Source organism: Bubalus bubalis, chromosome 6 (genome assembly GCF_019923935.1).
Source record: "Bubalus bubalis isolate 160015118507 breed Murrah chromosome 6, NDDB_SH_1, whole genome shotgun sequence".
NCBI classification, from domain to species: domain Eukaryota; kingdom Metazoa; phylum Chordata; class Mammalia; order Artiodactyla; family Bovidae; genus Bubalus; species Bubalus bubalis.
Genome location: NC_059162.1, coordinates 105,424,569 through 105,525,938, shown reverse-complemented (window position 1 = coordinate 105,525,938; position 101,370 = coordinate 105,424,569). Strand labels below are relative to the sequence as shown.

The following is a 101,370-nucleotide window of genomic DNA, read 5'->3' as shown; positions in this document are numbered from 1 at the left end:
TTGCTGCTTTTGATCTTTTTTTTTTTTTTTTTTTTTAAGATATTTCAATATGGACCATTTTAAAAGTCTTTATTGAATTTGTTACAATATTGCTTCTCTTTTTATGTTTCGGTTTTTTGGCTCAGAAGCTGGTGGGATCTTAGCTCCTGCGCTAGGAACTGAACCTGCACTCCCTCCACTAGAAGGCAAAATCTTGACCACTGGATCGCCAGGGAAGCCTTTGATGTTTACTGAAGATGATGTTCTGGTAAAACCAGCATGTGTGATTATATGATAAAACAGAAGGTCAGAGGGTTATTTTTGAAGCTTTTAGTACTATCATTTTTGCTTGATATCTCTTTGGGGATTGTCCTCCAAATCCTCCAGACCTGGAAGCGCTGAGTTTGTGCCCCCTAAAATTAATAGGTAGAAATCAAGAATGCCAGACACTTTGATTCTTGCACTTTACCCAGAATTCTCCTGCTTCTGTGTTTCTCCATGTTTGTGAGCACATATGTGAAAAAGAACAAGTGGGCAATGTGGAGAAGAAAGGTTTTGATGAGCCTTCCTAGGGATTTCAGTCCCAACCTATCCCCTCCGTCCCAGGTTGCCTGCTTCTGAGCTGCACGGGCAAGGACAGTCATTGAAGGACGGAGTTACTTATTAGCCAAACACTTAAGTACACTTAAAGATAATTACAGGTATTTGGGGGAGATAAAAACAACGAATTTGTTAAGGAGTCTGCCATTATGGAGCTTCAATGTGAGGGCTGGGGTAGGCTTTCCAGGTGGTGCTAGTGGTAAAAAACCCGCCTGCCAATGCAAGAGACTTAAGCGACACTGGTTTGATCCTTGGGTCAGGAAGTTCTGGAGAAAGACATGGCAACCCATTCTAGTATTCTTGCCTGGAGAATCCTATGGATGGAGGAGCCTGATGAGCTGCAGTCCATGGGGTTGCAAAGAATCAAAGTATGACTGTGGGCCGGCAGCATGGATGTCATCTAGGAACTTGTTCAAAATGTAGAATGTCAAGTCCAGACCTTGACCAAAATCTGCATTTCAGTAACATCTCCAGATGATTCTTAGGCACAGAAAAGTTCTAGAAGCAGAGGCCTAGAATACAAAGTGGAAAGTGCTGTGAGATTGCAGGATAATTAGACTTTTTTTTTAAGTACTTAATATTATCTTGTTGAATTTTCATAACTCCATGAAGTCAGTACTGTTAGTATTCTTATTTGACAGATCAAAAAGATGGGGATCAGCAGTGTCTAGCTGATACAAGTTAGGAATAAGTGGAGCTAAGTTTCTTTCCAGTCTCATCTGACTGGGAAAATATCAGGAAGGGTAACTTAATGTGAAGGATGAAAGATGGAAAGTCACAGGTGGCATTTAAAGTACCAGAAATACCAGTTTTGTAATTGAGCTGTACTTTCTGTGAAAGCGAGTAGTGGGAAATAAAGTTGGAAGCATAGGTAAAAGCCAGGTCATGCAGATCCTGCTCTGAGTCATGCAGGTTCAACTCCAGTTATGTGTCCAGTGCTGACAGTTCCTCATTTGAGAAAGAGATGAAAACAGAAATTACTGTCTCTGCGAATAACGTGACTTTTGAAAAAGATTTTCTTTTTCTTTTTTTTTTTTTTTTTTTTTTTTGCCACACCACAGGCTACTTGCAGTTTCCCCAACTAGGGATTGAAGCACAGCAGTGCTTCCACTCAGAGTTCTAACCACTGGAGGGACCACCAGGGGATCCTCCCAGTTTTTCTTTCTGAAAGAAACTTCTAAAAGAAGTTGTTCAGTCCTTTCTTCATACCCAGAGTAGCCTGTGAGACCTCGTGGCTTTATACTCCTGACTTGGGACATGGCCTCCTAGTATGTAAAACTGAGCCTACCAAGAGTGGCCCACTGTGCTAACAGGCCTGCGTGGTCTACACTTGCAGAAATATACTCTAACGGCCTGCATTTGGAGGCCTGAACCTCTTCGAGGAGGGTAACCTGTTCAACAAACATTAAACAAAACTGCAAATAATGAAAAGTGCTATGAAAGATGCCCGGACTGAGGGAACCAAAAAAAGGACAGAAAAAGTTTCCATAAAGAAAACAATGTTTAAACCTGAAGAAACGAGAAGTTGGGATGATCCAATTCTGTGCCAAACCTTTGTGGTGTAACAGCTGGGTGTGTGAGCGACACTGACACGTCTAGTAGAGCCAGAGTTAAGGGAAAGGGAAAGAGTTAGAAGACGAGATAGGTCAGCAGGCATTTCAGTGTCTGTAACCATGTTCTAGATTTTGGGTATTGTTTGACAGAAAATGAAGAGTCTAGTGAAGGTTTGAAAGTGTGTACCAAATAAATCACAAGTTGCCGCATGTTTTAAGTCAGTCTTAATAGGGCACTACTGTGGAAATGACTGAAGGATGGATGGATGGATGATACTAAAGGGGGGCTGAGATATACCTTCCATTGTGATCAATTCTTCCTCAGTGTTCAGGAGTCCAAGAGGAGTTTTTCAGACTAGATTCTCTTTGAGGAGCTCTATATGGTTTTTCCAGTAGTCATGTATGGATGTGAGAGTTGTACTGTGAAGAAAGCTGAGCGCCAAAGAATTGATGCTTTTCAACTGTGGTGCTGGAGAAGACTCTTGGGAGTCCCTTGGACTGCAAGGAGATCCAACCAGTCCATCCTAAAGGAGACCAGTCCTGGATGTTCATTGGAAGGACTGATGCTGAGGCTGAAATTCCAATACTTTGGCCACCTCATGTGAAGAACTGACTCATTGGAAAAGACCCTGATGCTGGGAGGGATTGGGGGCAGGAGGAGAAGGGGATGACAGAGGATGAGATGGCTGGATGGCATCACTGACTCAATGGACATGAGTTTGGGTGAACTTCGGGAGTTGGTGATGGACAGGGAGGCCTGGTGTGCTGCAATTCATGGGGTCGCAAAGAGTTGTACACGACTGAGTGACTGAACTGAACTGATACTATTGAAGTCTACAATACCCAGCATTTGATCATAAACATCACTATAAATGATAGTTGCCTTTACCTTCTACACAAATTACCGAATTCTCATTACAGTAGTCCTATAAGGTGGGAATTACTCTTGCTTTACCAATGAAGATACTGAGCCTCAAGTAACCTGCCCAAGGTAACAAAGTTCGTGAATAGTACAGCCAAAATTTGAAGCCAGATCCATTAGACTCCCAAGCACCTATCCTCTTTTAACAGCTACTCTGTAAAACTTCTATAGAAACAAGTACACCAATGGAATAGGCACTTGATGATTAAACAGTTTAGGCTATAAGGATATTTGGAATTCTTCTATGGGACTTTGTATTTACTTAGAAATACTCGAATGCCTGCTGTGTGCCAAGCAGTGGATACAATGAACATACGGTAGTGAATCAGATGAACGTGGTCTCTGTCTTCCTTCAGTTCACAGTAGTCATGGGAGACATATTAAACCCCAAATTGCACAAATAACCTTAATCATGTCAAGTGTTTTGAAAGTAAAATGTAAGGTGCCATGTAACAGGGGGATCTAGTGTAGGATGTCTTGGGTAATGATTCTGTTGTCACAACCATATTTTTCTCCAAAAAATTTCTGGTTAACATTCTTTAATGGTTTCTGGCCTATGTTTAACTTGTTATGGTAAAACAATTACTGAGTAATTTTTATTCCTTTCTAGAAAAGATTCTAATTGTGATCAGTCATAAGCAGACTATAGGTTTAACATCATTAACAGTCACGCCTAAATCAGTATGTCATTTTGACCTGACATGGTTTTAATACTATATATCCAACATCATTCTAGACTCCATGTTCTAGATGTGTCCCTGACACCCTGGTAGCTCAGTCGGTAAAGAGTCTGCCTGCAATGCAGGAGACCCAGGTTCGATTCCTGGGTTGGGAAGATCCCCTGGAGAAGGAAATGGCAACCCACTCCAGTATTTTTGCCTGGAGAATCCCATGGACAGAGAAGCCTGGCAGGTTACAGTGTGTGGGGTCGCAAGAGTGGGACACGACTGAGCAACTAAGCACACAACACACATTGACACCTTGAGCAACTTGCTGTGCCTCCCCTTCCTGCAAGAACAAGACAGTTAGGACTTCCCTGATGGTCTAGTGGTTAAGAATCTGCCTGCCAATGCAAGGGGCCCAGGTTCGATCCCTGGTCCAGGAAGATCCCACGTGCCACGGGGCAACTAAGCCCATGCATCACAACTGCTGAGCATACAGCCGCAGCTACCCAGCCCGCACACCTACAGCCTGTGCTCCTCAATAAGAGAAGCCACCCAGTGAGAAGCCCACACCCTAAACAGAGCAGTCCCTGCTCACCAAAACTAGAGCAAAGCCCAAGAAGCAACGAAGACCTAACACAGCCAAAAAAAACCATTTTTTAAAAAGAACAAAATAGTTATATTTTCCAGGCATCCCTATCCATGTTCTTTGAGTCAACCAGATGAACAAACCAGAAAAGCATCAGACAATATTTTTTCAGAAGTTTTCATAATTCCCCCTTTCTCTCCCTCCTTACCCCTCCTCTCCTCTTGGTACAAGCCCTCTGTTGGATTCTTGGTGTCTTTATAACTGATCTCATAATTTATATGATATACTTGTGTGTGAACTACCTTTTTTCATGTAAGACTCTTGGGAACAGACCTTGTATTTTATCTTTTCATATCTCCTTGACAAGTACATAGGTACTAGTCAGTAAATAATGGATTTGATAACATGGCATGTAGGTTATGGGACAGCATGCTAGTCTTTACAAAGTGCTTAGGCAGTTATACCATTTGTTCCTATATAAATCTTATGAAGGCGATGTAAATAGATGAGCACAATGAGGCTCAAATATGTCAAAAGCTTTCCCAAAGATACAATTTCTAAGCAGTAGTGACATACAAAAAAGGAAATGCTACAACATGATCCAGTAATAACCTCCCTGCCCATTTACCAAGTACACTATTAGCTTGGATGTGTGTGTGTGTGTGTGTGTGTGTGTGTAGTCGTGTTGGACTCAGCGGCCCTGTGGACTATAACCTGTCAGGCTTCTCTGTCCATGGGATCTTCCCAGGCAAGAATACTGGAGTGGGTTGCCATTTCCTTCTCCAGGGGATCTTTCCAGCCCAGAGATCAAACGGTGTCTCCTGTATTGGCAGGCAGATTCTTTTCCGCTGAGCTACCAGGGAAGCCCAGCTCTTTAGAAAGTCCCTCTTCAAATCCTGTCTCCTCAAATCTCCACTTAACCTCACTTTTCTTATTTGAAATGTGAAAATAACTGCTCTCCATCCCGTGGATTGTTGGAAATGCACTATACACGAGGAAGGTAACCACATGTGTCTACTTAAATTAAAATTAAATGAAATGTAAAATTCACTCCCTCAGCCACTCTCTCCACATTTCAAGTGACCGGTGGCTTCCACATTGGAAAGACCCGGTACATCATTGCCGAAAGTTCTATTGAACAGTGCCGTGTCAGCGCTGGGACTGGTCAAAGATCAGAGAAAGTGATATGATTGAACTGAAAACTCAGGCCATTGCCTGGCTGTTTTTTTTTTTTTTCGCCTGGCTGGTTTTGAGTGAGAAGGTTCAGTGGGTGGGTGGGAAGCAAGCTGGCCTCCAGAACAGTGACATCACAAAGAACAGCTCACAGTGGCTCCAGAACACCTGGACTCCCAGACCACTCTTCCTAACTCATATCTAGATTCCTGAAGCCTCTGCACATGTAGTTCCTGGAGCTGCTGGTATATTAAAATGTCATCTTCATCTTCTATCTGGGACGTCATCATAGATTATCTCTCTTTGAGCTCGATATGGAATTATCTACAAGCAACTCTTCTGGGAGAGACTAGTGTGCCTCAGCAAACAAATTTGGGGCCACTAGATAACCTTGCTCCGGCTGTGCAAGTTATCCTGGGAATTTCCTTTTTGATTTTGTTGGGAGTGGGAATGTATGCCTTATGGAAACGAAGTGTTCAGTCAATTCAGGTTATACTCTTTTGTTATGGAGAAATTTAAATAGTTACGCATTGTGAAATTTGGTCAGTTCTCTCCCATATTGCTGCCACCCAGTTTTAAGACCATGCAGATGAGCGAGAGTGCACCTTTTGTCTCTGTAGTTGGTTGAAATTAGGTTATCCCTAAAATTTTTCCTTCAATTAGCTTTTTGACATAAAAATGCTTTCTCACAATGATCTTTGGCTTGCTTATAATAACCAGATTAAAGAAGCTTATAACATGAGAAGGCAGCCTTATCTCCAGATTTCTTTGATCATGTATCGTGTTCATCTTTGAGTGTCTAACCATGTGCCCAACACCATGTAGAGTGCTTCTTACAGAACAGCACCACAAGTCTAAGTGGCATCTTGCGTTTTGCCTTTCTGTTCCCACTGTGCCTTTGCTTTGTAACTGATGAGGAAGCACGTATATATATATGTTTATTTAGTCACTGCAATGAATGTACATGGGCTCCTTAAATTACAAGAAACATTTCGGATTTTATATACTTCTGTTTAATTACCAATAATAACAGCTATATTTATAATATATTTAAAATCTTTTGAGAATTTCAACAATTCCATGAAATGGATAGAGTTTCTTTTCATGAGACAAACAAGGAAACAGGAGCATTGACGTTCAGCCTAAATTTAGGAAGATGGGGTTTAAAGAGGGCTTTGTTAAGGAGTGACTGGTTTACTTGGTAAATGCTGAAAGAAGTTATTATTGGATTATTTTGTAGCATTCACTTATTTTCATGTCACTCCTCTTGAGAAATCACTCACCTGCATTTCTCCCAACCTTTGAAAACTACATGGTAGGCAGGGCAGGGATTATTGACTCCATTTTGTAGGTGAGGGAATTTGGTTATCATCTACCCAAGGTGACATAGATTGTAAATGCTGGCCAAGCTGAGATTTGAACCCAATTTTTAGCATTCCAAATTACATTCTCCAAAATCTCATTTAATATAGTCCAACTGATCGAAATCCCTAACAGGGATTTGTGTATCTACATATTCATATTCTGCATTTCAGTTAGCTAATAGAAGAAGAGAAGGCAAAACACCAAACTCTCATCTGTGTTACTTGGTTCTGCTCTTGTTTGGTTATTGCTTAATTCAATCAGATGGATTCGCAGCCCTCCAGGCACTTCATCCAAGGAAAAGATGTGTATAACAGAGTGGTAATAAACTCTGGAGTCAGACTGCAGGGGTTTCTGAGTGAGCTGAGAGCAATCCCTTAGGCTCTAAACCCCCGTTTCCTTATCTGTGAAATGGGTTTGATAACAGTGCCCCCTTGGGGTTTTTTGTGAGAATTAAAGGAGGTATTGTATGTATAAAACTTAGCATGTAACAGTGCTCAATAAGCAATGCTAGTTATTATAAGGGAAAAAGGTGATTTTTTTTTCTTTTCCTAGTTAGACTCTGTCCTAGCACCTTTAAAAAAAATTTTCCATGACCAAGAAATCCAGTGTTTCAGACTGCCGTGTCCTAAGAGAATATACATGGAAATCAGAATTCCTGGATTCCAGTCGTGGCTTTACCATTTCCAAGTATGTGACCTTGGACAATGACAGGGTCCCAACTGGGAGGTATCTAAATAATTATCTGGTTCTTTTTTTTTTCTACATAAATAGGTCCTGCACAGGCAAGGCAACTTCTAGCACAGAGCCTTGCATGAAGCAAACTTTCAGCAAACATTATTTACTATTATAATCTTTATTAATTAGATGCAAATAATAATCCCTGACCTGCCTACCTCTCCACTTTGTGGTAAGTAAAGATCAAAAGACAAAATAGGTGTGAGGATGTTTTGTTAGGAATGAGGGATTATTATTACTATTAGAGTTTTGTTTTCGCATCTACAGTAGACTGTGGCATTTCATGTGAATAAACAAGTAACGTCCAACTTCTGTTGTTTTATTTTAGAAAATACTGTTGTTTGCAATCACACTCTACAAACTTTACAAGAAAGGCTCAGATTTTTTTCAGGCTTTGCTGGTCAACCCAGAAGGGAGTGATCTCACACTTCAAGACAATAATATTTTCCTGTCTTTGGGTCTGCAAGAGAAGATTCTGAAAAAGCTTCAGACAGTGGAAAACAAAGTGAAGGACTTAGAAGGGATGATCATTTCCCAAAAACCTACCACAAAGAGGGAGTACTCCTCTGAGCACTACTGCAGCTGCTCCGACTGCCAGAGTCCCTTGCCTACATCAGGGTTTACATCCACATCTGAAATGTGATGGACTCCAACCTTTTCTAGAAAAGCACTGTTTTCCTTGTGTGTGCGGTGGTGTATCAATAAAGATAGAGAACTATATTGAAATTACCTGGCCAGGACTGGTTCTTTATTCAGCAGGGCCGTTTCCACTTGTGTGTGTTTGGTGGGGTCACGTGGGGGATCATGGTGGTTAAAAATGTCTGAGTTTGTGGGGCCTGCTTGGCAGGCTGGAGACCATAAGCAGCCATATAGAAAAGGAACCATGGAGGAGGGAATAGAAGGGAGAATGGTCAGGGATGTGACCTTGAGCTCCATGCTGAAGAGGTTGGATTAGATACAATAAAAACAGGAGAGTACTGTTACGGGCGATGCTGTGGACTGTCCTATAGAGAGGAGGCTGACCCTTTTGTTTGTTTTTGGTCTAAAATATGTGGCCTGGAATCTCCTTGCATTAATTGTTCAACGGTGGGCAAGGATGGGGCTGGACATAAAGGAGATTGTTTGATTTTATCCAACTTTTACTAATTCTTACTCTGTGCTAAGAGTAAGAGCATTATGGTAATTCTTGGGAATCTGTCCTGAATGCTTCTGGGGCACTGTTTTGGTGGCTGGATGGGTAATTTCAGAACAAAGAATTACAAAAACAATACAGGGAATTCCCTGGAGGCCCAGTGGTTAGGAGCCTACACTTTCACTGCCAAGGGCATGGATTCAGTCTGATATTGTGCAGGGTCCCATAGGGCTCCTAGGCACAAACTCTTTCTGCATCCCCCATTTCTTTGATTATAGGAGACGGCCTTCATTCAGCCTCCGTGACCTTCCCTGAGTTCCAGTGGGTAGATAAAAGCTGCTGTTAATTAGGGAAGGGTGGTGCGTGCATGCATTCATGAGTGCTTGGTCTTGTCCAACGACTCTTTGCAACTCCAAGAACTGTAGCCTGCCAGGCTCCTCTGCCCATGGGACTTCCATGGCAATATTACCAGAGTGGGTTGCCATTTCCTACTCCAGGGTATCTTCCTGACCCAGAGATGGAACCCATGTCTCCTGCATTGGCAGGCAGGTTCTTTATCAGCTGGGCCACCAGGGAAGCCCATAATTAAGGATGGAGGAGATAGAAGACTAGGGAGAAACACTCAAGAGCAGCCTTGGGGCAAGGTCCGGTTTCCCCATCAACAGCACAAGCTCTTTGAGCTGTTTTGCAGATACTGAAACCCCTCTCAGTGGGACAAGTTATTGATTAATGATGGCGCACTGCCCATAGCATGGAGACCCCACACCAGTTGGACCTGAAGGTTGTTGTTGCTGACTCCAACTTACTCACCACAAACCCATCAGAAGAATGTCCAGGAATTGATCATGCCATCTTTGAACAATACTATAAAACTTCTCGGAGAAGGCAATGGCACCCTACTCCAATACTCTTGCCTGGAAAATCCTATGGACGGAGGAGCCTGGTGGGCTGCAGTCCATGGGGTCACTAAGAGTCGGACACAACTGAGCGACTTCACTTTCTCTTTTCACTTTCATGCATTGGAGAAGGAAATGGGAACCCACTCCAGTGTTCTTGCCTGGAGAATCCCAGGGACGGTGGAGCCTGGTGGGCTGCCGTCTATGGGGTCGCACAGAGTCGGACACGACTGAAGTGACTTAGCATAGCATAGCATAAAACTTCTTGCTATCTTCCCCAAGGTGGGACACATGATTTTGAGGGCATTAGCCTACTGTGTCCCTCTTCGTCTGGCAAAGCAATAAAGCTATCCTTTTCTGCTTCACCCAAATCTCTGTTTCCCAGATTCAATTAGGCACCAGTATACAGAGAGGCTGAGGTTTCGGCATCAGATCCCTGGTTGAGGAACTAAGATCCTGCAAGCCGTGTGGTCAAAGAAAAGAAACGATAATACTGAACAAGGGTCATAGCATCTCGACTTATGTGAATTTTCCACATGTGAATCTTGGCTTAGCAGGGAGGGAAGAAGGGAAGGAGGCACCTACCTGCTGTTCCACTCAATGAGTGTGTCCCCCTGATTACACAGATAGCTTCCTGGAGAGATGGTGGCAGGTGGTCCTCTCAGTGAGTCTCAGATTCCACAAACTTTGTTTTTTGTTCAGTCACTTAGATGTGTCCAACTCTTGGAGACCCCATGGATCCCAGCATGCCAGGCTTTCCTGTCCTTCACTATCTCCTGGAGATTGTTCAAACTCATGTCCATTGAATCATTGATGCCATCCAACCATCTCATCCTCTGTCTCTTCCTTCTTCTCCTGCCCTTAATCTTTCCCAGCATTAGGATTTTTCCAGTGAATTGGCTCTTCACATCAGGCGACCAGAGTATTGGCGCTTCTGCATCAGTCCTTCCAAATATTCAGGCTTGATTTCCTTTAGGATTGACTAGTTTGATCTCCTTGATGTCCAAGGGACTCTCAAGAGTCTTCTCTAGAACCATAATTCAAAAGTATCGATTCTTGGGCACTCAACCTTCTTTATGGTCCAACTCTCACATCTGTACACGACTACTGGAAAAACCATAGCTTTGACTATATGTACCTTTGTCAACAAGGTGATGTCTCTGTCTGTTTTTCATAGCTTTTGTGTGTGCTTTTTGCCACAACAAGTGTGATTACAGTCATTGAAACACTTTGACACCTAAATGAAATATTTTGTGTAAACAAACAGTGACTTGTTGCCATACTCGAGAAAAACTGGCTGCCTTGTTCCACAGGAGACAATATAGCGGTCTCCCAAGTGGCATCTTCCTAAGGGATTTCTGCAGGTAATTCTGATCATAACTTATGTCTAGTGCACAGGAATTAAAATGTAACTGCTGAATAAAGATGAGACCATGCAAAAATTGGCTAGTGAATACAGGGTGGGGGCCAGGAAAGGCTTTGCAGAGAAAGCAACATTGAGCTATCCCATAAAGGGTTACATAGGCAGACAATGACATGGAAAGTATTCCTACTGGTGGGGTTATCACACAGCCATAGACAAAAGAGGGTGGCTGACCTGGAGGACAAAGAGAATTTCAGGATGACTGAGAACTGGCTATTTCCAGAGCTACCATGAAGGATTTTGGCTTCAGGCAAGGACACACTAACCTCATCCTCAAATCAGCTTTAATTCGTGAACAGAACAGATGGGGGTTATCAATAACCCCAATATAATACATTATCTGACAGTGTAGGTGGGAAGGTTTTTAACTGTGCTGCTGAAGGAGTGCCAATCAATCTTTTAAAGTCAGTGTCTCAATTTTTGTGCTAATTTTCAGCGCCTTCCTGCAAAGTCCCAGTTTTCTTGGTTACAGCTCTGGGCTAGATCAAAAGAAGGACCCAGAAGAGCAGAGTGATGTTGAAACAAGGCACAAACTTTAAAAGAATGTCCCGAGGACATGACATAAACTGATTAGACCCAAATAGGTCCCAGATGGTGGACAAGTCGACTTCCACTAGACCTGGTGCCTCAGTATACACTCATTTTAACACATCAGAAAGCTAAATGAACACCCACAGGCATCATGAGAGGTCTGAGACTGACCATCAAAGATCACAAAGTGGGTATTGGCCCAGTTCCTGGAACTCCCCACCCCTTTCCCCAAATACTTGGAATAATTCTCCAACTCATGAGCCTATGAAATTACCCAGCCCATAAAAAATGACCATGTCATATTTCAGGGTCTCTTGCTTTCTGAGATGGCCCAATCACTGTCTGTGGGGCATGCTTCTCTCTAAACAAATCCATTTCTTACCTATCACTTTGTCTTTCACTGAATTCTTTCTGCTCTGAGACACAAAGAACCTGATCCTCAGTAAGTCCAGACACCAGGTGAGTGATTCTAATGAAAAGACCATGCATTCAAGTTCCAATCAAAGGTGCACCATTTCAATGTCAGGTAATGAAGGGCCTTACATTTCATACCATTACTCTTGGAAATGGCCCAGTATAGGTTTTTAAACAGGGAGTAACATACATTTGGTAGTCTGTGCGGGAGACAGAGGATACAATGAGCTAGATGCAAAAGAAACTGATGGGGGTCACCTTGTTCCTGCCTCTCAGTTCCCGAAAAAATAGGTGATTCACACCACAATCATAAGAGATTGATACCAAATACTCATTCCTAGTGGGGGAGGGTCATTCTTTTCTTGAGATCAAATCACTTACGTAAAATACATCAATTAAGAGATCTTGGATGCTTGGCAAGCAGAGAATCAAGGCAAAATAGGGAAAAGGTTTGAGAGCTACTTTACCATTCAGGTTAGATGGGGTACATGAACTGCCTTATACCGGTGGCCACCACTCTAAGGAGGAGAATCCTTACTCACCAAATTCAGTCTCTCTTCTTTGGCAAAACCCAGACAACAGCCTGTTTTGAGGCTTCCATGTCAGTCTCCACACAGGCCAGCCCATCTATTTTTTTTTTTTTTGGTAGATGAAGGCTTGTTTTTTATTGACTGAGTGATCTATGCAATTGCTGAGGCCACTGTACAGAGAAGAAGGGGAGAACTTTATTTCTTCGTCTCTTCCTTCTTGGACAGAGTCTTGATGACCTCCTCCTTTTTGGTCTGGAGATGCTCTTCATGGTGCTTGCGGGCTTCCTTGGTCTTAAGACCTGCAGGCCTCAGCCTGGTTCACCAGAAGTTTCTTTTGAGTCTTGTCTACCTTCAGCTTGTGGATATGTTCCATGGGGATCTGCTTGTCTATGAACACGTTATCCTTCACCTTCAGGTACAGGCTGTGATATATGTGGTGGTTAATCTTCTTGGATTCATGGTATCAGCTGAGCAGCTGGCACAGAATTATCATCCTCCTCATCCAGGTTAGCTTCTCGGGCATTTGAGCATTCTTCCCATTCTGGCTCAGAGGGTAAAGTGTCTGCCTACAATGCAGGAGACCGGGGTTTGATCCCTGGGTCAGGAAGATCCCCTGGAGAAGGAAATGACAACCCACTCCAGTACTCTTGCCTGGAAAATCCCATGGATGGAGGAGCCTGGTAGGCTACAGTCCATGGGGTTGCAGAGTTGAATACGACTGAGCGACTTCACTTTCAGTACCCTCTTGCTTACCTATGCCTATATGCCTGCCCTTCCGGCAAGCCAAGGTGTTTTTCTGGCATCAACCTCGGGAATGGACAGTCACAGGCTTCCCCATGATCAGCCTGTCTTTGATCAGCTTCCAGATCTGCTGATGGGAGTTGGCATTGGCGATTTCATTAGTCTCACTGGGGTCCAGCCAGATCTTTTTGCCACAAAAGAGGACCCTGGAGGCAAGCCTCTCCTGAAGTCTAAGCATACTCATGGCTGCAGCTGCAGCGGACAAAAAAAAAAAAAATGTATTTTTTTTCACTGATGAATTGACATTTATGGAGCCCCTTTCTTGTGCCAGGTCAGGGCTAAAGTTACAAAGGATGAATAGGGGCTGCCTCATGGAGCTCTCCAGCCCATCTATCAATACTATTTTTCTGCAAAGAGGAACAAGTTATTACTCACTTTCCATGATTCACTTCTCTAGAGCTACACCCCTACCACCCAAGTCCCAGGCACAAACATTTCTCACCTGGATCTTCTATGAATTGAGCTCCTAACTGGACTCCCTACTTTCATCTTTGTCCCCTTTCAATTTATTCTTTACAGAGTAGCTGAAAACATCATATTACTCCTTTTATCAAAACTTTTTAACGGCTTATTATTTCCTTCTGTGTAAAGGTCAAATTCTTAAGTAAAAGACTATGCATTATGGCATGACCACACACTCCCCGCTCCTTCTTACTTTTCCCATTCTTTCCCCAGTCTCTTCCTTCTCAAATATGCTAAACATTGTCAGACCTCAGGGCCTTTTTGCTCTTGCTGTTCACTGTGCATGGCACACTTTTCCCAGCCCCACAGTTTTTCTCTTACTTTCTTTGGGTCTGTCTGTACTCAAATGTCAGCTAATCTTGTAAAGAGATAACATATGGGGCCCTCAGAGAAAAAGAACCAGGCATGGCTTTCTTGACATAAGAGAATCCATTTTTGGCCTAAGCCATTTTGTGATCTAAGCCTGGCCAAAATGGTTGCCCTTGAACAGGTCTTGGTAATTAATGAGCTTAAGTCATGTTCGGATGTCAGATCTGGACCATAAAGAAGGCAAAACGCCAATTAATGATGCTTTTGAACTGTGGAGAGTCCCCTGAATTTCAGAGTCCTTTGGACAGCAAGGAGATGAAACCAGTCAATCCTAAAGCAAATCAAGCCTGAATATTCACTGAAAGGACTGATGCCGAAGCTGAAGCTCCAATACTTTGGCCACCTGATGCAAAGAGTCAACTCAGTGGAAAAGATCCTGATGCTGGGAAAGACTGAGGGCAAGAGAAGGCGGTGACAGAGGATTAGATGGTTGGATGGCATCACTGACTCAATGGACAGGGGTTTGAGCAAACTCTGGGAAAGAGTGAAGAACAGGGAAGCCTGACATGCTGCAGTTCATGGGGTCACAAAGAATGGGACAGGACTTAGCGACTGAACAGCAACAACAAGGGGAAAAAAGACGGCAGGAACAACAACAACAAAAAAAGAAGGCAGGAACAAAGGAAAAGCAGTCAAGAAATAATAGTTGAGTCCTAAAACAGAGTCTTTTAACAACCTGATATATATCTTTGAGCTGTTCTTCAGGAACTGAGGTCTCCACCTTAGTGGCTTCACTTGTGGATCAGATGGTAAAGAATCTGCCTGCAAAGCGGGAGAGCTGGGTTTGATCCCTGAGTGGTAAGAACCCCTGGAGAAGGTAATGGCTACCCACTCCTGTTTTCTTGCCTGGAGAAGTTCATGGATAGAGGAGCCCGGAGGGCTATAGTCTATGGGGTGGCAAAGAGTTGGACACAATTGAGCAACTAACACACAAGGTCTCCACCCAGGTGGAGGATGGTAACTGTCAGTACATGCAAGATCCCAAACTGGTTGGAACCTAAGGAATGATAATGTTGACCTGTTTTGACCCTCAATCCACTAAAGCTTGGGTTCTGGCACACTTTGCCCCAATTCTATGCTGAATTCTCTTTAGCTTGAGCCCCTTCATGAATACGCATGTTCCCATAGTTCAGAACTTCCCCAGTGTTGCTGTCTGGGGAGATACTGCTGTAGGGAAAAATCCATGGTGTCCTCCTTACTTGCTGCAAGAAATATATCATACCTTCTCCCACTCTTTGGCTTGCTTGTGTCTTTTTTGTTGTTTTTGTTTTTGATTGCACCACATGACTTGCAAGATCTTAGTTCTCTGATTAGGGATTGAACCTCGGTCCTCAGCAGTGAAAGCAAAGAGTCCTAACTACTGTGATAGGAATGTGTGTGTGATAAGTCACTTCGGTCGTGTCTGCCCCTTTTTGAACTTATACAGTGAAGCCCACTAGGCTCCTCTGTCCATCAGATTTTCCAGGCAAGAATCAGTTCAGTTCAGTTCAGTTCAGTTGCTCAGTCATGTCTGACTCTTTGCAACCCCATGAATCGCAGCACGCCAGGCCTCCCTGTCCATCACCAACCCCCAGAGTTCACTCAGACTCACGTCCATCGAGTCAGTGATGCCATCCAGCCATCTCATCCTCTGTCATCCCCTTCTCCCCCTGCCCCCAATCCCTCCCAGCATCAGAGTCTTTTCCAATGTGTCAACTCTTTGCATGAGGTGGCCAAAGTACTGGAGTTTCAGCTTTAGCATCATTCCTTCCAAAGAAATCCCAGGGCTGATCTCCTTCAGAATGGACTGGTTGGATCTCCTTGCAGTCCAAGGGACTCTCAAGAGTCTTCTCCAACACCACAGTTCAAAAGCATCAATTCTTCAGCGCTCAGCCTTCTTCACAGTCCAACTCTCACATCCATACATGACCACTGGAAAAACCATAGCCTTGATTAGATGGACCTTTGTTGGCAAAGTAATGTCTCTGCTTTTGAATATGCTATCTAGGTTGGTCATAACTTTTCTTCCAAGGAGTAAGCATCTTTTAATTTCATGGCTGCAGTCACCATCTGCAGTGATTTTGGAGCCCAGAAAAATAAAGTCTGACACTGTTTCCACTGTTTCCCCATCTATTTCCCATGAAGTGATGGGACCAGATGCCATGATCTTCGTTTTCTGATTGTTGAGCTTTAAGCCAACTTTTTCACTCTCCACTTTCACTTTCATGAAGAGGCTTTTCAGTTCCTCTTCACTTTCTGCCATAAGGGTGGTGTCATCTGCATATCTGAGGCTATTGATATTTCTCCCAGCAATCTTGATTCCAGCTTGTGTGTCTTCCAGCCCAGCGTTTCTCATGATGTACTCTGCATAGAAGTTAAATAAGCAGGGTGACAATTTACAGCCTTGATGTACTCCTTTTCCTATTTGGAACCAGTCTGTTGTTCCATGTCTAGTTCTAACTGTTGCTTCCTGACCTGCATATAGGTTTCTCAAGAGGCAGGTCAGGAGGTCTGGTATTCCCATCTCTTTCAGAATTTTCCACAGTTGATTGTGATCCACACAGTCAAAGGCTTTGGCATAGTCAATAAAGCAGAAATAGATGTTTTTCTGGAACTCTCTTGCTTTTTCCATGATCCAGTGGATGTTGGCAATTTGATCTCTGGTTTCTCTGCCTTTTCTAAAACCAGCTTGAACATCTGGAAGTTCACGGTTCACATATTGCTGAAGCCTGGCTTGGAGAATTTTGAGCATTACTTTACTAGCATGTGAGATGAGTGCAACTGTGCGGTAGTTTGAGTATTCTTTGGCATTACCTTTCTTTGGGATTGGAATGAAAACTGACCTTTTCCAGTCCTGTGGCCATTGCTGAGTTTTCCAAATTTGCTGGCATATTGAGTGCAGCACTTTCACAGCATCATCTTTTAGGATTTGAAATAGCTCCACTGGAATTCCATCACCTCCACTAGCTTTGTTCGTAGTGATGCTTTCTAAGGCCCACTTGACTTCATATTCCAGGATGTCTGGTAAAAACAAACAAATAAACAGAAGAATACTGGAGTGGGTTGCCATGCCCTCCGCTAGGGGATCTTTCTCACCCAGGGACCAAACCTGCGTCTCTTATGTCTCCTGCACTGGCAGATGGATTCTTTACCACTAGTGCCACCTGGGAATAGGAATAGAATAGTTATACAGGTAGCTGCGAAAGTTCCAGTTTCTAAGTCATGTCCAACTCTTTGTGACCCCCGTGGATTGCAGCACACCAGGCTTCCTTGTCCTTCACTCTCTCCTAGAGTTTGCCCAAATTCATGTCCAGTGAGTTGGTGATGCTATCTAACAATCTCATCCTCTGTAACCCTCTTCTCCCTTTGCCTTCAATATTTCCCAGTATTGTTACCCAAAGGTGTGTGTGTGGGGTCCGGCTGCTCAGCGCTCAAAAGCCAATAAGCAGACCAGGTTGGTGGAAAGTTAAGTTTGCTTTATTTCAGATGCCGGCAACTGGCGGGGGAGGGAGGGGTGGGTAGGGTGGCAGACATCTGTCCAAAGACCAATTCCCCCCAGCTTCCTGCCAATAAGGAAGTGGTGAGAGTTTTTATAAATAGAGGGCATTGGGGGGCAGCGGGTTACATGCAGAAACAGCACAGTCATCTCTAAGTCATGTTCAATTGGTCATCAGTGGTCTGACCACCATCATCTTGCTTGTTTTAGGTATAGTTAAATCTTCAGTTCTAGGGTGCATTTGTTCCCATTTCTTTAAGGTCAATTCTCAGAACTGTGGCAGCTCAAGTCCTGGGTACAGTCTGGTCAGCATGTAGTTAACTTCTCCACCTGGTGTTTTGGTATCTGTAAGACAGCTCACAGGATATGGCTCAGAACATTATCTATAGCTCTTGAGAAAGAACTAAAGGTCCTTGACCATGCTTAATGATTACATTATTACTAGTCTCCTTTCCTTTCTTTTGTTTCCACATCTCACTTCTCTAATTACACTTATTTTTTGACTAAAGTTTTCCACAGGCAAAAGGCAGGCAGAGGACATGGTGTGGGGTCAAGGACCATATGGTCCTGCTCCGTTTCAACATCAGGGTCTTTTCCAATGAGTTGGCTCTTTGCATCAGGGGGTCAAAGTATTGAAGCCACCTCCAATGAATATCCAGGGTTTATTTCCTTTAGGACTTTGAGAGAACACTGTATGTCAGTGATCACTCAAGAAAGCTATCAGAACAGGGTCATGAAACTAAGTAGTCTTGCTTAACTATAAAGCCAATAAGAGCACAAGATATGCCTCCAGGTTATTAGGTGAAAGAAAAATGTCACTACCCTTCTACTGATTTGAGTAAGCACTATGACAACCCTCAGAGAAGGCAATGGCACCCCACTCCAGTACTCTTGCCTGGAAAATCCCATGGATGGAGGAGCCTGGTAGGCTGCAGTCCATGGGGTCGCTAAGAGTCAGACACAACTGAGCGACTTCACTTTCACTTTCCACTTTCATGCACTGGAGAAGGAAATGGCAACCCACTCCAGTGTTCTTGCCTGGAGAATCCCAGGGACGGTGGAGCCTGGTGGGCTGCTGTCTATGGGGTCGCACAGAGTCGGACACGACTGAAGCAACTTGGAGGAGGATGACAACCCTAGTTTGACCTCATAGGGTCAGACGCTGTCTTCCCGATATGAAGGAGAAGCTAATGACGTGAACCTGATGTCTACTCAAACAAGGGGGTCTTTCCTACTCCAAAAATTTCCTTTGATTATAAAATTGTAGCCCACTTAATCCTTGGGGCAGAGCTCCCTCGCCTGCCCACTTTCATCTCTTTCAAGCTTCCTATATTAATAAATCTACTTCTTGCCTATCAGTTTGTCTCTCAAGGAATTCTTTCTGTGATGAGACATCAAGAACTTGAGCTTCACTAAGTCCTGAAATCAGGTGTGTGATCTTAGTTGGAAGACCATGCGTTTTGCCAGGGTTCAAGTCTCAATCTGACACGAACAGTTTCAACCGGACTGCCAGGGGATTCCCATTGGTTGTGTTCTTTGGCTCGATACCCACCATAAAGGCTGGTAACCCAGTCTTTTACATAACAACCTGAGAGGTTTTCCTTGACCATCTAATATGAAATAGTGCCCATCCCAACACTGCATCCCTCTTTCCCTACTTTTTATTCATAGAACTTATCACATCCTCAGCTTTTACTGCTGTATACGTGCTTCTTAGCTATCAACTCATCATCCACTTCAGCCCACTTAGAAAGTTAAGTTTCAGGAGAGGAAGGGGCTTTGTTTGGTTCACTGTAGTATCCTCAGCACCTAGAACACTGTCTAGTACTTAGACATATATTTGTTAAATAAATGATTAAATTCCAGTTTGACTTTTAGAAACCTCATACCAGCTTTCTGATCCTCTGTCTCCTCAGACTAATGGTGACAGATCAACTAAGGTGTGATTCTCCCAAGTATGGTGAGCTAGTAGTTAATCTTTATTGGGCACTAACTCAGGGCCAGACACATGACTAAAAGCTTTACATGATTTTCTTCATTTAATCCTCACAAAATGAGGGGGTAAATACCATTATTCTAATTTCACTGGTAAGGAAATGATGCACAGAGGTTTACGTTACTAATATGTGGTATAGCTGTGAAGTCCTAGCATGGAAGCAGTGACTCTACGTCTGTACCCTTAGCCACACAGTCTGGGTGGCAGGGGCTTCTGTGAGGCTCTGAACTAAATGCAGCAGACTGGATGGACCCAGAGAGAGGAGACAAGATTGAAGAGGACACAGCAATGAAAGTCCAAGAGAGCATTTTGAGAAAAATGTTTATCTCCTTTCATTTTTAAGTTGATATCTAATTTGTCTTCTAAAAGAAGGCTGACAACCAAACAATTGATGCTTTCAAACTGTGGTGCTGGAGAATACTCTTGAAAGTCCCTTGGACTGAAAGGAGATAAAATCAGTCAATCCTAAAGGAAATCAACCCTGAATATTCATTGGAAGGACTGATGCTGAAGCTGAAGTTCCAACACTTTGGCTACCTAACCTTGAAGAGCAGACTCGTTAGAAAAGACCCTGATGCTGGGAAAGATTGAAGGCAACAGAGAGCGGCAGAGGATAAGATGGTTAGATAGCATCACTGACTCAGTGGTCATGAATTTGAGCAAACTATGGGAGATAGTGAAGGACAGGAAAGGACAGCACACCAGGGGGTGTGGTCGATGGGGATGCAAAGAGTCAGATACGACTTAGTGACTGAACAACATCTAACAGTTTTCATCATAAATTGAAATAGTTGCAATGTATGTAAATCCTGGAAAACTGTCAGTCAGTTCAGTTGCTCAGTTGTGTCCAACTCTGCAACCCCATGGACTGCAGCACTACAGGCCTCCCTGTCCATCACCAACTCCCGGAGCTCACTCAAACTCATGTCCATCGGGTTGGTGATGCCATCCTACCATCTCATCCTCTGTCGTCCCCTTCTCCTCCTGCCTTCAATCTTTCCCACATCAGGGTCTTTTCCAGTGAGTCATTTCTTTGCATCAGGGGGCCAAAGAATTGGAGTTTCAGCTTCAGCATCAGTCCTTCTAATGAATATTCAGGACTGATTTGCCTTAGGATGGACTGGTTGGATCTCCTTGCAGTCCAAGGGACTCTCAAGAGTCTTCTCCAACACCACAGTTCAAAAGCATCAATTCTTTGGCACTCAGTCTTCTTTATGGTCCAACTTTCACATCCATACATGACTACTGGAAAAACCATAGCTTTGACTAGATGGACCTTTGTTGGCAAAGTAATGTCTCTGCTTTTTAATATGCTATCTAGGTTGGTCATGTTTCTTCCAAGGAACAAGCGTCTTTTAATTTAATGGCTGCAGTCACCACCTGCATTGATTTTGGAGCCCCCCAAAATAAAGTCTGTCACTATTTCCATTGTTTCCCCATCTATTTGCCTTGAAGTGATGGCATCACCAACTTGATGGACATGAGTTTGGGTGAATTCTGGGAGTTGGTGATGGACAGGGAGGCCTGGCGTGCTGCAGTCCATGGGGTCACAAAGAGTCCGACACAACTGAGCAACTGAACTGAACTGATGGGACCAGATGTCATGATCTTAGTTTTCTGAATATTGAGTTTTAAGCCAACTTTTTCCACCCTCCTCTCTCACTTTCATCAAGAGGCTCTTTAGTTCTATACTTTCTGCCATTAGGGTGCTGTCATCTGCATATCTGAGGTTATTGATATTTCTCCTGGAAATCTTGATTCCAGCTTGTGCTTCATCCAGCCCAGCATTTCTCATGATGTACTCTACATAAAATTTAAATAAGCAGGGTGACAATATACAGCCTTGACGTACTCCTTCCCCGATTTAGAACCAGTCTGTTGTTCCCTGTCCGGTTCTAAATGTTGCTTCTTGACCTACATACAGATTTCTCAGGAGGCAGCTCAGGTGGTCTGGTATTTCCATTGCTTTAAGAATTTTTCAGTTTGCTGTGATCCACACAGTCAAAGGTTTTGGCATAGTCAATGAAGCAGAAGTAGATGTTTTTTCTGGAACTCTCTTGCTTTTTCGATGTAATTGTAAATTGTAAATAATGACAATTTAAGATAAAATTTAAATCATTAGTCATAATATATCCAACAGGATCTACATAACAACCGAATAACCATCATCCAGTTAAAATTACATAAATGAGGTCTTCAACATTCTGTAATTCTACACTGTTTTTTTTACAACTTATATTTATGTTCTACTTCCCCATAGAATGGTATCCAAATGTAATACGTTTTATGTTTGAAAAACATTTTACTGATCACATCTTTGCAATAAAAATATGTATATAGGTAAAATTTTAAAATATTTTCTGTAATCGTTTGACTGTATTAGAAAGAATTCTTCTGAACTAATTATTATAGTCATCCTTAACATGTAACTGCTCAAAATGACATGATTACAAATTTGATAATACATAAACATAAAAGGTAAAATTCTACTGGAAATGAAACTCTCGGTGAGATAGATGGGGTTTCTCTACCCATTAATTCATGTATCTAAATGACTACTTCTTACTGTTAGATAAAAGGGTTCCCTTTCAATTTTCTTTCTTCTTTTAGTTGATACAGTGCTGAGGAATATTACTCACAAAAATATATGATAATGCTGGTAGTTTTGTTAGAAGAATATTAATCAGTTCTTTGGTTTTATGGACAAAAAAATGCTGCCTGCTATTTCAGTAAACAAAGAACGTTACCTATAAGAATTCCCTGCTGCCCCAGTGGTTAGGAATTTGTGCTTTCACTACAGTGGTGCTGGATTCAAATCCTGGTCAGGGAACTAAGATCCTGCAAGCTTCACATGGTCAAAAAACAAGAAAACATCAACAGCAAAAACAGAGAATGTTGCCTGTCATCACATCATCAGCTACTGCAGCTGCCCCAACATTGTGCCCTGAGAGGAATTTAGGATGGAGAAAATGAGCATACTGGCCCTAGATTGTAAGACATATATCAAAAGGAATAATTACAATGAGCCCAGAGTCTTACATATTCCCATTCATGGAGAATTGATGCTTTTGAACTGTTGTGTTGGAGAAGACTCTTGAGAGTCCCTTAGACTGCAAGGAGATCCAATCAGTCCATCCTAAAGGAAATCAGTCCTGAATATTCATTGGAAGGACTGATGCTGAAGCTTAAACTCCAATACTTCGGCCACTTGATGCAAAGAACTGTAGTGGTACAGTCCATGGGGTCGCAGAGTTGGACATGACTGAGTGATTGAACTGAACTGATTCATAGAGAAGCACTGAAACCATTAACTTGAGATGCCTGTTTTTTGTGCTTAGCAGTAGTCTTTTCATGTTTGACTACATGTTTTGTTTTGTTTTTTCCCCAGCAAAAACTCACTTATCCTGGTTATCCCTTACTTCTTTGAAACAGTCCCTCAGAGTTCTGAAAGGCCTTCCCAGGTTATAGTCTTCAGCAATGTCCTCAAAAAAAAAACATAATTCTCAGCTTTTAGGTTTTGCTTTTTTTTTCACTGGACAGTTTCCTTCTGACTTTATGTCAAAAATCCAATAGTGTTCCTTCATCAGCTGACAGTTCAATTAGCTCCACCACTAACTTTGTTGAAAGCGAAGAACTTATAACCATCTGACTTGCAAAAAAAATTGTTATGCTGTCATTAGATTCCTTAACTTTCTCAAGGGACCTTTAATTATACTGATCACTCTCACTGAGAGGCATTTAGGAAGAGATGAGAAATTCGAGATACTGTTAATTGCAACACATCTTTAGCATTAAAATATCACTTTAAATAGATCTTAGCTGCAGCTGCAGCAATTGATTGTAAATAAGAATCATGCAAATTAGCAAGGCCGGTCTCTTTGTCAAACTAGCTAAATCAGACTTCATTTTGAAAAATTTTCAAGTCAAATCAATGTGCTAACAGGTGTTATTGTGACCACAAGTCATTTGTAAATTTCAAGACACACATGGCACTGAGTTTTGATAGAAATCTGTTCTTAGATAAGGAGTAAAGCTCTTTCACTTTAGGTATTTTTTTAACTTTTCATTTTATATTGGAGTATAACTGATACAATGTTATTGACACTTTCAGGTGCACAGCAAAGCCACTCAGCTGTATATATGCATATATTCTCTCCCTCCCCTGTAACCAGTCATCAGTTTGTTCTCTGTGAGTCTGTTTTGCAAATAAGTTCATTTGTATCATTTCTTTTCAGGTTTTGCATATAAGCAATATCATATTAGGATACTCCTTTTTCTGTGACTTCACTCAGTATGATCTTTTGTTCATGCATGTTGCTGCAAATGGCATTATTCCTAATGGATGTGTAATATTCCATTATATAAATAAATAAATATATAAATAAATAAATACACACACACACCATGTCTTCTTTATCCATTCCTCTGTTGGTTGATATTTAGGTTGCTTCCCTGCGCAGGCTATTGTAAACAGCACTCCAGTGAACTTTGGTTGTATGTATCCTTTCAGACCGTGTTTTTCTCTGGATATATGCCCAGGAATGAGACTGCAGGATATGGTAGCTGTTTTTAAAGGACTCCATACTGTTCTCCGGAGAAGGCAATGGCACCCCACTCCAGTGCTCTTGCCTAGAAAATCCCATGGATGGAGGAGTCTGATAGGCTGCAGTCCATGGGGTCGCTAAGAGTTGGACATGACTGAGCAACTTCACTTTCACTTTTCACTTTTATGCATTGGAGAAGGAAGTGGCAACCCACTCCAGTGTTCTTGCCTGGAGAATCCCAGGGACGGGGGAGCCTGGTAGGCTGCTGTCTCCGGGGTGGCAGAGAGTCGGACACGACTGAAGCGACTTAGCAGCAGCAGCAGCAGCAGCAGCAGCAGCAGCAGCAGCAGCAGGAGAGTTCCTTCACTTCAGGTATGTCTAATCTAGCTCTTTGCTTTAATCCAGGGCACACTCTCTTTGGCAAAATGCCACCTCTGACTTCACTTGGGATGGGAGCGCTGAGATTTTTAAATGAAAATTCCCGCATGCTGCAACTACTGAGCCAGCCTGCTGCAACTAGCAAAACCCCCAGTTAGGTCTCAAGACTTTCACTGCTGTTGCCTGGGTTCAATTCTTGGTGAGGAACTAAGAGCCTCTAAGAGGTTGTTGTTCAGTCGCTAGGTGTTGTCCAACTCTTTTGAGATCCCATGGACTGTAGCGCCCGCTCCCGCCCGTCCCCGCCCCCCCCTCCCCAGACTCCTCTGTCCATGGAATTTCCCTGGTAAGCATACTGGAGTGGGTTGCCATTTCCTCCTCCAAAGGGATCTTCCAGACCCAGCGATTGAGCCTGCAACTCCTGTGTTTCCTACATTGGCAGGTGGATTCTTTACCACTAAGCCACCCGGTAGCCCATACCGTGCCTTACCGCTTCCATTTGGCTGTTCCTCAGTTGTATTCTTATAACAAACCTGCAATATAAGTGAGGTGTTTTCCTTAGTTCTGTGGGACGTTCTAGAAAATTTTTGAACCTAACCGGTACAAAGTGGCAAAAGAAAACAAATTTCTTACTACGGCCCACTCTCTAACATGTCTAAATTCAGAACAGCTCAATAAAGTAAAAAATATTACACTTACAATGTCTACTCCCACTCTTAACTATTCCTTTAGTCTTAAAGTTTCCCCGGGATGCACACCATGGTCTGCGAAGCACCAGTTTAGAGGAATGATTTCTAGAGCCTGGGAAGCCGGCTCGTCTTCCGTTTTTCCTCAGGGCTGGAACAGCGGTCCACTCTGTTCGTTTTCACTTAGCCCCAAATACTGGTCCTGGCCGCGGAAAGTACAGCAGAGATTGTAGCCCAACCAGGACAAGACCCGGAACAAGAAGTAATTTCCCCTCTGGAGGCTAGAAAGCGGAGATCCCGCCACACTGCCTCGGATAGACAGGAAACGGGAACCCTTAGCAGGCACCCGGCGTGAAGTGGAGGGGGGAAATGTCGGTGCAACGCAGCAACAGGGACGCTGGGGCTGGCGGAGGCCGGAAATCAACATGGGGATCTTCCTCGGGCCGGAAGTGAGAAAGGTGGGGCTTGTCTTGCTCCTGCAGGCACTAGGCGGCCCTAGGGGGCGTCAGCATGGGGAAGAGTGTCTGTGTAACACTGCGGGCTGAGAGGAGGGAATGGGATGGGCGGGGTGTCGGTATAGGGGCGTTCGGGAGGGACGCGTATTGCTGTGACACTGCGGGGACTCTCTGAGGGGACGGGTGTCGGTGTGGCACCAATACACGCTGAAGGAGCCGGCGGAACCGGGTGGCCATGGGGATGTGGGCATTGCTGGACGCGATGTGGGAGATGCCGGCCGAGAAGCGTATCTTCGGGGCCGTGCTGCTCTTCTCCTGGACAGTGTATCTCTGGGAGACCTTCCTAGCACAGCGGCAGGTGAGCCTAGACAGGGCCCACCTGACCCCGACACCCGGCCTGCCTAGGCCAGCCTCGTTCTCCACTCCAAGTCCCTGGATGATTGCTGCGGCCACAGCAGCAACCTTGACGTGATGGGTCCCTGTGAGCCTCCTAGCTTGGCCCGGTGGCGGGGTAGGCCTTGAGGGAATCTGGTGCTTCAGAATGTTTTCCGCAACGTGGTCATGGGCCCCAGGCCGATTAGGGCCTGGTGAAAGAGGAATCGGGGCTTCCGCCTTGTCAGGCCTGAGCTCTTGTACCTACCCCACAGCTTCCTGAAGATTCTCGGACCCAGACTTACCTCCTTTATGTTTGACAGCAACCCATAAGCCTTCAGAAGGAAGGTGCTACAAGTTTAGAATCACAGCTTCCCCATGACATTTGTGTCTCGCTTAACCATAGGACTAGGAAGCCGTTTTCTGAAAATAAAGATTTCTCAGTCCTTCCAAGACCCTGAACTCTTTTCCCTTAAAAAAAGAAACACATATGTTGGTTTTTGCCCAAAGAACAGTATTTTCTTAAAAGCATATTTATTGTTTTTGTTCAAACAGTAAAGTAGAAAGTTACCTAGTAACAGTTCCCTGGAGATAATCAGAATTAACAGTTTGATGGATTACAGATCAGAACTTTTTTTTTTTTTTTTTTTTGTTCTGGCAGCACGGTACTACTTGAGGGATCTTAGATTCTCTACTCGCCCTGGCAGTGGAAGGGCAGAAGTCCCAACCACTTAACCATCAGGGAATTTCTGAAATGTGAACTTTTAAATGAGATAGATTTTTAAGTGTAATTGACCAGTCTTTCACTGCTGGTTTTCTTCTGTGTTGGCACCGAATTGTCAACTCTGATGGTTAGGAAAACCTTTCCTTTTTTAATTGCTGGAAACTTTTTCTTGAGCATTACATTTTTTTTTCCTCTGCAAATTTTTCCTCTCAGATTGCATTCAAATGCTCTACCACTGAGCTATACCCCCTCAGATTGCATTCTGTATGAATCTTTAAATCGAAAATTTTAATTTTTCTGTGTCTGTCAATGTTTGGATTCTATCTAGATTTCTTTTTTTTTAGTCCATGATATTCAAAGAGGTGTTAAGCTGTATAGCAGTAGGTTCTCTGACTAAGCTCTTAGGATACCTTCATTAGTACAAAATCTTTAGGCCTAGAGGAATACCTTTGCAGAAAGTAAGCACACAGAATGTCGTGTCTAAATTGAAGATGGGTTATTGAACATCTACCTATGTTTAACAATAAGCCTAGTTATAGTAACTACTTTTTGGTAGTCTTCTTTATTCAATTATGCTTTAATGTAACACCAACTACCAAGCGTTTGTTAAGGTATCCAATAATAAATAGAAAAGCCATTTGTTATAAAACCATTGTAGAAAATGCTGTCCATTATATTATGTGGAATCTGTTCCCTCTATTATGTACCATGGGCTGAAATTACTTTTTAGAGTTTGGTATAATAAGAGTTTCTCTCTTGAGGACCTGATCTGTTTCTGTCATTTTTCAAATTTCCCTTAATTTGGCTTCTAGAATCAAATTTAATGACTAGTCCCTGTAGCTGTTAATACCCATGGTTAGCATATTTACTTTCTTCTATCCAGGGATTTGTTTTCTGTGTGATAGGATATATATTATCCCTGGAATGATTGGTAGCCTTTGTAGTGTTACAATTTTGGTTTACCTGTGCGAACTTAAGTGTGATGACAGCTTTGATTTTATTTTCACCTGGTCACCTAGTTTCAGGTTTTCTCCTTTTACTTTCTTCACCAGTTGTTTTTAACGGTCAGTGTATTTGATCAATGCAGTATTTGTGCACGTATAGAGCAAATTCATCAGGCTTAAGTGGCAAGTTAATGTTATAAGCCAGTCAATGTTTGATTGTAAACAACTATTATAATAAGTAACAAGTTGGCTTGACTGTTTCCTTAAGGTGTTTTCTTCAAAATATTTCAGAGACGGGTATATAAAACTACAACTCATGTACCGCTGGAGTTAGGACAGATCATGGATTCAGAAACATTTGAGAAATCTCGACTGTATCAGCTGGATAAAAGTACTTTCAGCTTCTGGTCAGGACTCTATTCAGAGGTTGAAGGCACTGTGAGTACCTTACTTCTTAGAGAGACAATCTCTCAAATTATTTAATATCTTGTAACGTTTATTTTCATTTTTGTGTTTTGTGACACAAAAGAGGGTAGGTACCACACCTACAAATCCCAGAATACTTTCTTAACCTTTATTGTTGATAGTAATGAGTGGGAGCAAAAGAGGCAGAAACATAACTGTCTATAGACAGTTGAAAATTGTGGAATATGGTAACTGTTACCCTGAGGCCACATAGGAAAAAGGAACCTTACATTGTAAGTTATTTCTGTAGCAGTTTCAGCTTATCTTCTTGCCTCATTCATGACTCTAACCCGGCTTCCACATTGCAGCCCAAGGAATCCTGAAGCACAATTCTGATCATGTTATTCTACGTAAAACCTTTTGCTGGCTCACTGTTTGCTTCAGAGTAAAGTCTAAATTTCCTGGCATGATTTAAGGGGTCCTTTTGACTGGGGCATTGCTTACTTGAGCCTCATCTTTTTATTCCTTCCCCCAAATTCTTCCCACTTCTTTATTGTCCATCTCACACCCAGATTGGTTTCTTATGACCTTGAGTCTTTTCACATGCTGGTATCTCTGTCTGGGCTGGCCTTCTGTCCCCCTTCATCTCACTCTTGCACTGGGGCCTGATTCCTACTCTTCCACTAGGATCTGAGACATCATCTCTTCTAAGAAACTCTTTGAAATTTCCCCATCCCTCAAGCCTGGGTTAGGCAGCATCCCATCATTATTCCCATCAGAGTACTTACTTAGCACATTGTATTGAATTTGCCTGTTTGGATGACAGACTGGTAGTTCCTTAAAGACAGGGTACTTTAAAGTCTTGTTTATCATTTTATACCTAGTATCTGGCATATAATAAGCATATAATTCATATTTACTGAATGAAGTAATGAGTGACAGATAGTTTTTACTTAGTAAAACAGGGCCAGTCTATCCCCATGCTAAAAGAAGAGAGGCTATACACTACCAAGCCGTTTCTCTGTCTTCTTATGGTCTTTCCTGGCCCCTGACCCTGGTACTTTTTAGCCAATTTTCCTAACTGCCCGTCCACAGATATCTGTATGTCTGTTTCTGTACTGTCTGTGTATATAAAACTGTGCTTTACACATAAAATGAGTAAGATTTCTTCACACCCGCACCCATAAAACTGATTCTTGGTTTTCCACCCCTGAGAACCATGGACACTGGAGAAGGAAATGGCAGCCCACTCCAGTATTCTTGCCTGGAAAATCCCATGGACAGAGGAGCCTGACAGGCTATGTCCATGGGATCACAAAGAGTTGGACATGACTGAGCAAGTAAACAGCAGGAACAATGGAAAGTGCGTGCTGTTGAGGTTTAGAGCTGACTGAACTGCAGTGGCTTGAGTTTGAATTTAAGCTCAATCATACTAGCTTTGTGACCTCAAGCAAGTCCTTCAACATTTCTGTGCCTAAAATTTTCCATTAAAATTGTATGGTAATAATAGTTTCTCATTCATGTGTTGTTGAGAGGATTGAAAATTAGTTAATATATGTAGGATGCTGAGAACAAGGCTGGATCCACTGTAAATGCTCCGTGCGTGTTGTCTGTTGTGTTTTTTATCATCATAGTCATGGTTGTCACTAACCCCCAGAAGTCTTTTATTTATTTACGTTTTTATTATTTTTATTTATTTATTTTTTAAAGACAGATCTGCTACTCTTTATCCATTTATAAAACTTAGTTTAAAACTCAGCACCATTCTGTTATTCTGAAATGTGACTCATTCTATGTATCTATCATATATCTAACTGAGCCAAAACAGCATACTCTACTTATTTCATTAGGCACAAAATTAAGTTATATAAGTTAAATTTTGTTGAAGTTTTTAAGAGCTACTATTGATAAATAGTACAATATAGAGTGATATATACATGAATAGAATCCATAAGTTTATATTAATGAAAAATGGGTATATATTCTTTTTTAAAAAAAGACTAGACTGTTTTTTAGAGCAGTTTTAGGTTGACAGCAAAACTGAGTGAAAAGTGCAGACACCCCCGTATACCCTGAGCCCCTACATATGTGCAGAACTCTCCCACTGTCAACATCCTGAGTCAAAATGACACGTTCACTTCAATGGATTAACCTACACTGACACATCGCTATCACTCAGAGTCCATAATTACATTGCCTTGGTATTTCCCATTCTGCAGGTTTGGACAAAAGTATAATGACAAATATCTGCCATTACTGTACCATACAGAACAGTCTCACTGGCCTGTGCTCTGCCTGTTCATCCCTGCCTGCCCGCTCATCCTCGGCAACAACTGATCTTTTTATTATTCCCACAGTTTTGCCTTTTCCAGAATGTCATGTAATTGGAATCTTATAGCTTATAACCTTTTCAGATGGGCTTCTTTCACTTAGTAATAGGCACTCAAGTCTCCTGTGTCTTTTCATGGCTTGATTTTATACTCTTTTTGAGCGAATATTCTGTCATAATTTCTCCAGAACTCTTTTAGATCCCTCAGTATCACTAAGAGAAAGATTCCTAAATTGAAAATAAGGTTTTAGGTACTTTCACTGTAAGCATCTTTGCTGCAAACATTTTCTTCACGTAACCAATTGACTGTAAGGCATTTTTGCCATAAAAGATAAAATAATGAACAATAAAAGAGGGACATTAAAAAAGACATAATGAAGCATGTAAAATTGATACCAAAATTAAGACATTATTGCAAAATGTAGAACATTTGAATGCATTTAAAATGTGTGTGAATTCATGTCAATACTGTGTAATAACTAATATTATTTTGTAAATTGTACATAAGCATTTTTGTCTTCCAAGTCTTTTGTTCATAGTATTGTATACATTTTTTTCTTATTGATTTGTCTCATTGTTTAGTATTGCACTTTTTCATTAAAACTTATTCCTTTGTTAAGAGAAGTACTGGTTTACAAATCCTAGGATGTATATTTGTAACTGAGCCCTGTATTGCTTTGTTAAAGCCTCTATACTGTATTTTTTTCTGGTGTATTGTAATATGTCCATTGATAGATGTTCCAAAATTCTATGGGAAATATGGGTTCAACTGTGCACCTTTGAGACCCTCAGTGCCTCTTTCTCCTGTGAAGTAGTGTGTTTCAAAGTAAGAAGCCAATTCAGTAAAGCCATCAATAACATCACTAACTGCAGGTTATGCTAACTAATTTTGGGCAGTTGAAACCAAATTGTCAACCCCCAAACTGTCAACCAGTTGTTTTATTTTTCACAAGAAGTTTATTTACAGCCAGTTGGTTATGCTGTGAAAATGTTTGCAGCAACATATTTAAAGCAAAGAAGCTTATGGCAAAAATACAGACACGTGAAAGTAATTGAGATTGGCTACCATAATTGTTTCATCAGTAAAAGAAACCAGCTGTTTGTAGCTTTGTTAAATGATTATAGAATTGTCTAGTAAGTCACAAAATTTGCATTGACAAATATGTATTATTAAGACTAGTGTGGTTAGAACCAAGTTGTTAGGAAGCTCTCTAATTTCCTTAAGATTATGGAAAGTGGCAAAGATTCTGGAAGAGGCATTTTAGAAAAATTAATAAATGGTCTGAAAAATAAAATTATATTGCCTTTTGGGGTACACAGTGATTGCTAGTAATTAGTCTTTTCGGAATTGACTTTTTATTATTTTTACTAGTCCAAGCCAAGTTTATTTACTGAGATACTGAAGATTAATATTAAAACTCAGTGCCTTCCAGCCAAGCCAGGAAAAATATACATGTGTGATATATGTGAATTGTATCTGGTATTGGCTAATTTATTTGAAGCATTTCTTCTATTAGAGACATGGTCCAAGTAGGAAATCAGCCTTCAGATGCAAGTAGAGGGGTAGAATTAGACACTGTCCTTTCCCCTCATTGATGTCTGATTCTTTGAAATTCATTTACTTACCCCTACAAGGCCATTATACAATGACAGGGAAAATATTTTCAGTCTCCTTGGCTGTCACATAAACCATTCTAGGAAAGATGGGTGGTAGCTTGTTTATTATGCTTGGAGTCCATGGGAATGGCTCAGTTTGTTCTAGAAGATGACAGAGGTTGGGAGAATCCATATATAGAATGAGAGACCTTTGTAATGTGCTATGGCTTAAACTAGAAGCTGTACTGATGGGCTAAAGCTGGGAACAGTAACAGTCATCTTCATAATAATTGTATGAGTTGTGATTTTCACTTCATATATTGCTTTTATATTTATGGTTTTGTTTGATGTTTACAACAGTGCTCTGAGGTTCTAGAAGGGCTTCCCAGGTGGCACTAGTAAAGAACTGGCCTGTTATCGCAGCAGATGTAAGAGACACGGGTTCAATCCCTTGGTCAGGAAGATCCTCTGGAGGAGGGCATGGAGCAAGAATACTCCAGTATTCTTGCCTGGAGAATCCCATGGACAGAGGAGCCTGGGAGTACAGTCCATAGCGTCACACAGAGTTGGACATGACTGAAGCGACTTAGCCACACACACACTGAGGTAGAAAGTATATAGGCATTATTATTCTCTTTTTATGGATGAGAAAGCAAAGGCTCAGAGAAATTAAACAGCTTGATCATATAATGGCCAGGTGACCCTCACTGCCAAATGAGAGAACAGAGTTTCAGACTCTGTTCTTCTGAATCTAAAAAGGAAACCATTCTTGAAACTCTCGGACTGGCAACATGGATATAGTAAATTTATCCTTGGGGAATTAGTAAACTATGTTTGCCATTAGATAAGAAGCGTTTTGTGTTACTTTGAAATCCTGTTCTGTTTGAAAGCAAGTTCATTAGTTCCCATTGTGTTGATTAAAATTAATTGGTTTGTAAGCTTTGGTCACAAAGAAAAAGTACAAAAATTAAATTAGAATTTCTTGCTGTGCTACTTTCTACCCAAGGGAACATAAGAGGCCCATGTGACCAATTACAGATGCCACTGTTCACACAAATGTGACAAAGCACCCAGATATAAAATGTCTGCACTCTCTGAGACGAGCTTTCCTGCTATCTCATAGTGATAGTGAAGTCGCTCAGTCATGTCCCACTCTTTGAGACCCCATGGACAGTAGCCAACCAAGCTCCTCCGTCCATGGGATTTTCCAGGCAAGAATACTGGAGTGGGTTGCCATTTCCTTTTCCAGGGGATCTTCCCGACCCAGGGATTGAACCTGGGTCTCCCGCATTGTAGGCAGACGCTTTACCATCTGAGCCACCAGGGAAGGCCTGCTATCTCATAGTTGTCACTAAAGAGCCCTCTCAAGAAATGGAATGGTTGGGGAGTAGAGTAGGGCAGAGTGGAAAAATTTCAAACTAGCTTCTCTAATTTCTGATCACTTCTAAGTGAGCAGTTCATCCTCTTTGAGTCTCATTTTTTCTCCTCTTTTAAGATGAGAAGCAGATAGATTAATATTGTATTTCATATGATTTGTGGCAAGGACTGAGTAAGATAATATAAATGAAGCAATTAGTACGTTACTCAACACAAAGCAATGACTTAGTCATTGGGTTTCTCTGGGCAAGTTACTTTAACATTTCTGAGTGTCAGTCGCCTTATCTATAAGATAGAGATTACTGTGCTCCCTAGCCTGGCTGCTTTTCAAGACTTTAGTGAAATAATATATGTGAAAGCAGGTGACTTGTTTCTCTTGGCATCATTAGTTCTTTTTAAAGGACATACTGTCTATACAGAGAAACTTTACTGTTGGCTGTGTTTTGTTTTTTGTTCTCCAAAGCATGCCAAAAAACATTAGCATTAGCTGTTTCCAGATGCATTCAGAGTTCATATTAAAGCTACCCTTGACACTTACTTAAAAGCTGGACTTTTAATCATAGGTGTTCCAGCCTTTTCCCCAAAGCATTATAAATCCTTAACTCTGCATTATTTATTAGTATTGAGAATAGGATGAAGGAAATGCCATTCCAAGTCAATTAGTTCAACAAGTGGAGCATATACCACACAGAGTGGTGCCAAAGCATGTCCTCTGGGAAAACAGTTTATACCCAAGATTGAGTTAGTTAAAACGGAAACAATGGATATAGAGTTAAGGGGGCCTTACTTTTAAAAAGCAGTTTATTAAAATAGTGATTTTCAGACCTTGGTTGTACACCACATATAACTGGAGACTGACTCTTGGGCCCCTCTCCCAGTTTCTGATTCTGGTTCTAAGGTGGAGCCGGAGACGTATTTCTAGCAGATTCCCAGGCAATGCTGATGCTGTTCCAGAGACCATATTTGAAACCTGTGGTATTATATCAATCCCCTGCATACTGGTAAAACTCCAAAAGATGGGGACTTCTCTCGTGGTCCAGTGGTTAAGAATCTGCCTTGCAGTGCAGGGAATGTGAGTTCGATCCCTGGTTGGGGAACTAAAATCTCACATGCCTCTGGGCAGCTAAGCCCATACAGCATAACTACTGAGCCCGTGTGCCACAATAAAAGATCCCACTGCTGCAACTAAGACTTGAGGTAGCCAAATAAATATTTTTAAAAATTTGAAAGATGAATAGATCAAGTATGAGTGAGATAGTGGAAAACAGGAATGCTCTAATGGGAATATAATTTGGTATAAACACTTTAGAGAACAGGCTGATAATGCCAAATAAAGTTAAAACTCACCATATATGGATCTAAAAAGATGTAGAGTGTAAAAAGCAAGTTGTAGAATGATAAATACAATATGATCTCATTTATATATATTCTTAAAAAGCATAGGTAAACCACTATATTAGGCTTCCCTGGTGGCTCCAGTGGTAAAGAATCCTCCTGCCAGGCTGGGGATGCAGGTTTGATCCCTGGGTTGAGAAGATCCCCTGGAGAAGGAAATGGCAGCCCACCCCAGTATTCTTGCCCAGGAAATCCCACGGACAAAGTAGCCTGGCAGACTACAGTCCATGGGGTCAGACAGAGTCGGACATGACTTAGCAATTAAATAATACCACTAGCACCAAACCACTATGTTATTTATGGATACATATATAAAAATGGAAAGTGGATTGGAAGGACACCTGTGCAATATATGATAATGCCCCAAATTCTCAAAGCCACAAGGAACCATGTCTGAATGGATGGGAATATTGTGCTTCTGACCAAGGAGTGTGATCATTGTGTTTCCAAGGCTCCATGGGTGAAAAAACAATATAATGACTCCTCTTGGACAAAATGCTTCCACAAACTTGGTATCTGTTGTGAGAAGTCATGTTTTGTAAGCATATATTCTTTTCACATTTTTAAAAACTGCTCCCTCATTCCTATGTCTTGTTGGTTTGGTGAATATCTCTGTTCACTTTATCTGCTCAAGACAAAGGGTGGTGCTGAGAAAGGGGCCTACTCCTGTGAAACCCTGATTCCCACCTCAGGATTCCCTTTTTCCTTATCCAGAGATGGCTCTGATAGCCTATTCTGTCCCCCAGTTTGGTAGGTGGATGTGTTTAGTTACACCAATACTAATGCTTTGTTCTAACCAAGAGAGCTGTTTCCTTTCAAGGAGAAGCCAGTTATGGAGCCATAGAGCCTGGCCTAAATCCCATTTCTGTCACTTGTAGGATTTTTGATAAGTTGATTCAGTCATTCTAAGCTTAGTTCCTGATTCTTAAGGTCTTTTCTGGTCTTTTGACAAAAGTTTTTTTTTTTTTTTTCCCCTCTTTCTGTCTCTAAACAGCTTTATTGAGATAAAATAACGTATACAATTCATCCATAGAAAATGTATAGGCGAAAAACTTTTGCTTAACAGTCTAACCTTAGTATCTCAGTTGGTTTCTATTTGTCTAAATGTGTGTTTTATCCTAAATAAGATAGGTCTCTCTCTCTCTTTTTTTTTTTAACATACTCTCATATGGTAGTTTCTGCTGCTGCTGCTAAGTCGCTTCAGTTGTGTCCGACTCTGTGCGACCCCATAGACGGCAGCCCACCAGGCTCCCCGGTTTCTGGGATTCTCCAGGCAAGAACACTGGAGTGGGTTGCCATTTCCTTCTCCAATGCAGGAAAGTGAAAAGTGAAAGTGAAGTCACTCAGTCGTGTCTGACTCTTTGCGACCCCATGGACTGCAGCCTACCAGGCTCCTCCGTCCATGGGATTTTCCAGGCAAGAGTACTGGAGTGGGGTGCCATCGCCTTCTCCAATGGTAGTTTCTAGTACTGCTTAAATGTGACCAATATATGCTTTGTTTTACAGCTTATTCTTCTCTTTGGAGGAATTCCGTACCTCTGGAGACTCTCTGGGCGCTTCTGTGGTTATGCTGGTTTTGGACCAGAATATGAGGTATGTCATTCATTAGCATATATTTGTCAGTCTTTTCTTCTTCCTTGGCCAGCTTTCTAGTCAAGTTAATTTTTTGGCTTCTACCTAATGAAGGTTTCTCTGTGTAGTTCTCATCCACTTACGTTAAGATAGTATACATTACTGTAGTAAACTCCAGAATTTCAATGGCTTATCACAGTAGTTTATTTCTCAATGACATAGTAGTCCAGTGTGAGTGTTTTGGGAGTCGACAGGTGACATCCTTTTATGTGGTAAGCCAGAGACCCAGTCTCTTCTTATATGGCTCTGCCACTCCCTAAGTGCCCCTATGTTCTCTGCATCCCACAGGCAGAAGGAATGGGAGGTGGAGAAAGTGCATCCCCTTCTTAACCTCCTTGTCTCCGAAGTGATACCTGTCCTTGGCATTCACATTTCTTTGGTGAACCAGTCATTTAGCCTCAGATGCAAGGGAACTAGGTAATGTAGCCTCTGGGTAGGCAGCTGATTCTTAGAAACTTCTTTCTGCAATCAGTGAAAAGTAAAGCATGAATTTTGTTGAACTTAAGCTAAGCAGATCCCTGTGCTACACATGTATAGCAGATACTTTCAACAGAGACAGAGTGTATCTCCTATTATCTCCACTGAGCTCCTTGAGTTGGTGGCCCACTTCTGGGAATTCTAGGTACAGTGTTGGAATCAAAGCCTTAGACCTGAGACTTTGCCTATAATGGATGCTGGGACACTGTTTTTGACTTTTTCTTGGTAATTGGTCTGTTCTCTCCTTCCTGTTTATATGAAATGATGCATCTCTTCAACATGACATGTGTAGGTACCTTGGGCTTTAATTCAGCTCATCCTGCGTCCCTTTTTGTATACCGTTTTCTAAGGAAGCCAAACTCTTTTAAGACCTCCTCTTCCTGTGATATCTCTGTATTTTTGTAGACATGTCCTGACCTGCCATTGCACTATTGCTGTTTACTTGCTTGTTCTCTGCTTTGTTTTGTAAACAGTTTAAGGTGGTTTTCTGTAAACATGGCTGGTTCCTAAGAGGCCTTCTTTGACCACTATCAGCTACAATGTCATCCTTATGGCACTCTTCAGTGAAGCATATCGCCTTATTTTATTTTCTTTACAAATGCATTTACCACTGTCTGCATTTATCGTTACTGTCTGAGCCACCAGGGAAGCCCTCCATTTATCTTATTGTTTATTTGTTTACTTTTGATCTATCACCCTGACAAAACTTTTAGCTTATAAGGGGACAGAGACCTTACATATTTTCTTCACTGCTGTGACTTGTGCCTAGAACAATGCTAGTCACAAAGTAGGTGCTTCATAAATATTTGGTGAATTAATGAACCCAATCTATATACATACATATAAAAATATTCCTTACCTTAACAGGAAGTTTTTTATATAATGTTCTTAGACATTATCTTTGCATTTAACAATGTTTTAGAGCTCTCTTTCTGTCTGTGTATATAGATCTTCATTTTCTTTGATGGGTGCCTGGTACTGGCAGCAGTCCTCAGTCTGCGCCATTCTGATATACACACATTTCCGTTTCCTTGGTTTAGTTAATAACACCAGCCCCTCAGCAGTTTCAAATTTCACTTACCACAATATGTTATGTGCATAACTGCATAAAGTACAAGTTCCCTGCTAGCTCTTCAGTTCACAAATCACTGTGCAAATAACAGATGCTCATACAGTGACTGATCACATCACTCTTCAAATTCTGCCAGTGGCTGGTCACTGCCCAACTGCTGTTCAGTGATTCAGAGTGTGCAGTTGTGTTGTCTCCTGTCTCCCAGCTATAAACCTACGTGACATTTCACAAAGATGGATCACTGAAAGAGGGAATTGGCCAACAAAGATGAAAGTATAGGGACTTCCCTGGTGGCCCAGTGGTTAAGAGTCTGCCTTCCAATGCAGGGGACTTGGGTTCCTGCTCTGGGAAGATCTCACATGTCGCGAAGCAACTAAGCCTGTGTGTGACACGACTGGAGAGCCCATGTGCTCTGAAGCCCATGTGCTGCAACTGGAGAGAAGCCTGCAGGCTGCACCAAAGAGCCTGTGTACCACAGCTAAGACCTGATGCAGCCAAATGAATAAATACTTAAAAAGAAAGTAAAGAAAGATTGGTATTGAAATTCACATCTAATGTACATGGTATAGAAGAAAGAGCTGATCAAATTCTTACCTAAAACAGCTCTTCTTGGTTTATGTTTTTTCATAGTGTATGAAGTATTAAAATACCTCTTTCTTGGATCCCAAAGTACTTATTATATACATGATATTCTTATTTTTGCCAGTTGGACAGGGAGAAAATAATATTGTACTATTATTTCATATAACTTATTGTTGAATGGAAAAGTCAGTAATGAAGCAGCATATGAAAGTAAAAGTATGTGAATATCCATACAGATTTTTCATACAACTAGTGTCCTAGTGATGAATATTTAAGTTGGTTCAATTTTCCTTGATTGCATATAGAGGTATCCATTGTTGTAGACAGGTTTCACATCTATAAGAAACCTGAACTAGTACATACCAAAATTTGAAAAGTAGTTTCCTCTGGAGAGAATTTTGGCAATTTTTATTTCCTTATTTTTGCTTATCTCTTAAGAAAATTCAGTAGTAAGCATGCACTTCTTATATAATGAAGACCAATTTCTTCACTAAAAAAAGAAGAAGAGGACTAAGTGGACCTCAACATATCCATAGGCATAGGTAGTGTGTTTTTCAACAGGACTTTCTGCTTTCTGGGATTCCCTGATAGCTCAGTTGGTAAAGAATCTGCCTGCATTGTGGGAGACCTGGGTTCAATCCCTGGGATGGGAAGATCCCTTGGAGAGGGGAAGGGTTATCCACTCTAGTAAACTGGCCTAGAGAATTCCATGGACTGTATAGTCCAGGGGGTTGCAAAGAGTCAGACACGACTGAGTGACTTGCACTCACTTTTCTGCTTTCAAGAATATCAGCAAGTGGTCTCATAATTAGTGTCCTTACTTTTTGACAGTGAGATTTGGCCCAACCTTTTCCAGCAGGTGCTCAACTTAAAGACTCAGAATGTTCTAGAGTTCTGTTGCCACGTTATGAATATGAACTGGAATGAGTAGGTTCATCTCAGACAAGAGGTGAAGTATGCCATCAGACCATTTTGGTCTGGATCACTCCACCCTCATGGCACAGGACTTTAAAATATTCTGTGTCCTGGAACCTTAAGTTATTCACTTATGGGGCTAGAGCCCAGATCATGTTGCCTTTGAGAAGCTACAAGTCAAAACCCTTTCCCCTCACTGCCCAGTAGATCTTGTTTCTAAGATATTTTCTCCTTTCTGAGTTAGAATTGGGGTTCTTCTGAGAAAAGGTCCTGGGTGTTTCTGTGTTCTCCAGTTTTCCCAGTGTGACTGTCACACCTCCTTTTTTCAACTAAAGTATTAATATCTTCCTCAACTCAATCATCTTTCTAAATGCTAGCATACAGTTATCTGTTAGGAGTAGAAGGGTCTTAGAAAAGAGTAGTGAAAAGTAGCATTTTGGGATTGGATTATGAAAATTGTTAAAAGCATAATGAGTTTGCAGTCTTTTAAAGCCATTACAAATTTTTTAAGTAGAGAAGTGGCATTTTAGATTCATCTGAGGTGTGTGTAGGATGGATTGGAAGGGGAGGGGTTGATAATAGGCAGGGAATGGTGCCGGCTGTTTTAGTGTTTAAGGCAAAATAATTTAAAACACCCTTGGAATCTTAGTGTTTAAGGGGGAAATAAGCCCAGTGATTAGGGAATTAGACCTATTAATTAATTAATTATTTGGCTACATCACATGCGGGATCTTTTTTGTAGCACCCAGACTCTCTAGTTGTGGCACATGGGCTCTGGAGCTTGTGGCCTTCTGAAGTTGCAACAAGCATATCCTATATGTGGCCTTCTGAGGTTGCAACAAGCATATCCTATACCAAGATTACATTATGCTCTGTTATTTAATATGGTTATATTTTTTGAAGATGGAATTCTGACTCAGTAGTTTTGAAGAAGGTCCTGGAATCTGTTTTGTTTGTTTTTAAAAAATATCTCATTTCCCATTTGGGGACAAATGCTGAAATAAATCACCTGCATGTTGTAGCCGAATCTCCTTTCTTCCTCTTCCCGTCTCCCTTTTTCTATGTTTAGAAACGTAGCGGCTGCATCTTTACTAACAAATCAAATATGCTTTGGTGGTATACTCCCATTTAAAAGAATTCCGTTTTAAGGGCTACCCGGGTGGCACATTGGATAAGAATCTGCCTGCCAGTGTAGGAGACACAGGTTTGATCCTAGTCCAGGAAGATCCCACATGCCTTGGGGCAACTAAGCCCAAGTACCGCAACTATTGAGCCTGTACTCTCGAGCCAGTGAGCTGCAACTACTGAGCTACCTGCTGCAGCTGAAGCCTGCAAGCCCTATAGCCTGTGCTCCACAAGAGAAGCCACTGCACTGAGAAGCCCACACACTGCAACTGGAGAGTAGCCCCTGCTCACGGCAACTAGAGAAAAACCCACGCGTCAGTGAAGACCCAGCACAGCAAAAAATTAATTAATTTTTTTTAAAAGAAAGAATTCAGTTGTCCACTGGGGAGTAAGAGGGAAAGTGCTAATGTGGTGGGAGGGAAAGAGAGGGTTCTGTTTGCCTCATTGCCCTTTCCCCCGCCCCACAAGTCCCTTTATGCTAATTAGTCCTTGTCCCCCACTGTCATAGGAAAACGTTTGTGAAGAGAAATGAGGCAGTTCTTAGCTTTTGATTTCCTAAGGATCTGTTGTAAAGGCAATGAAAGGAATCCTTGAGAACAATTGTCTCTCTTGGATTCGGGCTCTGTGAAAATTTCAGCACACTCTGCCCCACCTGCCCTGGTCCGGCTTTTCTGATGCTCCATTATGTTTCTCCAGGCCCATCATCTTGTCATCTTTCACTTTCAGGATGCTCTTTTCTTTCTCCTTGCTTTTACAAATTCTGTGGAATTCCTCTTTGTCTCTTCTGTTCCACTAATTTATCTCTTTTCTTCAGAGTAGCACTCCCAGTCTCATCAGCTTTGTAGCCTCTTGAATTCATCAGCATATGTGGCTGTCTCTCATTTTTAAGTTCTTTTAACCATTTTGTCTGTATGACTTCAAGTTAACTTTCATATGCTGCCCGTGTAATTAAAGAAGAAGTATTTTATTGCCCCCCGTCTTACAAATAAGCCCTGAGGGTGGAGGTGATGTTTTAGACCTTGTGTTACCCATAGAATCAAGCACATTGAGTTATAGTAAGTACTTAGTGTATACTCATTGATTTGTTCCCTAGTAATTTGTTTGAGGAATGAATTAATATTAAAAAACTGCCTTTTTTTCTCTTGTGTTTAGATCACTCAGTCCTTGGTGTTTCTGCTGTTGGCTACACTTTTCAGTGCATTGACTGGTTTGCCTTGGAGTCTTTATAATACTTTTGTGATAGAAGAAAAGCATGGTTTCAATCAACAGGTATTAGAGAATACAATGTTCTCTTTTCAGTGTGAAGCTCTTTTGTACTTCTGTCCTCTGCTGGTAGTAATTAAAACATAATTTGCTATTTTGGAGAAGGAAATGGCAACCCACTCCAGTATTCTTGCCTGGACAATCCCATGGACAGAAGAACCTGCCAGGCTACAGTCCATGGGGTCACAAAGAGTCGGACACGACTGAGTGGCTAACAACAACAATTTGCTATTTTACAGCATGAATTAATCTAGAAAAAGGGAACTGCAGATATGGTAAAGATCATAGTGTAAGGTCTTGCCATAAGCTCTTCTACTACTAACATCTAGTGTTTTTCAGCTGCTGCTGCTGCTGCTGCTAAGTCGCTTCAGTCGTGTCCGACTCTGTGCGACCCTAGAGACGGCAGCCCACCAGGCTCCGCCATCCCTGGGATTCTCCAGGCAAAAACACTGGAGTGGGTCGCCATTTCCTTCTCCAATGCATGAAAGTGAAAAGTGAAAGTGAAGTCGCTCAGTCATGTCCGACTAATAACATTTAAATAAGTTTATTTTAAACTGTAAAATGCAGAGCATTGACTTATTCTCTTAGGCCCCCTGTTGTCATATAGTCTTTATATGACTGCCTTTTCATTTTTAAAATTGCTTTAATAATGTATCCTTTTTATTCACTCATTATTTGAAAAGCAGTTTCTCAGTTTCTTGTGATGACTTTTTATTTTTTTAGACTTTGGGTTTCTTCATGAAAGATGCGATCAAGAAATTTGTTGTGACTCAGTGCATTTTATTACCTGTATCTTCACTTCTACTTTACATTATTAAAATTGGGGGAGACTATTTTTTTATTTATGCCTGGCTGTTCACGCTAGTTGTATCTCTGGTGAGTGAAATCTTTGTTTCGATTTTCTTTTACAAAGTGTACCTTGGTGAGATAACTGTGATTTAATCTTTGTTAGCATCTATATTGTTCTTAAGAAGCAGAAGAAATATAAATAGGTGCTCATATAAATTCCCCTTTTGTTTTCTGCTTTTAGCTATAGAAATAGGAGAGCTGACTCTGACCATAGATTTTCCTCTCCTTATACTGACTCTTACAGATTCTAGACGCTAGTTGTTAGTTACTTTTAATTATCCAGTTGTCAGGCAGTTTGGGGCTGTGCATTTGTAAGTTGCCACCAGAGTGATGACTGACAATTTTGATGACCCTTGACTGAGCTCCAGTGTCTAAAAACCGTGGATATTTTGAAGAGAGAATAGATGTAAGTGGGATAAGAAGAAGAAAGCATAACCGTATTTGCTTTCTTCTGCCCTCCTTCCCCGCCTTTCCCTTCCTCCTTCTTCCCTTTTCCCTCTACCTCTTCTTCTCCGTCTCCTGTGCCCCTCCCTTTTCCCTGTCTCCTCCCTTTTCTTTCCCCAGCTCCCTCTTCTTCTCAGCCTCCTCCCTCCCCTTCTTCCTCTCCTCTCCCCCATTATCCCTGCCTCACATGTTCTTTTCCTCTTCTCTTTCCCAAATTCTAAACTGCTTCATGGCACAAACACTATGTACAACACAATCAAAATGGTCTATTAACAGCCCCCAGAAAACACCACCTATCAGCTCTTCAGCTGCACTCGTGATGAGGTTACCATGATGCTCATCCACTTCCAGCTAGTGGATTATAACTGCAAAACGGGTGCTAGTTGGACTTACACATATATGTTGTATGGCTAATTGAAACGAGAGGAGAGAGAGCACAAGAAATGCTCCCAAATGCTTAAAGAAGTGCTGTTTCAGCCCGTGTGTACAATTGTGAACTGCAAGTCATTAGTGTTAGCAGGCAGATTAAGCTCTAGTAGTTCTTTTTTTAGCAAACACTTCAAGTCTATTATGATTACCCTGAAAGAATTCCAAGTTATGATGGGCTTATGAAGTGTCAGAAATACCCAAGATAGTTTTGAACAGACCATTTGGCTTCTTAATTATTATCATCTAGGGACTACTCATTTTGATTCATTTCATCAAATACATATTAAGTGCTTACTGTCTGGTACCATTTGGGGCTGGGGATACCAGAACAAATAAGATAAGGTCCCTGTTTTCAGGGCTGGGAATTACATAATTGTTTTTGTATGGAATTTGTATAGTGAGTCGTTTCTCTTTAAGGACATAATCAGGTTGTTCTAACATTTGCTTTTCAGGTGCTTGTCACCATCTATGCTGATTACATTGCCCCTTTATTTGACAAATTCACCCCTCTTCCTGAGGGAAAGCTGAAACAAGAAATCGAGGTCATGGCGAAGAGTATTGACTTCCCTTTGACTAAGGTGTATGTTGTTGAAGGTAAGGCTCCCTGGGGTAAGAAGGTTTTATTTGAGTAATTTGTTTTAGTTGAGTACTTTATTCTTAAAACTTTAATAAAAGAGCACATCAGTTGGTTTTGGGGGGCGTTGTTTGTTTTTGTTATTTAAAGATTAGGATTTTCCATTTTGGCTTTTGAAGATTTATAAGAATTGAGAACAGTCCAGGGATAGAAACTGGTGGCCTGATGCCAAATCCTGCTCTTGCCTCTGGCTGTGTTTGTTTGGCTTTACAGTATTGTTCATTCGGGGCCAAGGCCTTTTTCACTCCTTGTTATGTCATGATACTAGACTGATTTATGCACTTCTGTTGCCTACCTGCCTTCTTTAGATAATGGAATTGGACTCTGGCTTTGGACTCAGATCCCATTGGCACTGATTTGGGGGCTTGGAAGCAAAACCAGTGTTATTGGCTTTATCTCCCCCAAGACTTCCAGTGTTCACTTGCAAATTACCCAAGGCTGGTACCACTGAGTACTTTATATTAGTTATAAAGTACTTTATAGTACTTTATTAGTTATAAAGTATCTGCTTTTCTGATGACTGCTCTTGAGAGTTAAGCCATCTACGTTAGCTTGTGTAAGAGTACTAAAGTCTCAAGGAGTCTTTCATCAAGGAAAGATGAATTAATAGTAACCAGAAGAGTAAAGAAATCTTAGACATTTGGTGGCCAGCTGAAGGCACAGTTGGAACGTGTCTATGGGGAAATGGTAGAAAAATAAACCAATGCATACTACTTCTTTAGCCTCTGAGATTATTATTCTTTTAATTAATATTAAACTAGTAGCACAATGATGAGTATATTAGAACGATCTCTGAGGCACTTTTACTGAGGGAGCAACCTAAGTTGCCCACCACTTAAGTTATAATCAGAAAATGTGAATGCTAATGCTATGACAATAGAGGTAATTGAGAAGATATGTGAAATATGCTATCAGTACTATATGATTTTAGCTGAAATAGAGAAGGCTTTATGGAGGGTTATATGGGACTTTACGGGAAAATCAAGATTTGAGTAGTGGGGGTAGCATTTCAGAGGTCAGGTTGTGGAGCCAAAAGGCTTGGGTTTAAATTCTAGTTCTATAACACAGTCCCTTTTTGACTTTGGGGGATTTACCTCTGCTAAACAGAAGTTACTCATCTGTATTGCATATTTTTGTTGTTAATAATGGTAACAATCCTCAAAAATATTTTGAGTGAATGAATGTTGTCACTAACAGTAGCAACACATATTATGGACTTGTAAACTGAAAGGAAAAACCAAGTGAAAAACTAGTAGTCCTGTTCTCAGAAAAAATCAGAGAGCAGGTATTGCACAGAGAATTAAACTGGTGTGAAGTGACAAAGAATGGCTGAGTAGATACTTTATTTAGATTAGGTCATTAGACAAGACTTCTCCAAGCAAATGAATTTAAACTGAGATCTGAAGGAAGGAGCCATCCATGGGGAGACGGTTCAGAGCTTGATATTTTCAAGAAAAAAGTCCAGTGTGGCTGCCGCATGGCAGGAAAGTGTTTTGACATAAAGTCTGAGACATAGGCAAGAGTCAGACCACTTAGGCCTTTGTAAATCAGGGTAAGAATCTTGAATTTTCAGTCCACAGATAAAGCTATGGAAGGTTTTAGGTAGGAAAGTGACATGGCCTTGGTTTTTACTTTTTAACCTATCTTAGGTTGCCATATAGAGAAGTTGGTAGGGAGGCAAGAATAGAAGCAGTGTGAGCAGTCAGAAGGCTGGTGCTGTTCAGGAGGAGAGAATGGTTAATTAGACTAGAGTAGTCTATCCTGATGGCTCAGCGGTAAAGAATCCACCTGCCAGTGTAGGAGACCTGGGTTCGATCCCTGGATCAGAACGATTCCCTGGAGGAAGAAATAGCAGCCCACTCCAGTATGCTTGCCTGGGAAACCCCATGGACAGAGGAGCCTGGGGGGCTACAGTCCATGGGGTCGCAAGGGATTGGACACAGTTTAGCAACTGAGCCACAGCAACAGTGGTAATTGATGGAGAGAAGTGGGTATATCAGGGATGTGTTTTAGAGGTAGGTTGATGGAATTTGATAATAGATGACATGTAAAGGAATAAGGGAGCAAGACACCTCAAAGTAATGACTTAAATTTTTGGCCTAAATGGTTGGATAAATGGTAGGCTACTGAGATGGGAAAAAACTGGGAGAAGAACAAGTATGTGAGAGTTGAAGTTCTGCTAGGTGTGTTATAATTTGAGATACCTATTGAATATCCTACCAGAGTTCTACAAGCAATAATTAGTTGCAAGTCAGCCATAGAAACCAACTATGGTTAATTTAACATGAAAAATTCCTTATTGAAACAATATTTGATAAGTCACAAGATCACAGGAAAGTTAAATTTGCCAAACTTGGGAAATGGGCTCTTCACTGGGAGACTAGGAACTCAGAATCACCCTGAAGAACCAGTCTGGTGAGGACACTGCTGTTGGAGTTTAGCAGTTTGCATCTCTAACACCCTCCCACTAGCACCTGCAGAATTAATTTCTCACTGCCCTGCTTCCTCGTGTAATTAGCTACTATTCAGAGTCCCCAGTGGGTGCATCTGATGGACTGAGCCAGGGCACTGGGCTAGCTGTCAGGAGTGCTGGGGAAGCAGATATCCAGCTTTTTTGGATTTCTTAAAGGCTTGCATGATGCTAAATTCCCTAAATTCTGCAAGGGGATTCTAATACTGGTCAGGGAGAAAATGACACGTGAGAATATAAACAACAAAGATGCACTATAGACATCCTTGTGGAGATGTAGGCTTGTCAAATAGGCAGCTGGATATATGAGTCCAGAGTTCTAGGGAGAGGCCAGGGCTGGACATAGTGGTCTGGAAAGTATCTGGCATGTAGATACTTCCATGGATGAGGGCGTTCAGAGAAGAGAAGGGGGCTCAGATCAGGGTCAGCTGAGGGGGAAGAGCGGGCAAAGGAGGCTGAGGAGGAGAGACCACTGAGGTAGGAAAAAAATGAGGAGAAGATGGTGTTTCTATTGGGATAAGAGAAGAAAGTGTTTCAAGGAGGGAATGGTCAACTGTATCAGATGCTGCTGAGAGGTTGATTAAGATAAGACATCATAAACAAAAGATGAAGAGACAGCTGGCAGTGCTGTACAATCACATAGGACATTTTGGTGTTCAGAATTCTCAGATATGTTACTTCATACCTCAAATGGTGTGATAAATCTGTTCAGTAAACAAGCATTATTAAATAAATGCTACATGCAAGGCACAGTGATACAAGAGCTTATGGTCTTAAACTTCAATGAGTATAAGAATTCCCTGGAGAGTCTGTTAAAAGATTCCTTGGCCCCATTCCCAGACATTTTGACTTATTGGATATTTCTACTGTTTATGTCTAACAAGTACCTGTAGGTGATTTTGGGGTAGGCATTCTTTGGGCCATACTTTGAGATCCTTGGGCCGGTGGAAGATACTAAGACATTAATTTTGTTTTGCTTATCTGCCTATTTCCATAGATAACTTCAGGTAACTTCTAAGAAATATTTTTAAATTAATTAAAAAATTAGGAAAGATAGAAATGAGATAGAAATATAAGATGCAGATACACAACTTTCCAGATGCTAAGATCCTATATCATTGATAAAATTGGACCACATGTTTGGCTCTTAACTTCCAGGCAATCAAACCAAAAAGTCCTAGCCTCATATCATAAACAGGAAAATAAAGCTTAAAGAAATTAAGAAAGTTTCTTGCATTTATACAAATAATACATGGCAGAGCCAAGATTGGAACTTAAAGTTTATTGTTAACCAATAAATTCACTGCACATGGCAGAACATAAAATATAATGAAAATAAAGAAAAATATAAAGAAGAAAATAAATATCAACCATAGTTTAGCTACTGTTAGCCACTGCTAAAAATTTAGGGCTTTTTTTTCTAGTTGATTTTAAGATAGTTTTAATTTTTTCTGATTAAATAAGTATACTTACTTTAAAAGCTTTGGAAGAGAAGAAAGTGTAAAGGAGGAAACAAAAATCCATGTTTCTTTAAGCCAGTGATAAACACTAAAGTATTTTAATATATTTCTTAATAGGCTTGTGTTAGGCTTTTCTATTTACATGTACATTTTTTCACAACAGTAATGGAACTTTGTATACACGAAGTTTTATATCCTTTTCAGTATGTTGGTGAGCTTTTCCTATCTTGTTAAAATATTTTAAAAGTATAGTTTTTTTTTCTGGCTGCTTAAAATTCCAACTCATAGCTTTATCATAATTGAATCATTCCACAACCATTGGATATTTAGGCTTTATTTATTTATTTATTGTTAGAAAGCTGCAATGAGCATAAATATTTGTTGTTAAGACTGAAGAGAAACAGACACTCTCCACTGCTGGTGGTGATTTATGTTGATATAATATTCTTCAGGTATTAAACAATTTGAAAATGTTAACGTCCTTTCCAGTAATTCAGTTTCTAGGCATCTCTCCAAAAGACCCCAGACTTTTTAATTATTTTCCATGCTTTGAACTGTCTTTTCCTTAGGATCTAAACGCTCTTCCCACAGCAATGCCTATTTTTATGGCTTCTTCAAGAACAAGCGAATAGTTTTGTTTGACACTCTACTAGAAGAGTATTCTGTACTAAACAAAGACATCCAGGAGGAGTCTGGCATGGAACCCCGCAATGATGGAGAAGGGGACAGTGAAGAAATAAAAGCTAAAGTTAAAGTGAGTTCTTCTTTTCCTAAGAGACCCTGGCTTAGTTTTTATAAACAGTTTCTGTGACAGCTCAAAATAACCTTAATTTCTATGTAGTGAGTGTTGAACTCAGGGAGACTATCAAATAAAAATATAACTGCCCCTTTATAATTGTGGTATTTGGGAAAGAATATCACTGTTGTTACATGTTAACTATCTTTCAAGCTTTCACAGAATGTTCACAAGTATAAGACAGGAAAATTTGTATGATTATAAACTGTTTTTAAAACAAGGACTTTATATATAATTCCTGATATGTTTATGATTGAAGAATTCCCACAGACAAGATAAAGAGGAGATAATAATCATCTCATTTTTAACTTCACTGAGAATGTAGTAATTATAGGCTTTGATGATGGAGAGACTTAAATCTGAATCCTGTAGTCATTTAGTAGCTGTGCATTTTGGAGTATACTGTGTAACTTGGTCAGTTTTCTTTTGTTTGCTTAACAAACATTTATGAATTGTAAACTCTGCTGAGATACTTTCTTTGGAATTCAGAAATGAAGAGGGAAACCTTGCTGTCAAGGAGCTTATAGTCCAAAGGGGAGAAAGTCATACAAGCACAGCTCCATATGGCAGTTGCTGCAGCAAAGCTATATATACTGGATGCAGTGATAGCATAAGAGAAGACATTTCTTTAATCTGATCTTATAGTCTGAGAAAGCTTCTTCTGAATCTTCTCCTAGATGAGATCAACTGATGATAATTAGCAAAATCTAATGGCACCCCACTCCAGTACTCTTGCTTGGAAAATCCCATGGACGGAGGAGCCTGTTAGGCTGCAATCCATGGGGTCGCTAAGAGTGAGACACGACTGAGCAACTTCACTTTCACTTTTCACTTTCCTGCATTGGAGAAGGAAATGGCAACCCACTCCAGTGTCCTTGCCTGGAGAATCCCAGGGACGGGGGAGCCTGGTGGGCTGCCATCTATGGGGTCGCACAGAGTCGGACACGACTAAAGTGACTTAGCAAAGTATACCAAGACTAAGTGGGGAAGGGGAGACAGTGATAAGAAAACAATATATGTTTAATCAGAAACAGTCTCGAGTAGTTGCATATGTGATGGGACGTGTCATCGGCTTTGATGGCATTCAGAGATGATTTGAGATCTGTGTAACTGTGCAGATAAGTTAAGCTCTCTGAATCTTTGATTTCTTAACTGATAGACAATGCCAGCAGGGGCTCTCCTCTTGAAACTATTGACATCTTGGACCAGATAGTTTTTCACTGTGGGAGGCTGTCTTGTGCCTCATGAGATGTTTAGCAGCATCCTCGGCCTCTCCCTACCAGGTGCCAGTATCAGTCCCTCCTTTCCCAGCAATTGTGACAATGGAAAATGTCACTAGATATTCCCAGATGTCCCCAGGGTTGGGAGAGAGGAGGCAAGATCACTGCTAGTTGAAAAACACTGAGATAAAGATGCCTACCTTTTAGGGTTGTGAAGATTAAATGAAATAATACATGAGAAAAACCTGTGTACTCTGAGTACCAGTAGAAAAAACTGTTATCATTGAGCATCTGTTTTGATTTTAAAGAGATGGTCTAATAGAGTGCCTGGACTGTTATAAATATCTAGATGGAAGAAAATGTGAAGGGGTTAAATAGCATTGGATGAGGGTTAACTCTTTGGATTGTATTTTTTTTTTTAATAGATTTATTTTATCAGGCTATTGGGATAAAAGTCATTTTGGTCTGACCAAGGATCATAGGATTTTAAGCTAGTAAGAGCTCTTAAGGTCATCTTATAGATAGGAAAACTGAAGTTCAGAAAGAGTAACCAGGTAAGAACACTGGGGAATCATGCACGTTCAGCAAGTCAACTTGCTGAAGTGGTGTCTACATACAGGGTAGATGACGATAGCCAGATCTGCGTGTTAGATAGTGGTCTGCTGGTTTCAAGCAATCTAATGAAATTACTGACCTTTAGTATCTATGAGGGAGAAGGCAATGGCAACCCACTCCAGTACTCTTGCCTGGAAAATCCCATGGACGGAGGGGCCTGGCGGGCTGCAGTCCTTGGGGTCGCTAGGAGTCGGACACGACTGAGGGACTTCACTTTCACTTTTCACTTTCATGCATTGGAGAAGAAAATGGCAACCCACTCCAGTGTTTTTGCCTGGAGAATCCCAGGGACGGGGGAGCCTGGTGGGCTGTCATCTATGGGGTCGCACAGAGTCGGACACAACTGAAGCGACTTAGCAGCAGCAGTATCTATGAGACCCTGGAGGAGGAAATGACAGCCCACTCCAGTATTCTTGCCTGGAGAATCCCATGGGCAGAGGAGCCTGGTGGGTACAGTCCATGGGGTCACAAAGAATCGGACATGACTGAAGTGACTTAACACATCTAACACAGTATCTATGAGAACAGTGTTCTTTGGTTTAGCAGTCTTAGAAAAGGTTTGGTTTAGATCTTAGAAAAGGTTAGTCTTTTGAACTGTGTTGAGTGGAGTTTGAGTTATTTTGCTAGCTTCTTGAAGAGCCTGCTTTATTTCATTGATAGCTGCAAAAATTTTATTTTTTTAAATTAAAAAAATTTATTTTGTTTGTGGTTGTTCCAGGTCTTCATTGCTGCACGCAGGCTTTCTCTAGTCGTGGTGAGTGGAGGCTACTCTTTGTTGTGGCGTGCAGCCTTTCCATTGCTTCTCTTGTGGAGCACGGGCTTCAGTAGATGTGACACGTGGGTTCAGTAGTTATGGCATACAGGCTTAATTGCTCCTCAGTATGTGGAATCTTCCCAGACCAGGGATTGAACCAGTGTCCCCTGTTTTGGCAGGCAGATTCTTATCCACTGTACCATGAGGAAGTCCAGATGCAAATATTTTAGCATGTATGTATAAATTACATAGTCTTGCCCTAGAGAACCTGTAGTAGAGGAGACTAGATATGGCTCATAGTTTAAGGCAGGGGGTGGTAAATAAGTGGCTGAAATAGTGTGACTTTTAGAAATTAAGAAATGAATGCAGATTCTAATGGTCAGATTTCTTAAAAGAGAGGAAATATTTGAACTAGGCAGAATTTTGACTTGGGGCTGGAGCTTTTCAGGATGAAGATATGTAATGAATAAAGCTATAAAAACAACTGCACAATGGCTATTCTAAGACTAATGAATAAATGGATGCTTGCAGAAGGGGATAGAAAGGTAGGCCGGGACCAGTTTGTAAAGTACTTCTTCCTGAAGACATTCTAGTGGTTGTTTTCAGTGACCTGGAAAGTTTTGATTGATTTGGGTAGAGGCCAAGGGGCTTCCCTGGTGTTTCAGATGATAAAGAATCTGCCTGCAATGCAGGAGACCCAGGTTCGATCCCTGGGTCAGGAAGATCCCTTGGGAGAAAGAGGCCAAAGCTTGTTTTAGGAAGTTTAAGATTTGATGGCAACATATATGATAGAGCAAAGATTATAGGCAAAGGGGACTACTAGGGACTTACTGCATCAAGATAACCAAGATAGGCATGAAATAAGGGCCTACACTAGAGTGAGAGGTCAGAATAAGTGTGGAAGTCATAATAAAAGATAGATTTAAAGGACTTATGGTGATTGCTATTGTGGAGACTGAAGGAGAAAGTCAAAGATTGACCCAAATCTCATGTATTACTTTTTAGTGCATGTATACAGGTGAGGTGATTTTGGTAGAATATCAGTATTTGAAATTTGAATGGCTATATGTGTATTAATGAATATTAGGAAAAAGATCAAACTAGTTATCCTGATTTCATGAAAATTGTCATTTGGGATAAGGCTAAGCTAAAAAGTGAATTTATTTTTAAAAAGATATTAAATAATCACACAGTGGATACACAAGTGTGGCAGAAGTTTAGGACATAGTGGTTTATTCAGTACCTGCTACTGTACACCTACTACACATATTGATACAGCACAGTGGGGAATGCAGAAATGATTTTAAGTCTGGAGAGTGTAGAGAGGATGAAGTGTTTCAATTTGAGCAGATGTTTAAAGAAGAAAACTAAATCCCTCTTCTTAGAGATAAATATTATTAACATTTCAATGAGTATCTCCATGCTGGCTATTCACATTTTAAAAGATGTCTAGGAGACTTTCTCCCTGCAGTTTATCCTTCAGAAGACAAATTCAGTAATTAGAACAACCTGTCTCAAAAGCATTTTAAGTGAAAGGAAAATTTAAATATATAAAAACTGTCCCTTTATAGAAGAAAACAAGTATTTCCCCAGCAAGAGCTAGGGTCATGTGAATGTCTTCCCAGTTGATAAGTATAATAGAAAGAGGACAAGATCCATAGGTGTGAATTTGGGTTTTACCCACTGCTTATTAGCATGATAATCTTAAGACATTTTAACTTTCTGCCATCTCTAAAATGAAGATAATACTTCCCATCTTGCCCAGCTTGCTGTTAGGATCCAATGAATCAGCATGTGAATTTTATTTTATGAAAAGGAAAGTGCTATAGAAAAGAGAAAGATACTTATTTTTTTCTTATATGTAAAATTAGCATGGGAAGAAAAGAAAATCCAATTTTATCTTAAGAATCTACCACAAATAAACAAGTTTGATTTTTGCAAAAAATGACCCTTATTTAAGCTCTTGTCATTCCATATCTTTGAACATGACTCCGTGGAGTTCTGAATAGCTTCCTAAACCCAGACATCAAACCAAGATACAAGAGCCTATGTTTTCTCATACAGACCTGCTTGTTTTATAAAAGGATTAATTCATAGTTCAGATTAAGAAGCAATGAGGCTGATGATAGCTGCCTTGTAGTAGTGGAGATTAACAAACTGTAAAATATCTAATAATACAATGTCTGGTACATAGGTCATTTAATGAATGGAAACCGTTATCATTATTATTAAACATAGCAGCCTATTTTGCTTATTACTAAAGTAATAGATAAATTAGAAAACATGAGTAATCCAACTAACCATAAACATCTTACTATATATATTTCTATTTTTTTTTTATTAAAAATCATTTTTCCTCTTATTGGGTATATGGGTTTCCAGTTTTTTACTGTTAAAAATATTCTTGCAATGAATATTTTTGTATGGAAATCTTCAGTTACATCTCTTAATTTCCCCCTTAGAATAGATGTCTATTAATTAGTGCTTTGTTCTTCCCTCTTGATGGCCATTCCCTGAAGGTACAGGTACACGTGTCTCTTAGCCATTTAAGAAACTAGGCTAGTTAGCTCTTTCTTTACTTTCTCTACCAAGTGTATTCTGACCTAAATTCTGATCTTTAAAAGGAAAAGAGATAGTAAATGTAAGAGCTGTCTTGCCAATCACTTTTAATCTATCCCTCTTTTTCATGCATCTACCCAGCCTCGTTTTTAAGTGGTCATTTTCCTTAAAGATGAGGAATTGGTGAAGAAATGGAAAACTGGTATAATAGCTGGATTCCAGTATTTTGCTGCCTGTATTCCCATTAGGTTGTGTTTTTCTAAGGTGTAGAAAACAAAATCAGTTCCATGTTCATCTAGTTGTACTTCACTCTTTTAAGTAGCTGAAGTTTATTTCAAAACTGGTAGCCTTCACTTTCTAGAATATATATTCTCTCATTGCTTGCTGCAGAACTGATAAGTCTCCCATAGATGAAGCTATTTTTTTTAAGCTTTTTTATTATTTTGTTTAAATTTTTATATCTTTGTTGACATTTTATTTGCTTGATGTCTTAATTGATATGATGTGCTAACATTCTCTATTATGATACATTTGTCAGATTTTCTTTGTAAGTCTGATAATTTTGAGTGAATATATCCTGAGGCATTAGTATTAGGAACATATACATTTAGAATTGTGTGTCCTCCAGGTAAATTGAATCTTTTATCATTCTTTTGTTACTTTCTTTAATAATCCTTTTTGCCTTTTAAGTTGATTTTGTCTGGTTTTAATACAGCGGCACCAGATACCTATTGGTTAATATTTGCTGGATGTCATCCTTTAACTTTTTAAAAATAGTATCGAGATAGAATTTACCATTGTAACCATGTTAAAATGTACAGTTTAGTGTTTTTTAAGTATATTCTTAATGTGCAGCCATCACCATATCACTTTCATCCTTTTACTTTTAACCTTACCATGTATCTTTGTCTCACACATAGATATACTTTGTGGTTATGATTGCTTTTAAATCCAAACTGACACTAGCTTTTTTTTGACTAGCTTTGTTTGTTCATATATATTGTGATTACTGATATATTTTAAATTATTTCTGCCATATTATTTTATGGCCTTTTTTCCCCTTTATCCTTTTCATATCCCCCACCCCACCTCCACCCCAAACATACACACATCTCCTTCTGCTTTATTTTTAGAACTGATGGAAAGTTTGTAAAAAATTATATTTGAGTTTTCATTTAGGTTTGAAGGTTCATATGTGACTGTTCTTTTATGGTTGCTGTTAAAAATAAATCATGCCCACAAAGCCTAAAATCTTAAAATATACAATATTTTCACTGCTTCCTAAACGATCCAGGAACCTTAAATAAACAGTTTGATCTAATGACCCCTTTCATGTTATATTTTAGTTTTATCTTGTTCATTTTTCTTTTCTTTTTTCTTTTTGGCTGCATGCAGCATGTGTGAGCTTAGCTCCCCGACCAGGGATCAAACCCACATCCCTTGCAGTGGAAGCATGGAGTCTTAACCACTGTATCACCAGGGAAGCCCCTCACACCTTCCTTTTAGAAACTACTTTGCTTCTTCCAGAAGTATATGCTTTAGAAATTTCTTTTTTTTTTTTTTTATTTTATTTATTTATTTATTTATTTATTTTAACTTAACAATAATGTATTGGTTTTGCCATATATCAAAATGAATCCACCACAGGTATACATGTGTTCCCCATCCTGAACCCTCCTCCCTCCTCCCTCCCCATACCGTCCCTCTGGGTCGTCCCAGTGCACCAGCCCCAAGCATCCAGTATCGTGCATCGAACCTGGACTGGTGACTCGTTTCATGTATGATATTATACATGTTTCAATGCCATTCTCCCAAATCATCCCACCCTCTCCCTCTCCCATAGAGTCCAAAAGACTGTTCTATACATCACTGTCTCTTTTGCTGTCTCGTATACAGGGTTATTGTTACCATCTTTCTAAATTCCATATATATGCGTTAGTATACCGTATTGGTGTTTTTCTTTCTGGCTTACTTCACTCTGTATAATAGGCTCCAGTTTCATCCACCTCATTAGAACTGGTTCAAATGTATTCTTTTTAATGGCTGAGTAATACTCCATTGTGTATATGTAGAAATTTCTTTGGAAAATTCTGGTTTTGTTTTTATTTTGCTCTCATTCTTGATGTCAATCCAAGATTGACAGCTGTTTCTCCTTGCACTTTAAAGATACCATTCTATTTTGTCCTGGTTTCCTTTGTTCCTGTTGAAAAAGTCTGTTCTGAGCTTAGTTGTCTTTTACTTATTTATTTTTTAGTTCTTTCTGGTTATTCTTAAGATTTCTCTTTGATTTTTGTGTTGTGCAAGTATGAATTTTATCCCAGTCCTGCTTGGGATGTATTGTAGCTCCTCTAAGGACTCATGTCTTTTCATGAAGTTTAAAAAATTTTTTCCATTATATCTTTTTTTGTTTTGTTTTATTTATTTATTTATTTATTTTTAAATGTATTTATTTTAATTGGAGGCTTACTTTACAATATTGTATTGGTTTTGCCATACATTGACATGAATCTGCCATGGGTTTTATCTTTGAGTATTGCTTCTTTCCCATTCTCCCCAGTTTATCTTTCTGGAATTCCAGTTAGATGAATGTTATACCATCTCATTCTGTCTCCCACAGATGCTGACACTTTTAAATTTGTCTCTTGGAGCTCCACATTCCAGTTCATAGATTCTTTCTTTAGCTATATTTAGTCTGTTCTTTGACCAGTCCATTGTGTTTTAAAGTTCTGTTTGGTTCTTTTTGAAATCAGTCATTTCTGGTAGCCTCTTTTTCCTTTCTCATGTTTTCAGTTCCCTTGTTTGTATGTTTGCTGTGCTAAGTCGCTTCAGTCGTGTCCGACTCTGCGACCCCAGGGACTGTAGCCTGCCAGGCTTCTCTATCCATGGAGTTCTCCAGGCAAGAATACTGGAGTGGGTAGTCATTCCCTTCTCCAGGGAATCTTCCTGACCCATGGATTGAACCCGCATCTCTTACATCTCCTGCATTAGCAGGCAGGTTCTTTACCACTAGTGCCACCTGGGAAGCCCACCCTTCTTTGTTTATTTCATATTCTGTATCTCATGGTTCCATTATCTGAAGTCTTAAGGAACTACTGCAACCCTGTATTGTTTCTGCTAACTCTTACTTACTGTGGCTTGTTTTCTGAAGTATTTGATAATTTTTACTGTAAATTCATAATAGTTCAGTAATCTTAATCTTCAGGAATCTTGAAGGGTCTGGGTTTAGGGTACATTCCTTAATAGAGCATTTGCATTTGCTTCTATCAGTTGCCCCTAGTGCTACCAAGCCAGCTTGGCGTTTTCTGGTCCATGCAGATAATGTTTTTGACTTTTTTTTCTTTCTTTCTTTTTTTTTTTTTTTTGCCACGCATGCCATTGGGCATGCAGAATCTTAGTTCTCCAACCAGGAATCGAATCCACACCCCCTGCATTGGAAGTGTGGAGTCTTAACCACTGGACTACCAGGGAAGTCCCATGATTTTAATTTCAATAAGAGACTTGTTTTTCTCCACTTTAGGTGAGCTTGACACAATTGGGTTATTTTGCCAGCATTTTTTCCCTCTAGCTCACTCTTTGACTCAGAGTATAGCCGTTCATAGTTTTATACAAGGAATGTTAATTTCAACTCCTCAGCTTTGGCTTTTCCTTACTTTAAAATAAACTAAACTGTATGTTTAAAAGGATATTTGTTTTACCTTATTAAGCATTTTTTAGATGTTTTTCAGCGTGTGTGTGTATTGGTGAGTGAATGTAGGTATGCACATGTGAGTGTGTGTATAAGAAATTGTTCATTGTGTCTTGGCACTATTTAAATTGAACCTGGAAAGTTTATAAACAATGAAGAGTTTTATTTGGCTTTGTAAAGATTATATTGTGTCATTCATATGACCACCTACCATTTATGTTTATTTTAAAAGCAGTACTATAACAATATACAAATGATTACATATTTGTTAACTAAAAATTATTTATTTGATAAATGTTGAATAATTTATTTTTCTATCTATACTTGTGTGAAAGTTGAAAGCACAGGTCTCTGGCATCAGACTACTTGGCTTCAAATCCCAGGTTTTCTGTTTATTGGCTGTGTGGCCATAGGAAAATTAGGTAACCTCTCTATACCTAGATTTTCTCACCTGTAAAGTGGTAATAAGTATTCTTAATTCATATCATGATTATGATGTATAAATAATACAGTATATAGCACAGAGGGCCTGATACATAGTCAGTGTTTGGTACATGTTACCAACATTTGTTGTTATTTTTTTTTTTTAATCTTTCCTGGCCTATTCTTCATGTGTGTTGAAAGAAAAAAAAAATGCATGTGTGTATGTATATTTTTGTGTGTATATATATATGTATTTACATATATGTATTTTCAATGTTGGTTTGAGGAGCTATGATAAAATTAGGGAAGTAGAAGTCCAATAATTAAATTTAACTTTATTAAAGTAATACAAACATACTGTTTAAAAGTTAAGAGTACAAAAAAGCATATAATGAAATACAGTAGTTTCATGTTCCTCCCTTCTCTGTGCCTCTCACCCCATCAGGCTCCTCTCTCTATGGATTTCAACTCTGTTAGCTTCTTCTGACATTTATGCACATCATTTATATATACAATATATGTATACGGTTATCTACTGACACTATCTTGCCTGTTAGTCATGGTAGATGAGGATTTAGCTCTTGGCCTAACATGTGCTCTGCTCCTACCTTCCCCCAATTCTTCCAGTATAGTCCAGTTACAGTTCTTGTGTGTGTGTGTTTAATTTATTTAGTTTTAATTGAGGGATAATTGCTTTACAATATTGTGTTGGTTTCTGCCATACATCAACGTAAGTCAGCTGTAGGTTTACATATGTCCCCTTCTCTTGAACCTCCCTCCCACCTCCCGCCCCATCCTGTCCCTCTAGGTTGTCACGGAGCCCCAGTTTGAGTTCCCTGAGCCATACAGCAACGTTCCCACTGGCTGTCTTCTGTAGATGGTAGTGTGCTATTTCCATGCTACTCTCCATTCATCCCACTCTTTCCTTCCACCCCCCAACACGCACCCCACCCCCCACCCCATCCATAAGTCTGTTCTCTATGTCCATCTCTCAGCCAATATCAAAACACTATTGAAAACATTATTGTTAAACAATATTGTACCTTTTCACTGCTGAGAATATGTTACCTTTTTTTCCCTCTTGCTTAATAATTGCTTTAAAAAAAAAAAGTGCTTAGTGTTCCTTTTTCTTTTTGCTAATTCTTCTCATAACTTCTGCCATCTCCCAATATAATTTCTTACAAGGTTAATTGCATCATTAACCTTATTAGTTTTAGTCCCCCTCATCCCTCCTACACCCTGGGAGAGAGCTCTGTTGTCTTTCTTTGGGGTATTTCTCTGAAGTCCTGCTCTCCAGCTCTCATAGTAGACTTCCCCTGTGGTTATTCTTTTATATTTGACTGTGCCAGGTCTTAGTTGCGGCGTGTGGGGTGGCACGTGGGATCAGTTCCCTTACCAGGGGTCAAACCCAGGCCGCCTGCTTTGGGAGCACTGAGTCTTAGCCGCAGGACCACCAGGCCATTCTTGTATTCCTTTTCCTTTTCTTTAGGTTGAAATCCATGTTGATCTACTGTGTTCTCTCAATAGTGTGCATCTTCTACAAGTTTCTTCAGCTTAAAAGGATGCTATGGTGACTGAAAGAGTGCGATCATGGCAGTCCTCAACAGATTGTCTTTTGAGTCACATTGTTCAAATCCGAATGGGTTTTCCTCTTTTATCTGGTGTACAGTTGTCATTCTGGGGTTGCCGGTTACCGTTAGAGATTCCCTTCACCTCTCTCCTGCACTGGGTCTCCTGGGTTCTGTATTCCACGACTTTTTGTTCTTAATTTACTCCTTCATTTTAGTAAAGAACATCCTCAAGCACCTTCCTGAGAAAGGTTGTGTAGTAAAGTTTTTGTGTTCTTGCATCAAAATGCCTTCATTTTTCTGTCACATTTTTTTCCTGTCACTTGACTGGGGTTTAGATTTCTAGATTGAAAATACTTTTTCTTGAGGATTGTGAAGGCACTGTTCCATCACCATCTTGATTCCAACATTGCTGGAGAGGTGTCTGAAACCATTCAAATTGCTGATCCTTAGTATGTTACCTTCTGAGAAGGCAATGGCAGCCCACTCCAGTACTCGTGCCTGGAAAATCCCATGGATGGAGGAGCCTGGTGGGCTACAGTCCATGGGGTCACTAAGAGTCAGACACGCGGAGCGACTTCACTTTCACTTTTCACTTTCAGGCATTGGAGAAGGAAATGGCATCCCACTCCAGTGTTCTTGCCTGGAGAATCCCAGGGACGGGGGAGCCTGGTGGGCTGCCATCTCTGGTGTCGCACAGAGTCGGACACGACTCAAGCGACACAGCAGCAGCAGCAGTATGTTACCTTATTTTATTCTTCTGGAAAATTGTTGAATCCTTTCTCTGTGTTCTGAAATTTCACATACCTTGGTGTGTGCCTTTTGTTTTTTAAAATTGAAGTATAGTTGATATACGATATTATACTAGTTTCCAGTGTACAACCTTGTGAGTCTGTTTTTACCCATTGTATTGGGTATGTATTTGGCCCTTTTAATTTGGAAATTGAAGTTCATTGGTTCTAGAAGACTTATTGGAATTGTTTTGTTGATGATTTTCTCCTCTCTATTTTTTCTATTCTTTCTTTTCAGAGTTCTATTATTTGAATGTTGGCTTCCTTATACTGAACTTTCTTACCTTTTCTTCCCTGCTTTTCCATTTGCTTATCTCTTTCTTCTATTTTTGGGAGATACATCATCTTCCAATCATTCTATTAAGCTTTAATTTCTAAGAATTATTTTTCTCTGTCCCTTTTTTTAAATTTATTTTTAAGGTTTTGTGTTTTTTTTGGCTGCTGTAAGTCATCGTTGCTGCATACAGGCTTTCTCTAGTTGCGACCAGCGAGGGCTGCTCTCGAGTTGTGGTGCACCGGCTTCTCACTGCAGTGGCTTCTCTTATTGCAGAGCACAAACAAGCTTTAAAGCACAGGCTCAGTAGTTGTGGTGCACGGGTTTAGTTGCCCTGAGATGTGTGGAATCTTCCCAGGACCAAACCTATGTCCTCTGCATTGGCAGTTGGATTCTTAACCACTGGACCACCAGGGAAGTCCTGAATTTCCCATTTTTTATAGTATCTTCAGTTTTTCCATGAAAGCAGTATCTCTCTAAGTTTTCTCCTTAGAAAATTTGTTTCTTCCATATTGTATTTTTTTCTGTATCTGGTCTTCCATCTTGACCCTTACCTTGTATATCTTATAATATATACAATTGTTTGTCTACTCCTTAGTAAGAGAATAGACTTCCCTAGTGGCTCAGTTGGGAAAGAATCTGCCCGCAATGCAGGAGACCTGGGTTCAATCCCTGGGTCGGGAAGATTCCCTGGAGAAGGAAGTGGCAACCCACTCCAATACTCTTGACTGGAAAATTCCATGGACAGGAGAGCCAGGCAGGCTGTGGTCCGTGGATCGCAAAGAATCAGACACGACTGTGCAACTTTCACCTTCTTTGAGTTTAGTAAGAGAATGGGACTAAAAACCTGGTTGGATTCTCTGCGCCTGTACATAAGGCTTATCAACTTTGAGCTTCACTGTGGTATGTCCTAGGGGTACTTGCAGTTGGGGAATTCCTGTTAGGATCTCCTGGTCTTTCCTGGTAGAGGGATCAGCGTTCCCAGGGAGTACTCTTCCAGGCTTTTGCCTGGAGGGCAGTGTTTTGAGAGCCACGTATGAGGAGAGGGCTAGCTTGGGAGAGGGAGTGCTCAGTAGTCAGTGTACTGTACATACCGTTAGGTAAGCAAATCCATGGTCTGTTGCTGGTGTTCCCAGGCCTTCAACTATGCTGAACTTCCAACTGAAGTGTCCTTTTCTTTGCCCTATCCAAAATGAGCTTTCAGGCTTTTGCCAGGATGAGGGACGAGCAATTGCCTTTTGCTTGAGTGTGGAGTTGGAAAGGAATCTGTACCATTTCTCAAACAGATCTCACCCAGTTCTTATATTTGCCACAACCTCTTCCTGTTCCTCCCATTTCAGAAGTACCTGGGTCCTTTGAAGACACTGCAGTGTAAATCTGACTGGTTCTATATATTTTCTCCACTGCTGGCTTATGATTCAACTTTCTTGACCTGCCTAGTCCATTTTTATTTATCTGTCTGCTTTCCTGCTTCCAAAATCTTGTTACTATTGCCAGCTCTCCTGTTTTCCCTATCCTGTTTATGTCTTAAAACAAACAAACAAACAGACTCTTGATTGTAGGTTTACTGGGGTTTTTGGAGAGAATAAAATTAGACGCGAATGTTCCTTCTGCCATTTTAACTTGGAGGTCTCAGTTTTTAAAACGGCAATACATGGTGTTTTTGAAGGTCACAAGTGACATGTACTTATTTGTAGATAATTTGGAAAATAGGAATGATCTGAGATAGTTAAACATCACTGTATTTCTACCATACAGAAAAAACTGTTAACATTTTGATATGCTTTCAGTTTGTTTTATTTGTGTATTTTTACATACACATTTGTCTTTTTTCATAATTGGAATCATACTATTTATTTTTAGTTTTGTTTCCTGCTTTCTTCACCTAATGAACCATGTTCCCATGTCAGAACATACTCTTTCAAAACGTTTCTAATGGATGCATAATATGTATGTTGTTTGGCACTATCATGAGCAATTTCCCATGTTATAACATAATCTTTGAAAGCAAAATTTCTAGTGGGATTATAATATGGCTGTTACATGACTTTGTCATGATTTATTTAACTCTTGTCCTATTGATAAAGATTTATATTTTTTCCAACCTAAATTAGACTCATGCAGTCAGAATATGTGTGTCTGATTCATGATTCTATGTTTGAGCTTAACCCAGTATCTAATGTGGAGTGGCTGGAGGAATGTTTTGTTCAGTGAATGAACAGTTTTGCACGAAAGTCTGATTGTTTCCTTAAGTTAGACTCTAAAAAGGACTCTTACTTGGTTAAAAGGGATAAACTTTTTGAAGCTTCTTGATAGTTTATTTTCAATTTGTTCTTTGATTCAGAATAAGAAACAAGGATGTAAAAACGAGGAGGTGCTCGCTGTGCTGGGCCATGAGCTGGGGCACTGGAAGCTGGGGCACACAGTCAAAAACATCGTTATTAGCCAGGTAAGCCTGGAGGGCTTCTCTCTCTGCCCCTTTTTTCTTGGCCACGCTGCCAGCTTCTCCAACCAGGGATCGAATCCATGCCCCCTGCAGTAGAAGCACAGAATCTTAACCACCGGACCACAAGGGAAGTCCTGACAATTGTCTTTTTATGGCAGCAGAGTCAAACAATAAGCATAGCAGGCATGAGAGTTCACGTAGTAGAGAAGTGAAGACAGACTCTGTAGCCGGGCTTCACGTCACAGCTTGCTGAAGTACTGCCTTTGTGACCTCAGACGAGCTCCTGAGCCTCGCTCTGCCTCCATTCCCTTGTTGAGTGATGATACCTCATAAGACTGAAAGAATTAAATGAGTTAATACATGTAAAGAGTTTGGAGTAGTACCTGAAATGTGGTAAGGACTACATAAATATTTATTGTTGTTAGCAGTTGCTCAGCTGTAGGAGCTGTGAAGATCAAAAGGAGTGAGCCTAGATAAGTTGGACATTAAAATGCTTTTTAAAAAACATTTTTTCTCTTTTAAAAAAGTCATTGTACAAACATTGAAAAGAAATTGCAAAAAGTAGTAAATATAAAGGAGAAAATACTTTCTGTAACATTCCTCTTTTGGGTATTTATACCACTAAACCAACAGAGTGACCATAGTTTTCAGGCTCTGAGTGAAATAGCACACTTGTTTTTTTGACTGGTTCTGAGCATGTATGGTCTCAGATGCGTCTTTAATGGTCTTTGTAGCTTTCTAAAAGGTCAGCTGGTTCTAGGTGATGGATCTCATGGGAAGGCTTGTGTACCTGCTCCTATAGGCACTTTTCTGTTGCCTTAAATCTGTAGGTATAAAAATGAGTGCCTTAGCTGGAAGCTATGTTGTATGGATACATGGCAGTGAGTAAGACATTAAGTCCAAATGCACATTTATTTAAGTACTCAGTTTAATAAGGAAAATCACTGCTCCATTCATGAAGGAAGGGGTCCAGTAGCCCACTGTGAGGGTAGTGGGCTGATCCCGGAGGTGCCTCATCAGGGCTGGAGTTGATTGCCTCTTCTAATAGATTGGGCACTTCAGCTGGAGCCAGTGGGGAATGTCTGCATTGTTGATTAATGCATTGACTCCATCCCTGTCACCATGGCCACTCTGTTCATGAGCAATTGACCAAATCCTAGAGTGGCTGGGCAGAGAAGCTGGCTAACATCCACAGAGCAGGTATCTTCTCCACCTGAGCATTGACAGAGCCTCCTCTGCTGTGGAATCGTTTTGGTGAAGATTCTCATTAGACCTAAGTATTATCATACTCTGGGCTAGTTTTGGAAGTTTTCCCACATACCTTTTTTCCACATCTCCTTGTTAGCCGTCCTCTAGTTTGCTCCAAGGCCCTAATCACCCAGCTAAACCGATATTTGCTCACTAATAACGAATTAGTATATATATACCCTCAACTCAGGCCCTCTCTACTTCTAGAATAAAAGAGAAACTATAAAACCACCTAAGTAACTTTTCCTGTGGTCACGCTAACATCGTTCTTAAAAATCACAGCATGATGTCTTGTTCTACTGATCCCACAATGAAATTATCTTAGTAATAACTTAGAAATTCTGTATCCTTCTTTCTAGATGAATTCTTTCCTGTGTTTTTTCTTGTTTGCTGTATTAATTGGTCGAAAGGAGCTTTTTGTTGCATTTGGTTTTAATGACAGCCAGCCCACTCTGATTGGACTATTGATCATCTTCCAGTTTATTTTTTCACCTTATAATGAGGTAATGTATAATCTTTAAAATTATCACACATATGCTCTTGTCTGTTGCAAATCTAGAACCTTGAGAGTAGTGAAAAAAGAAACAAACAAAACTATAGTTTTACCAAGAAAGTTTAGTCCCTTGATTTATTGGCCAGTATAAGAATATAGCAGAAAAACCCAGTCCCAAATAAAAGGTGCTTCTATATTGTTAGGGGAAAAAAAGTGGAGAATTAGACTTTAGTGGTGAAAACCTCGATGTAGCATGTACCTCAGAGGCTTGGTACATGGAAATTAACTATTGGAACACTATGTCCTAGACCACATTTTGTCAAGTACTGGCAAAAATCTGTATGTGAGGGGACAAAACAACTGATAATTGAGTGTGTGTATGTCTGGATGAGAGAGATTGTATGACAGTGTTCCTCTGGTTGCATTTCCTGACCACCTGCTTCATAATAGACTTAGCATCTGACTCCAGACCCTCTGAAGAAAAGTTGGATGTTTTATGGTAAGCAAAGTTTGAGAACCACTGCTCCATGACTGCTCAGTAGGGGAACACCATATATGTGATAAGACATGGATTAATGAGACTGCATATGAATAAATCCAGTGACAGCGGCATACTAATTGATCAAGCTTCCAGAGTAAGCCAAGAGACCAGGGATCTTGAGATATCTCTATTCAGAAGAATTCTTTCTTTGGGACAAGTTGTAGAGTTAAGGTTTTAACTTTCTCCTTAAAAGGTGGGGGTAGGTTGAGGGATAAGGCACCAGGAAAGAAAAACAGGGAGGAAGAGATCATGTTTGTATAGCATTGTCCACAGAATCTGCATTCATTTTCCAGAGAAGTAAGATTTATTATCATTAAACTCTAAATGTTTTAATTTTTTAACTTTTGTTGAAAATACTTATAAAGTGCTGTATGCTGATTGTTACTTCTTAAAGAGGTTATAAAACCGCTTGTAATGATACTGTGGAAAAGGAAATGGCAACCCATTCCAGTATTCTTGCTTGGAGAATCCCATGAATAGAGGAACCTGACAGGCTACAGTCCATGGGACATAACTTAGCGACTAAACTACCACCATAATGATATTGTCATTTCTGTCTTCAGTCACAATTCAGGAATGCCTTAAAGACACTGAGCTATGTGTATGAAATGTCCCAGAATCCTCTGCTCTTTATGCAGTCATGCTATTTATATAACTAATTTTCTTATAATCTCTTCGCTGACTGTCAAGCTGATAATCCTTGCTAATGTCAATGTACCTTTCTCATATGGTCATTATTTGTTTCTAATTTTCTTCAACCAACTATAGACTGGGAAATCAGATAATCAAACTCATTAGGTAAAAGTTACTGGATTCTAACTGAGTGTATAAGTGTCCTCTGATAAGTAAGGCACCAGTAATGTTAATCTGCTTTGGGCATCTAATTTGGCCTCTCAGTTTTTGGTTTTATCTCCTTATATTTTGAGTAGTTGAGTTCACTTCAAAAAATAGCTAAGTAAATGTGGGATATTAGAGTGATTTGAAATATAATTAATTTAGAGATATTAGCAACTGTTTTAAAAACCTCAAGAGCCCAGGGTATTCATTTCAAAAAGTCTTAAGTATTTAAACAGAAAAACATATGTTTATGTCCACATTTAAGAGGTCATAATAAGAAAGTGATATTTTCTTGGGAAATGGGAAACATCCCTTATCAAAAGGATTTGAAAACCTACAGTGGAGCAGGTGGGCGCGGGCTAGTGTCTGCTCAGGGTTTATTTGTGTCACAGTGAGGTTCAAGGGACAGCTGTCCTGGACCCTTGAAATCAGGAGACACATAGACAGACAGATTAGTTAATGATTATAACCCAAAAAGTACATTCAAGATCTGGAAGGAAATTGCAGGTAGGAGCCAGGTATTAGCTTTGAACGTGTCTAAGAAGATATCAGGAGCTCCCAGACTTTATGTTGAAGCTCTGGATCTGCTGATGGCAATATGAGGTACAGTTGAGAGACTTTAAACTTTCTTTTTGCTTTATTGCCTGATGTATCTTAAGGTAAGAAATAGACATCACGTCATCCAACTTATAATATTAATATTTCAGTATGCAAATAAATAATTTTTCCCTCAGAAATTTCTGTTTTCAAATGAAACTTGTCCCCTTCCTAATAGTCATCCTCAGAGACTGAATATTTATTCTAATGAAGCTACCATAGCTCAGAACACTCTAGAAAATACTATTTTGAGGCCATCATTAGAGGCTATAGTGTGTGTGTATACATGTATATATATCTATACATGTATACTTGGAATATTCTCAGTGAAGACTGTTGTTAACATCTAAAGGTGGATAAGTGAGCAAGAATATTTTTTTTTAATGAAAAAAAGAGTCTGAGTATAAATCACCACATCTTACCTCTGAGAAAGATGGTGTCATGGGCTTTGGAGTCATCAAGAATGTCAGCACTATCACCTTCTGTTGTGTGACCACAAATAAGTTGTCTCTTCTGAGATACCCCTTCTTCATCTGTAAACAGGAGTAAGAGTAATCACCTTGGAGGATGCTGGAGAATGTAAAATGCCGACTCAGTGCTTGGCCCATGGCAGGTTCTCAGAAGTCAGTATCTCTTCATTAAGATTGACATGTCTTCGGATATATATCTGTTTCTGGTCTATCTGCTTAAAGAGGGAAAGGCTCAATTTCTAATAATTCCCCCACCCTAGGGTCTCCAAAATACAAGTGAGGTTTCTTTTGGCTTGCTGTTTCTCTTGTACTGAGCTGAACTTCCTCTGCAGTATTGGCTCATGAAAGCTTTAGTGACAACAAAGAGGGGAAGTGGTTAAAATGCTTTTATTTCCTTTTTCAGGTTCTTTCTTTTTGCCTAACAGTCCTCAGCCGCAGATTTGAGTTTCAAGCCGATGCATTTGCCAAGAAACTTGGGAAGGCCAAAGACTTATATTCTGCTTTAATCAAACTAAACAAAGACAACTTGGGATTCCCTGTTTCTGACTGGTTGTTTTCCATGTGGCATTATTCTCATCCTCCACTACTAGAGAGACTTCAAGCTCTGAAAAGTTCAAAACAAGACTGAGTTGCCCAGGGTCTGCAACTGAAGACATTTCTGATTATTTTCTGTCCTGGCAGCATGTTCTGGCTCTTGATGTTTTTAACTTTTTTTTTTTTAAGGAAAAATGATTAAGTACAGAAAAGCCAAGCTTTAAATACATTTAATATCTCATTTCAAAAATGATTTTAATAATCCATTTCTTAAAGAAAACACTGGATGAAATTTTGAGGCTTAATGTTTTTAAAGGCATAGTTTTATCTTTAAAATCTAGTTTACCATCAACTTGTAAAATTATTTGAAAAAATACAGAACTTGTTTTATTTACATGTTTATATGGAACCTGCATATAAGGTATTTGGGGGCATATGTTTAAAAGGGAACACCACCTCTGAATTCTCTCTGTAAGGCAGAAACAGTGGTCCCGAATCACTGTGCTCATACCTAAGTTGAAACTTATTTCTACTTTTATGCTGTTATGATTTAAGCTGGCCAATCAGTGTTTTAAATAAGGAAGAAAGATAATAATTCGTAAGGCTGATGTTATACAACTGAAAGTAGTTAGAAATATGCTCTCTACTATTCTACCAAATTTCTCTGTTCCCTCTCTTGTTATACACTGATCAGGAATTTCTAATAATATTTTAAAATTAGAAATTATGTACAGAGTATTTTAAATCATTGGGTTTTCTTTTTGTTTTTTAGAAAATTTCAGTCTTTATCTTTCTTTCCACCTGGTGGGTATGATCCCATTAGGGATAATATAGTATTATCCCAAACATTCAGCTTTTTTCATTCATACTCTTAAGTATTCAATAAATAGTGCATCCTTTTACTTAGCAGAAATTGCCATATCGAACAGGTTTTGCTGTTAAAAATGGGAGAATTGTGGAAAGAAGAAATGACATTTTAAGAGACATAAGGGTGAAATACTGATGATTCTCTTATGATGTTACAGGAAAAAATATAATTTTCTATCTCTTTGGACAGAAAAGTTTCTGTTTTTATTTTTCTAATTTTTATCAGTAAGTCATGAGTACTATTTTATTTAATCAGGCCTAATTCCATTTTAGAAAATTATAGTTCTTGATATGCAGGCAATTTTTATTTTCAAAACAAACATCATGAAAGATTTCCAATTTCTGAAGCTGCATGTTTGACTCAAATCTCTGTTCACTTTCTGAATGAGACCCAACTTTGTGCCCAGAGTCCCACCCACTGGTGATGTATATACTTTCTGGGCATTTATTCCAAAGTGGGATCAACTGTGTGCGCTTGGCCTCTGGCCAGAAAGTCTTTTGCTTAGCTGATATTTGGATGATGTCTCTACATGGAAACAATAAAAATAAGCCTCTAGTTTAGTATCGCATTATTTATTTTCCTAAGGAACAGTCCTATGATTTTATCCAGCATCTTTTACCTATGAATTCATGCTGTGATAACTGCCTTTCCTTCCTTTCTTGCCTTTAAATACAAATTTCAGTTCTACACCAGTGAAACATTAAAAATTGCCAATGCAGATTGATGTACTCTGTCTTTGATTTGACAAAATCTGTCTGTCATTTGTTACCTAGGATATGCTTATTACCCTAGAGGAGCTGAGTGCTAATAGTGAAGAGTAGAAGGAACAGCCATAGTGCTGCATGGTGGCAGGACCATTGCTGTACCTCACTCAGAGCCCTCTTTACTGCCTTCCTCCTGCCCCACTCCAGAGCGTTACCAGTTCTGCTGACGTCTCCTCGGAAGCGTCATTCAGGACCATCCTTCTCCATTCCCGTAACTTCTCATTGTCTTGGTATGTTTGGTCTACTCCAGCTGCCTCTTTGGTCTTCCTTTCATGTGGCAGCAATAACTAGCTTTTTAATACGCGATTGTTTTGACCTGGCCCCCTACAGTTTATGGTGGAGAAGGCAATAGCATCCCAGTCCAGTACTCTTGCCTGGAAAATTCCATGGATGGAGGAGCCTGGTAGGCTGCAGTGCATGGGGTCGCACAGAGTCGGACACGACTGAGCAACTTCACTTTCACTTTTCACTTTCATGCATTGGAGAAGGAAATGGCAACCCACTCCAGTGTTCTTGCCTAGAGAACCCCAGGGATGGCGGAGCCTGGTGGGCTGCCGTCTTTGGGGTCGCACAGAGTCGGACACGACTGAAGTGACTTAGCAGCAGCAGCAGCTACAGTTTATGGGAGGCCTAGGGATGGCCAGAGGCTACTACTGGTAGGTTCCTGAGGTATTGGCCAATCAAGGGAGGGAGAAAGGCCAGCCAAGGAGGGAAGGAGGTTGTACTCTGTACCCTAATAGTTGGTGGACAGAATGAAGTAGGTCAGTGCCTCAGATAAAATGGCATGGCCTCAGCGGGGTTGATTTCCGAATCTAAGGCAGAGTCCTTGCTGTGTGTATATACTGCCTTTGTCTGACTTGGTCCTCTGCTAAAGTCTGAGAGCTACTAGTAAGTGATAACCTCTGTTTAGGAGAGGAGCTGGGGTCAAGTCAGTGATTTTAATACCAATGATGGTCCCAGCTTGCCCTTTAACCTGTATATCCTTATGGTCACCCCTAATCCTTTGTGTGGTAACTCCCCTCCCTGAGGTCTCCTTCTTCCACTCGGTCTTTGTCATCCATCTTTTGGTTTCTTTTGTGCATATGTACTTCATGTAGTTTTGATTGTTTTGAGAGTTCTACTATCATTTGCAGAAAAATTTTCCCATAGGAGAAAGCTTACCTTGAGGGCCTTAAGTTCTGTCTTAGATGCCATACAAAGAAAAAGTACAGAGAACCCCTTTCCAAGAACTCCTGATTCAGGATCATGATGATGTGAGCAAGTAACTTCTGTGCCAGGCTATGTACAGTCTGGTGGATGAGCAGGAACAATCCACAGTGGGATGGCATAGTCCTGTTCAGATAATATGGATAGGGAGACCTCTGCTCTTCTCTTATTATCCAGGATGGTTTCCAGGGAGGAGGATTTCCCAAACAATTTGAATGGATAGGAAGATACCTCCATGTATCCTAAAACCCTGTGAAGCCAGGACTGTTCCCACCCAGCGAGGAGGATGAAGCCTGCACCTTCAGGAGAGAGCTCCCCTCTGGCTGTCTGCCTGATGAGTGACAAACAGGGAAGCTCCACTTAGGCTGAGGACCCAGGGCAGGGCTCCAGAATGTAACGCACCACTTACTAGGGAGCCCTTGGTAAGAAGCTGACTGAGCTTTTATGTCTCTCATCTGTTATTTAGTCAGCACATATGGTGCCCCACACGGTACCAAGCTCTGCTCTAGGTGCTGCAGGCTGCGTGAGCAAATAAACCATAGAAAGAGCGCCACCTCGTGGAGTTTACATTCTAGGGTGGAGAAACAGACAATCAAAATAGAAATTCGATAGTAATACATGTCTTAGAGAAAAAGGAAGGCCTGAGGTGTTTGTGGGGTAGGAGGGAAGTTGTGGAAGTTGTAATTTTAAACAGGATGGTAAAAAGGTATCACTGAAGGTAATGTTTGAACAAGGCTCTGGAGGAAGGGAGTGAGTGATCCCTACGGGTGTTTGGGGGAAGAGCATTCCAGGAAGAGTGAACATGAACAGCAAGTGTAAAAGCCTTGATGTGGGAGTGAGCCTGGTGTTTTAGAGACACCATGAGGCCAGAGAGGCTGGGATGGGGTGTTCTAAGGAGATACGGCAGGAGATAGTCTGAGAGGCAGACATGCAGCAGACTTAGAGGGCCTTGTAGGCCACTAGAGGGACTCAGGCTTTGGTAGACTGCAGAGGGGAAGCCATTGGAGGGCTCCAGGCCAGGGAGTGGCATGATCTAAGTGTTAACAGGATTGCTGGCTACTAGGGTGAGGAGCAAAGGTACAAGCTGGGGACTAGTTGGGAAGCTCTTGCAATACTTCCAGCAAAAAAGTAAAAATGGATACTAGGGTAGTAGGGAAGTGATGAGAAGTGGTTGGATTCTGGAATTTTGAAGGCTGAGCCAACAGGATTTGCTGATGGATCAGACCGAGATACAAGAAAGAGTGGAGTAGAGAATGTCTCCAGCATATTTAGCTTAAGTCACAGAGAGAATGGTGTTGCCAGTAACCAAGATGGCAAGCAGGGGGATTTGGAGGGGCAGAGCATCTTAACATTTTCCTCATGTTAAAATTGAGATATCTACAGACATCTATCTAACGGGGATGTTGAGTGAGCAGTCCGATAAATGAATTAAGGGGAGAGATTCAAGCCAGGGAGTTATAGGAGGAATTTAAAGCCACTAAACTGAATGAGACCACAAGAGGAGTGAGAGAAAAAGATGTGTCCCAGTCATGTGGTCCTCTGACTTTCACATGCTGGGGAGATGAGAGACCCAGCAAAGGAATCTGAGTAGTACACGGTGGTGAGCTAGAAGCCAAAGTTTGTTTTAACTTTTTTAAAACAACTTTTTATTCCCATAAAAAGGAGCAAAAGTAGCTCTAAGGAGACATGGGATTGAGAGAGACTCATTTTTTAACATGACAAATGGGGATAATACCTGGTTTTTGGAGCTATCTTAAGGGTTGAACGAGATCACGTTTGCAGGATGTTTAACACAACAGATAATAAGAGCTCGATAACTGATTAATAACAATGATAATGATATTAATAATTCATCATAATTGTTATGGTGTAAATAAGCACAAAAACAGAAGTGCCTAACGCAGCTGGCAGTTGGGGTGAGGAGAGGGTTACTAGCGGACATGATTAAGTTTTCAAAGAGAAAGAATCAGTTAGACAAGGGCAAGGGGGTACAAAACTATGAGAACATGGGGTACTTGGGGGACTATGAGATGTTAGAGTGAGAAGTGAGGCTGGAGAGGAAGAGGGCCACGTGTAAAGGCCTGTGTGCCATAATAAAGCAAATGGATATTATCCTGAATAATACAATCAGGCATTTAGCTGATATGTATTAAATCCCTGCTAAATGCCATACATTGTTGTAGGCTCTGAGGGTACAGCAGGGAACAGGACAAGATCCCCTGCTTCGTGGAGCTTATATTCTTGTTGAAGAGACAAAGAACAGCACTCAAAGAATAAATGAATAAATATTTGCTAAACAAATGAGTGAAAAGGTGGTCAACAGGTTGGAGATGAATTTGCAAGACAAGGTGAAGGCAGACAGAGTTACAAATGATGCAGGTTTCACAGTCCTGGGTACTAGGTGGATGGTAGAACTAGATACTAAGATAAGGGACCCTGAGGAGCAGGTTAGGGGCAGGGGGCAACCAGTTTTGGATGAATTGAGTTTGAGGTGCTTAGTAGAAAGGTATTCAAAGGGGCAGAGGACACATTTCTCCTCATCCTCTATAATTGGTTATAACCTCATGAACAGCATGAGAGTGGCAGCTCCAAAATCACTGCAGATGGTGACTGTAGCCATGAAATTAAAAGACGCTTACTCCTTGGAAGGAAAGTTATGACCAACCTAGACAACATATTAAAAAGCAGAGACATTACTTTGCCAACAAAAGTCCGTCTAGTCAAGGCTATGGTTTTTCCTATAGTCATGTATGGATGTGAGAGTTGGACTATAAAGAAAGCTGAGTGTCGAAGAATTGATGCTTTGGAACTGTGGTGCTGGAGAAGTCTCCTAGGATTGCAAGGAGATCCAACCAGTCCATCCTAAAGGAGATCAGTCCTGGGTGTTCATTGGAAGGACTGATGTTGAAGCTGAAACTCCAATACTTTGGCCACCTGATGTGAAGAGCTGACTCATTTGAAAAGACCCTGATGCTGGGAAAGATTGAGGGCAGGAGGAGAAGGAGATGACAGAGGATGAGATGGTTGGATGGCATCACTGACTCAATGGACATGGGTTTAGGGAGACTCCGGGAATTGGTGATGGACAGGGAGGCCTGGCGTGCTGCGGTTCATGGGGTCGCAAAGAGTCAGACACAACTGAGCGACTATAAACACAACCTCGTCTCTCACGTTACTGCCTGAGCTCCATCTCCTGTCAGATCCGCAGTGGTATTATATTCTCACAGGAGCATGAACCCCTCTGTGAACTGCACATGCGAAGGATCTAGATTGCTCGCTCCTTATGAGAATCATCTCAAAACCATCCCCTCTAATCCCCCCAGTCTGTGGAAAAATTGTCTTCCAAGAAACCAGTCCCTGGTGCCAGAAAGGTTGGGGACTGCTGCTCTGGACCATCTTAAGAAATGCCTCAGCCACACACAAGCTGAGACCAAATCCCTTCCTGGTTTGATGATTGGTGGGGTCCTCTCTGAGCACCCTGAACATAGTTATACATTCACTTAATCACTATTTTATTGAGTACCTGCTATGTGCCAGGCACTGTTATTGAGTACCTGCTATGTGCCAGGCACTGTTTTGTTTTTGTCTTTGAAACTCTTTTATTTTTCTCTTTACACATGATTTTTTCACTACGTATAGAGTATGTATGCATATATGTATCTTTGGTGAAACATTTAAATTCTACTCAGCACATTTTGATTATATAGTCTTATCAACTATATGGTCACTTATGTTTTACATAAGCTCCCTACCAGGCACTGTTCTATGTGGTGGGGAATGGAGTGGCCTATGAGACCAGAGTTTCTGCCCTTATGTGTTATTTGTTGTATATGTTGAATAGGGACAAGTGCTAAGGAAAAATAGTAAAACCCAAGATGAATATCAATATTGGGGTAGGGCTGAGAAGGTCACTTTTGAGTAAAGACCTGACCTGAGATCACGGACTATATTTTGGCAAAGAGCTTTTCAGGTTCAGAGCATAAATAGCATGCATGTGGCACAGCATGTTTGAGGAGCAGCGCAGGGGCTCGAGCAGCTGGAAGGAAACAAACCAGGGTCCAAGCATGGACATGAGATCAGAGACGCTTGTAGATCACAGTTAAGGATGTGGGTTTTTCCCAAGTGAATCACCCTCCAGAAAGTATCAGAAAGGCTACCTGTCACTAGTCCCTGGGAGTCAGCCCCCTCTTGGCTCCTTCAAATGCCTCTGAGTCATAAGGAATGAAGTGTAACCCTGCTTAAGATCTGTGAATCATGTAATTCAAATCCTCCAGTGGACCTACTCAGAGAAAGTCACAGAAAGGGACAAGAAAGGAGGCCAGGAAACCTCAAGGACTAAGTAGACTGGCTCTTTAAGCCCAAAGTCTCAGGCACCAGGACAAGTAAAGAGCCATGGCTTTGGAAAGGAGAATGCTTCCCCATCAGGTATGATGACCTGGGAGCCAGCTCGGGCTGGTCTTCACTGCCCTCTGCAGCCCTCATCTGCTTCCCCTGCACTGAACGCTCTCTGCATTCCAAGCGTTCCCTCAGCGGCCTACGGCAGCAGCAGGGCCTTCTGAGGGGCCTGGGATGCTGTGATTCAGGATTTGCGAAAGCACTGGGGGTGAAGCCAGCTCTGTGGGCCCTAGGGCTACCTAAGAGTAGCCCTCTGTCCCTGGATGGGTAAAGGAGCTGAGAAGTCACCCATGGTGTGTGTGCATATGGAGGCAGGGGAGGCTGTTGAGGGGAGTCCCAGCCTCTGCTGGTCAGGGGAAGAGAAGGCTGCTTAAGTACAAATGGGGACATGCAGCCAAGTTTAGGGTGAGGTGTAGGAGGGCCCAGACTTCATCAGATGCTGGGACCTCAGGCTGGAGTTCTTATGTCTCCTGGAGGGAGCCAGCAGAACTCTTCAATAATGGAGCCAAGGGGTTGGTCACTCGCTGAATTTCAACAGCTCCCACCATCACATGGGTCAGAGGCACCTGCCACACCTTTTTCTGCTCCTTCTGCTTGGAGTAGCCTTGCTGGCCTACACAGTTAATGAGGCTGGGAGCCCCCAGATGGTCACATCCAAGCCAGTCTCCCCTGGATGTCCTCTCAGTGAAAGTGGCATGACTGAATGTCACTTCTGCTCTCATCATCCAGGTTCAGGTCTGTTTCTCACGGACCTGGTAACCCCTGGAAGAGCCAGGTCCTCCCATCTTTGGCTGCCAGCTCCTGCCCCAAGACCAGCACACGCTGAGTGCCAGAACTCACAGAGGACCTCCTGTGGGCCGGACTCTGGCGAGACACTGGATACTCTCTACAGGATAAACGAGGCAACCTGGGTCCTTGCCCAGCTGTACAAAGGCTGGGAAGGGATCTGCCCACAGCGAGATAGCAGGTCACCATCCTGACTCTACCTGCAGTGTTTCCCACAGGTGTTCCTAAAATAGGCCAGGCCACCCTCACAGTTCAGGATGTGCCCAGAGGAAAGCACCCCACCTTCCACCCTCTCCCTTCTAGAACCCCTGACCATCCTGCTCAGGTCGTGGGGGCCCACCCCTAACCTATGAAAAATTAAGCTCAGCATTCACATCTTGGCTTGTACCCAAGTTGAGGGTTTTTATTTACAGAAAGGCCTGGATGGATCTAGGGTTTGGTGGGAAAGGGTGATGCCAGGAAGGGAAGGGAGATGGGTGTTTAAATACTCAGATGGGAGGAAGGCAGGTAGGAAGCAGAGGACTGGCTTAGGGATGGTCCCCTCCGGGCAGTCACCCAGTAAGCCTGGGGGCAAAAACGGGATCAGGAACTAGCAAAGGCCTCGGTCCACTTGCCCCAAGGACAAGATGGCCAGTGGAGGATGATGCAGATTAAGGACACATTTGTTTTGATGACATCCGAGCAGTGCTCCAGGAACGAAGGCCACCCCATCCTCTCTGGACTGTGGACTCTCCAGTGCCATGTGCCCTGTTGGCCTCACCTTTTCATCTGATGCCCTCCCTTCCCTTCCCCCATGTTTTAGAATTTCCTTTTCCTCAGGACTCCTGGATCCCAGTTGGAAGGTCCTGGAAAAGCTAGTTTCCTGGACTGAGGCATGGGGTGCATGTCCACCCAGAGGGGCCCGAGTCCTTTCCCCCCCAGGATGCCCACTGGGCTCTGTCTTGGCCTGATGCTCATGGCCCCTTGATGGATCCAGGCTCTGTGAGGCGTCCAGAGGCATAGGCTGAGGCTCCAAGGCAGGCCGCAGGTTCACAGAAGCCTGGAAGCCCAATGGGGCCTGGCAGGCCAGGTCGACCTGCCTCTCCTGGGGCCCCTGGAGCCCCTCGATCTCCATCTTTGCCGTTGATTGCCTGACCAGGCCGGCCAGGCAGTCCTATGGAAGGGAAAAGGTCAAGACATCAAGGCCTCCTCCTATCTCGGCCTTTGAATTCCTCAGTCTCTCAGGGAAACTGAAGTCAAGGACACCATAGAAAGAAGGGACTCTGCCCCAGACACGGTTCTAAGAGAGTCATGTCTCATGGTGCATTACTCCCAGTCAGTGAGTCGGGGGAATAAAGGCCCCTTCCCTTCCCTCCATGAAGCAGATTTTTGTGTAACCCAGGAAGTCCTCAGAATCCCAGCTGTCCAGTTCCCAGCCAGACCTGACCCAGAGGCTCCTGGCTGCTCCAAAGGGATGCAAAAATTGGATGCGTGGAACTGAGTTGGCCTCATGTTGTGAGAGCACGAGGGAGGTCTCCATGGAAGAGATCCAGTTGTCTCAGGTCATTAATCCCAGGACTGAGGGACAGGACTGCTACTGGGCAGGGCCAGGGTCTTACCTGGGATCCCCGGGGGCCCAGGCATCCCGGGGTGCCCACGGCCAACTTCTCCCTGATCACCCTTCTCTCCACGTTTTCCTGCAGAGAAAGAACTGAGCCTTAATTTTTCAGAATAGGAAAAAATTTTTTTCTTCTTTGCTTGCTATTTAATTTCTCTTTCACACACGACAATTATTTCAGACAGTTGGAAATGACTGCAGAACTGATTAAACAAAGGCAAGTCCGAAGGATGGAAGACTATAAAGCTGATAAAGTTCATTACAGGAAAGTGTCTGATAATGTCAACAGTTGGCATTTAGTATATACCAACTCCATGTAAATTGCCTCTAAATGTAATCCTCCTGGCAACTATGAGATTGTTGCTATAAATATCTCCATTTCACAGATGATAAATCTAAGACCCAGGAATATTAATGGGTAACTTGTCCAAGAGCCACAATGAGAAAGTGAGAGAGTCTGGACTCACACCTGCTCTGACTCGAGCTTGCCTTCTTTACTGTTTTGTTCATCTGCCTCCCCACTTCTAGAGACATGGAGGGATGTTTATGGAGTATCACTAAGTCAATTTAAAATTGAAACAACATCCCCCCCCCCAAAAAAAAACCCAGGCTATAAATTAGTACATTTGTTTCTATCAATTTGCTACTGAGAAAGCAAGCCCAGGAGTTACATGGGAGAGCCATGGGTGAGAACTGTATACCTCATCCTAGGAAGGGGAATGATGAAAGATAGAAAACAGGAGGCTGAGCCATCAGCCGGCATAACAGACGCCAGGTGGCTGGTCTTGGCCAAATCGCCATCTCCCGGCCACCATAGAATAGCACTTACCCTTGGGCCCGGTGTTGCCAATCTGACCCACGGCTCCCACGATGCCAGGAACACCCCGAGGGCCAGGGTGCCCATGGGGTCCCTGTTTGCCTGGGTACCCAGGAGGCCCAGGGGGTCCTGGGGGACCCATCATCCCAGTCGCACCCAGGGCCTCCCGCTTGGCACTCACAGCCATTTCTGCCAGTTGCTCTGGAGAGAGGGATGAGACAGAGAAGTCTTTAAGATGGGTGTGGCTCAGAAAAACTGGGAAGGCAGAGCATCCTGGCCTCTGGCCACGAGGTGTGCAGACAGAACAGCCGGGGGTCAACCTCCCCCTTCCTCAGGCTGTTCTGCAGACATCAAAGGTCCTGAGTGGGTGAGGACATAGGTAAGGTCCCCAACCCCTTGGAGGCAGAGCTGGAATGGCCACCCACGGCTCGTGACTCTCCCACAAGGCCACATGGAGAGTCTTCTGAAGGGTGGCGATGCCCTGGAGGTGAGAAGGAGGAGTTGGTGCCCCCTCACCTTGCAGCATCTTCAGCACCACGTCCTCGATGTGCTGGTCACTAGCATCTCGGCCCTGAAAGCAGAGGAGGTCTTTCAGGAAGAAGCCCCTGGCTGCCAGGTCTGACTGCTCTAGTGCTATGACCCCTTCCTGTTCCCATTTTCTCACCCGAGGTATTTTCAGCATCTGACTGAAATCCCTCCAGCACCCACTCCCCTCCTCTCTGATCTCGGGGCTTGGTACCAGCCTCAGGGAAGGAACTCCCAGCCTTTGAGGGGATAAGCAGCAAGCAACCCAAAGAGGCGAGTTCCCTAAGAGACTCCTCCTCCCCTGGAGGCCAACTCACCGCCACGCCCTGCCTCCCGGGCTGTCCGGGCAAGCCTCGGTCTCCAACCAGTCCTCGAGGGCCCGGAGGCCCCGGGTAGCCCTGCACCCCCGGGGCGCCCGCATCTCCGCTGGGGCCGGGGTAGCCAGGTTCTCCGCGGACTCCTTGCTGCGGGGCGGGTTGGGTTCCCAGCGGAAATCAGGGGACGAACGCGCAGGGGTGGGGGTTGGGGGTTATGCAGGAGTAGGGGAAGGATGGGGTGGGGGGCAGGGAAACCGGGGGAGTCGCGGTCCTAGTCCCCAGCGGCGCTGAGGCAACGGGGGTAGGGGGGCGGCAGAAGCGGGGGAAGGTGGCGTCACAGCTACAGGACTCACCTGTCCCTTGGGTCCTGGCTCGCCTGACTCGCCCTGTAGGCACAAGGAGGTGCTGTCCCGAGGCGGTGGGGTACCCGGGCCCGCCCGCTGCTCCCCTCCTCCACCCCGCGCAGCCCGCTCACCTTCTCGCCTTTCTCTCCTGGGAGGCCAGCCACCCCCCGGTCGCCCTGCAGATTGAGACAGGGTCAGATCGCGGTGGCCCCGCATGGCGTGGGTGCGGGGGCTGCACTGGCCTGTGACACTCCCGCTCCCCCATCCCCATGCGATGTGAGGGATGCCCTGATTGGTGGGGGTGAGGGGGTTTCGGGGGGAAGGCAGGTTCCTTGCACTCACCACTCCACCGCGGGGCCCGGTCTTCCCTGGGGAACCCTGTTGAAATTGGGGAGTCCAGAGCCTGGTGAGCTCCGATCTAGGGCAGGCTGGGCCCACAGGTCCCCCCAATCCAGGCTCCCAGCCACAGCCCCCTCTGAAGCTCCACCTCGCTCCCCAGGGCCCCTGGGGACCGGCAGGGGGTCATTTTTCCAGGTGGATTTGACCCCTCCCTCAGAATCTGAAGGCCTCTTTCCCTTGTATTTTTCAGTCCCAGTTAGTACCTTGTCTCCCTTGATGCCTGGCAAGCCTTGGGGCCCTGGAATTCCGGGAGGACCCTGTTCCCCTTTGGGGCCCTGAGGAGAAAAGAAACCAGAGGAATAAGTCAGCCAAGGTGCCCAGACATACTCCCAGAGCCCATCTCAGCTGCTCTGTACTTACCTGCCGACCTTGAGGGCCTGGCTGTCCCACTGGCCCCCTCTCACCGTGGTCACCCTGAAATGGAAAGTGAAGGTCACACCCCAGCCATCAGCAGGGCAGCCTCTCCCTGCCAGATCCCAGACCCTGCATGGTCAGAGTGCCCTCTATTCCTGCTGTCACCACCATGGAGGTCCTTGGCTCCACTTCACAGACCAGCAAACTGAGGTCCTGGCTGGGAGGCCTCACGATGGAGCCTTGAGAGGACCAAGATCCTGGGTCCAGCAGTGCCAGCTGCTGCAGAGGCCCCCAGGGAGGGACCACTGTGCCAGACACTTACCTTCTGCCCCATGATGCCCTGGGGACCGATTTCTCCTCGAGGCCCTGGCTCTCCCTGGGGGACAGAGAAATCCGGAGGTGAGCAGTAGCCTGGAGGATCCCTCCTTTCCACACCTGACCAACCCCTACCCACTCCTGGGACTCAGCTAATTTGCTTCATCAGGGAAGACTTCCTTCACCTTCTTTCTTTGGGTCCCTGTCCTTTTCCTTCATAAGACCCAATACATTCGGAGTCTTTATTTAATTCAATGTCTTTCTCACAAATCCGTAAGCTCTATGTAAATAGGAGACTGTCTATCTCAGTGTCTAGTGGGTTTCAGATATTTGGTGAATGTTTGTGCAATGAGTGATGGAGAAGGCAATGGCAACCCACTCCAGTACTCTTGCCTGGAAAATCCCATGGATGGAGAGCGTGGTAGACTACAGTCCATGGGGTTGCAAAGAGTCGGACACGACTGAGTGACTTCACTTTCTTTCTTTCCTTTCTTTTATGCAATGAGTGAATGACTCTGCCTGCTGGATTGTCAGCCCCAGTCATCTGGAGAGGTCATACCCCAGGACAGAAGCAGCCCCATCCTCTCTGCACCGTACATAGGGAAATGGGGGTGGAGAGAGGGGAGAGCTTTCCTGGGTCAGCGGCAGAGTCCTGACTGGGCCCGAGGGCACTCTGAAGCTAGGGCTCCACCGCAGAGTCTCACTCTGGCCCCACATGCTAAAAGCAGAGTCCTCAGGCCTGGAGGGAGGGATGGGGAGGAAGCAAAGCAAGAAGAGCCCTTGAGTCAGAGGAGGGGGCACTTACCTCCTTCCCGGGGGGACCAGAGACTCCAGGGAAGCCCTGCCGGCCTGGCTCACCCTGTAGGAAAAGAGTTCTAAGGTCAGTCTGTGTAGCCTAGTCAGGCCCTTGGCCTTGGAGAAGCCGGGTGAACGCTAAAGAGACTCTGGAGCCAAATGAGTTGAGAAGGAGCGGGTTCTTAGGTCCTCTGGATTCCACTAACTTGCAGCCATGCCATCCTGTTCTCTAGCCAGGATGAGAGGTGGGAGGGAGGCAACAGGAGGGAGGTGATTAGCCCCAATGAACCCATGTTCAGGCCCAGTCTCTGAGCCTGAGAAGGCCTGGACCTTGCAGTCTTTAAGCCATGCCCCTGGTCCCTGCCCTCAGGCTCCCTTGCTCAGATGAAGCCAACTCTCTGCCCCCAGGCTGGGGTCACCTTACCTTGTCTCCAGGGCCTCCTTTTGTCCCAGGCATACCAGGCACACCCTGTAGAAGGAAGCTGATGTCAGTTTCTCCCCTGGCAGCAGGGAGCCCTGAGCATCTGCTAATTTGCCTCCCAGATTCCTCTCTTCAGCTTCCTTGTGGGAGCTGAAGAGCAGGAGGCCCAGCCATGAACTTGACTGTGCCTAGCCCCGAATCCCTGGTGAGACAGGAGATAGGGACAGAAGGACCTGCTTTCCAAGGTCTGTGGTCCATGGGGGGAAAAGGAGCACACGCGAGTGCACACAGGAACAGTCTGTACATGGATATGTTAGCAGTCCTCAACTTAAGTATCCCTGGCAGGGAAGGATGGGGGTTCCCAGAAGGTGGGGGATGGAGGTGGGCCTGACTTGTGAGAAGACTCAGAGATGGGAAGAGCATTCCAATAAGAGGGACCAATAAAGGCCTGAAGGTGTGGCAGTAGAAAAGCTAAGGCTCTGTTGAGAAGGCAGAGGGTGAAGAGGGGCAGTGGCTGACGGGTCAGATTATGGTGGTCCTTGGATGCTAAGATGAGCTGTGAGGATGAGGAGTGTAGCTGTCCTGGTCATAACTGTTCCCCTGCCACTTCCTGCACCTCAGTGACTCTGCTGAATGACTGGACAGAATGACATTTTCCTGGAGGCAGTGGTGGCGGGGTGGGGAGGTTGGCGAACAGGGAGGGTAGAGCACCATGGAAGGTATTTAGCAGGGAAACGGTCAGATTCCACTTAGCCAACATGGAGGGTTGGTATAATCTAAGAGAAGGCTGGGTCAGCTGTCCAAATGATGAGGCCTAAGCCAGGCCGGAGTTGGTGAGAAGGCCTGAGCTGAGCAGGGACAAGGTCCAGAGCATGAGTCCTGGGTATGTGACTTCCACCTCATCAGCCACTCACACCACTTTGGGGAAGTGGGCCACAGAGTGCCTGGCCTCTCGGTGGAGGAGAAGCGACTTGCCCTGTGGCGGCCCCCACAGCTCCACCCTGTACTCACCGCTAGGCCCTGGTGGCCTGGGTTTCCCGGCCGCCCCGCCTGTCCTGCACTGCCCTGCGAGAGACAGAACCAGAGGCATAAATGAGAGCTCCAGCCGAGGGGTCCATGGCCTCCAGCCGAGGGGTCCATGGCCCCCACCCGAGTGCAGGCAGGGAAACTGAGGCCCCGAAGCAAGAAGGAATGTGTTGGTGACACCCCTGAGGCTCCCAGGCTCCAAGGCCTCCAGGCTCAGTGCGGTGGAGCTCAGAGCCTCAGCTGGGAGGACCCCTGACCCTCACCCCCGTCCCAGGGGCCGTCCCCACTCCTACCTTCACTCCAGGCATGCCTGGGGTCCCGTCCTTGCCATCGATGCCCGGGGGTCCCTGCTCAGCAGGAAAGTTGAAGGGAGAGTCACAATGGGGGGATGCCTGGGGTCAGGGCCCCCATCCACGTCCCTCTGTGGGGGGTAGTGTGCAGGTGGGAAGTGGGCCTGGTCGGCTTGGGAAGCCCCAGCAGCTAATTGGGGGAGCGGAATGGAAGTGGGAAGGGATTTCAGGGGATGGGTGACAGTGTTTCCCTTGTGTGGGTGATGTGTCTCAAGACCCCTCCTATGTCACTACTCTATTTACAGGAGAAAAAAACTGAGGCGCAGAAAGAGGGCATTTCCTGAGGTGACAAAGCCAGCCCATTGGCAACAGAGTTCAGTCTAGAACCCCAGGCTCCTCCTCCTCTGGGGGCTTGGAGACCCACCTGGACCCTGCCCTCTGTCTACTTACAGTTGCTCCCTTTGGGCCTGTTATTCCCTGGGGTCCTCGAACTCCTTGGCTGCCCTGCAAAGTAGACAGAGAGCAGACCGCCTTCAGGAGGCTGAATCCCAGTCTGGCTATTCAGAGAACTGCTGAGAACAGTGACCTCCGAGTCCCAGGTCCCCTGTGGCACAGGCCATGCTGGGTAGGGGCTGGTGGAGAGGGTCCTAGTTGTGTGACTTTGCCCTGGACCCAGCTGGAGGGAGCAGAGGTGGGCATCAAGCAGGCTGCGCAGGAGCAGCGGCAGGACAGGGGAGGAGCCAGTGTGACCCACCAAGGCCCTGAGTGACACTGATGTGAAGAAACCCAGCAACCAAAGACAACGTGTGGACTTGGTTTGGGTCTTGATTTGAACAAGAACCCTGAAAAGACATTGTTGAAATCATTGTGAAAAATTGAGCACAAGCTGATGATTAGATTCTGTTCAGGAATAACTGGATAATTTTGCTTGTGTGATAGTGATATTGTGGTTATGTGCGGAACCTTATTTTTAAGAGATACATTGAGAAGTGAAATGGGTAATATGACACAATGTTAAGAATTTGCTTGAAAATATCAGAGCAAAGGAAAGAGAGAGAAGGGGATGGATAAAGTGAATGTGGCAAAAGATTAGTTTGGGGAGAGAGGGACATAAGGGCTCACTATATTATTCTCCCTACTTTTGCATATGTTTACAAAGACTTGCATAAATAATAAAAAAAACCCAACTAACAATAACAATAAAACCCCTAACTTTATTTTCTGCTCAATTTTTCTGTAAACTCAAAATGGCTCAGAAGAAATACTCTTATTAATTTTAAAAAGGAGAGCGTTAAGAGAACTGGGATCTGGACCAAATCTCATTAGCCCCATGACTGATTTGCTGGAATTTCATTGTCTGGCCTGGTGACCGTGGGACTGGATCCTACAGCTTCTCCCTGAGCCTGAAGTTGACCAGCAGTCGGCGGGGCTTGGAGGAAGGAGCTGCTGGGCTAGCTGGGCTACGGGCACAGATGTTCCCCCCTCACATCAGCCACCCACATGCACAGACAGACAGAATAACACATGGGCACGGGTGTCTACATGTGCACACACGCAGACACATGTGTGCACCTCAGTGTATTCACTTGAGCCTTGGGTGGAGCTGAGTCCACCCAGTTCTCCCCCACAGGGCCCTGACTGCAACAGGGGCGACTGAGGACTCACCACATCACCCTTCTCTCCAGCTCGGCCCGGTGGTCCCCGTGGACCTTCCTCACCCTGGTAGGAAGGACAGAGAGAAATCCAAGTTACATGGGCTCAGGGAACTCACATCCTTTGCAGCCCCAGAAGCTGCGTCCAGGGGAGGAAAGTGGGGGCAGGGAGTAGGAGCAGACTCACAGGTGACCCGGCTGCGCCGATGGAGCCCACCATGCCTTTGTACCCCTGAGGGCCCTGGAGAGAGGACAGATTGTGGGTCAGTCCTGGCTGGACCCCAGAGGCTAGAGGGCTGGTCCCGGCAGCTCTTTCTTGCAGGACACCCCCCCAGACCCACTCACCGTCTCTCCTTTGGGTCCTGCCATGCCTGGGTAGCCCCTGACACCCTGGGGACCCTGTCAAGACAGAAGAATGACAGTGATGGAAACTAGAAGGCCCACGTTGTGACACCTTCCCTGAACCCCAGCCCAGTCTTCTCAACGTCTCCCTAAGGCAGGCACAGAGTCCCTGTCACAGATGGTCAGTGAGACTCGGAGATGCTAGGGACTCGCCAGGGTCACTCAAAGGAACAGTGGCAGAACCAGGGCCTCAGCTGAGCCTTTTGGCTGACAGCAACCTTGGTTCCAGTCCCCCAGTGTCTCACAGCCAGCCTCATCCAGAGCCTCACCAGCTGGACACAGGCATCTCTTCCACCAGTTAGAGGCCAGAGCAAGGGAATGACTCCACTAAGGTCTCCTGGGGGGATGAGGTGGGGCGGGGAAAGTGTTCCTTACCGGTGGTCCAGGGATGCCTTGCTCTCCAGAGGCACCCACATCTCCCTTGGGACCCTAAGGGCCAGGAAAGAGAGATCAGATAGGCAGGCAGATCGAGAGACAAATATTCAGACAACCAAAGACAACATCCTCTTCTCAGCAAGAGCAGACAGGAAGGCGTCCTGGAAAGCATAGGGTCCCAGAGATGACAGATAGGGAAGTGGGGGCACAGCAAGGGAAGGGGCTTGCCCATGGACACACTGACTTAGCGCCTTGGCCTCCTGCCTCCCAGCTCAAGGCTTCATCCCTGAAGCCCCACAGGTGAAGGGAAGGGAGAAGGATGCGAGGAGGCTCCAGTAGGGCCCTCTCCAAACACACTCTCCTACGGCCCTCTGCCCTCGCACTCACCGGCTTCCCCTGGCGGCCGGAATCTCCCAGAAGCCCGCGTCTGCCTGGATGCCCCTGTGGGGAAGGAGAGAGCTTAGAGTAACGTCCCGTCCCCGCCTCCCCTGCTCCACCCTACGAGACTTGGGCCAGAAGCTCACCTTCACGCCCTGCAGCCCTGGGGGCCCTTTCACGCCCGCTGGACAGTTGGTTGGACACTGGAAGAGAAATTCCGCAGGGTTCTGTGTCACTGGCCTGCCCCAGGCCAACAGGGCAGTGCTTCCCAAGACCTCTCCTCCGCCCGCACCTGGCTGCACCTCTCTGCCGCAGTCTCTCCCGGTCTCCCAGGGACCCTACCGTCCGAAGGAACCTGTCTCCTTGCCCGCCCCTCTCAAGACGACCCGCCCCTTCCCTGAACTAGCTCCGCCCCAGGCCCCGCCTCTCACCAGGAAATCCGCGCTGCCTTCCAGACCCTGAATGGTTCCAGGGCGGCCCTGAGAAAAGATGTGTGGAGATGGAACCTGACTCGAACCCTCCTCTCCCCAGTCTTGTGCCGAAGACCTTTGTCCTTCCCCAGCCCCACCCTGCCATGTGGGAGGTCTGAGGACACTTACCGGTTTCCCAGGGGGTCCCGGAGGCCCTGATGGTCCCTCTGGTCCAGGATCCCCCTGGAAGCAAGAAAGGGCCAAATCATACCCTTGTCCAGCATTGGCTAGGTCACCTCTGCCCCCTGCTCCAGTTCCCGCTACTGCCCTGTCCATCCTGCCCTCCAGGTCCCCTCCTGAGATCTGGGGAGATCAAAGCCTGATCTGCAGAGGACTCCCCGCCATTGGCTGCCCAAGACCTGGAGGAGATTCCTGGTGGCCAGAAGCAGGCCCAGGAGCTCCTGGAGAGGTGCTCAGCTTGCGCTAGAAGGCAGAGGGCAAGACAGAGTGAGCAGAGGAGTGGCTGGGGCTCACCTTGGGGCCGGTGAGTCCAATCTCACCAGGGAGGCCAACAGGTCCAGGTGGTCCCTACGAACAGAGACATCAGTGGCTAGAATGCCTCAGAGGGTTAGCCCAGCCCTGCCACAAAGATAGAAACAGGTGCCCAGAGCTCCTTTCCCCACTTTCACTTTGCAACCAGCCCCAAAGAAGCACACAATTTAGGACAAATTAGGGCTTTAAGGACCAGAGAATTTCAGAGTCAGTGGATAGGCCCAGGGTTCTCTGACAAGTCTGCCCATTTCTGACACCATCACAGTATGCTAGCCCCTCCCCATGCTGGCCAGTCCCCTGGAAGCCCTTCTCTACCCTCCCCCTCTGAAAGTCCCAGGGACCCTGCCCCATCCCTGAGGACTTACAGGAGGTCCGGCGAAGCCAGGGCCCTGAAACAGAAGGAAAGATTAGGTTCATGGCTCCTTTTACAAATCCCCCTACCTACAAAGGGTCCCTTAAAGCCATTGCAGGTTATACTCACCGGCAGGCCAGGGGGACCTGGGAGCCCAGGCTGGCCCTGCAAAAGCAATGGGAGAGGCTCAGAGGCTGGGGTCTCCTGCATCTCTGCTCCTCTCTGCCACAGCCCCTCCTAAACTCTGGTACCTAGATTGCCCATGCTGAACCCCTAACAGGCCACTTGCCTTGACTCCAGGGATCCCTGCAGGACCGGGCTCCCCCTTGGCTCCAGTTAGACCCTGGAGAAGAAAAAGAAGATACATCTGTGAGGGGCAAACCTGCTCCCTGACCAATGGGAGGACAGGGTGGGTCCAGAGGTCTCTCCTGGTTGGGCCCAGGCTGCCTTTCGTCACACTGCATGAAGGCCTAGGGGCATAAAAACCTCACTTTCCTTTCTTCCAGTTCCCACACTAGCCCTTGATGATTATCCTCTTTTGAAAGATAAGAACCCAAGGCCCAACGATTTGTTAGCCCAGACCTCACATCTCCAGTCTAGGAATCTAGAAAACCTAGATAGATATGGGTCTGGATTAGCCATTTTTTTAATGTCTGCCCTTGACAACTTTTTCTGAGCCTTAGTATTCTCATCTGCAAAATGGGTTAATAATCAATGCTTGCTTCTCTGGGTGGTTATGAAAATCGATGTGTAAGGCAATATGCTTTGTAATCTTTACAGGGTGTGGATGAGTTGGAGCGACCCTGTGGCTGCTCACAGCCCTAATGGGCACTTCTTGAGCCAGCAGGCCATTCATGGGGGGCCACTTTTTCCTCCCATCTTTTAGTGACTGACTCAAGTGTCTCCCCAACCAGATGACTTCCCAATAACCCTGTCCAGGAGCCAGTGACCTTGGAGCCTGTCTCCAGGAGCCTGTGACCTTGAGCCCATGAACCCCTGGAACTGCATGATGTCAACCAAATGATGTTCTTCTCTTGAGTAGTGCCTGGGGCTGTAAGGGGGTGGGGTGGGAAAGGGTAAAGGGGAGGAAAGGAGAGGATACAAAAGAGCAGCTCTGCCCAGAGAATTAAATGTAATACTTGGAGGCCAGAAATGTGAGGCTAAATTCTGACTGCTGCTAAGTCCTCTGGGTGCCCATCTGCCCTTGATTCAGTGCTCCTGGTGTGGGTGTGAGGTCAGAAGTCACACGAAGGTAAGGGGAACTCACAGCTGTAGAGTCTCCATCCTGCTCTGCACAGCAGATCAGGGAAGATGCCAGAACTTGGTTTTGGAAGTCAGGGGGTGGAGCCCTAGCCTACTCTACCTGACACTCAGGTAGGTACTCACATCTATCCCGGGCTTCCCGTCTGGCCCATCTGTTCCTGCTTTGCCAGGCTCTCCCTTAGGTCCCTTGAAAACAGAGGTGGAGCAAATATTAGCCACAGGCAGGAAAGACCTGGAAGCATCAAAGGCCAAAGGGAAAAAGCACTCACCGGAGGGCCAGCTTTCCCAGGGGGCCCTTTGTCACCCTGCAAGATATAAGTTGTTGAGAAAGCTTACCGTGGCTTGTGCTACCCCAGATGGGCACACACAAGCCTTGGTGGACCTGCCCACATGCTCCTCTCCTTTTCTGTCCTGGGTCCGCTCAAACCTCGTGCTTTTTAGGAAAATAGCTCCCTTTCCTTCAAGAAAACCATAGGTGGATTGAGACCAACTCCATGCAGGCTGGAGAGGGTGATATCAACATGTAAGTGAGTTCTGGACATGCCAGTGTTGGGACGGTGCCAGTCATGAGATCTGTGAATGGGTTGCCTCGGAGAGCAGTGCCTCTTGGATTTGAGCAAGTGTGAGAAGAAACTTTGGGGCTTTTAGGAAAACACGAAGAGAAGGTAAGCGAAGGGGGCAGTGGTAGACTGGGGTCAGGAGAATGAGATGTGGCAGGGGCAGGGGCCAAGGGGGCAGCTTCAATCTGTCCCCAAGGCAGGAAGGACCTCCTTCCCCTGTGACAAAGGATCCTCGATGGAGAAGAGACGTGGCCTGTGGAATCACATTCAGCCCCAGAGAAGCCTCCAGGCATTTCAGGGCCTCTGGCGGCCAGAGAGCCTGGCAGGGGCCCAGCGCCCGTGTTTGGAGGGTGGGGGCACCAAGTTGAATAGAAAGCTGTGGAGATGGGTAAATATGGGGCTGACCTCTTGGGGGAGCATCCAGAATGAGATATTTAACTCTCACCACGGTGGGGAGAGCAGGGAACGAGCCCAGCTGCTTCTAAATCGGGAAGAAAAATGTAAAGGGAAGAGACGGGAGTCTGGCTCCCGCTGGACAGCGGTCTGGCCAAGCCTCCCAAGCTACCCTGAAGAGGCACTCAGACGTGCCAGGGGGCAGCGCGCGGAGTTAAGGCGTCTCCCACCCCCAAACGGGAGGAGGGGGCGAGGGATGAGGAATCGCTGTGAGCTGTGGCAGGTAGACCGAACAGCAGCTCCTTGTCCACCAGCAGCTATAACGGGCTCTGCCGCTCCAGGCTGGTTTGAGGTTTTTGTAGAACAAACGGGCTCCTTGTGGGGCAGGCCGGCGCTGCCTACTGGCAACTGGGGGCACTGCACCTCCAGGCACCGACCTCACCGCCGCCACCCCCTGCCTCCACTCCCAGAGCACACAAAATTCCCCTTTGTCCGCAGCCTCTCGCCCCCCGCCCCCACTCCCCCGGTCCTGGGTTAGAGACTCACGTCGATTCCGTCGGATCCAGGCACTCCCGGTGGCCCTGGGGGCCCCGGAGGCCCCGGCTCTCCTGGCAGACCTCTCTGAAAACACAAAGGGGGCAGCCCTCAGACACTGCAGGGAACTGGGCGTCCAGGGGGCGCACCTCCCCCCTGAGGAGCCATGAACTCCCCTTCACTGAGAACACACTGTGGACCTTTACATATATTATCTTATTGACTGGTTCAGAACTGTGAGCCGAGACTAACGAGCCCCAGTTTGCAGGTGAGGAAACAGGCTCCGAAAGATTCGGGGGTCAGCGCCCACCCTCCATTCGGATTCAGGCTCCGAAAGATCACAGGAGGTAAACTGTGGAGCTAGAATTCCACCCTAGGTTTGCCCAGCTCCTTCCACTGTACCGCGCTGCCCCTGCGCCGTCGTGGGTGGAGAATAGAAGGAGCTGCCGATGACTCAAATAACGGATGGTTAAGGAAGACGGTACCTAGAGATGCTTGATCCTCAATGAACGGTTACTTGGATTATCCATTTTTAGATGGACGACAGATATTGAAGATGGATAGGTACCCCCCTACCTCTCCCCCTGGTGCGGATAAAGCCCGACGGGAAAGTTGGGGAGGTGCAGAAAGATGGGGCCGTTGGGGGTGTCTAGGGAGGGCAAGCCTGTTCTCTCCTCCTTCCGAGAGCATCCGTCTCCCAGCACCGCTCCTCCGTCCTCAGTTGGATGGCGCTCTTAACGCGATCCATCCTAGACCCAGGCAGGGGTCCGACGTTTGCCAGGTGCCGGCGCTCCCATCCCCACCCCCAGACCGAGAAGTGCCAGGTTGGCGCCCCACAGGCGAGCTGCGAACCGCCCAAGGCCCCAGACGGCGCCCCGGCCCGGCCCCTCCGCGCCCGCGTCGCGTGAGGCCCCCCTCTCCCCAGCCGGCCCTCGGAAGTGAAACGCGGGAGCGCTAGCCCGGCGGATAGCGTCAGCCGAGCGGGAGCGGCGTCTGGCTGGAGCCGGCGCCCCCTGGGAGGCGGCGGGGGCGGAGGATCCCGAGCTCCGTGAATGGACACCATTGTCTCCCCCGCCACCTGGGCTCTCCAGGCTGCCAGGACGCGGCGCCAGCTCCTGCTCCACGCCGCCGGGCCCGGGCAGGGCCGAGCATCTCCGGACAGGGTCCCTCTGGCTCCCCGGCTCGTCCACCTCTTTTCACGGTGCCGAGATCTCCACCCCCCACCCCATTTGTGCCCCTACTGAAGGAACGTGAGCGGCTGCCCCTCAGGCGAGGGGGTGTCAATAGAGGGTGGGGGTCAAGCCGAACACTCCACCAGACCCCAGGATCCGGAACCCCGGATCCAGATCCCGCATTCCGGAGCCCGGCGCGGGAGTGGCTGCAGGACTTACGATCTGCGCCAGGGCGAGCCCCAGCACCTGCAGGAGAACCAGGAGGCTACGGGGGTCGGCCGCGGGGGCCATGGCGGACGTCGGGCTCGAGGTGGACTGATGCGGGCACCACGCACACACCGACGGCTGAAGCTCCTGGAGCGACGGCTCCGGCTGCTCTCGGATCCTGCGGGCCGGGCCTCCTGAATATGCGGCTGGGCGGGGCGCGGGGCCCGCGGGGTCTGTCACCTGAGAGGACCCGGGGAGGGAGGCTGGCGTTCCCGGCCCAGCTCCGCCCCGCTCTGTCCAGCCGCCAGCGCCCACCCTCCATCCTCTCGCCCGGCTTCCCGGAGGCCTCGACCGGGTGATCAGAAGAGCGGCCAGGGTGCGGAACCGGGACCACGGCTCCGTTCCTCTATGAAGAGGAAGAGGGCCTTCCGAGTTGCCTGCCCAGCCCGATCTCCGGGACCCAGCCCGTTTACCCGACCCTCAGTCTGCCTCCCATCACTTTGCGCCTTGTCCTCAGCCACTTCAGCCTGCGAGCCCGGGCCTGGGTGCCCTGGTCCAGGGCCCAGGCCGAGGACACCGCAGCTTCTGCCGACCTTGTAGCAGGCTTTGCCCAGCTCTCCATCCACCTCGTTCCTCTCCACCTACGATCAATCAGGCCTTGTCCCTATTAAAACATACCGCAGAGGATGAGATGTTTGGATGGCATCATCCACTTGATGGCCTTGAATCTGGGCAAACTCTGGGAAATAGTGAAGGACAGGGAAGCTGGGTGTGCTGTAGTCCATGGGGTCGGTCAGCAAAGAGCTGGACAAGACTGAGCGACTGAGCAACAACAACAAAGGCCGTTCCTGGGTCAGCCATGCTATGAACACCCCTTCACCTTCTCCCCCTGGCTTCACTGCTCATACTAGCCAAGCTGTCTGCACCCCACTTCTAAACTTCCTCATCTCCCTCTCATCTCTGTTTCCACCCCAGCTGGGAGACCAGTGAGGCTCTTTAGTCCTCCAGTCATGAAGCTGTTGGCACCTGGGTCTGCCTTGGCCATTCTATCCTTGAAGTCTTCACTGCCCAGGTGTCCACCATTCAACCCTCCTCCTCCTCCTTCCGCTTACTCATCCTTCTTAAAAAAAAAATTTTTTTTTTTTGTTTGGCTGCTCTGGGTCTTAGTTGCAATACTCCAGATCTTTGATCTTTGCTGGAGCATGTGGAATCTTTAGTTGAATCGTGTGGAATCTAGTTCCCTGAACAGGTATTGAACCAAGGTCCCCTGAATTGGGAGTGCTGAGTCTTAGCCACTGGAACACCAGGCAAATCCCAAGCACTTCTCCTTCTATTGCTTTTTCTTCTCTGCAGCTCCCTTAAGCACCAGGGTCTGTAGGATTGACCATTTCTCTACCTCCAGGTGATCTCCTTCATGTTCACAGAAACAACCCACACCTTATTTACCAGAGTTTCCAAAACCTACTTGTCAAGAGTAGCCTCTCTCCAGTCTCCTGCCTTCTCTTTCATTCACTTAAGCAATGTCAGTTTAGTGCTTTGGTGTCTGACTCTGTCACTAAGTATGACCACAGGCCCTAAAATATGAAGTCTTTGCTGTTGTTGTTGTTTAGTTGCTAAGTTGTGTCTGACTCTTTCGCAGCCCCATAGACTGTAGCCTGCCAGACCCCTCAGTTCATGGGATTCTCTAGGCAAGGATACTGGAGTGGGTTGCCATTTCCTTCTCCAGGGGATCTTTCTGACCCAGGGATCGAACTTGCGTCTCCTGCATTAGCAGGTATATTCTTTACCACTGAGCCACTTGGTAAGTCTCAGATTGCTCTTCTTTAAAAGGAGATAATAGTCCCTATCTTATGGGGTTTTGTGAAGACTGAATGAGATGATGCATATGAAGTATTTAACCTAACACGCAGCACATAGTAGGTGCTTGCTACATTTCTGCTTTCATTATGATTCATTGAGGACTCTCTGTATCAGTCCTGTTGTGTGGGGAAGACAACCACAAGCAGGTCAGCTAAAATAGTGAAGGAGAGGACTCGCTGGAACCTGGGAAAGTTCAACTCCTTTAGGCATGTTGGCAAAGGGCCCAGGGCTTTGAAAACTGTCCCTGAGTTTTGGAGAAAGGGTTTGAGAGAACTGAATTGCTCTGCCTAACAGAGTGAAGGAGAATTAGGAGTTTGTAGGAAGATGAGAGGAGGAGGAGGAGAGAGAGAGCTGGTGGGCACTGCCTGGGTGTGTGGAATTATATGTAAAGGATTTCTAAGTAACAAGATGTCCAAAGTTGTTGGTTTCATGTTGTTCATTTCTTCCTCTCTTTGTGGGATGAACACATAAAAGTCTCTGAGGAGTAAATACTGTTTTTTTCTTGTGTGTGGAAAGATGGAAAGGGGATGAGCTTCATCTTTGAACAGGACACATGAGTGTATTCATTGTCTATTGCAGCATAGCAAACCATCTAAAAACTGAGTGGCTTAAAACAACTACTGCTCAGCTTGGAAATTCAGGAATGGCTCTGTAGATTGGTTTTTGACTTGAGGTCTGTTATGAGGTTGCAGTCAGATGGTGGCTGGAGTTGAAGTCACCAGAAGGCTTTTTCGCTCACGTGTCTGGTGTCTGTACTGGGAATCCTTCAATAGCTGGGGCTGGAATAAGTGGAATTTCTTGGGTGTCTCTGTCCTTGATCCCTTTGTGGGCTTGCCACAAGGTCTCTCCCACGTGGCAGCTTCAGTGTATCTGAACTTCTTATATAGCAGCTCAGAGATAGTGGGACCAGACTATAGCAGAACTGCCACCCAGGAGCTAGTTTTGGAAGTCACACTGAGTTAACTTCACTGAATTCTTTTGGTCCAGGCAATTACAAAGATTTGCCCAGTTTAAAGGGGAAAGAACAGGGACTCCCACCTCTTGATGGAGTATCACTGACACATTTCAAGAGCATGGGGGCCCAAGCAAGATCTTAGCCTTTGGGTGAGCACTCCTGGGTATGCTTGCCACCAGCTTTTGTGTCTCAAGAGAGAGCTGCAGCCTCCCCAGTAGACCCTCCAAGACCAGCAGGAAGAAGCAGAGACATGAGGAATGCACATGCACAAAAGACCACGTGAAGACACAGTGACGAGGCAGCCATTGCAACACGAGAAGGGAGAGGGCTCAAGAGAAACCAGTCCTGCCAGCACCTTGACCTTGAATTACCAACCTCCAGAACTGTGAGAAAATAAACTTCTGTTGTTTAAGCAAAAAAACCAAAACAAGAAAACAAAACAAAAAACAGCATGGGAGATGGAACATATATTGGTGCAGCTATTTTTGGAAAATGCAATCTACTATACTTGGGCTTATAAAATGAACCAATTCAGTGGAAAGTTTAAGCTCCAAGTAGGAGCTGATCAAGAGAAATCTTAGACACAAGTCATGAACCAGAGGTTCCAGCCAATCTCATATAGCTATTAAGGAGCAGGGAATAAATGGAGAGTCATATATTGACATTTCTGGATAGGAAGACTCAACATTGCAAAGATGTCAGCTTAGTCTATGAATTCCACATAATCCCAATCAAAATTGGAATGCAGTTTTTAAAAAATAATTTTATTTATTTTTGGCCGTGTGGGCTCTTCTCCAGTTGCAGCGAGCTGCAGCTTCTCTTCGTTGTGCTGCAGGGGCTTCTCATTGCTATGGCTCCTCCTGTTGCAGAGCACAGGCTCTATAGCGCACAGGCCTCGGTAGCTGCAGCACGGGACTCAGTAGTTGCGGTTTCCAGGCTTAGTTGCTCTGTGGCATGTGGCATCTTCCCAGATCAGTGTTCAAATCCATGTCTCCTGCATTGGCAGGTGGGTTCTTTACCACTGAATCACCAGGGAAACCCTGGAATGTAGTGTTTATGAAATTTGACAAACTAATTCTAAAGAGATTCTAGCACAGAAGTGGCATGAAAATAGCCAGGAAAATTTTAAAAAGTAAATGAGAAACATCTTTACTACCAGAGATCAAAACATACTACATAGCAAGTAGAGTTTTATCAACCCAAGGATAGAAGAAAGAGAACACACATTCACACTCATCACACACATTTAATCTATGATAAAGACCTATATATTTAGTTTATGATAAATGTTAAATTTAAGGTCATTGAGGAAAGGGTAGATTAGACAAAAATTTTTGAAGTAATTGGATATATATTCAGGAAAAAAAGTCAGTTTTATAGTAAGGAAAACTTTTCTGAGCAATAGACAAAACCATGAAAAGATGTTTAAATTTGACTTCATAACACTTTTAAAATGTCTTTATATTAAACATGTTTCAGTTCAGTTCAGTCGCTCAGTTGTGTCCAACTCTTTGCGACCCCATGAATCCCAGCATGCCAGGCCTCCCTGTCCATCACCAACTCCCGGAGTTCACCCAGACTCACATCCATCGAGTCGGTGATGCCATCCAGCCATCTCATCCTCTGTCGTCCCCTTCTCCTCCTGCCCTCAATCTTTCCCAGTATCAGAGTCTTTTCCAATGAGTCAACTCTTCACATGAGGTGGCCAAAGTACTGGAGTTTCAGCTTTAGCATCATTCCTTCCAAAGAACACCCAGGACTGATCTCCTTCAGAATGGACTGGTTGGATCTCCTTGCAGTCCAAGGGACTCTCAAGAATCTTCTCCAACACCACAGTCCAAAAAACACTCAATTCTTTGGCGCTCAGCTTTCTTTATGGTACAACTCTCACATCCATACATGACCACTGGAAAAACCATAGCCTTGACTAGACGGACCTTTGTTGGCAAAGTTATGTCTCTGTTTTTCAATATGCTGTCTAGGTTGGTCATAACTTTCCTTCCAAGGAGTAAGCATCTTTTAATTTCATGGCTTCAATCACCATCTGCAGTGATTTTGGAGCCCCCCCACCCAAAAAAAGTCAGCCACTCTTTCCACTGTTTCCCCATCTATTTCCTATGAAGTGATGGGACCAGATGCCATGATCTTAGTTTTCTGAATGTTGAGCTTTAAGCCAACCTTTTCACTCTCCTCTTTCACTTTCATCAAGAGGCTCTTTAGTTCTTCTTCACTTTCTGCCATAAGGGTGTTGTCATCTGCATATCTGAGGTCACTGATATTTCTCCCAGCAATCTTGATTCCAGCTTGTGCTTCTTCCAGCCCAGCGTTTCTCATGATGTACTCTGCATAGAAGTTAAATAGGCAGGGTGACAATATACAGCCTTGATGTACTCCTTTTCTTATTTGGAACCAGTCTGTTGTTCCACGTCCAGTTCTAACTTTTGCTTCCTGACCATGTTTAGATAAAATTAAAAACAGAAAAGGAAATATTCATCATGTACATTATCAAAGACTTAATATGAATAACATACAAAAGATTCTTGCAAGTCAATAAAACAAGCTCTGACACACACTTCAAAGGATTATCTAATTTGAATCTTCTACGAGCTTTTTAGAGACTGGAAAAATAAGTAACACTCTCAAGCTCATTTTATGGGGCTAATAAAACCTTGATATCCAAAGCAGTGATGGATCATAACAGAAAGGAATATTGGAGGCCAATCTGTCCTATGAACACAGATGGAAAAATCCTATTTAAAATATTAGCACATTGAGTATAGCAATCTATTAAAGGAAACATCATGACCAAGTTGGTTTTATACCGGGTTTAAAATTAGAAAACCTATTAATGTGATTCACCACATTATTAAAGAAGCTTAAGATCATTTCAAAATGCCAAAAAAAGAAACTCAAATGTCTGCTCTTGTCTTTCCACCTGCCATAGACATTACCTTTATTCTCTGCAAGAATAACCTGAAAATGGGGGCCCAAGAAGCCAGATAGTAGACCAGAAGGAAACGTTGACATCACACACTTTCACCCTCATCTCTCCCAATGGATTCACAAAGCCTGGACACAGCATCATTAGTCATTAGGGAAATGCAAATCAAAGCCTCTAGTATTGGGGTCCTACTTCACACTCACTGGTGTGGCTGTAATATAAAATCAGATAATGAAAATGTTAGCAAGGATGAGGAGAAATTGGAACCCTCCTACACTGCTAAGAGGAATATAAAATGGTACTGCCAATTTGGAAACAGCCTGGCAGTTCCTTGTTCATAAATGTCCATTACAGCATTACTCACAATGGTCAAGAAGTGGAAACAACCCCAATGTCCATCAACTAACGAATGAATAAATAAAATACGATGTAATGTATACATACAATGGCATATACATATAATGTAATATTAACTGCCAATAAAAAGAAAGGAAGTACTGATATATGTTATAACATGAATGAACCTTGAAGACATCCTAAGTAAAGGAAGCCAGTCACAAAGGACCTCATATTCTATTATTTTATTTATACAAAATGTTCCTAATAGGTGAATCTGTAAAGGTGGAAAGTAGATCAATGATTGACTAGAGCTGAGAGAAGGAAGTGGTTGAAGAGAAATGGGTTGTGACTCTTACAGGTACAGGTATCTTTTTCTGAGGTGATGAAAATATTCTAAAATTAACTGTGGTGATGATTCTATGACTTTGTGAAAATACTGCTGCTGCTGCTAAGTCACTTCAGTCGTGTCCAACTCTGTGTGACCCCAGAGACAGCAGCTCACCAGGCTCCCCCGTCCCTGGGATTCTCCAGGCAAGAACACTGGAGTGGGTTGCCATTTCCTTCTCCAATGCATGAAGGTGAAAAGTGAAAGTGAAGTTGCTCAGTCGTGTCCGACTCTTCTCGACCCATGGACTGCAGCCCGCCAGGCTCCTCCGTCCATGGGATTTTCCAGGCAAGAGTACTGGAGTGGGGTGCCATTGCATATGCTTTAAGTAGATGAGTTGTGTGAATGTGAATTCTATCTCAACAAAACTGTTATTTAAAAAACTGATGGAACTGAAAAACAGAAATAGACAAACGCACAATTTGAGTTGAAGACTTGCACATCCTTCTCTCAACAACTGATACAACAGCTAGAACATCAGCAAGAATACAGAAGAACTCAACAATCTGTTCCAGGAAATAGGAGAGAACACTTTTCAGTTCACTTTAGGAAGCTAGCATTGCTCTGAAAGCAAAACTAAATAGATATTATGTTATAGATAAATAACATCATATTTTATCAGTTTCAGGGAAATGTATAAAACTTATCTCCCTTTATGTCCTTTTAGCCTCCCTCATTTATAATATAATTATCCTAAATGTTTTTTTGATATCAGTTCAGTTCAGTTCAGTTGCTCAGTCATGTCTGATTCTTTGCAACCCCATGAACCGCAGCACACCAGGCCTCCCCGTCCATCACCAACTCCCGGAGTCCACCCAAACCCATGTCCATTGAGTCGGTGATGCCATCCAGCCATCTCATCCTCTGTCGTCCCCTTCTTCTCCCGCCCTTAATTTTTCCCAGCATCAGGGTCTTTTCCAATGAGCCAGCCCTTCACATCAGGTGGCCAAAGTATTGGAGTTTCAGCTTCAACATCAGTCCTACCAATGAACACCCAGGACTGATCGCCTTTAGGATGGACTGGTTGGATCTCCTTGCAGTCCAAGGGACTCTCAAGAGTCTTCTCCAACACCACAGTCTGAAAGCATCAATTCTTCGGTGCTCAGCTTTCTTTACGGTACAACTCTCACACCCATACATGACTACTGGAAAAACCATAGCCTTGACTAGACGGACATTTGTTGGCAAAATAATGTCTCTGCTTTTTAATATGCTGTCTAGGTTGGTCATAACTTTCCTTCCAAGGAGTAAGCATCTTTTAATTTCATGGCTGCAATCACCATCTGCAGTGATTTTGGAGCCCCCCACCCCCCAAAGAAAAATACAGTCAGCCACTGTTTCCACTGTTTCCCCATCTATTTCCCATGAAGTGATGGGACCAGATGCCATGATCTTAGTTTTCTGAATGTTGAGCTTTAAGCCAACCTTTTCACTCTCCTCTTTCACTTTCATCAAGAAGCTCTTTAGTTCTTCTTCACTTTCTGCCATAAGGGTGTTGTCATCTGCATGTCTGACGTTACTGATATTTCTCCCGGCAATCTTGATTCCAGCTTGTGCTTCTTCCAGCCCAGCATTTCTCATGATGTACTCTGCTGCTGCTACTGCTGCTAAGTCACTTCAGTCTTGTCTGACTCTGTGTGACCCCATAGATGGCAGCCCACCAGGCTACCCCGTCCCTGGGATTCTCCAGGCAAGAACACTGGAGTGGGTTGCCATTTCCTTCTCCAATGCAGGAAAGTGAAAAGTGAAAGGGAAGTCGCTCAGTTGTGTCCGACTCTTAGTGACCCCATGGACTGCAGCCTACCAGGCTCCTCCATCCATGGGATTTGCCAGGCAAGAGTACTGGAGTGGGGTGCCATCGCCTTCTCCGAATGTACTCTGCATATAAGTTAAATAAGCAGGGTGACAATATACAGCCTTGATGTACTCCTTTTCCTATTTGGAACCAGTCTGTTGTTCCATGTCCAGTTCTAACTGTTGCTTCCTGACCTGCATACAGGTTTCTCAAGAGGCCAGTCAGGTGGTCTGGTATTCCCATCTCTTTCAGAATTTTCCACAGTTTGTAGTTTGCTGCATTTTTAAAAAATTAAATTTAGAAGCTCGTCAGCAATATTTTCCTCAAAATTTTGCTTTTCATCATAATCTGTCTCTAATCTTTCTGAAACTCCAATTATACACATATTAGAGCTTTTAAGAGTGTCCCATAGGTCATGAAGTTTGTGATTACTTTTCCGCAATCTTTTATTTTCCTCTGTGATTCAGGTTGCTTGATTCCTGTTATTTTGTCTTATAGTTATGGATTATTTCTTTGTGTCAAATCTGCTATTAATATAGCCAATACATTTTTAAATTTCAGATGTTATATTTTTCATTTCTAGGCTTTCCATGTGGTTCTTTTTTATTGTTTCCAAGTCTCCCCTGAGCGTCCTCATTTTTTAACCTAATGTAAGTAATCATCCTTTCTTGTGGACTCTTAAACATATTTTTCATAGTTATTTTATTTTATTTATTTTTTTATTATTTTTTTTTCATGGTTATTTTAAAGTCCTTGGCTGCTAATTCTAGTATATGAGTTGCCTATGACTCTGTTCCTATTGATTTATTTTTCTATTTGACTATGAGTCACATTTCTTGATTTTGTTGTATATGTACATATAGTGAACATGAGTGATGTGTTACAAAGACTCTGAATTTCATAATATTCCTCCAAAGAATGTCAAATATTCTTAGGCCAACAATTAAATTACTGGAGGATCATCTTGAATTTGTGGATGTTTAGTTTTACTCTTTGTTAAAATAAGTCTACTTTTGGTTTTGCTCCCAGTTCTAGGGTCTAACTCTTAGTTATAGGATATATAGCTTTTTCCTAAGGTGTGGTCCTTTTGAGACCTTAATAGAATGTCCTGGGTATTTACTGAGGATTTCTAACTTGGCATAATTTAACTCCAAACTGTCATTCTTACAGTGGGAAGTAGCTAAAATCTTTGCTCAGTTCTCTCATCCTTCATTATCGACTTCCCCGTGGGGTACTTGGAGTCTTGTTCATGCATGTGTTATTCAAGGTTAGCCAAGGATTAGAACTCAACATTCAAAAGACTAAGATCATGGCATCTGGTTCCAATCACTTCATGGAAAATAGATGGAGAAACAATGAAAACAGTGACACTTTAATTTTCCTGGGCTCCAAAATCACTGAGACGGTGACTGCAGCCACGAAATTAAAAGATGCTTGCTCCTGGGAAGAAAAGCTATGACAAACCTACACAGCATATTAAAAAACAGAGACATCACTTTGCTGACAAAAGTCTGTATAGTCAAAGCTATGGTTTTTCTAGTAGTCACGTATGGATATGAGAGTTTGATCTTAACGTTGAACGCCAAAGAATTGATGCTTTTGAACTGTGGTGTT

At 43.6% G+C, this 101,370-nt stretch overlaps 3 protein-coding genes and 1 pseudogene across 5 annotated transcripts; 2 read left to right on the top strand and 2 right to left on the bottom strand.

Annotated features, from left to right (window-relative positions):
- The first annotated feature begins 5,498 nt into the window (after positions 1-5,498).
- Positions 5,499-8,307, top strand: TMCO2 (transmembrane and coiled-coil domains 2). The gene is made up of 2 exons (XM_006061925.4): positions 5,499-5,967; positions 7,907-8,307. Exons 1-2 carry the CDS (start codon positions 5,734-5,736, stop codon positions 8,219-8,221), a joined length of 549 nt encoding a protein of 182 aa, XP_006061987.2. The 5' UTR covers positions 5,499-5,733; the 3' UTR covers positions 8,222-8,307.
- A 2,363-nt stretch (positions 8,308-10,670) lies between these two features.
- On the bottom strand, positions 10,671-25,631 carry LOC102399577 (annotated as a pseudogene).
- A 145-nt stretch (positions 25,632-25,776) lies between these two features.
- ZMPSTE24 (zinc metallopeptidase STE24) lies at positions 25,777-69,600 on the top strand. 2 transcript variants are annotated; one of them, XM_025289020.3, is made up of 11 exons: positions 25,777-26,025; positions 27,999-28,145; positions 36,316-36,402; positions 41,765-41,881; positions 42,599-42,751; positions 44,050-44,191; positions 48,731-48,915; positions 51,511-51,546; positions 63,191-63,295; positions 64,900-65,043; positions 67,882-69,600. In XM_025289020.3, exons 1-11 carry the CDS (start codon positions 25,903-25,905, stop codon positions 68,104-68,106), a joined length of 1,464 nt encoding a protein of 487 aa, XP_025144805.1. In that variant the 5' UTR covers positions 25,777-25,902; the 3' UTR covers positions 68,107-69,600. The 2 variants fall into 2 exon arrangements, with proteins under 2 accessions (XP_025144805.1, XP_006061988.1); XM_006061926.4 differs by lacking the exon at positions 51,511-51,546 and having other exon boundaries at positions 25,780-26,025.
- Positions 69,601-76,408: 6,808 nt separating this feature from the next.
- On the bottom strand, positions 76,409-91,926 carry COL9A2 (collagen type IX alpha 2 chain). 2 transcript variants are annotated; one of them, XM_006061928.4, is made up of 32 exons: positions 91,494-91,926; positions 90,115-90,189; positions 88,885-88,920; positions 88,739-88,801; positions 87,642-87,695; positions 87,482-87,517; positions 87,366-87,389; positions 86,983-87,036; positions 86,638-86,691; positions 86,470-86,517; positions 86,185-86,241; positions 86,048-86,101; positions 85,661-85,714; positions 85,229-85,282; positions 85,071-85,124; positions 84,897-84,950; positions 83,682-83,735; positions 83,235-83,288; positions 82,927-82,980; positions 81,919-81,963; positions 81,505-81,558; positions 80,707-80,760; positions 80,391-80,444; positions 80,234-80,305; positions 79,974-80,009; positions 79,763-79,807; positions 79,641-79,673; positions 79,288-79,434; positions 78,962-79,016; positions 78,458-78,646; positions 77,630-77,707; positions 76,409-77,184 (listed from the first exon to the last, which is right to left on the bottom strand). In XM_006061928.4, the coding sequence occupies exons 1-32, from the start codon at positions 91,563-91,565 to the stop codon at positions 76,985-76,987; spliced, it is 2,067 nt and encodes a 688-aa protein (XP_006061990.3). In that variant the 5' UTR covers positions 91,566-91,926; the 3' UTR covers positions 76,409-76,984. The 2 variants fall into 2 exon arrangements, with proteins under 2 accessions (XP_006061990.3, XP_006061989.3); XM_006061927.4 differs by lacking the exon at positions 91,494-91,926 and adding an exon at positions 90,679-90,989.
- Between the last annotated feature and the right edge of the window lie 9,444 nt (positions 91,927-101,370).

Coding starts and splice junctions, on each gene's coding strand:
- COL9A2 (XM_006061927.4), bottom strand. CDS start 90,792: ATGCTCTCGGAAGGAGGAGAGAACAGGCTTGCCCTCCCTAGACACCCC. Junction 88,921..90,114: donor CTGGATCCGACGGAATCGAC/GTGAGTCTCTAA, acceptor TATATCTTGCAG/GGTGACAAAGGGCCCCCTGG. Junction 79,674..79,762: donor CAGGAGAGAAAGGCGAGAAG/GTGAGCGGGCTG, acceptor TTGTGCCTACAG/GGCGAGTCAGGCGAGCCAGG.
- ZMPSTE24 (XM_025289020.3), top strand. CDS start 25,903: ATGGGGATGTGGGCATTGCTGGACGCGATGTGGGAGATGCCGGCCGAG. Junction 36,403..41,764: donor GTTTTGGACCAGAATATGAG/GTATGTCATTCA, acceptor TCTTGTGTTTAG/ATCACTCAGTCCTTGGTGTT. Junction 51,547..63,190: donor GCAGGCTTTCTCTAGTCGTG/GTGAGTGGAGGC, acceptor TCTTTGATTCAG/AATAAGAAACAAGGATGTAA.
- TMCO2 (XM_006061925.4), top strand. CDS start 5,734: ATGTCATCTTCATCTTCTATCTGGGACGTCATCATAGATTATCTCTCT. Junction 5,968..7,906: donor GAAGTGTTCAGTCAATTCAG/GTTATACTCTTT, acceptor GTTTTATTTTAG/AAAATACTGTTGTTTGCAAT.